The sequence below is a fragment of the Mus caroli genome, unplaced genomic scaffold (assembly GCF_978045245.1).
Source record: "Mus caroli unplaced genomic scaffold, Mus_caroli_1 scaffold_3, whole genome shotgun sequence".
NCBI classification, from domain to species: Eukaryota; Metazoa; Chordata; class Mammalia; order Rodentia; family Muridae; genus Mus; species Mus caroli.
Genome location: NW_028227258.1, coordinates 128,305,560 through 128,449,738, shown reverse-complemented (window position 1 = coordinate 128,449,738; position 144,179 = coordinate 128,305,560). Strand labels below are relative to the sequence as shown.

General features: G+C 40.3%; 2 protein-coding genes and 1 pseudogene across 6 annotated transcripts; 1 reads left to right on the top strand and 2 right to left on the bottom strand.

Moving 5' to 3' along the window:
* Positions 1-51,991: 51,991 nt before the first annotated feature.
* On the bottom strand, positions 51,992-53,319 carry LOC110291539 (14-3-3 protein theta pseudogene; annotated as a pseudogene).
* A 17,510-nt stretch (positions 53,320-70,829) lies between these two features.
* Positions 70,830-90,477, top strand: Ttc14 (tetratricopeptide repeat domain 14). 5 transcript variants are annotated; one of them, XM_085835962.1, is made up of 13 exons: positions 70,830-71,092; positions 71,225-71,317; positions 71,558-71,682; positions 71,793-71,992; positions 73,418-73,502; positions 73,634-73,763; positions 74,007-74,162; positions 74,557-74,628; positions 74,984-75,103; positions 75,203-75,325; positions 77,369-77,486; positions 78,391-78,500; positions 79,233-83,135. In XM_085835962.1, the coding sequence occupies exons 1-13, from the start codon at positions 70,935-70,937 to the stop codon at positions 80,137-80,139; spliced, it is 2,397 nt and encodes a 798-aa protein (XP_085692088.1). In that variant the 5' UTR covers positions 70,830-70,934; the 3' UTR covers positions 80,140-83,135. The 5 variants fall into 5 exon arrangements, 4 of the variants coding, with proteins under 4 accessions (XP_085692088.1, XP_021013150.1, XP_029330956.1 ...); XR_015046783.1 differs by lacking the exon at positions 71,225-71,317 and adding an exon at positions 87,968-90,477 and having other exon boundaries at positions 78,391-79,348; XM_021157491.3 differs by lacking the exon at positions 71,225-71,317.
* On the bottom strand, positions 83,398-121,742 carry Ccdc39 (coiled-coil domain 39 molecular ruler complex subunit). The gene is made up of 20 exons (XM_021157490.3): positions 121,534-121,742; positions 118,449-118,568; positions 116,812-116,958; positions 115,513-115,671; positions 114,778-114,870; positions 114,554-114,682; positions 111,102-111,293; positions 106,994-107,097; positions 106,402-106,534; positions 103,012-103,206; positions 95,826-95,990; positions 92,259-92,396; positions 90,477-90,685; positions 87,482-87,605; positions 86,575-86,734; positions 86,088-86,194; positions 85,301-85,441; positions 85,008-85,184; positions 84,845-84,921; positions 83,398-83,854 (listed from the first exon to the last, which is right to left on the bottom strand). Exons 1-20 carry the CDS (start codon positions 121,621-121,623, stop codon positions 83,701-83,703), a joined length of 2,814 nt encoding a protein of 937 aa, XP_021013149.1. The 5' UTR covers positions 121,624-121,742; the 3' UTR covers positions 83,398-83,700.
* Positions 121,743-144,179: the final 22,437 nt, after the last annotated feature.

The following is a 144,179-nucleotide window of genomic DNA, read 5'->3' as shown; positions in this document are numbered from 1 at the left end:
CTAGGAAAGAAATCTGGAACCATAGATACGAGCATCAGCAACAGAATACAAGAGATGGAAGAGAGAATCTCAGGTGCAGAAGACTCCATAGAGAATATCAGCATGACAATCAAAGAAAATACAAAATCCAAAAAGATCCTAACGCAAAATATCCAGGAAATCCAGGACAAAATGAGAAGACCAAACCTACGGATAATAGGAGTAGATGAGAATGAAGATTTTCAACTCAAAGGACCAGCAAATACCTTCAACAAAATTATAGAAGAAAACTTCCCAAACCTAAAGAAAGAGATGCCCATGAACATACAAGAAGCTTACAGAACTCCAAATAGACTGGACCAGAAAAGAAATTCCTTCCGACACATAATAATCAGAACAACAAATGCACTAAATAAAGATAGAATACTAAAAGCAGTAAGGGAAAAAGGTCAAGTAACATATAAAGGCAAGCCTATCAGAATTACACTGGATTTTTCACCAGAGACTATGAAAGCCAGAGGGCCTGGACAGATGTTATACAGAAACTAAGAGAACACAATTTCCAGCCCAGGCTACGATACCCAGCCAAACTCTCAATTACCATAGATGGAGAAACCGAAGTATTCCACGATAAAACCAAATTCACACATTATCTTTCCACGAATCCAGCACTTCAAAGGATAATAACAGAAAAAACCAATACAAGGACAGAAACCACATCATAGAAAAAGCAAGAAGGTAATCCCTCAACAAACCTAAAAGAAGACAGCCACAAAAACAGAACACCAACTCTAACAACAAAAATAAAAGGAAGCAACAATTACTTCTCCCTAATATCTCTTAATATCAATGGACTCAACTCCCCAATAAAAAGACATAGACTAACAGGCTGGCTACAGAAACAGGACCCAACATTTTGCTGCTTACAGGAAACTCATCTCAGAGAAAAAGATAGACACTACCTCAGAATGAAAGGCTGGAAAACAATTTTCCTAGCAAATGGTAGGAAGAAACAAGCTGGAGTAGCCATTATAATATCTGATAAGATTGACTTCCAACGTAAAGTCATCAAAAAAGACAAGGAAGGGCACTTCATTCTCATCAAAGGTAAAATCCTCCAAGAGGAACTATCAATTCTGAATATCTATGTGCCAAATACAAGGGCAGCCACATTCATTAAAAATACTTTAGTAAAGCTCAAAGCACACATTGCACCTCACACAATAATAGTGGGAGACTTCAACACACCACTTTCACCAATAACAAAATAAATAATAGAAAGCCTACACACACGTGGAAACTAAACAACACTCTTCTCAATGATACCTTGGTCAAGGAAGGAATAAAGAAAGAAATTAAGGACTTTCTGGAGGTTAATGAAAATGAAGCCACAACATACCCAAACTTATGGGACACACTGAAAGCATTTCTAAGAGGAAAACTCATAGCTCTGAGTGCCTCCAAAAAGAAACTAGAGAGAGCACACATTAGCAGCTTGACAACACACCTAAAAGCTCTAGAACAAAAGGAAGCAAATTCACCCAAGAGGAGTAGACGGCAAGAAATAATCAAACTCAGGGGTGAAATCAACCAAGTGGAAACAAGAAGAACAATTCAAAGAATCAACCAATCGAGGAGCTGGTTCTTTGAGAAAATCAACAAGATAGATAAACCCTTAGCCAGACTCACTAGAGGGCATAAGGAAAGTACTCTAATTAACAAAATCAGAAATGAAAAAGGAGACATAACAACAGATCCTGAAGAAATCCAAAACACCATGAGATCATTCTACAAAAGGCTATACTCAACAAAACTGAAGAACCTGGATGAAATGGACAAGTTTCTAGACAGATACCAGGTACCAAAGTTAAATCAAGATCAGGTTAATGATCTAAACAGTCCCATATCCCCTAAAGAAATAGAAGCAGTCATTAATAGTCTCCCAACCAAGAAAAGCCCAGGACCAGATGGGTTTAGTGCAGAGTTCTATCAAACCTTCAAAGAAGAACTAATGCCAGTTCTTCACAAACTATTCCACAAAATAGAATCAGAAGGTACTCTACCCAACTCATTCTATGAAGCCACAATTACTCTGATACCTAAACCACATAAAGACCCAACAAAAATAGAGAACTTCAGACCAATTTCCCTTATGAATATTGATGCAAAAATCCTCAATAAAGTTCTAGCTAACCGAATTCAAGAACACATCAAAACAATCATCCATCCTGACCAAGTAGGATTCATCCCAGGGATGCAAGGATGGTTCAATATACGAAAATCCATCAATGTAATCCATTATATAAACAAACTCAAAGACAAAAACCACATGATCATCTCGTTAGATGCTGAAAAAGCATTAGACAAAATCCAACACCCATTCATGATAAAAGTCTTGGAAAGATCAGGAATTCAAGGCCCATACTTAACCATGATAAAAGCAATATACAGCAAACCAGTAGCCAACATCAAAGTAAATGGTGAGAAGCTGGAAGCAACCCCACTAAAATCAGGGACTAGACAGGGCTGCCCACTCTCTCCCTACCTATTCAACATTGTACTTGAAGTCCTAGCCAGAGCAATTAGACAACAAAAGGAGATCAAGGGGATACAAATCGGAAAAGAAGAAGTCAAAATATCGCTTTTTGCAGATGATATGATAGTATATATAAGTGACCCTAAAAATTCCACCAGAGAACTCCTAAGCCTGATAAATAGCTTCGGTGAAGTAGCTGGATATAAAATTAACTCAAGCAAGTCAATGGCCTTTCTGTACACAAAGGATAAACAAGCAGAGAAGGAAATTAGGGAAACAACACCCTTCTCAATAGTCACAAACAATATAAAATACCTTGGCGTGACTCTAACTAAGGAAGTGAAAGATCTGTATGACAAGAACTTCAAGTCCCTGAAGAAAGAAATTAAAGAAGATCTCAGAAGATGGAAAAACCTCCCATGCTCATGGATTGGCAGGATCAACATTGTAAAAATGGCTATCTTGCCAAAAGCAATCTACAGATTCAATGCAATCCCCATCAAAATTCCAACTCAATTCTTCAACGAATTGTAAAGGGCAATCTGCAAATTCATCAGGAACAACAAAAAACCTAGGATAGCAAAAACTCTTCTCAAGGATAAAAGAACCTCTGGAGGAATCACCATGCCTGACCTAAAGGTGTACTACAGAGCAATTGTGATAAAAACTGCATGGTACTGGTATAACGACAGACAAGTAGACCAATGGAACAGAATTGAAGACCCTGAGATCAACCCACATACCTATGGTCACTTGATCTTTGACAAGGGAGCAAAAACCATCCATTGGAAAAAAGACAGCATTTTCAACAAATGGTGCTGGCACAACTGGCGGTTATCATGTAGAAGTATGCGAATTGATCCATTCCTATCTCCTTGTACCAAGGTCAAATCTAAGTGGATTAAGGAACTCCACATAAAATCAGAGACACTGAAACTTATAGAGGAGAAAGTAGGGAAAAGCCTCGAAGATATGGGTACAGGGGAAAAATTCCTGAATAGAACAGCAAAGGCTTGCGCTGTAAGATCGAGAATTGATAAATGGGACCTCATAAAGTTGCAAAGCTTCTGCAAGGCAAAAGACACCGTCAATAAGACAAAAAGACCACCAACAGATTGGGAAAGGATCTTTACCTATCCTAAATCAGATAGGGGACTAATATCCAATATATATAAAGAACTCAAGAAGGTGGACTCCAGAAAATCAAATAACCCCGTTAAAAAATGGGGCTCAGAACTGAACAAAGAATTCTCACCTGAGGAATACCGAATGGTAGAGAAGCACCTGAAAAAATGTTCAACATCCTTAATCATCAGGGAAATGCAAATCAAAACAACCCTGAGATTCCACCTCACACCAGTCAGAATGGCTAAGATCAAAAATTCAGGTGACAGCAGATGCTGGCGAGGATGTGGAGAAAGAGGAACACTCCTTCATTGTTGGTGGGATTGCAAGTTGGTACAACCCCTCTGGAAATCAGTTTGGCGGTTCCTCAGAAAATTGGACATAATACTACCAGAGGATACAGCAATACCTCTCCTGGGCATATATCCAGAAGATGTTCCAACCGGTAAGAAGGACACATGCTCCACTATGTTCATAGCAGGCTTATTTATAATAGCCAGAAGCTGGAAAGAACCCAGATGCCCCTCAACAGAGGAATGGATACAGAAAATGTGGTACATTTACACGATGGAGTACTACTCAGCTATTAAAAGGAATGAATTTATGAAATTCCTAGGCAAATGGATGGATCTGGAGGGCATCATTCTGAGTGAGGTAACATATTCACAAAGGAACTCACACAATATGTACTCACTGATAAGTGGATATTAGCCCAAAAGCTTAGGATACCCAAGATATAAGATACAATTTGTTAAACGCATAAAACTCAAGAAGAAGGAAGACCAAAGTGTGGACACTGTGCCCCTTCTTGGAATTGGGAACAAAACACCCATGGAAAGAGTTACAGAGATAAAGTTTGGAGCTGTGAAGAAAGGATGGACCATCTAAAGACTGCTATATCCAGGGATCCATCCCAAAATCAGCTTCCAAATGCTGACACCATTGCATACACTAGCAAGATCTTGATGAAAGGACCCAGATATAGCTGTCTCTTGTGAGACAATGCCGGGGCCTAGCAAACACAGAAGTGGATGCTCACAGTCAGCTATTGGATGGATCACAGGGCCCCCAATGGAGGAGCTAGAGAAAGTACCCAAGGAGCTAAAGGAAACTGCAACCCCATAGGTGGATCATTATTATGAACTAACCAGTACCCCAGAGCTCTTGTCTATAGCTGCATTTGTATCAAAAGATGGCCTAGTAGGCCATCACTGGAAAGAGAGGCCCTTTGGACTTGCCAACTTTATATGCCCCAGTACAGGGGAATGCCAGGGCCAAGGGGTGGGGGTGGGGGACTGGGGGGGGGAGTGTATTGGGGACTTTTTGGATAGCATTGGAAATGTAATTGAGGAAATTACCTAATTAAAAAAAATAAATGTAAATGAAATAAATACCTAATTTAAATATATATATATATACATATTTGTTTGTTTGCTTTTTGTTTTTCAAGACAGGGCTTCTCTGTGTAGCCCTGGCTGTCCTGGGACTCAGTCTGTAGACCAGGCTGGCCACGAACTCAGAAATCCACCTGCCTCTGCCTCCCAAGTGCTGGGATTAAAGGCCTGTGCCACCACGCCTGGCAAAATTATATATTTCTTGCATTCAAATTGCAATTGTATTTGAAATGATAAGTGTAAGGTATGGGTAGACGTGGCAAGATGGTTTAATTTATTACTTATGGAACATATATTTCAGAAAACAATTTGGTCTCCACAGTATTTATTTTACATAATAATACTAGTTCTATAGTTATAAAACTATACATAATGCACAAATATGCACAAGAATCTTAGCATTATTTATAATACTAAGAAACTTGAAATACACTACTACAACTAATTTCATATCAGTTCTTTTTTACTCTCAAAATATAATATTGACTAAACCAATTAAGATACATACAGATTATGTTATCTATAACAAACTGTGTTTGGATCTTATTCAGTTGTGTGGATAAGTGCTACTCACATAATGCTTAACCTAGAGAGGAAGAGAAAATTACAATTTTCCAAAGGACAAGTGTACATTAAAAATAAAGAAGGCAGCTTCTCTAATGATGGCTGTCTTACTTAGAGTGAATATTGCTGTGATGAAACACCATGACCAGGAACAATTTAGGAAGTAAAGGTTTAGTTTGCTTACAGTGCCACATCACAGTCCTTCACTGAAAGAAGTTAAGGCAGGAACTCAAGCAGAAACCTGGGGACAGGAGCTTGTGCACAGGCCATAGAGAATTGCTGTTCACTAGATTGCTATATATGTCTTACTCAGCCTGCTTTTGGGACTACCAGCTCAGGAATGGGACAGCCTACAGTGGGTTAGACCTTACCCCATCAATCACTAATTTAAAAATAAAATGCCTATAGGTCTTCCTACATCTGGCTCTTACAAAGATATTTTCTCAATTGAGGTTCCCTCCCTTGAAATGACTCTAGCTTGTGTCAAGTTGACATAAAAGTTGCCAGCACAATGGCTATGCAAGACACTGATCTGTGGGTATAGTGGAATATCATTAGTATTCATTATATTGCTGTATTTCATTAGCCGAACCATAGTATTCGGTTTTCCCCTCCGTCAACCTATCTAGTCCTAGGTTCTTAGCCACCTAAGCAGGATCAAATATGGCTTCCATCTCATGAAATGAGCCTTAACTCCAAGCAGATAGTAACTGGTTATTCCCACAACTTTGGACCACTACTGCATGATTAAATCATGTAGCTTTGCAACTGCTTGACCATTGTGGCCAGAAGGATTTAGAGATGGCTTGATGTTTACCTTTCTCTTCTGATAGCATGCAGAGTACCTTCCAATACAATGAACACTAACTAGCCAATAGACTAGTTAGGCTTCGCTGTGTTCAATGAGATTTGTAGGTAATATAGGTAACAAGGTGTTACCATCAGTTTGTAAAGAGCAACCAATAGTCTTGTCAGTGGCCTGAGTGGTTTGAGTTTCCATGGTGGCCAACAACTCATTTGGCATCTTGCTTAGTCATCATCAGAGAAGGTTCTATCTGCAATCAATGGTAACAATTACAGAGACCCACAACAACCTGAAAAGACCAAGAAACCTTGGAACACCCAGTCCTAAAAGGGACATCTCCATCAAGACTCAGAGAACTTTGCAGAAGAGAAGACAGAAAGATACTGAGAGTAAGCAGGAATGGCAAACACCAAGGAAAGGTCTTCCAGATACAACAGGATTAGTACACATATGAACTCACAGAGACTGTGCAAACATTCACAGACCCTGCACAGATCCAAACCAGACAGAGGGATCCCAGCACTGTGAGGAAGAAGCAGACATGAGCTCCCACCCCTACCTAGCAGTGACCTCCAATTGACAACCACTTGCTAAGGAAAAATTAGCTTTACTTCCAATGAAGTCCCACTAGGTATAAAAATCCTCACTTAAGGGCAGGCCCCATATCTAGCAGTTGATCCCAACTCAAAACAAACTCTATGGTATTTTTGAGATTTTTTTTTTTGTCTCATAATGCTCTGTCTGGGCCTTTTCTACCTTAGTGATCATATGCTTACATATTATTGTTTCAGATTTTGTGTTTTTATGGGTTTTCTGTGTGTCTCTACATGTATATGTGTTTCTCCTGATTTTGCTTTGGATTTTGTTTTGATTCTTTCTGTTTTGTTTTGTTTTCTCATTGTTGTTGCTCTATTCTGGTCTGTTTGGTTGTGGTTTGGTTTGGTTTGGTTTGGTTTGGTTTGGTTTGGTTTGGTTTGGTTTGGTTTGGTTTGGTTTGGTTTGATGTTTGACTTTTCATGACAGTTTTTCTCTGTGTAGCCTTGGCTGTCCTGGAACTCACAGAAATCTACTTGCTTCGGCCTCCCAAGTTCTGGGATTAAAGGCATGCACCTGGCTTTGTTTGGTTTTTATTTGCCTGTTTTCTAAAGGAAGGAAGGAAGGCATAGAGTTAGGAGGTTGGGGAGGCAGGGAGGATTTCAAAAGAGATGAGAGAGGAGAAACTGTGATCAGAATATATTGTATAAAAACTATTTTCTATTAAAAACATAAAAGATAATAAAAGTTAAGTCTTTCTGTGAAGATTTGTAATCAGTCGACACCTTTGAGTATTTGAGTAGTTACGGTTGTCTAATAATACACACAAGGAAAAATACAAAGTACAGATGCTTCACCAACTAGCTATCTCTGTAGAGGAAATATCCTTTGAGTAGAACTTAGCAGGATTAACATTTTTCTAGATAGTAACTCATAGAAATATGTTTTAGAGCAGTGGTTCTCAACATTCCTAATACTGTGACTCTTTAGTGTAGTTCCTCATGCACTGATGACTCCAACCATAAAATTATTTTCATTGCTATTTCATGACTGTAATTTTGCTACTATCATTGATTATCTGTGTTTTCTGATGGACTTAGGTGACCACTGTTAAAGGGTCAACCAACAAAGGGGTTGTGACCTACAGGTTGAGGAAAAAAAAATAATACATATATCTCCAGTATCTAGCAGGAGGTTCAAAAATTCAAGTAGTGTTTGTGGAATACACTAATGAAGAACTATGCTTTCTATATCCATTGCTAAAGGCCAACTGCTGTAAAACAATGATGGATATCTGCCTTTTTAAAGCTGTGCTAATAAAATGCCTTGTGATTTATAAATAATAGACCTTTATTCCTCACAGCTCTAGAGGGTGAAAGTCTGATTCATTAGCAGAGTCAGCATGTTTTGGAAATATTCTTTTTGCTACATGCTCATCCCTTCTTGATGCCTGTTCATGTGCAGAAGATGGTACCACCCTTTAACTTTATATCCTCCTTATAAATCACTTATAAACAAGAATATCACTCCCATTTGCCAAGGTGAAGTTCTTGCACATGAAGCCTCAACCTTTATTCCTTTTTCTTTTTACAATCTACAATATATTTGATCACAATCTTTCCTCTCCCCAGCTCTTCCAAGATTCTCCCTACCTCCATACCCACCCAACATATCTATCTATCTATCTATCTATCTATCTATCTATCTATCTATCTCAAAAAAACTACCAAAAGCAAAACAAACTAGAAATAAGAAAATAAATAAGACAAATAATACCAAAACAAAAGACACATCAAAAATAAAAATCATGGAATCTCTTTTGTGTTGGCCAACTACTCTTGGACATGGAGACATCCTTGGAATGTGGTTTATATATGCTCTGTGATCCTCCATTGGATAAAATTGAAATTTCCCTTCCCCAACAGGCATCAATTGCAAATAGCTTCTTAGTTAGAAGTGGGACTTTATTTCCACTTCCCGCTCAGTGCGAGGATTTTATCTGGTTTGAATCTCTGCAGGTCTTGTTGCATAGGCATAGGCATGTTGACACAATCTTTGAGAGTTAGTATGTGTATCAGTCCTGTTGTATCTAGAAGATGATATTTCCTTGGAGTCATCGAACCCCTGTGGCTCTTGTAATCTTTCAACCTCCTTTCCTGCACAGATCCTTGAGTCTTAGGGAGGGACGTTGATAAAGACATCCCATTTAGGGCTGAGTGCTACAAACTCTCACACTTTATGCACATTGTCCAGTGGTGGATCTCTTTCTTTTTACCATCTACTACAAGAAGCTTCTCTGATGTGGCTTGAGTGATGATCTAGATCCAAACCTAGTGTGGCAGCAGTGGGTCCTGGTCGAGAGAGAGGTTCTGTGAGTTGGTTGATTCACAAAGAACTGGGACAGGGATAGAGAAAAAGTCTAAAAGGGGGTCACCAGGAAGAACCACAGGGATCCTGGGTCTGCACCAAGAGGCTGAGTCCCTAGGAGATATGAGGGACTCCAGGCCACACTTTGTAAGACTATCATACTGGGTATGGCTAAGGGTGTCAACATTTGAATTGAAAGGATTCTAGAATTCAAAGTGCAACCGTTAACATTTCCAGTACCAGTTATATTTTAAGATTTTACTTCTTTTTATCATCTTGGAATTTTTTAGTCTAAATAGTTATTGATTTTCAAATGATTAACAGAGGAGTTAATCCTGTAAGATGTTAGTTGCTACCCTTTAAGATTATAACTCTCACTTCTTTCCTTATATTTGGGAGAAGAAGGGACATTCAAACCAAAAGTACTTTGCCAATTCCCAGCTGTTAGTCAAAACAATAACTGTAATTATTTGGGATACATTTTTGAGAAAGATGGTGAGAGTGAGAAGGAAGAGGAGTGGGAGGGCAGAGACTACCATGGAAGGTCTTGATGCAATTTAGGCAAAAATCTAAAAGAGATGTGTCTGCTGGTACTTCCTCTTCGAATAATAATTGATGTGTTGGCAGTGTCAGTGGAAAATGATATTAAAAACCGCACCATCACTTAATTCTTGAGTCATTTCTTAATTTTTAACATCCATAAAGATATAAGTCTGACACCCTTCTTTTTTTTTTTTTTTTTTTTTTAGCAATCAGGATATGGAAGGTTTGGATGAAAGTTTGACAATGTCCTAATCTAATGAAATTTAACAAGAAAAAGTATCTATTGAAAAAAGGAGGCATAATGACTAACATGAACCCCAGCAAAATGTGGATGATAGGATGAAACTTCAGTTCAAATATTTATGAATAAATTAGTAGTAATGGTAAACTTCCTTTCCCTCTTTTACCTGCTAGAAACTACAGCCCATCCTTCATATAGAAAGAAGAAACCTATGTTAGATAAGATGTAGGCCCCCATGAGTGGGGAATCTGCCAGAAGAGTCTCACATACAGGTGGCTCTCCAAATACATATACTCCAAATCCATGTAAAGATGTATTGGAGTTTGGGGCAATTCTGCCTCCAGAAAGAACCCTTTAATTGTAAATGAGATTCTACACTGAAACCAAACCTCTATTTGGGATGGTCCTAATGCTACAAAATCACATTCTTGCTGTGCAAAATCCAAGGGGTTTTAGTCCATATTTGTTGGAGATTGGTTCTAATGCTTTGTCTTAATTCAGCTCCCAGAACCACACAGGAATCTATGAGTTCAGATGCTAAAGGAAGCCTGCCCCCATTTGGCTTTGATTGGGAAATAAAGTTGCCAACAGCCAGTGGCTGAGCAGGGTGAAAGAGGCAGGACTTTTAGACTGTGAGGGCAAGGAACCCAGGATGGAGAGGAAGAGAATCACCAGGATCAGGAACCAGAGAGATTAGACAAACAAGCTGCAGGAAAGAAAACAACCAGCCATGTAAGAATTCAGGAAAGTAACCCCAGGGGCCACTCCCCCAATTGGGTCTGGGGTGACAGAGATGAAACATTGATTTAGCAAGTTGACTCAGAAAAGTTGGAGGGAAGAATGTATGCTAGCCACAGGGAGGATTAGAAGTGCCCAACCACTGAGCTAGTCAAGGCATATTAAAATTAGCTTGTGTGTGTGTGTGTGTGTGTGTGTGTGTGTGTGTGTGTGTGTGTGTGTGATTTGAGAATCCAGAGAGCTCTTAAATGGGTGCAGTGAGTGCATGACCCGCCGGGAGCCAAAGCTGTTTAACAAAGCCACTGCTTCACATACTTAGGAACAAAGCTTTCTCTCTAGAAAGAATATAGAGCGATGTGGGAGAATCACATGTAAATGGGCAATTACTCACATAAACCTAGAACATTCTTCACAACTGAAATTAGCACCAAATAGTCAGCCTATAAGTTAATGAGTCCCAAACCAAGCAAAGCTAAAAACTCATCATATTCCATCAGTGCTGCTAATTTACATTTCATAAGCTTCATACTTTTGTTCAGATTTTATATACAGTTAAGTTCCTATTTTCTGTTAGATGGCCATGGCTTGTGACTACTTTTGGAAAAGTAGTCAAAATCAAAATGGAGTTGCTATGGTTAAATCTGGCTGGACAGTGTCAGGCCATGGAAGGAAGGTCCTCACTCAGAGCCTGTAACAGAAATTTGGGCAAAAGAGTTCAACAAACCTCAGGTTACCCATGGTCATAGGGGCAGCAGACTATATAGACATTTATAGGCATTTATATCACACAGTCTCCACTAATGAACTGGCATCACCTCCAACACATTCTGTAAACAGAGCTTACTTTGTCTCACAGCAGCTTATATAACCCTCCTAATTTTGCTTCTAGAAATCCAACTTCCTTCTGTAAGTCTGCAGGCTTGCTGCAGCATAGACTCCCATGTTCTGCCTTTCTCAAATCAAACCTTGCCTTTGCAAAGCCTGATTCTCTGGGTTTCATTTAAAGTTGGCTCATATACATTTTAATAGTGTTTTAAGGAAAAAAAAACCCTCTCTGTGTTTCTAAAGAAATGTACAGAAGGAGTAGGAAGCCCTGTAACACCAAGGCTGCTTCATAAAGTCTCAAAATATATTATTTTTCATGTACCTAAAGTTATTCACAATATGCATTGATGTATGCGTAGACACACACATATGTGTGTGCATACATATGTACATACATACACACTCATATGTGTATATATATGTATATATATATATATACACATATATATATACAGCTTAAATGAATTTAAGCCACTCAGGCCAACAATGCTCCCCACAAAACCCATAAATTAGCATAAACCCTAGTTATTCCAGACATAACAAACATTTCAAAGTGTTGGTCAAAGTAGTTCAATTAACTCCCAACACAACATTGATTAATGATGTATACCTTGGTTGCTGCTCAGAGCTTGAAGGTGGGTTCCTATTGTTGAACAAATCACACACTTAGATACACAACTTAGATAACTCGAGTTGGATCTGCTCTAAAAGCCTCATTCCTGTGGTCTAGCTTCCTTAGTGCCAGAAATTACTATGCACATGCCTGAGGGAGGGAAGTAATTAAAGTCCTACACAGCTGCAGCACCTACAGTTACAAGCATGATATCTGTAAAGGGGCCAGATGTGGCATTATATGATGGTGACAGCCAACAACTGTCTAATTGGACTTAAGGCCCATTCAACAGAAGGAAAAGCATGCCTCATACCAGAAACCTAACCAACTTCCTAAACTCATGGGGCCATGGACCTTAGAAAAGAATCTACTACTGTCAATTTTTTAGACCAGCATAATTCCTCACTACATTCTAAATCTTACCCTTATTCCAACAGACAAGTTTAGCTACCACATCCCATTAATGAAGTGTCTCTTTAGAGTAAATGGAGACCGAGACACATAAAACCATAACTGGATACAATTAGAGGGAGATCAATTGTCCATGGGAGCCCCAACACATACATCTACATTACAGTTCCTATATCTAAATCTCAGGGAATAGCATGAAAGAAATGGGGGAGATTATAAGACCTAAAATACCAGGACATCTGCTGTGAAAGTCTCTCCTAGAAATGGCTGCATAAACAATACCAGAACCATGGTAACATCAGTGAACATGTCAACATGGATGGGGACAATTTCCCAGGGTACCACATCTAAATAAAAAACTATAGTTTTGAAACCAAAACTAGTTTGGTTTCACTTGCAGTGATAGAACACCATGACCAAAAACAACATGGGAAGGAAGGTGTTATTTGGCTTAGAGTTCATCATGTAGGGAAGTTGGGGCAGAAATTCTAGCAGAGCAAAAACCTGGAGGCAGGAACTAAAGCAGAGAAATAAAAGAACACTGCTTATTCTCCATGCTAGCTCAGTCTGATTTCTTATGTCAAGCAAGAATCCCTGTACAGGGGTGGCACTTCTCCCAATGGTCTAGGCCCTCCCATATCCACCAGTAATCAAGGAAATACTCCCATATGACTTGTATATGGGCAATCTAATGAAGTTTTTCTCAATTGAAGTTCCCTCTTCCCAAATAACCTTACCTTGTGTTGTTGAAAAAGAAATAAAACAAAACAACAACAACAACCTAACCAGCATACCATGCCACTTTATACAAGCTCCAAACTACAGTATAGGCTGACAAGCTTCTATGAATGCATCTAAATCAAGAGCTCTGCAAAGTCAATCAAACTTCCCTGATGCCACCCCAAGCAGCCAAGGCCATTCAGCCAAATTAGAATTAAAGATAAAGGCTTCTTCCCACACTCACTGCAATAGTCTGACTCGATTCATGAGCTCCTACAGGTTCCCTGCAGAAATGGTTCAACCACTCATAGTCCTCCTCCAGATAAAACCATTGTCTGGAGCTTATGCCAAAGATATAAACTGTGGTGCAGATGCCTGAGCATTATTGCTCAAGGTGCAGACCTTTTAGCCAAAACTGCAACAGTTACAATGGGGCCAGAGGAAGAATGACGACAATATACAGAGCTGAACAAATCCCCCAGCAAGAAAGTATGGTGTGATCTTTGCAAAGTCAATTGATTTAAAAGATGAAAGTAAAACTATTAGAGCTAACTGGTCAACCCATTGCCAATAAAACAAATGAAGAGGCTGGGGATAGCACTACCACTGCTACTGTTCTGACATGCTGTAAATGCAAGTGGGGCTGTGAGAGGATCAGCAAAGATGCTAATACACTGGAAACCAGGTGAGGTATAATGTTGCTGTTAGTGCTGTAATTGCTGAACTGAAAAATCAGTCAAAACCTGTGACAACCCTTGAAGAAATTGCTCAGATTGCTAAAGTTTCTACACATGAAGACAAAAACAAAATATGGAAATACTATTTCTGGTGCAGTAGGAAGGGTTGGAAGAAACAATGTCAAAGTGAAATGTGGAAAAACACTTACTGGTGAATTAGAAATCATTAAAGGCAGGAAGTTTGATCAAGGATCAATGCATTGAAAGGTCAAATGTGAATGGCAAGAAGCCTAGTGTCAATTAAGTACAGAGAACATTTATAGTATCTTGTCAATTGTATCTCCAAGAAACTGCCAGTGCTCGTTGGATGCTCTTGGACAACCTAGATTTCCCTCAACTGAAGAATGGACAAAGAAAATGTGTTTCATTTACACAGTGGAGTACTATTCAGCTACTGAAAACAAGGACATCATGAATTTTGCAGGCAAGTGGATGGAACTAGAAAATAACATCTTGAGTGAGGTAACCTAGACCCAGGCCCATATCGGGCATGCATCATCATATGTACTCACTGATAAATGGACATTAGCTATAAAGTACAGTATAACCATGCCACAACCCACAAATACAAAGAAACCAAAGAACACGGAAGGCCCAAGGGAAGATGCTTGAATCTTTCTCAGAAGGGGAAATAAAATAGATATCAGTGATGGATGGAGGGAACTGGGTGGGAGAGGAAATGGGAGGGGATGGGGCAAGTGGAGGGGGGCAGAATCAGGTGCAAAGAGAGCAGGGAAGTGTTGCAGTAAATCTCCAACAGAAAGAGGCCAGGCAATGAAAATACAGCTAAATCAATATGAATACATGCTGTGCGCCTAAATTGGGCAGATCTACCACTACACTGCCATCTTCTCCATATAAGAGACCCCTTTTATCTTGCAGTTTCTCCAAGCCAGGTGCTTCTGCTCCTCTTTCCTTCTTCTTCCTCCTCCATTGTCCTCTCTCTCTTTCTTTCCCAAAACCTTTAGCTCCACCTTCCCCTCTTTCTCTGCCCAACCACAGGATCTAGCCTTTATTTATAAATTAAGGTGAGAAGCAGGTTTACAGGAAATTACCTGAGTGTTGACTCATTCTTTGTTCCTAACCCCTTACAGGAGAATAGAATTAACATCAAATACAATTAGCCCCAGGGCTATCTGCAACAGGGAAGAGAGATAGGAAATTGGAAGGGGATATCTCTAGGATGTGCCAAAGACCTGGGACAGAGGGAAGGCCCCAGGTAGTCTATGGGAGTGGCTCTACCTAAGACTCCTAACAGAGGGAGATATGGAGCCCAAAGAGGCTACCTCCTGTAGGCAGGCAGGAGGAATAAGGACAGCAACCTACCCACAAAGCCTTCAACCCAAATTGTGTCTTGCTTACAAGATATACAGGAACAAAGATGAGTAGAGAAGGAAGAAATGGCCAACCAATGCCTGGCCCAAATCAAGACCCATCCCATTGACAAGAATCAATCTCTGGTATTATTAATTAGACTCTGTTACACTTGCAGACTGGATCCTGGCATAACTGTCCTTTGAGAGACTCAACTAGCAGCCAACTGAAACAGATGCAGAGACCCAGAGACAAACATTAATTGGAATTTGTTAAGTTTGGGGGAAGGACTGAGGAACCCAAAGAAGATAGAGATTCCACAGAAAATTCAACATCATCAACTAACCTGGACCTTTAGGGGCTCCCAGAGAGTGAACCACCAACAAAACACTGAGCATGGACTGAACCTAGGCCCCCACACACATATGCATCAGATGTGCAAGTTGGTCTTCATGTGTGTCCCCCAACAACTGGAGTGGGGACTTACCCTGACTCTGTTGCCTGCTTGTGGATCCTGTTCCCCTAACTGGGTCACCTTGTCTGGCCTCAGTGGGAGAGGATGTGCCTAGTCCTGCAGAAACTTGGCATGCCAGGGTGGGGTGATACCAAGGGAAGGCCCTCCTCCTTCCCAGAGGTGAAGGGGAGAGGATAATGAGGGGAAGATCTGTGGGAGATCAGAACTGGAGGAGGGGGCAGGTATGGGGGTGTAAAGTGAATAAATAAATAAATTGATGGGGGAAAGGGTGCTAGTGGAGAAGCTCTACATATTCTGGTTTTAAATAGGCTAAAATTTGGCTTTCTGGGAGGGTTCTCTGGTCAGTTTTGGTGCAGCCCATCCTTGGATTCATTAAAGACTGTTAATCAGATCAGAAATTTGAAACTTTTTAAAATGTTTGAAAATTATTCAAAGAGCACTCAAATCCCTGCAATGACTAAGACTAGGTGTTGAAGGATCTTGATAGCTGAGAAAATTCTACAAAGTTCCTATTAAGATGATTATGATGTTATGGTGATTTTGTGAGCATGGAGGAAAGGGAAATCTTTATCTAACAAAAGCTGTAAAACATGCTTAACTAGATGCTACTGGGTTTACTAGATTCACTATAATAGAAATTATAACCATAGGACTTCCAAAAGAAGAATCGGAACGAAGAATGGGCTCAATGGGAGTCACCAATAACTTGAGAAAAGTCAGTTGAAGAAACTGGCTGAAGAAAAGGCTGGCAGGTCTCTATAACTATCAGTTATCAGTTCTAGTGGACAATATATAACTGTCAGTCCACACCTACTTTGTCTTTTTGAATAAGGACATTTGTACATTCCTGATACTGGGTGGTAGAGGCATGGACCAGTGTCCTACTTTCTGCTTACATCACAGAGGCATCTTTACTACTATTTACTCTGTTGCAGTCAGGATTTTGGTGCCTGTGATCACCAGGTGAGTTCAGAAGTAGTTTTTTTATGGGGGAGTAAGAGTAACTGTGCACAGAGAAGTATGCAATTATGTGGCAATCTTTGTGTAATAAATTTTTGTTTAAAGTTAAAATCATAAAGATTCCTAAGAAACTTTTTAATGATGATAAAAGCAATATATTAGTCCCACACAAATAAATAAACCTAGCAGAATGTGCATTTATAATAAAAGTGAGACAATGTCTTGGGGAACTAGTTAGCCACTGCTCAGGGGTAGGTTAGAAGTTAATTAATTCCTTTTTATAAGGCTATACAAAAAAATACTCAGACTTCCCCAGAACAGACACCACTCAAAGCAGCTTTCCAGTAAAGCCCTATTTCCTGTTTGTTTTCTATTTAGATCATATTACAGATTAATAACATATTACCCAAATTGTGTGGCCAGCCCTTTTTAATGATAGTCTTGTTTTTATTGCTTTAAAAGGGACTGTTCAGATAGCTCAGAGGATAAGGAAGCTTGCTGAAAAGCCTGGTGACTTCTGTCCTAGATAGGGTTTCTATGGTTGTGATAAAATGCCATGACCAAAGCAACTTGGGGAGGGAAGGGTGTATTTCAGCTTATACTTTCAGGTACTAATCCACCACCAAGGGAGTCAGGGCAGACACAAAAACAGGCTAGGAGGCAGGAGCTAATTCAGAGGTCATGGAGGGCTGCTGCTTACTGACTTGCTCATCATGGCTCACTAAGCCTGCTTTCTTTTAGAACCCAAGACCACCAGCCCAGGGATGGCACCACCCACAATGGGCTGGCCCTGCCCCATTAGACACTAATTAAGAAAGTGCTTTACAGGCCTGTCACCACTCAAATAACTTCAGCTGTGTCAAGTTGTTTGAGTTTCCATGGAGAACCTTTGGCCAACACAATTGGTGTCTTGCTTAGCCTTCATTGAATTGACATAAAACTCTACAGTACAGGTTTGATTAGGTGCTATTAGTATCTTCACTTTAGAGGAGAAAAGAAGCTAAAATAGGTGGATATTTTTCTCAAGTTCCTAAATGGCAATGCTGAGGTCTGAACTCATATAGAAGGAGCCTATCTTGTTTACTTTACTCCACAAAGACCAGTTAAAATGTTTGAAGGCTGGGGAGATGGGAATATTTTGAGTGCCTAAGAGTCATAAGTCAATATTCTGTTAAAGCAAATATTAACCATATTTAAGTTGGTCACCTAAACTTTATTTATTGTCAAAAGCATAAATATTAAAGATACTTTTTTCTGTTGACGGCATCTCTTCCCAATCTTACCTGGAGCTCTTGCTAACAGCCAGCATCTTGGTTCATTTTACACTAGGAACAGAAAAGCCATTACTGCTTTGGTAAGTGTGAAGTTCTCTAGCTAGCTCCTCGGACTTGAGCACGGGACTTACCCCCTCAAGTCTGAGCCACCTAGAGTCTGTGGGACTCTTTCCTGCCTGTTGGTCCAACAACAGAAGGGAGTTGCAGTCCCTCAGTTCTAGTTGGGCCCAGGTGGTTATAGACTTAGCCAGGACCACTTTATCATCATTGTTTTGCTTTGCTTGCATAAGTAAATTCATATTGTATGGATATCACTGTAATCTGCATGGCAGGGAAATTTTTTCTTTTCTTTCAAAATAGTCTCATATATCCAAAGAAACATAACTAGTCATCTATTGCATGTCAACCACTCTAGCGTCTCAAAACCCTGACACTCATTTTGCAAATGTTCTGTATGAAAGACATCCAAAGAAAATCTGGAAGTGTTTCCAAGTCCTATAGAACTTGGAGCTGATCACAGGAACCGATAACAGCCACAAGGAACACATCCTATTTTAACCTCATCCCAAATGTCTGTCTGCAACATAGTTTATAAGTAATAAGTTCATCAGCACTCAAAGAAGAGAAAAATCATGCCTAGTACTGGAAACCTAGCTAGTTACCCAGAGCTAGTGAAGTAAGTCATGAGTCAGAGAAGAACCTACAACAGCCACTGCACTCAACCAGCACAATCTCTGGCTATACTCTACATATTTGTCCTTCTACTCCAGAAAAGTATAGTGTTCACCCCTCATCAAGGAAACTCTTCTTTGCAACAGATGGAAACCTCTACAGAAAACCAGATCCAATCACAATGTAGAGCTGTAGAGCCCAGTCCTAAATGATACATCTACCAAGACAAGTTCTACACCTCAGGCTTACTCTTATCTGGGAATTGTGCAGAAAGTGAAAGACTTTGGGCCCTGCCCCGGGTGGAGACAGAAATTTCAGCTGGAAGGACTACATTCATGGAAGGATAGGACCTTCCTTTGGGCAGCTTGGAAAGCAAGCTGACTTTTATCAGGAGGAGGAGAAGGAGAAGACAAAGGAAGAAGAAGGACAAGAAAGAAGGAGGAGAAAGAAGAAGAAGAGGAGAAAGAGGGGGAGAAAAAGAGGAGGAAAAGAAGAATGAGAAGAGGAGGAGGAGGAGGAAGAAGAAAAGGAAGGAAGAGGAAGAATAGGAGGAAGAGGAGGAGGAGGAGGAGGAGGATAGTTGTAGTATAGCCACAATGCACCTAGGACAGGAGAGACGCAAACAGAGGCTTCAGGAAGAAAGCAATGAGGTCCTTCTTCATGAACAAGGCTTATTCTGAGGAGTCTGAGAGCTTGTGTACCACAGACTGGATTGGAAAGGAATGCCAGACTTCACAGTCAGTGACTACAAATAGCACAGAAGGTCAGGAAAGGACACCAAAAGACAGCAAGGTTAGACTAATGTTGAGTCTGGCAGTAAGAAAATTTCTCAGAAGAGCTCTCTTAAAATCACCTCCCTGCTCACCAGTCCTCAGATTCTGTGAAACTAATGAATGCATTTTGCTCAGAGAAAAATCCATTTATATTATTCTATTTTTAATTCTTTCCATCAATTTCTAGGCTGTCTATGGTCAGTACCTTTCAAATGGTTCTACAGGTGACTGCTTTGGGTCAGACACAGAGACCATGATTAAAATGAATAGGAAGCAGAAGTTGTTAAACTTCTGTTAGGGATTCTCTGAAACACAGATTCCAAGATCATCTGGCCCTCCACATTTCACATGTGAAGCACTAAGGTACAAAGAAGTTGCAGGACCTCTTTCAAAGAACACAACTAGCTAGAACAGGGCCCTCTGTTGTGAATGCAATTTTCCTGCATGGTTTAGGTTCTACTGTAATAGGTATACATTATTTAATTATGGCTTCCTGTACAGTTCAAGACTTCATGAGCTAGTATTGTCAGCTTGTTTACTAAACTTCTCTTACATGTTAGACTTCTGAATGTTTTAATGTATATCTATGAAGTCATACGGCTCAAAAGTTGTTACACATGTTTGATTATATATGATAATCACTGCTAATGACTAGTGACAACATTATAGAAATATTGACAAGCCAGGCGTGGTGGCGCATGCCTTTAATCCCAGCACTCAGGAGGCAGAGGCAGGTGGATTTCTTAGTTCGAGGCCAGCCTGGTCTACAAAGTGAGTTCCAGGACAGCCAGGGCTATACAGAGAAACCCTGTCTTGAAAAACCAAAAAAAAGAAAGAAAGAAAGAAAGAAAGAAAGAAAGAAAGAAAGAAAGAAAGAAAGAAAGAAAGAAGAGAGAGGGAGGGAGGGAGGGAGGGAGGGAGGGAGGGAGGGAGGGAGGGAGGGAGGGAGGAAGGAAGGAAGGAAGGAAGGAAGGAAGGAAGGAAGGAAGGAAGGAAGGAAGGAAGGAAGGAAGGAAGAAAGAGAAAGAAAGAAAGAAAGAAAGAAAGAAAGAAAGAAAGAAAGAAAGAAAGAAAGAAAGAAAGAAAGAAAGAAAGAAAGAAAGAAAGAGAAAGTAACTGGCCACCAAATCTGAGGACCTACATGATGGAAAGAGAGAAACGATTGATACAAATTGAACTCTGACCTTTATATTCTCATTAATACACACATGCAAATAAAGAAAATAAATTTACAACAAAATTCTTACAAATCTTTTAAAAGTACCCTATTGATAGGGATATAAAATTTGTTACCATGCAGAATACTTGAGAAGTTCACATTAAAATATCATTGGGATATAAAAATGAACAAAGTTGGCAAAAGTAGGCATCCCAGCTCAGCTGCTAATTAATGCTGGAACTTCAGTCAGCTTGCTTAACCTTCTTGTGACCTAGATTCTACATCCATTTTTCTAAAAAACATTAAAAGGAATTTGAAACTGCTGAAATTAAATAATGTAACTGATCCCTATACATAAAAGAAAGCTCTCAAGCTCTACACAGACTACTCCGATTGTTGATAATAATAGTCTAGAGCATAAGAACGGCTTGTGGGCAGAAAACTGTGTGATAACAGCAACAATAACCTTATAAAATGTCTTCCCAAGAACCACACATGAACTTGTGGAGAATTTAACACTGAGGCTACATGGAGTAAGCGATGTCTAACCCTCATTTTCCTGATGAAGAAACTGAGGTACATAGAGCTGTATAAATTTACAAATGTAGGGCCTATAACACCACTCACTGGTTAAGAGCATTGGCTGCTCTTGCAGAAAGCCAGAGTTCTGCTCCCAGGACCTATGTGACAGTTCACAAACACCCATAACTCCAGATGCAGGGGACCTGGGGCTCTCTTCTGGCCTTCAAAGGCACTATATGCATGTGGTACACATAAAGACAACTAGGTACACATACACATAACTAAAGATAAATAGATGTTTAAACTTATCAATGTCACACATACAATGAGTGGCAAACCCAATGTTTTAATTCAGACTGGCTCCAGATAACAGACTGAAAATACCAAGTGTCTACTGGACCCTTGGTGACAAACTCCCAGCAGGGTGACTTAGTAATGATGATCAGATGATGTCTTTAGATAACGTAGAAAATTGTGTCTAACAATAGCATTCAATCTGGACCAATTTCTTAGACTATCTTTGATTGTGGACCAATAATTCTCTAGTGTTCTTTTCCCCATTCTTAGACCATCTTGCCCAGGATGTCTGTGCTCACCTACCTCAGATCTTCTTCCTTGCCTGGAATTCTCCTCCCAAAGGCATTTCTATAGTTGACATATTCATATCAGTCATGTTTCAGTAAATATCTCTTCCACAAAAAGCAATTTTGACTACCTTCCCTAAAATAATTCAACCTTTCGTTCATGTGCCCAAGCTCTCTAACTCTTTTTTTCTTCTTAGCACTTGCTATTATCCAAAATCATATTAATAATTCATTTGATAATAACCTTAAGGTCAGAGATTATGGTGCTTCCTTAACTACTTTATCTTCAGTGCCTGGGCATGCCAGCTATAATGGAAAATGCTCAATAAATATTAAGCAAATGAATTAATTCCTCTGTGCCCCATCACTTTCTGATGTTATGATACTCAAAGGGTCAGTGGAGGAGATTTACATGCTGACCCTGTCAGATTCTGAATGGACTTATAACCCACCTCTCATTTATTTTCAGGCAACCTGCCCGTAATAGCACCTTGCTTTCTAACTAGAGGCAGAACTCAACTCTTACTCCTTCCTTCCAATGATGGTCTGAGATATTTTCACTGATTTCCTTTCCTATCAAGATTCCACATGTTTCTTCATGTCTCATTACCTGCTTTTCTTCCATAGGGATATATTTAGCATTTCTGAGTAGAACTTCCTGGGATCTTTGAACTTCTATTCTGTATGTTTGTTGCCAAAATATAGCTTGTAAGTATTTGCTGGCTAAGAGTTAATTCATTAGCATTAAACACTGTGCTAATGACTGCATTAAAATCCCACATCATGTGGAGAAGATGAATGAAAGCCGCCCCCTGCTTCTCTTGATCATAACAATTTGGAAGCATTCTAGAATTCTTTTCTTTTTGAATGACAAAAGCGGCCTGTACATCAGTCTTTTGTCCTCCAGGTACTGTCTAGTCATCATTACAATGATAAATTGCTAGCTACAACTGAAGTTTGTTAGCCCAGATAGAAACTTTGGAATAATTATTGACAATGCATATTTTTAAAACCTGCAGTAATTAGATGATATGCATACATTATGTATGAAAAGGAAAGACTGCTGCTTCCAGAAACTCAGCTTCTTAATAGTGGAAAACCAAATAGATGCTGACCTAACATACAGAAGCTGAAAAGCAAGCACATATTCCTTGCAGTAGTTTGGGAAAGATGCTACAGGCCCTATCCTCATTTTCTACAGGCATCAATTCCTCATTGAACAGTGGTGGAAATAATAGCTATCCAGTGAATGGCTATGAAGGCAATATAGTAGGTACAATCCTTTCTTCTCATTAAATAGTTCATTGTGATATTTATGACTTATCATCCATATGTACAAACAAACTAAAACTTAAAGTTTTTAAGTTATCTTCTTTGTAAGTTCAACCATAAGAGTTAGCTAGCAATTTTGAAAACAGTATTAAGAGCAACGATTATTTGTATTTGTTAACCAAGATCAGGTATTTAATTCTCTGCAAAAGATTTAAAGTTGGCCTCTCTGCTAGCCTTCTATGAAAATTATATCATATATATATTATATATATAATATATATATATTACATATATATATATATATATTACTTCATATTTGTTTTCTATATAAAGTAGAAACTGTTACCACACAGTGTAAAAAATGTTTCAGTACTTTTAACATCTCTAGAACCATGCTATGCATGCATGTTGCATATTATCCCTGGCACTGTCATGAACTTAGAGCAAAGGAAGGAGAAAGAATGAGACAGGCGCAATGAACATACCTCCTCTAGAACATTTCACCCTTCTGCTTCTCTTCCAAGTGTCGCTTACAGGAACAAATGACTCACGCCCAACATGAACCTCATCCCCGTTTTCATCCATTCCATCATGAAAACTAAATGTATCTACGTGGAAATTGGTTCAGCCTGTATCTTAAAGGAGACTATGGCCTTGAGCACAGCACTTGTACAAGTATTTAACTCATGTTAACTGTACATATTAATGAGGTTCAGTGTGCATTTCGATACATACATATAATATGTACACATCTAGTCAACTGTCCCTTTTTGCTCTACGTGCATATACCATTCCCAATCTCTTCTATTCAATAGTCTACTTCTAATTCAGTTTTTCTAGCTCCTGTATAAAAGAACACATAGTGACCATCTTTTGGCACCTGACCAGAAGCTCCTGACTTCTCTGTCCTTTCCTCATATTTAAACTAGTTAGCATACCTCTCCTTCCTTTGCAGGGATGAGGTGGTAGGGATTTTGTATTCTGGTTCAAAAGCTGATTACATATGCATAAGAACAAAGATAATTCATTACAAGAGATAAGAAAAACTACCAGATATTTTCTGGTTGTCTATTCTAAGAACAGATGGTGTGCTTCTGAGAAATATCAAGATATATGAAAGAAAACATTTAGGCAACTGATGTTCACGTGGGTGCTGATTTCTGGCTACAGAACATGCCTGTTGCTTCCTGACATCTGCGATATTCTTCTCTAAGTACCAGGGGGTGGAGGGGATAAAAAAATACAAATGACAAAGTTACAAGGATTGCGGGTTTGTGCATTAGTGAGTTATTCTAACTGACCTTATAAGGTATAAACTAACCAGGAACTCAAAGGGATGACTTCAGACACTGTTGCATAATAGACATAATTGAAACCGCATTGACTGCAATCTAGCAGACCTGAGTTCAGTATTTTGGCCCTGTTCCTTACAGGCTGGGTGGGGGTTTTAATGTTATTTATTTGGTTGCTTTATTTTTGTTCTACCACAATCAGCAAGTGAAGCATTTCTATATTATTTTACTGACAAAGAAACTTTAAGCTTCTGTGATGCTTAGGTAATTGTTAGCTTGACAGAATCCAGAGTTATGTGAAAGACAAGGCTTCATGCAGACCCATGAGAGACTGTTTAACTTCTGGCCGTGCCTGTAAGGGATGATAGTGATTAGGTTAGGCTGAGGTGGGAAGACCCCCACTTAGAAACAGTTTTGGGCTGAGGCCCTAGATCTTACACAAAGGAGAAAGCAGGCTGAGTATCCGTATTTGTTGCTCTCTGCTCTTGACTAAACAATCACAGGCACTTTAACTAGTGATTAGCTAAGTTTTTGAAATATAATCAAAGCTCAGCATTGTCTGATAAAACAGAGCAAGATGAGTCTGAAAGTTAGATATTTAAAGGGGAAGAAATGGGCCTATTCAAAAGCAAGTTTCCAATGGAAAGAGCTGAAAATTTTGGCATAGATTCTTAGGCTTAGTTTCATTAGCATAATAGCAATCTCAGTTTAGAACAATCACAATCGGAAAAGGGTTCCTCAAAGGACAGAATGAGAAGCACACTTGCTGAGACACTAAACAGGAAAATCCAGTAACTGTCTTTCTTCTGTGGTCTAGAAGGCTTTAAATCTCAATTTCACATTTCAATTGAAGCTCAGAGCAGAAACTGATGCAGCAAGTCAGAGGCACTACGAGGAAAGCCAATGAGGGAGAAAGACAGGCCTTTCTAGTCAGAAAAGACTAGAGACCCCTTCAGACATCAACTTTCAGAGAAAGTACAGGACCTCAAAAATTCCCAATATTCACCCACTATTTAGCCTGTTATCAGAGTACTAGAATAAATAATACAGCAGGTTACCAGTGCACTGGAAGCATAGTGTGAAGGCAATAGGACTCCAATCTGCCAGAACAATTGAGTCTAAGATTAGGCCTCCTAAGTTTTATGTCTGTCTTCATCTTGCCTCTTCGTTGAGAGGTAGGACACTGAGGAAATTCAGATAACTGAGATAAGGCCTTGGTATAAACCTTATCTCGATTTGGAATTGCCTTTATTTTGCCCTAGAAGCATCCCAAGGATTCCCCTGCCCTACCCAGAGCTGCAAAGGCCTGGTTCAAAATCATGAGTCCCTTATTTGGTTGTTAAGAATTGAGTTTATAACCTAAGATACTATATACTCATTCTTGAATGCCTGTGAGCTGCTTACTGGTGAGCTACCAGATAATTTACTAAGTATTACTTAAATCTGGTACTATAATTTGTATCAATCTCTGAGCTCCTCAGCTTTTTATTATATAGATAGGTAGATAGATAGATAGATAGATAGATAGATAGATAGATAGATAGATAGATAGATGTTTGTATCCCTTAAATTATTCATAGACTTGTTACATTCTTCATAATTGTAAGACTGTAATTTTATACTATATTACTTTTTATGGGGACGAGCTAATAAAAAAGACAGGGTATAACAACAGATCAAAGAAATGGGATTAGCTTAGTGAACCAATTGTTTAAGGTTACTTACAAGAGCATGGCTAACTGAAAGGCAGCTGGGGTCTCTCGCACAGCTTGCAGGCAGTGCCACCGAAGAGTCTTCTTCACCCTAGTGATTGCTAATTCATTATGAAACCTCGTGAAAGACAGCTGGTGAATCTTATAACTTTCTTGAGGATTTTGTGAACTTTCTAGTTTTAGAAAATTCTTCTGGCTCTAAGCCCCAGTATAGGAGAATGCCAGGACCAGGAATGGGAGTGGGTAGGTTGGGGAGCAGGGAGAGAGGGGAGGGGATAGGAGATTTTTGGAGGTAAAACTAGGAAAGGGGATAACATTTGAAATGTAAATAAAGAAAATATCCAATAAAAAAAGGAAAAAAAAAAAGAAAATTTCTTCCGTACCCCAGGAGGAATTATTCCTGTATTAGTTACCTTTCTAATGGTATGAACAAATACAAAAGAAATGCAGCTTTAAGACACAGGATTTATTTTAGGTCCTGAAGTAAGAGCAGCAGGAGTGTGAGGCCACTGGCACACTGTCCCTACTCAAGAGGCAAAAGGGATGAGCACTGGTGCTCACCTGCCTGTCGTCTCCTTCCCTGTTTATTCAGCGCTGCGCCCCCGTAGATGATGTCACTTACATTTAGGATGGGTCATTTCTTTTCAGTTGAACCTCTCTTAAAACATCCTCACAAACACAGAGAATTTTGTCTCCTAGATGATGCTAAGCCCATTCAAGTAAACAAAGACAACTAACAATGACCAATTCAATGCAGAGGGGGAAAACTACACAAGGTTTCACCCATTCTTTAGTCTCTTTCATTTTTTGATCCTGTTTTAAGATGTTCTCTGAGCCTTGGAGGAGGTGAGAAATGTATTTAATTATTTTCTTCCATTTATAACTGAGCATTGGACCACCATTCCACAGCAACAATCACTTATTTTGACTGGTTATGAATCCTCCATGGTAACTGCTGCTCAATGCAAAAAATGAGTTTCCCTGCCCAGAACTGACAGAAGCAATAACCTGACATATGAGTGTGAAGCACTATCTTTGGAAGGAGATTTAATACCATATGACATCATTTAATCAAATAATATCGGCAGTCATTCTTCTGGGCTTTATTAAGTCCTGGATCACAAGCTTTCCCTAGTTCATGGTATCAAACATGGGTTCTATTTTATGAAGCAGGCTTTTAGCCCAGTTTTTTAAAAATGGTTTCATGAATACCAATCACACTATCATTGTACCAAAATGCATATTTTGCCTTGCAGGTTGACATATGCAGAGTCAATAGTGCAAAGAACCATTGACAAACGTTCTCCCCTTAGCAATTGACATAATACTTTTAGGCATTATGAAAGCAGACAAAGGAGAGAGTACTTCCAGAAGTATTCAAGCTTAGTTTTTCCATGCCTGACAACCAGAGTATGCTCTGACTTCAGTAGTAGGTCTATCAAATTCAACCAACATCAGTGGCAATAGCCCCTGACCAGCATAACCTTTAGATGTAGCCTCTTTGGGGCTGAGATTTTTCATCCAATAAACACTTGGCTTCTGGGAGTATCTTTTCCATATCACTCAAGCATTCTTTGTATAAGAAACCTTTTTATAGGGTTGATCAGGGTCTTTGAAGGTCCATGGCCATCCATACAAAGCAAGTGACAATTGGTCTTGAATGACTACGAAAAAACTTAAAAGGAAGTATGAATAAAGACGAGTGCCGCATGAAAAGGTTCTATTACTTGTATCAAATGAACTATGTTGGTTCCAGTGGTGTGGATGGATTTTCATACTTGAAACACTGCTGTAGAGCCACTTCACATCTCAACCTAGCCAGCTTTTACTCATCAGCTTAGCCCAAGTCCAAAGGGGAGCAAAGCCCTGTGCTCTCATACATTCTAGCATCAGCTATACCTGGCTGCTGAAGAAGTCCTGGGCTGGACAAGAAGTCTCAAACCCCAGAAAGTAATGTATTCAGAATACTCTGGGGGAATAATTGCCCAAATTTGAGAGAAGTTTAATCTTTCTCATCTCCCTATTATCTATTCTTTCTGCCCTACTAATGAATTAGTTCTCTGGCTTTGAAATTTTCCAGAGGCTTAAAGACACTGAATTTGTCTTGCTGTCAATTTTTCCTAGGAAATTCAGCCCCACTAAAATCTTGCCACATTTGCTACTTAGTGACCTAAATCTGCCCCATAATCTGCTTTGCCTTTTTTTCCATCCCCTCCTGAATGCTTTATTACATTATATTTTTTACTTACATTGTAACTGAAATCAATTAGATCACCCAGAGCCCCTATCTACCCTTCAAGGACTATGTCCAACCATGAAGCCCAGTAAAACCACCAAATTCTATCCCAATCCCAATAACCCCTGTGGGAAAATCCTCTTCCTTAACTCTCTGAAGGATAAATTCCAACTGGATAGGTAAATCAAATACTGTTTCCTTAATTTCCAGTTCTCTCAATAATGTTCATCCTTCCTCATCCTCCAATCCCTGATATTCATAAGGAACTCAGTTAGTGATAGCCTGTTGCGGCCTTCCCGCAGTCCACAACACGAACGGGTCAACTGAGAATGGCAGTTCGAGCTGAAAAGAGAGGAATCTAGACGGGGAGGAAGAAAGAATGGAGCTAAGACAACATTCTGATCAAAGCTCAATTTTACTATTTCCAGACACTCAGTTATAAAGGAAGGGGGAGGGAACCCAATATCCCGCCAAGTAACTCAGGGTCCAGTAGCAGGACGAACACGTGTGTGCCTCCAGGCAGCAAAGGCAGGGTCCAGCAGTAGGCGTGGCAGAACAAATGAGCAGGTAGCTCCACCCTTGAGCAAGCAGGTTCCAGGCTGGGGGAAGGGAGGCCACAATAGCCAATCAACCATAATGGCCCATATGAGCCAGTCCAATGGGAACTTTCCTGATAATGACTGGTTATGAAACCTTTATGTCAAGGAAGGATAAGTAGTTAATGTGACTCAGTCTGCTTCCATGGCACTTTGGCTGATCCGTCTGCTCCCATGCCCCATAGCCTTATAAGACAGGCTACGAGAGACTCCCTCATTTATTGTTTAAAAGTCTCCCCAGTTTGCGAAATGTAGGGGCAGAATATTCCCAATTACTATATTTTACTTTACTGGGCCATTATTAAGGCCCCCATGTTCACGCTAAGTCAGACTCTTTTTTTCTGCTCTGCATTTGAGGTCAGACTTAAAGTGTGTCTTCTTTTGCTTTGCTCTCTCCCTCTCCTCTCTTCAGTGCATCCTCATTGTTCTAAGTCTTTGGAGGCCAAGAGTGGCTCTCAGCACAGGTCTAACACATTCATTTTTCCTTGAGCCCTTCCAAGCTTTGAGAAATGTCAAACCAACACCTTCATCTCACTCTTCCTTTTTCCTATTTTTCCTGAAAAATTCGAGGTAATAACGAGCATAGCATTAGCATGCAGTTTTTCCATTGCAAGTCCTCATCTATGTGCTAAGTTCCTTCCAGGCAAATAGCTGAGCCTAAGTTGCATATCTTATTGCCTACAACAAATATCACGCATCTCTAGCCATATCCTACTTCTGATTCTATTACATGTGCTACTGTCAGAGACTAAAGTATATGTCCCAGTAAATCAGCCATTTGCAATGACATCCTCACAACTTAGGTGATAAGTTTCATTCATCAAAGAGACATAGTACATTCCTGTCAAGCTACATCTACCACCCTTACATGGATCAGCCTCAGTTGTATGCATTTTTACCCACAGCAGGAAGTTACACACCTACCATTGCAGCAAGGGTCACAACCATGCCATACCACATGGGATAAGGTAGCCACATCAGGATTGCCCTCATGGACACTGTGATGGCTATTTCTGGATGTCAACTTGACTACATCTATAATGCACTACAATCCAGAAATGCCTCCACACCTGTGATCCAGATCTTGAGGCTGGAAGACATGGGCTTCTGACCCAAATCTTGGCATGAAGATCTTGAGGCATAGTGGCTGTGAAAACTTAGGTCCAAGCAAGGTATAGTACACACCTTTAATTCTAGGAGACAGAGGCAAGTTCAAGGCCAGCCTGGAACAAAGCAAGTTCCAGATCCAGGTACGGTGGTATACACTTTTAATCTGTGCCACACCTTCTACTGGATGCCTACATAGGGACAATGGAAGAAAGAAAACTCACTCCTTTGCCTGCTTGCACTTACTTATCAGCACATCTGCTAGAACCTACTTCTTCAGAATTCTAGCTTTAACAGAAGATCAGGTAAAACAGCTAGCCTAGTGGGGCTGAGCAACTACTAGACTTCTGGACTTCTCATCCACAGCTGCCCACTGTTGGGTTAGTTGGACTACAGACTGTAAATCATTACAATAAATTCCCTTAATACATAGACACATTCCATAAGTTCTGTGACTCTAGAGAACACTGACTAATACACTCTATCCTCAATTTCAGCTCCAGTTTCAAACCCTCAGCTTCAGTTATTGTCATCTACTTCAGTAGCCATTCAACTGTTCTTAGCCCAACGGGTACCATGTGCTGTGTGATTTATTCTGCAGAGGTATGAATAATAAATAGATATTCATAGGTCAATGAAAACAGACTGAAGAAACTATACACCCCGGTCTACTTTCAGGCTGTGTATCACCCAAAAGTCCTCCCAGGAATGAGCATTCTCATGAAAGATACATCACTGGAGTTCTCTAAAAAACCTTTAGGCATTTCACTGAAGTGTCTCTTCTGCCCAGTTGCTTATCAGTTATGTAACCTCCAGGAATGATATTGTGCATCTGGAATTTTTTGCAAGTTCCTGTAACTTTCTTGTGAGTTTTGTGAGTTTCCTGAGACTAATGAACCTCTCTCCTCCCAGCAAGAAGAAATAACTATGAGGAAATATCTACTAGTATAGTTACTTTCCTAAGGCTTATGTTTCCAGACTGTCTGCTTTTTCATTTCTATGAGCCCAACTCATAGGATATCTTACACATAGTTGGTGATAGTATAGAAGTTCCTGAACTTCAGAATGAATGGCTTCTCTAGTTAACGGCTCCAATCTTGGTTCTTAGTTACATAGAAGGTGCAAATAAGCTGGGCGTGGTGGCACACACCTTTAATCCCAGCACTTGGGAGGCAGAGGCAGGTAGATTTCTGAGTTTGAGGCCAGCCTGGTCTACAGAGTGAGTTCCAGGACAACCAGGGCTACACAAAGAAACCCTGTCTTGAAACACCCCCCCACCCCTCCCAAGAAAAAAGTAAGAAAAAGAAGGTTCATATAAGTTCAACATTACCGGTCTATTTTGTTGATAGGTTTGTGTTGTTGTTATTGTTGTTGTTGTTGTTACCATGTTATGTGTAATGATGAATGTTTGTTCCAGCAGTTTGGAGTATATAATTCTGATCAGGTCTTTACAGAAAAACAAGAAATATGATTCTAACACAGAACTGTTTTTTAACACAGAATGTTTTTTGGAGGGTTTTGGTTTTTGTTTTGTTGTTTAAACAGCAACATAAAATCTCTACTAGGTTGTGGGGCAGGAATGGGAAGCAGGTAGTATGGCTACTTCACAATTACGTTTGAGTTCCTAAGACACTGGGACACCATTCAAAGATCTGCAAGCCACTGTGTTTCAAAGACCTATCCTTCCTGTTGCTGATGTTATTTCTCAGTACTGGTGTTAAACACGGGGTCTTGTGCATGCTATCTCGTGCTCAACCACAGTGCTGCATCCTCAGCCATTGTATTGGTTTTATTGTTGTTTGTTTTAATACTAAGTTACCCAGGCTAGAGAGAAACTTAGAATCCTTCTGCCAGCCTCCCGAGTGGCTAGGAGCACTGGCCTGCATCACCAGCCTGACTGAGTTATGCTCTTTGTAGGAGACAGGAGCACATCTCACTTAGCTGACATCTTTGGGCACAAGGTTCTGGATGTTCCATTTTTTAGATAGTTGTGTATCCTCTTTTGGGACATGTCTGCTAAGCCTTATCTTACCAACTTGAAGTGGTACAACTGTACTCCCTCTCTGGGAAAGATTCTTCCCAGCACAAGGTAAGGCTTCCTGGGAAACTTAAGGACAACTGGTCTGTACTCAAAACCTTTAGATGCCTCACTGTTCCAATTAACCTCAGGATTTCTAGTACTTCATCAAGAGAGATCTCTCTGATTTCTGAAACTCTTATTTTAAACTGTTTCACTAAGAGCAGCATTAAGGTAATTTAGGTAAAAAGCAGAATTTAAACAAGGAAAGGGACTCTTAATTACCTCAGGGAAATGTGTGGACTCGTCTCCATGCTTAGTGGCTGTGTGTGCAAACTGCTCCTTGGAGAATAACTCCTTGCACATTATGCAAGCTGCTCTTTGGGGCTGCTGGTTCAGAGAAAGGAGAAAAGCTGCAAAACCACAACAAGTTCATCAAGTGAAGAGAATCCAGGAAGTCTTCACCTTCTCAGACCCTTCAGCAACCTTTGAGGGAAGTTATCAGTAAATGTAATGGCCTGGTTCTCTAAAACCCCAGCCCACCAAGATACTATGTGCTCAAAACATAGAACCTATTGCTATTCCCTTGGTTGCCCCACTGCTCTCCCCCTGCTCTACCCCCACAGAGGCAGAAGATACATCCCATTTGCTGAAGACACCATGTATTTCTGAAACAAGGCCCAGAGACGCCTGAAGTAGAACTAACCTAGATGCATCCTCCCTGAAGACTAGCTTTCATGGTACTGGAAAGTGTCATGCAAGCTTCTGAAGGAAGCAGCCAAAATTCTGACTCAGCTGTGGCTGTGACGCCTATAAACCACTTAAATGACCAGAAGGACGTGATAACCTTAATAGTGCAATATGGTACTAGCATCTTGTCAGCAACCAACAAGTCTCTAATTGGATTTAAGATGTATTCAACAAGAGGAAATATGTCTGGTACTAGAAACCTAGCTAACTACCCAGGGTAGTGATGTCAAGGTGACTGGAGGAGAATCTACAACTACCACTTTACTAAAACAGCATAATCCTTAACAACAACCTCGACATTTGTCCTTGGACAGATGGATAAGTGAAGTCTTCACCCCCCATAAAGGAAACGTCTCTTTGCAATAGACGGGGACCACTATAGAAACGTAACCTATGAAAATGCAGAATTGTGCAATCCAATTCCAGTGGATACATCTACAGAACATTCTTGTACCTAAGACTCATGGAACCTTGGAGAAGAGGGGGAAAAACATTGTTTAAGAGGCAAAAGATCAGGAAGTTTGCTGTGAGATTGTGTCTCCTAGTAATGTCAAAAGTTGCTCTCACTAACAAGACAATGACTGCCCAAAGAGTGAACAAAGAGGACAACAATAGGCATGGAAGGGGAAGGGGAAGGGGATGGGGAAAGCCCAGGGGTCCTCATCCCTACACAAAGAACTACACTGAGAGCAGGAGAAATAGACTTCCCCAGGAAAGAGCACACCAATTACCCAATACCAAATGATTATCACTGAAAACAGACATACAAGTAACCTTATACAGACTGAGGAATATTTATATATGTTTATGGATGCAATAACAATGACAAAAGAGGCTAGGAATGGAAAGGATGCAAGAGAGGTATATGAGAGGAGAGGGAAGAGAGCAATGTAATTATATTATAATCTCAAAAATAAAAGAGTAAAAGGATTAATGTAGCCCACAAGTCTTCTACATTTGACCCAGTATACAAAGTTGAAGCAGGTGACTAAATTTTTCCTAGTACTGCTAACAAGTTTTTAAAAAGAGATAGGAGTGTCAAGACGATGCCTGGTTTTCAGAGGCAGAAAAAAACTTAGAGAAGATTTGTGTTTTTTTTAAGTGTGAGTGTACTTGTAAAGATAACTGGGATTAAATTTCTGGGAGGGTGTCCTTTTTTCTTTTCTTGCGGTGGTTGGTTGGTTGGTTGGTTTTTAGTTTGGGGGTTTTTTGTGGAATAAGCATTTTATTTTTGCGCGCGCGCGCGCACACACACACACACACACTGTCAGCTTCTGCCTGTGGCCTAACTTCTGCAAGTTAATGTCTTTTGAAGAGACTCTCTTCCTCTCAGTCTTCCTAGACCTGACCTGTTCTTCTCCTAGCTAATAAGTAGGCCAGGCATCCATGGGTGGGCCTCTGCGTTATCACACCTTCACAGTTTCTTTTCTCTCGTTTTCAGCCACAGCTTCTTGGTGTAAGCTGAGCATGCCCCCAACTTTTGTCCATCTCTTTAATCTTGAACATGGGTGTTCCAAGGCTTTGAGCTAAGCACACCCAAAAGTGTATCCACTACCTTCTCTTTTTAAATTATAACCTTAGCCTGTGAATGAGCAGCAGTGTATTCAATTGAATATGATCAGGAATGGATCCATGCCTACATGAATAGATAGAGGCCACCCAGATAAAGTTCCTATGCTCCCTCAGTTGCCTTAGAAACAGCCCTTTGCTCTCTGGCTACACAGGAAGTAAGTCTATTCTGTCTTGGCAGTGCTTATTTTGCACCTCCAAAGTGCAGCCCATTTCTGTTGGTTACACTTCAGGCCCCAGACTTGCCTTCTGTAACTTCTCCAATGTGGACTTCTATATCAGTTCCTTTTTCTCTAAAGCAGTATTATGCCAGCCTCTCGTTTCATCCTTCCTTTCTTAGTTGTTTGCTTTCATTAAACTCACATACATCTCTGAAATCAAAGTGCAGACTTCAGGAGGACTAGGAGATGATTTCCGTTCCTTTTAGACCTGGCCAGAGATGTCTACAGGAGATGGCAGCAGGATGCAATGCATGCACTAATACAGGCTCTGAGAGGTAGAAAACCATTCCAGAAGAGATGCTTGAAGTGACATTGTCTCACATGTACCTAGGTCTCTGCTGAGCACACTGATCCAGAGCAGGCTCTGGCTTTCCCAGCCTACACTTCTCTGCCTTTTTGAAAACACATCTACCTGACACATAATCCTTTAAGTTATGAAAAATTGATTCAAAAAAGAAACCCTTTACTTTCTTCCAAGGGCAGAAAGAACTGGGCCAGAAAAAGTCTGTTACAGGCATAATAGGGTTTCTGATGTAATTTTATTTTCTTCTACCTCTGTATTATGTCTGTGGTGTTGCTGAATATGAATTGGTTCCAGGTCAGTGGCTGGCAAACATGTACTCCAACTCTGGAATAGTATTTCACTTGCAGACTGCACTGTCTGCTGAGCAACTGCATTATTTGTGTCAGAACAGATGAATAAATAATGCAGCAGGCCTAGCATCAGGGAGTTGGTGTTCCTCAAGCAAGTAAGAGCATTACACTCGCTGTATGAGTAGTGTCTGTGGATAGGAAATTCCATGTATCTAAAAAGCACAAAAATAAACCACTGGTGGGGTTTTTTTTTTTCTAAATTAAAAAGGGTTTTTTTCCCCTTAAACTGGTAACTGTACACCCATGTTCATGGTACCATAATTGCACAGGCATCCACAGATAGATACAACCTATATCCCTTAATTATGAATATATAAACAAAATACAGTTTATATGGTCACAATGGAATATTATTCAGGAAGGGAATGTTGACACACACTATATCCCAGATGGACCTTAAAGACATTTTACCAAGTAAAACAAGCCAATCACAAAAGGATAAATATCATATAATTTCAGTTATGTATAGCAATCAAATTCAGAGAAACAAAATTAGAAAGGGATGGGGAGTTAGTTTTGAATGGGTCCGGAGTTTCCACTGAAAATGAAGAAGCAGCATTAAAGGAGATGATGATGGCCGCACAATGGGCTGCATTTAGTGGTATAGAGTACTGCATGCTTAAAATGGGAAATGGCTTTATGTTATTCACGTTTTACTGCAATTAAAGGTATATGAGGGTGCTGATCAATCACAACAACATTTCCTTCCTCCTCAAAAGATACTAAAAGATGATGACATGAAAATTGGATCCTAACCAGTTCTTTCCTTGGCTAAGTCTAGCCTAGATGTTAGCTGTCTGCAGGTATTAATTAGGCAGACCACTGGTCTCAGAGTAAAGAATTTTCTTTCTTAGAAAGGCAGAAGCCACATGTCTCAGCCATTAAGAGCACATACCAGTCTTACAGATGACTTAAATTTAGTTTGCAGCACTTAGGTGACTGCCGATAACTTCAGTTTTAGGTGATCTGGCTACCTCTTCTGGACTCCATGGACACTGTGCTCAGGTGCACAAACCTAAACACAGACACATATATGCATAATTAAAATAAATAATTTTAAGTATTCTTTAAAAAGAAAAGCAATAAAATAGGCTGATGAGATGCCTCAGCAAGTAAAGGTGTCTGCTACGAAGCCTCACTAGCTGAGTTCAATCCCCCTGACCCGCACACTGGAAAGAGAGAGCTGACTCATGAGAGCTGTTCTCTGACTTCCACCACATTCACCATGTCACACACACACAAACACACACACACAAAGAAATAAGTAAATAAATAAATAAACAAACAAATATCCATAATTTTTGAAGTTTTAAACCAGATAAAGATGGAAAAACCTTGAGCATAATGGGGGTCTGAGTGAGGAGAAGGAACCCAAGACTGGATGTGGCAAAATCTCAACTGAAAAGTGACTTTGCTTAACCTCCTTCTGTCCTCATACCTTTCATCAGGAAAAGAGAGCATCCAAATGATTGGATGTTGGCTTTGTTTGTTTATTTGTTGGTTGTGGCATTAGAAATTGAGCCTAGGTCTTCATGAAAGCTATCCATTTTCCCCTAGTATGCTCCCAACTGTAGACCTGACTAAAGTAAACTACATTGAAGCAAAAACTTTTCATCTGAGATACATTAAAGGGAGCCATCTGTGGGAAGTGATCCAGAGAATTCGGTGTGTCCTGTGTTCATGGTAAGAGCAGACTGCCCACAGTTTATTGTAACCTTCATGTCTGACCTATCTGTCCAACTTCATATGTGACTTTTTATTGTATAGTAATTTTTTGACTATCAAAGAAACTTCTACACACACACACACACACAAAATTATACTTGTCTTCTTTGCAGTTTTCTCTCTAATAGATTTGAAATGTGGAAAATCTTCTTGTGGCTAAAAAGTCAAAACAATCATAATAATGCACACAGGTTGTTTTCCCTTCAGGAACCTGGGAAAGAAGAAGGAAAGGGAGGGGTTTCATATCCATAACTAATAACTTACTAGTTAAATACAGTGCCACTTACCCCCAAAGCTCTAGTTTCACACAATCTTTTCACTGTCCTGATATTTACCTTACAAAAAGGACTGTGGAATATACCATTGAACACTACAAATATTCAATGTTGTATGAGAGAGAAGTCTCATTTCCATTCACAGTTTTTCAAACTGTGCCTTCCTTCTGTTTTTACCACCTATATCCACATCTATATGGTTAACCCCAACAAAAGTGGCATCTATAATGTGTGCTGTGTAAGAACAGTGCCTTAACCCTAGCTTCATTCATGAGATAAGCTGATGTCTGCTGGCCATAAAAAGAAAATAACATGAATAGATAACTTTGGAAAACCATCAAAGACACTTCAAAACCTACCCTAATTCCATGCCCATGTCATGCTAAAGGTACTTTGAGGTCAGAAAACAGCAACTCGTGGTGTACTATTTAAAACCATCATCTGCAAGGCCAGAGGAAGTAAAGGCATATACAAAGCATTAGGAAAGAAGAGCCTTTAGGCTTCATAACTGGATAGAAGAAAGTGGTTGGAGAGAGATGGAAAACTTCAATTCAGAGCAGAGACTTTACCATAATTGAAAAAGGAAATCCTCACATCATCAGTAGGTACAGAAAGGAGAACTAATTGTAAGGGCAAAATGAATTTGATCATAAGATATACAAATAGAAGCATCTGGCAGCTAAGCACAGATGCAGCACTGCAGTAAAAGAAAAGGGTGAGTACCAGACATGCTGATCTGATGAGTCTCACATATAGGAAAGACCCCATTCACAATAGCACCCGAAAACAATACCCAGAAATGTACCTTACCAAGAAGGCCAAGGACATCCACAATAAAAACCTTTAAATACTGAAGAAGAAAATGTTTTTTAAAATTTACTGGAAAATAAAAAGATTCCCATAGTCATGCATTAGCAGAATTAATGTTCTAAAAATGACTAAATTATCTAAACCAGCCTATAGATTCAGTCCCCACCAAAATTCCAAAGTCATTCTTCACAAAGGGGAAACACTAATGTCCATATGAATGCTAAACAGACCCCAAAACTGAAGCAATTCTGAGCAGAAAGAGCAATGCTGGAGGATTTGCAATATCTGAATTCAGATTATAGACAACAGAGCAATGGTAATATAAAGAGTATGGGTTTGACACAAAAGTAGACACAAACAGGAACAGAGTGCAATAGAAAGCCCAGAAACTTGAACTCAGGAGTAGACTCTCTAGTTGGACAGAAAATCACTCTGGCCACCACAAGAGCCCAGTAGGCTGCATGCCACAGACCACTCCATTCTCTTAGTGCCCTCCATTGTATCCCCAATTTGCTCCTCCTCATCACTGGGTACCAGTCCCCAACCTGGTCAGAAACCCCCTGCCTGACAAGAGGCCAAGCCAGCAACCTGAAGTCCAGATAGGTCACACACCTTCACAACTATACCACTCCCTTGGTGTCCCCCGACCCTATCCCTAATAGCCCCATCTTTCCTCTTCACTGTCCCAGTCCCCAACTCATGCAGAGACACCCTGCTCAACCAGAGGCCACACTAGCTGCCAGAAATCCAGTCCTCAGCTCAGGTGGAAATCCCATGTTCAACCATAGGCTATGCTACTCAGAAGACCAGAGAGAAACAAGGAAAAAACAGAAACCAAGGAACAAAACACCCATCCATTAAAGACAAACCCAGAAATCAGCACTGAGACCTATAAGCAACCCAAACCCAGATGCCTAGATGCCAGCCTATGAACACAATCAACAATAGTAAAGACAATATGTCACCTCCAGAGCCCAGCATCAAGCTTCCACATCAAGCCCATAATGTTCCAACACACCAGGAGCAAAAGAAAAAGACCTTAAAATCAGCTTAAAATGATAGCGGTCCTTAAAGAAGAATGAATAAATCCCCTAAAGAAATCAAGAAAGACAAATAAAAAAATTAGAAGAAAAAAAGAAGTCCCTTTAAGATAACCAAGGACACCAAGAAAAAAATAAACCAAGTTGAAGGAAACAAATAAAACTGTTCCAGATCTGAAAATGGAAACGAAAGCAATAAAGAAAACACAACCTGATAGAATTCTAGGAATGAAAAACATGGGGCTGGAGAGGTGGCTCGGCGGTTAAGAGCACCGACTGCTCTTCCAGAGGTCCTGAGTTCAATTCCCAGCAACCACATGGTGACTCACAACCATCTGGGGTCTGGTGCCCTCTTCTGGTGTGCCTGATGACAGCTACAGTGTATTCATATACATAAAATAAATAAATCTTTTAAAAAAGAAAAAAGAAAAACATGAAACAACAGTGGCAAAGTTCACCTATAGAATATAAGAATCTCAGCTGTTAAAGATACAGTAGAAGAAATAAATACATTTCTCAAAGAAAATATTAAATCCAAAAACTTCCTGACATGGAACATCCAGGAAATCTGGGACACTATGAAAAGACCAACCCTAAGAAAGAGAAAAGAAAGGAATCTCAAAACAAAATTTTCCTAACCTAAAGAATGAGATGCCTGTAAAGCCATACAGAACATCAAATAGCTTATACAAGGGAAGAAATTCACATTCCCACATAATAATCAAAACACTAAACATACAGAGCAATATTATATTATATTAAGAGCAATAACATATTATATTAAGAATATTAGTAGCTGCAAGAGGAAAAGTAACATATAAAGGCACACCTAGTAGAATAACACTTGACTTCTCAATGGATACTCTAAAAGCCAAAAAAGCCTGAAAGAGCTACGAACTCTAACATCACAGATGGCAGTCCAAATTACTATACTCAGCAAAATTTTCAGTCTTCATGGAGGAAGAAAATAAAATATACCATGATAAGCTCAAATTTAGACAATATTTACAAATCTAGCCCTACAGAAGGTGCTAGACAGAAATTCCAATGTAAGGATGTTAACTACACACATGAAAACACAGGAAATAAATAATCTCACACAGGCAAAACAAAAAGCAGAGAAATATACATATTATTGTCATGACCACCATCACCACCAACAACAAAAAATTAACAGGAAACGATTGTCATTGGTCATTGATCCTTCTCAACATCAATGGTCTCAATTCCCCCCAAAAAAGGCAAATACTAAAAGAATGAATGCAAAACCAGGATCTATCCTTGTGCTGCACATAAAAAACATATCTCAACAGCAAAGATAGACATTATCTCAAAGTAAAGGGTTAGAAGAAGAAATTTGAAGCAAATGGACCTAGGAAACAAGCTGGTGTAGCCAAAAGAAATGGAGAAACTTCATACTCATCAAAGAAAAAAATCCACCAAAATGATCTTTCAATTCTTAATATGAAGGCTCCAAATGCAAGAGCACCCACATTTGTGAAAGAAACGTTGCTGAAGTTTAAATCACTCTCACATATCGATAGTGGAATACTTCAATATCCCACTATTACAAATAATAATAGTGACAAAAAGTATATATTTGTTCATTCAAACCAAAAACAGGCAGAGAAATACTAAAGCTAACAGATATTATAAACCAAATGAATATCTAACAGATATTTAGACTACATTTTACCTAAACACAAAAGAGTATACTTTCTTCTCTGCACCTCATGGAACTTTCTCCAAACTTGACAACATTCTCAGTCACAAGTCTCAACAGATACAACAAAATTGAACTAATCCCCTGCACTCTATCAGACATTACATGTTAGAGCTGGATTTCAACTACAAAAGAAAGCTTACAAACTCATGGAAACTGAACAAGTCAAGACAGACAGACAGAAGGGAAGGAGGAAGGGAAGGAAGGAAGGGAAGGAAGGAAGAAAGGAAAGAAGGAAGGAAGCAAGGAAGGAAGGAAGGAAGGAAGGGAAGGAAGAAATTAAAGACTTTCTAGAATTCAATGAAAATAAATAAACAACATACCCAAACGTATAGGACACAATGGAAGTGGTGCTAAGAAGAAGTTCATAGCACTAAGTGCCTACATAAAAGATTGGAGAGACCTCATGCTAGCAACTTAACAGTGAAAGACTCACAACGTGAGGACTCCCCCACTTTCTGACTCAGGAGAGGCAACACCCAAATCACTCAAGAGAAATGGTCTTGATGCAAACTGCAAGAGGTTTATTTGGGAAGACAGTGCACTCGGGATGACTCGTATCTCACACAGGGGTAAAGGGTTTATAAAGACACAAGAACCACAAACACCTGGCATTGGGCTATAGAAAGGCAAAAACCGCAAACACCTGGCATCCTGAAACAATGGGGCTATTTTGGACACAGGTCTAGGGGCTTAAATAATTTTGTACTTTCTGTCAGGATCTTTTAACAGCACACCTGAAAGCTCTAGAGCAAAATAAAGAAATCACCTGCAGGAGTAATAAACAGCAAGAAATAATCAAAGCAAATGCTAAAATCAATAAAATAGAAACAAAGAGAACAATACAAAGAATCAATAAAACAGAGTTGGTTCATTGAGAAAATCAACAAAATAGACCTTATCCAAACTAACTAAAAGGCAGGGAGAAAATACACAAATGTATACCATAATGATGCCATAATGATAATGACTAAACCTCTGACCTGTAAGCCAGTCCCAAGTAAATGCTTTCCTTTGAGATTGCCATGGTCATGGTAGAGTATTGCAGTGATAGGCTAGTCCAGGTTTTTGTTTTGAAGAATGTGGATTTAGGGACTTTGGGTTAGGAAAGCAGTGTAATGCTTTAAGCACAGCTTTATGGCCAAACTAATAAGAACATGGAAGAAAATGGTGCTGAGGGTGATTTGAACTAAGGGAGCCTGTGTCAAGAGTTTTCAGAGGAGAAGGATATTAATATGTGTCCTAGAGATCATTCATGTTATATTTTGGTAAAGAATGTGGTTGTTTCCAGCCACTGTCCGAAAAATTTGTCTGAGGCTAAATTAAAGAACTATGGATTAACAGCCTTATCAGATGACATTTCCAATCAACCTAGTATTGACTGTGTTACATAGATGTTAGTGACCAGTCTTATGCAGATCTGTAATGGAAAGAAGTAAGCTAAGCAAGGAAAAATACGAAATAAACAGTTAGAGGAGAAAGGAGCACCAGGGAGTGTAAACAGATTAAAGTAAAAACTGATGTCAAGTGGAATACAGTGAGTGGTGACCTCAGAGCAAGACCCAATCCAGCTAAGCTTCCAACTTGTGGGAAGGAATTAGATAAAATTGAAAAGGGATTAAAGAAAAGCTTCAAGCCAGGTGTGGTGGTGCAAAACTTTAATCCTAGAACTCTGAAGGCAGAGACTAGGGAATCTCTGAGTTCAAGGCCAGCCTGGTCTACACAGCAATTTCCAGGACAGCCAAGCTTGGGCAGTGTAGGGAAAATCAAAAACAGAAAGCTTGTGAAAATATAATTGAACTCTGGAATCATGTTCCAGCCCCAGCAAGCTGCAGAACTTAGCAGCTTCAGCCAAGGTGTTCTGGCTTTAGAGTCAAGAATACAAGAAAATAATTATAGAATCTCCCTCCATGACTAAGGAAAGACATTGAGACCAGGAGTGTGTTAGGGGTGTCCCTGCATGGAGTCAAGGCCATTATATGAAGCTGTGGCAGTGACGCCTGGATTGTCTTAGAGACCCCAAGATATTGGAGATATCAGAGCTGTGGGATACCTGCCAAGGAAAGCTGCTAGCAGGGAGTGGAAACAGCCAAGAGAGAGAAATGTGTAGTAGTCAACAATGCTGAAAGAAGTTGTAGATCTGAAGAGTGCATTGACATCAGACATGAAGGTGCAGTATGGAATTTGCCCAGCTGATTTTCAGTCTTGTTTTGGTACAGTATTTCCTCACTATGCTACCTTTCTTCCATTTTGGAATGGTAATAAATATCCACTGTCCCATTTTTTTTGTTGGATGTATGTGATTGCTTTTTTATTTTTATTTTATAGGGGATTACAGTTAAGAGATTGCCTTGAATCTCAGAAAAGACTTTGAACTTTGGAGTTTTAAACAGTTAAGATTATGATAGACTACAGATGGTGAGTTTTGAAGTTAGACTGAATGCATTTCTACATTATGATGTGACCACAAGCCTATGGGGGCCAGGGAATGGAATGTGGTGCTTTGAATGAAAATGGTCCACATGGACTCATAAGGAGTGGTGCTATTAGGAGGTGTGGACTTGTTGGAGGAACTGTGTCACTGGGGATGCACTTTGAGTTTTCAGATGCTCAAGCCAAGCCCAGTGTCACATTCTCTCCTTCTGCCTGACAATCCAGATATAGAACTCTCAGGTACCTTTCCAGGACCATGTCTGCCTACATGCCACCATGCTTCCCAAAATGACAATAATTGACTAAACCTATGAACTAAAAGCTAGGCTCAATTAAATTGGTTCCTTTAAAAGAGTTGTCATTGTTATTATGTTACTTCATATCAATAGAAATTCTAAGCCAGTGACCAAATAGGCTTCATCCCAGAGATCCAGTGATAGTTCAACATTTAAAAAACAAACCAATGTAACCTACTATATAAACAAACTGAAAGAATAAAACTACATGCTCATCTCATTAGATGCCAAAAATGTCTTTGACAAAATCCAACACCTTTCATGATAAGACTTGAAGAGATTGGGGATACAAGGAACATACAAAAACATACCTAGAGGCAATTTACACCAAACCTATAGCCAACATCAAATTAAATGGAGAGAAACTTAAATCAATTCCCCTAAAATCAGGAACAAGGCAAGGCTGATCACTCTTTCCATATCTACTCAATATAGTACTCGAAGTTCTAGTTAGGGCAATAAGACAACTAAAGGAGATCAAGGGGATACAAATTAGAAAGGAAGAAAAGTATTATTTACAGATGATATGACAGTATGCATAAACAACCCCCAAAATTCTACCAGGGAACTACTACAGCTGATAAACACTTTCAGCGAAGTGGCTGAATACAAGATTAACTAAAAAAATAAGATAAAATAAAAAAGCAGTAGGTCTTCTACCTTCTATATATAAATATGTAGAAGTTAGGACTGGTTTGTCCACCCATGCCCCTGAAAACACTCAGACTCAAAATATATGTACAAAATCTTGGCCATATTAACTAGGCTCTTTTTTTACTAGATTATAACTTAAAATAACCTACTTATTCTAATCTACATTCTGCCATGTAGATGATTACCTGTGCTCGGGTAGCATGCATCCATCTTGCTACATCTTCCCAGACAAATCTCCCATGCTTGGTACTATCCCATGCTGCCCACCACCACAGCTCCATTGTCCTGTCACCATTTCATCAGTCTTCATGCCCTAAACACCCTAAACACCCTGACCACTGTGTCCCCAGGAGTACAGTCAGCTGATGGGAGACTTGCATTTCCTCTGAGTTCCTTTGTCCATCCCAAGGCTACCCACCAGAGGGCTGCTGCACCAGAAACATTGAAGTTAAGTTCCCCTCCCAATACCTAATATAACAGCAACATCCAAGGAAAACCAGATGACTAAAGGCCAGCATGGGAACACAATCAACAAAAGCCAGGGCAATATGACACCTTCAGAGCACAGCTATCCCACTACAGCAAGCCCTGGATATCCTAACACAACCAAAGCTACAAAAAACAAAAGACAACAACAGCAGCAAAAACTTAAATCCAAGCTTATAAGAAGAAAATTAAAGAAATACAGAAAAATACAATCAAACATGTAGAGGTCTCACCTTTAAAGAAAAATACAGATAAATCCCTTAAATAAACACAGGAAAATACAATTAAGCAGGTGAAGGAAATAAATAAAACTTTCCAAGACCTGAAAATGGAAATCGAAGCAATAAAGAAAACACAAACTGAGGAATCCAGGAGATGGAAAACCTAGGGAAAAAAACAAGAACAAAAGATGTTAGCTTGGCGTTTTTGTGGGACTCCTAACAGTGGAAATGAGGGTGACTTTTGTCTGCTCTTGGGACACTTTTCCTCCCTTGGGACCCTTTGCTTTGTCCAGCCTTGGTTTATATCTTGGTTTCCATGATAAACTGATATTCCTGAAAGGTCTGCTGTTTTTCTGAAAGGAAATGGAGGAGGAGTGGATCTGGGGGAGAGGCGAAGTGGATGGTAAACTTAGGAAGAGTGAAGGGAGGGGAAACAATGGACAGAATGTATGAGAAAAAAATAAACAAACAAGCAAACAAAAACACATGAAACCTGATTTTGGACAGAAGTGCCAAAAATGCAATTACGTAAAGGATAGCCTCTTTGACAACAGATTCTAGGAAAATTGTATATCCACATGCAGAAGAGGGAATCTATACTACTCTTTTACTCTGCACAAAGACAAGTTCATAACAAAATTTGCAGTACTATATATAAGTTCCTTTCTGTGGATTGAGCCTCAAATCCAGTCATAGAATGGCTACCCCCATAATAGCTTTGCCACTACCTTAATACCTAGCTACATCAATAGCCATCCCTAGCCATGAATGTCATTGCTATAGTTTGTGAGCCCCCACCCCCAATCCATGCAGCCTGCATAGCACTTCACAATGCAATGAAAGTGGGTTAACAAGTACAAATGCTTTCAGCTCAGATCCAGCATGATTTCTCAATGTCCTGTTTACCACAGGGATACCAGCATGTCCACATTTATTGCTAATCTATTCACGATAGCAAAAATTTGAAACCAGCCTAGATTTTTTTTCCTTTCTGCCTAGATGTTTATCAGAAGATAAATGGATAAAGAAAATGCAACACATATATACATATATGTATATGGAGTTCTATACCAAAAGAGGAATAAAATTATGTCATTTCCAGAAACATGAAGAGAATTGAAAATCATCAGATTAAGCAAAATATGCCAGACTTGTAAAGGCAAACATGGTATTATTTTATCCTCAAATGAAAATTGTATTTTTTAGTGTTAAGTGTGTGGTGCAAGCTTGTAATTCATAGACACAGGGGGGGGGCAGGGCCTATGACATGAAACCATAGGTATGACTATAATTAGGAGGAAGAAAAGAAGTGTCCAAAAGGAGAGGTAATGGAGTGGAATCTTAGTTGCATTGCTACTGTTGTTGTAAAACACCATAACCAAGGCATTTAATTTGTAGTTTTCTGTTTCAGATAGTTAGAATTGATGACCATTTTATAGAGAGAAGCATAGCAGCAGACAAGTAGGCAGCCATGGTATTGGAACTATAGCTGAAAGCTCTCATCTTGATTTACCAATTAGGAGGAAAATAGAGAATGTCAAGGGATTTTGAAATCACAAAGCCCACCCTGGGTAACACACCTCTCCCAACAAGGCCACACCTTCTAATTCTTCTCAAATAGTTCCACCATCTAGGGACCAGGTATTGAAACATATCAGCCTATGAAATGGGCATTCTCATTCACACCTCTACAAGGGAAAATAAGAAAGGAAAAATCATCTCAGGAATACAAACAAATACTGCACTTTTTCTTTATATGCTAAATCTATATAGATGAGAGATAGAGAGAAGGCAATAGAGGAAAGGACAGAAGTTTGTAGGGACACAAAATAAATAGTATGTATTATGAAGACATAATTAAACACATTATTTTGTTTGCTACCTAAAAATTACATAAGTAAAATAAACAAATTTTAAAATTGAAAGGGCCCAGGTTATATTACTATCTATGAGCTAACAAAGTTCACATGACCAGAAACTAAATAGCATTTCAAGTCAAATCTTGAAGAAATGATAGTCTACCTCCGGGGTTCACTGTTAGCTGCTGTGATGAGGTGACAAAAACATACTTCTCTTCATTTTAACCAAAGGCAAGACATAGATGTTCAATCCTTGCATAGGAACTGAGTAACAAAACACAGTCAGGGTCCTGCCTGACAATGTACTTTCCTTTAGTCACCTGATATTTAGACTGGGGAAGCTTTAACCAGTTAGGTTTTCTGATTACATTGACAGGAAGAATGGGGATGTTTTACTGCAGCTGTGTATTTGCTGATAGTACAAAGTGCGGTATACAAATATATACTTCATCATCATATCTCCTCTACAATTATAGAGACCACTTATTTTTATATCTCTACTGCACTTCTTTTTTATCACCATTACTCTCAATAATGTACCTACATATTAGGTTTCAAAAAGCTCAGCCACACCAAGTTCATTAGCTTTGCATAGGTTTGCAGGCTGTTTCATGCATTTCTCTGAAATTATCCAGTAATGAATGTGAAGTTCTATGCTTAGAAAAGTGACTGGGGAGGAAGAGATCAACTTTTGTTCTTAACTAGTTTCTTCCTTTGAAACTGGTCTCCTAAGATATATATTTCCATACTGTGTTAGCAATCTGAGGTGTGGCAGCATTTACTTCTGATCATCTGCCATCTTCCTTAGGGTCTTCTCATTCTTGCTAAGACTCTGGTGAACTTCCTACCTGTTGATGTCTCATTGATCTATTGCATGCTTTTTCTTGCAGAAATTAATGCTTCTTATATAACTCCTATACCAAAAAATTCCTAGAGTTGACATCAGACTCATAGGTGTTAAACTACATATCCAGCATTCTCTGGTTTTCAAATTACTACAATATAGTGAACCTCAGCCCAGGTTATCAGAATTCCATAGAGAAATGGTGTCTTAGTCAGGGTTTTGGTTCCTGCACAAACTTCATGACCAAGAAGCAAGTTGAGGAGGAAGGAGTTTATTCAGCTTCCTTTTCCACATTGCTGCTCATCACCAAAGGAAGTCAGGACTGGAACTCAAACAGGTCAGGAAGCAGGAGCTGATGCAGAAGCCATGGAAGGATGTTCCTTACTGTCTTGCTTGAAACCTTTGCATTACTGGGACTATTGATGCTGGTTAGCTGGAGCTAAGAAATTAGCAGTGATTAAGGACAGACCAGCATCATTAAGGTAACATCTTCTGGGAAGTGTTTTCTGAGAGCACAAAGAGACTGTGTTACAGAGATAGCCAAGGTTGTACCTCGTGCTGCAGCAGGACTTGGTAATGTGTACAAGTCACCCAGGTGGTACTGATTTGAAGGCATGGAGTGGTCATGAAGAGCACCTGAGGTTCGGCATTGTGAGAGGCCACAGAAAGCTATTGGTGAAGGTGCAGCCTCAGTTGCAATTGATGGTCCAGGACTGAAGGGGTCATGCAAAGGAGTTGAGGCTTGGCACCATGAAGCTCTCTTGAGAGGCTATTGGTGAAGCCTAGTTACAGTGGTGGAAGACAGCAGTGTTTTGCAGATGCCAGTACCATGAGATGACCGCCAAGAACAGCAGCATCAGTGGAATACAAGCAGCTGGAGCCTAGAAGACAAGGTGTGTGCTACAACGGGCAGGGCTGGAGAAGTAATCCAAGCCCTCAGAGGAGCCCAGAAGATCGTGAGTGTATACCAGACATTGGACAGCTGGAGTTTGATTTTGCTTTTGATTATGACTGTGCCTGATATTTTTTCCCTCTTGAAGTAAGAAAGTATTTTAGTGGAGCCCACAGTTAAGAGACTTTTAACTGTAAAAACACTTTGAATTTTAAAAGAGATTGGACATTTTAAAGGGATTGAAATTTCAATAAGTAAGAATTTGCAAAGACTGTAGGACTTTTCAAGTTATTTAGATCTTGGGAATGAATAAAAAAGGAAGAGTTGAGGCTTAATAGTGATGTGTTTGTGTGTCAAGTTAGCAAGGGGTCAATTATACTGGCTGGTTTGTGTGTCAACTTGACACAGGCTAGAGTTATCACAGAGAAAGGAACTTCAGTTGGGAAATGCCTCCAATAAATCCAGGTGTGGGGCATTTTCTCAATTACTGATCAAGAGGGAGGGCCCCTTGTGGGTGGGACCATCTCTGGGCTGGTAGTCTTCGGTTCTGTAAGAAAACAAGCTGAGCAAGCCAGGGGAAGCAAGCCAGTAAGTAACATCCCTCTATGGCCTTTGCATCAGCTCCTGCTTCCTAACCTGCTTGAGTTCCAGTTCTGACTTCCTTTGGTGATGAACAGCAATGTGGACTTATACGCTGAATAAACCCCTTCCTCCCCAACTTGCTTCTTGGTCATGATGTTTGTGCAGGAATAGAAACCCTGACTAAGGGGGCTGGAGAGATGGCTTGGCGGTTAAGAGCACTGACTGCTCGTTCAAAGGTCCCGAGTTCAAACCCCAGCAACCACATAGTGGCTCATAACCATCTGTAATGAGATCTGACGCCCTCTTCTGGTGTGTTTGAAGACAGCTACAATGTACTTACATATACTAATAAATAAATCTTTTAAAATAAAATAAAATGAAATGGAAAAAAAAAAGAAACCCTGACTAAGACAAAGGATAAGACAAAGAATGAACCCACTAGTAGACTAGGAGGAGATGAAATTAAATTGCACCCACTTCCTGTTCTTTTACTAAGATTCACCCCAAGCAAGAAACAAATATAACAAAATGCCAAAGTTCTCTTTCTTTGTCCCTACTTTCATTTGAACTAGTTACGTTTTGTCACTGTGGTAAAACTATTTAGAAGGAAAGATTTATTCTGCCTTGGTTTCAGGCCGTTTAGTATGGAGCCTTCTGGCTTCATTATTTTGGATCTAAGATGAGCAAAACATCAAGTCAGTAGGACAATATCAAAGAGGCTGCTACTAACAAGGTGGCCAGTGGAAAATGGGTTAGATACTTTATTTCCATACTCTGTTAACAATCTGAGATGAGCAGCATTTTCTTCTGATCATCTGCCATCTTTCTTAGGGTCTTCTCATCCTGGCTGGGACTAACAGAATTAAATATATATGTTTCAAGATATGCTCATGAATTAACCTTTGATGAAGCTAGTTGCCTCTGGTTCAATCACCTCTTATTAGTGCTACCATTTGGGGACCAAGTTTTCAAAACATGAACCTTTGGGGGACACTTCAATTCCAAACAATAGCATTCTGCCCTAAATCCTTATATGTCATTTGTAATGCCTGCTATAGAAGTCATTCTCTGTTAAGTCTACGATATCATCTACTGTTTCAAAGATAGGCTCTGTTAATGGGGTTTTCACCTGCTATAGGTCATACTTTATGCTTCATTTTCTTTTATAGATGTTGGACATAGCAAATTATACGGCAGAGTGGCTTTTATATGATCCCTTAAAAAGAATTGAGTTTTGTTCTGGCAGGAAATTTATTTACCTGAATATTAACTAGATCAATCTGAAACATTTTTTGCAGCTTTGTTAACAGTATGTAGGATACTACAGTGTTAAACTTTTCCTTCTACTTAGAACTAAAACTAAAGGTATAGAGTTTTGAAGTCCTGGAACCAATTGCCTGCATATGCAGTGAGAACTTACCTTTCAATATTATGCAGACAGGACTCAAATCCTATGAAACTTTGATAGTCAACTTACAACTTCCCTGTAGTTGTTCTTTCCCTGGTCATCTTTTTTTCTGGGCTTTTCATAGATAGATTCTATATAAGCAGAAGTTAACACCAAGTCAAATACTCAAAAGGATACCTGTGCAAATTTCTGGAGTCACCTGCTTGACTCTCTTCTTTTCTGTCTTCTGTCCCATAAATTCTAGTTGGTGAAATCTCTCAGTCTTAGCAAAGTGCCATGCTAAGATGGCTATGCTTGGTGTTAACTTGACTACATCTAGAATTAACTCAAATTCAAGTGGCTGGGTATACTGTGGGGCACTTTCCTTAATTAAATCATTTGAAGTAGGAAAAACCATCTTTAATCTGGACATTTCTGAAGTAGGAAGATCCACCTTCATGCTGGGCTATACCTTCTGCGACAGCCAGTATAAGGAACATGGAAGATGACGGCTGTTTGCTCTGCCCTAATTGCCTTCACTCTGAGTGTCAAATCCATTCCTTCATTGGCATCAGAACCTACTTCTTCAGGATTCTGGCCCATACTAAAGACCAGTTGAGACGTCCAGTCTCGTGAACTGAACTGTATTCTTGAACCTTCTGTTGGTAGATGGTCCTTGTCAGACTGAAAGGCTCACAGTCTGTAAGCCACTCTAATAAATCCTAGATAGATAGATAGATAGATAGATAGATAGATAGATAGATAGATAGATGAATGGATAGATAGATACATAGATAGATAGTTATGTAGGGATATATAAATATATTCATTCTCAGTTCTGTCCTCTAATTTTACGCTGTCATTGTTACACCTCTCTGGACAATGGCCTAAGTGTCTCTAGAGTGACATAGCATTTGCCTAGCATGAGTGGCCAGGGCTTGTTTTGTTCTATTCTTTTTTGTAATTGTTTTGTATGTAAATTGTCATTTTTTATGGTTTTATAAAATGTAGTTTTATTTTTATGTTACTCTGCTGTTACATAGGGCATAACATTTCCACGAGGCTTTTTTTTTGGGGGGGGGGGGACTACAGTCAATGATTAGCAAACACACAATATAGTGGTCCAACTCTCTAAAGAACAATCACTGGACAAACCGGATACCCTCTCCCATGTGCACAAATCTGCATGAAAAGTACTGAAGTGTAGACGTGGACTTGTAGTGTATTAAGAAAGGACATGCATTTTAATTTGCCCAAAGCAATGCTTGTATTCTGACAGCAACATGCTACTTCTATCACAAGGTAAAGTGAATACCAGAGCTACGAAGGCAGGAGGTGTAAGTGAATTTTTATTGGGAAGGAAGTTGTCAACTTAAACAGCAGCAAATGAAGAATGCATAAGGAAACTCCCTGTTGTCACAGACAGATGTAACCTCCAGAATATGTGACACGGGAGACATTTTGATCTGTGACCCCAAGCCCGGATGCATTAAGCACTTTCCCATTCAATCTAACACTTCTGGATTCCTACTAAAAAGGAATTTGTAATAAGAGCATGGAAAAGTTGCTTCTGAAAGGAAACCCCCAAGAAGGTTCAGAAAAGGAATGTAGAAATCAAGACGTTATTATTACAATTACTTTAAATTGTAACACACTACATTTTCCATATCTTCGCAGTAATACAAAACACAGTCACTTGAAGGACTGGTTCAGATTACTGAAATACCAATTGTGCTGTCAGTCCTCTACACAAGTGTCTGGAAGTTACTCGTGTTTATATGAAATGAAGCTATTGATACTTTTCTACAGCAGTAACTGCACACCAGGAAGGCGGAGATAACACAAACCAAGGGATGAGTTTTCCCAAAGCTGCAGTGTGAAAAGACTATAAACAGTTGATCCCATACACATGAATGGGCTTCCTTGCTAGAGGAGATCCAAGTGGAATAAGGAATGGAGATGTAAAAAGGTTTTCTTGAGGGGAAGGAGGTTGGTGCCCTGGATGCCTTTAGTTCTCAGCCCCCTCTGCTGCATCACATTCTTCTCCTGCACTGTCTGATGTCCATAATGTTAAGTTGTCTCTAAGCAACTGCATGAAGAGGGTGCTGTCTTTGCAGGAGTCTTCGTTCAGTGTATCAAGCTCTGCGATGGCCTCATCAAAAGCCATTTTAGCCAGTGTGCAGGCAAGCTCTGGATTATTAAGGATCTCATAGTAAAATACAGAAAAGTTAAGAGTCAGCCCCAGGCGGGTTGGATGTGTAGGCTGCATCTCTTTCTTGCTTATATCAAATGCCTCTTGGTAGGCTCCTTGGGAATTTTCTATAGTTTGTTTTCGATCATCGCCACAAGCTACTTCAGCGAGATACCTGAAATAATCTCCCTTCATTTTCAGATAGAAGACCTTACTCTCTGGATTAGTTGCATTGGCTATTAAATACTTATCCAACAATTCCAGGACCGTGGTGCAGATGGACCTCAGCTCCGACTACACTTTCTCCCGATAGCCCTTAATCAGCTGCAACTTCTTGTCAGAGCTGTCGGTCTTCTGCTCAATGCTCGAGATGACCCTCCAGGCAGACCTGCGGTCCCCTACCACGTTTTTGTAGGCCACCGACAGCAGGTTGTGCTCCTCGTTGGACAGCTCGGCGCCCTGCTCCAACACGGCTTTCATGCAGGTGGCCATGTCGTTGTAGCGCTCGGCCTGCTTGGCCAGCTTGGCCTTCTGGGTCAGCTCGGTCTTCTCCATGGTGAGCGAGGGCAAGCGCCGAGCCGGATCCGGAGTCCTCCTTCTAGTCTCCGCGGCCGCGACGCAAGTCGTAAATTGTCATTTATTGTTTGATTTGCTTTCAGGCAAATGATGTATTTGAGTGGGAGAGCAGGTATGGACTGTGTCTCCATTACTTTTCTATTGCTGTGAAAAATATCATGACCAAGCCAACTTTTTTTTTAAAAGCATTTAACTTGAGACTCATAGTTCCAAAGGATTAGAGTCCATGATCATTATGGCAGGGAGCATGGCAGCATGTAGGTAGGAGTGGCATTGGAGAAGTAGCTGAGAGTTTGCATCTGATCCACAAGTATGAGGCAGAAAAAGAGTTAACTGGGATTGGTATTGACATTTGAAACCTCCAAGTCACTCCCAGTTACACACTTCCTCCAAGGAGGCAACACCTCCTAATCTTTACCAAATAGTTTCACCAACTGTACACTAAACATTTAAAAGTACAAGCACATGGAGACCTTTCTCACTCAAACTACTAAAAGATCCTGACAGAATATAAAAGGTCACAGAAGCCCTGAAATTGGCAAAATAGATTTCATTGTTAGCAGAACTAGCTTCACTGATTTAGAAAAATAGAGGTGCACAATGCTCTGGCCACCCCTTGAACCCATGTGTCTGCCAATGTTTTGACCGTTCCTTGAACCCATGTGTGTGCCCACTGATGAAGCCCATTGCCAGGTGTTTGTGATACTGGTTGCTGGGGAAGAGTCGGAAAATCTCCTCAGCAACCACAGACGGGCCAATCCGGAGTTGCTACACCTGCACCAGACTCTTTCCTTGTACCCCTCCCATACCCATTTCTTGAGAATAGACATTGTTTAGATCTGGAAATCCCCTACTCCCCTCTTCTCCTTCCCCCCCCCGAGGGCCTATAAAAACTGGGACCCCCTTTCCCCTCGAGGGCAAATCCTCTATCCCTGTGGGGGATATGAGTTGTCCCCACAGCTCTGGCTCCCCCCCCCAATAAAGTCTCATGTAATTTGCATCAAGCTTAGTCTCTCGTGAGTTCTTGGGGGTCCGCTATTGTCCCGAGGCTTGAGCAAGGGGCTCCTCTCGGGGTCTTTCGTTACCACATTCCATTCCCTACCCCCCATATGTTTATGGCTATATCATAATGCAAAATGTGCTTTGTCCAACTTGAAAAGTCCCCATAGTATTTCAGAATCAAGACTGTTTAAAAGTACAATACAAAGTCTCTTATGAAACTTAAAGTAATCTTATAACTGTAAACCCCTATAAAACCAAAAAGAGCAAACTACATACTTCCAACATACAATAGCACAGACTATATGTTACAATCCCAAAAAGGAGGAATCAGGGCATAGTGAGGAAATACTGGGCCAAATCAAGACGGAAACCCTGCAGGGCAAAGTCCTGTAGTTCAGTGTCTGCTGTGGAAGTACTTAGATGGCTCTGCCCTTCCAGCTTTGCTAACCAGAACACACTGTTCTCTCTTAGGTTGGTTCATCTCCCTGTCTGCAGCTCTCCTTAGTGGATATCCCACAGCTCTGGCATTTCCAGCACTGTGGGGACTCCAACACAACCCAGGCTCCTGTTTACAACTTGGTGAAATGACCTCTTCAGGTCTCCATGCAGGCACTCCCCTGGCCTCAGTGACTCTCCTTAACCTCAGAGGAATATTCCACAACCCCTCTATTCCTATATCCCTCACGACTATAAAGCCAGAATTGTGTGATTCATGCTACCAAATTTATCTGCTTGCTTAGGAATAGAACCTGAAGCCCACCTGTTTTTCTTTTAATTTAATTTTATTTTTAATTTATTTTTTACACTCCATATCCCATTCCCTGCCCACCCATCCACTCTCAGTCTGCTCCACATCCCACACCTCTTCCCCACCCCACCCCTGACTCCTCGTGGATGCCCCACCTGACCTCTAAACTCTCTGGGGTCTCCAGTCTCTTGAGGGTTAGGTGCATCATCTCTGAATGAACACAGACCCAGAAGTCCTCTACTGTATGTGTGTTGGGGGCCTCATATCAGTTTGTGTATGCTGTCTGTTTGGTGGTCCAGTGTTGAGAGATCTCCTGGGTCCAGATTAATTGAGACTATTGGTCCTAGCCCTTCTCCTCAGCTTCTTTCAGCCTTCTCTAATTCAACAACAGGAGTCAGCTGCTTCTGTCCATTGGTTGGGTGCAAATATCTGCATCTGACTCAGCTGCCTGTTGGGTCTTTCAGAGGACAGTCATGATATATCCCTTTTTGTGAGTGCTCCATAGCCTCAGTAATAGTGTCAGGCCTTAGTAATAGTGTCAGGCCCTGAGGGCCAGCAGAAAGAATGTAAACAGGCAACCTCAGGAAATAGGAGGTTTAGGGGACCCCCAGAATGCACCAGAGACCTGGGAGGTGAGAGACTCCCAGGACTCAAAGGGAGGGAGGGACCTTAGATGAAACAGTAGGGAGAGGGAACTTACAGAGCCTACCTCCAGCAGGAAGACAGGGCATCAAGTCAGGAATGGGGTTGCCATCCCACAGTCACATCTCTGACCCATAATTGTTCCTGTCTGAAAGAATTACAGGGATGGAAATGGAGAGGAGCCTGGGGAAAAGAAAGTCCAGTGACAGGGCCAAAGTGGGATCCGGCTCAAGGGGAGGCCTCCTTAAATTACATTTTCATAAGATTTGATTTGTTGCATTCCTTTGTTTTATAAACTTTCCTTTAATTCCTTAGGTATTTTCTTTATACAAGTTGGAGGCTTAGCAGGGTGGGTCTTTCCCTGATGGCACCACTCTCTTTATCCCATTCTGAATCAAGCCTCTCCTGATTGTTCTCAGCACAAGCTTTGACTCCAACACTAATTTCCTGGTGCTCCTCCTTAAACTGTACATTTTGTAATTCTTTTGCCCAGCTTTCTCCTTTTCACTGTAGAACTGCATGAAAGTGATTACTAAAATCCAAGTGACAGTCAATATTAGGCTCTTGAAATCTCCTCTGCCAAGGAAATTCAAAACTTTTCAATTTATCTTCAGGCAGAATCTTAAGACAAAGGCATAAAGCAGCCACATTCTTTACCAAAATATCAAAAGAATTGTATCTAGTTCAGTTGCTAATGCTGTTTCCATTTGAATCCTTTTGATTTGGGCCTCTACAGTCCTCATACATTTCAGAAATACGGTTCTCTATGCTTCTACTAAAATTGTTATGCCCAGATTGCTAGATCCCCCACCCCTAAGAGACCACCATGATCTGGCCAAATCACAAGGAGGGACTACACATCTAAAAGGAGAATCTTGACCTGGGAACAATACATGTTTTCTTAGCCCACCCTGTTATTATTGACTGGCCACAGCTGTTATTTCTATTTTGCAACTGCCAAGAATATCTCATGGTTTTTCTCAGAACTCAAGGGCCAAATCACTCTGAGGACAAGGTAATTCAAAATGGAGTCTGACAAAACAAAATGGAGTTTGTTCTGCTATTCTAATCTCTTCAGAATGGCCCATTAAGCCCTACTTGAAGTATTCAACTGCTTTCCTCTCAAAGTCCCAAAGTCCCGAAGTTTTTCACATTCCTCCCCAAAACAGGGTGGTCAGGCCTGTTCCAGCTGCAGCCCCAACTTCTATCCTTGCTCCTTTTCTATGTCTGTGAAAAAACAGCATGACTAAGTCAACTTATAAAAGAATGCATTTGATTTGGGGCTCATAGACCCAGAGAGTTAGAGTCCATGACTATCGTGGCAAGAAGCATAGCAGCAGGCATGGTGCTGGTGTAGTAACTGAGAGTCTACATCTGATACACAGGAATGAATGGGGAGAGATGGAAATGGAGAGAGACTTGGTGAGAGGGAGGGGGTAAGAGAGATGGGGAGAGAGTGCTAACTGGAAATGGCTTGAGTCTTTGAAGCCTCCAGGGCTATTCCTAGTGACACACTTCCTCCAACAAGGCCACACCTCCTAATCCTCTCCAAACAGTTCCACTAACTGGGGAACAAATACTCAAATGCATGAGACTATGAGGGCCACTCTCATTCAAACCACCACAGTCAATTACCAGATACTCAGTTCAACTGAAAGTGGAAGTCACAGCTTTTAATTTTTTCTATTTACAGTATTTCTGGCAATATATAAAATAATGGTTATGCTTCCATGTTAACTGTCTAATTTAGGAAAGATTACCACTGAATCATTTGCACAGGAAAAAAATATTAATAATTCATAAGTCATATGGCCATGCCTTAGGCTACATTTTCATGGTTATATAAGTTAGGCTATATGGTCAAATGGGATGAGTACAATGCAGATATGTGTTAAGGGAGGACAAGGCCAGAAGGCTACTTTAAGAAGACAGGAGCAAATGAAAACTTACTATAAGAGAGTTACTTTTCCCTTGCTGTGGTAGAATATTATTATCAAATACAACTTAGAGAGGGGGAAAAAGAGTTTACCTTGGCTTATGGTTCTAGAGGGATAGCATGTACCCTGACAGGGAAGGTGTGGTAGCAGACAGGGAAAGGGCAACAGGAGGAGTAGGGGACCCAAATGTTCAATCACATCTTCATCCACACACAGGGATCAGAGAAAGATAACAGAAAATAGGGTAAATCCTCAAAGCTCTTACCCACAGTGACATTTTTTTCCAGTAAGTTCTATATCTTTTTTTCTGTGAAATAATTTTTTAAAATCTATTGACTTAAATATACATATTTATAAGAAAATTCTTCAGGATGACATAAAAACATTAGGAATGACCAATTACACTGTGCTTTTCCAACAGGAATCTTTCTATCATTTCTTCACCATTGAATTCTGAGTCCAAAGGTATCTGGAATAAGTTGACGTGTAATAAGTATTAGAATGAATTACTTACAATTCTTATATTAATGAGAGTTACCATACTAGTACTGAAACTGAATAAAGTATCGATCATCTAGTAATAAAAACTACAGAAATTACAACAGGAGAGCATAACCAAAAAGCTTTCCTTGCATGACAGATTTTTATTTTATTATTGTTTGAGAAAGGAGTTAAAATGTGGTCACAGATGGGAATGAAATAGTTAACATCAAAACTGTAGGCTAACCCAAACAGGAGTGACGGTAGTGTTGCTGGCAAGTTCACCAAACCAAGTTTGGAGTCAATATATACATAATGGGGATTATTCAACATGGGATAGCTTTTCAGAAAATATCATGAAAAATAAGAAATGTTCTTTAATTCCAGATCTTGCAAGAAGCAATATAAAAGCATTAAAAACTTAGATATTTTGTTGATATGATTTTCAAATATGCTTAATGCAATTTTAGAACAAAAGTCTAAAACCTATACAATATTGCAATTCTGTTATAAGTAAGAAGTGTGTGTGATTCTACACATGATATTGAGTATGGACAAGGGTGGCCCCCAGTAGACTGAATACAGCAGAAGTTCTAGCCAATTCCTGTTTCCTCAGACATTCCTCATACAGCATAGTCTCCGGGCATTTTAGCAGCATGAGGCACCCAGCTTTGAACAAACTGAACTAGAACACACATGGCACAGCTACCACAGGGTCCACACAGGTGATCAGCTACTCTGGACACTTCTGTGAGGATGTTTTCAGACAAGATTAACATTCAACAGTGGGTTTCAAGGAAAGCGGATTTCCTTCCACAGAGTGTGTTGGCCTCGTCCAGTCAGTTGAAGGCCAGAACATAATACAAAACCAACTTTCTAAACAGGAGGGAAACTCTTCCAGCAGACTCTAGAGTACAGCATACGTCTTCATTGGTCTAGCCTGCCACCCACCTTAACTGTTTTGCTTTGAAGTCTTTATACTCACAGTAGCAAATTCCTTCAGATAACCTTGTAACTGTGTGTGTATACATTCTCCTGGTTCTGTTCCTCTGATGGACCTCAACACAGCAAATATGCAGCTATCTGTCCTATCAGCTTAAAGTAACTGCGTAGACTCACATATACAATGACCTCAAAAATTCTTAAAACAAGATACAAGTACAGAAACCAAATATTAAATCAGAAATAGGATATCTTATATCCTAAGTAGGATATAAGAGTAAAAGGCAAATGTTGCAGATGCTTTTGTATTGTTCAAAATAACTGAGCTTAGTTGAACAAAATAAAATTCTTTAAAAATAAGTTTAAAAAACAAATCAAACTGCATGGCTCTGGAACTCCCAGTCACCACACTCCCTATGCCTACTTAAAAAGCACTTTTAATCCACCTATAATATAGACCACTTCCACAGAATAATGCCTTTCTGTTTATTAATTTCCAATTGGGACCCTTTGCTTGCCAAACTTCTTTTCAAACAAAGTGATGATGCTACTGCCCAGAATAGTTTATTTTTAGGTCTCTGTCATTGAACCTGTTAACTGGACCTTGCTCAGTCATATTAAGAACAACAAATCTCCCTTTACTCTAAATATAAAATATACATGTGAATATTACACATAGTCCTCTATTCATTCAAGCATTTATTTCACACGTGATATGTACCAGATAATGCACTAAGCTAATTATTGAGTACAAAATCATGAACAGGACACAGGGAATTGCCGTTTTAGTAGGGAGAACAGATAATCAAGGAAAATAATTCACATGGGTATTATGATGAAAATAAATGGAGTGTTAAGAAAAAAGGAGTATTTTTTATGCTCAGGTGCAGAGACAAAAGAAAATACAGTTAAATAGAGGAAGAGCATTTTGGAAAATGTACCAACAATAGCTATGCAATACAAAAAACACAGAGCATTTAAAGTTGATAGAAAACCCATGTGACTGCATCTGGATAGTGAGTGAGAGCACCAAGAGTTAAGACAGACAGGCAGACAGACAGACTATAAGGGGCTTCATGATTGAACTTGGAAATGATATTGCCTTCTAAGGAAGTGAGGCTAGGCAAGATCAAAGCGTAATGAACAAGAATTCCAATTTATGAGGGCGAATGAACACAGAACAGCATTTTCTGTGTAGCTAGTGTGTTCCTGTAATGTATAATTCCAGCATGACTGAAGGGCAGACAGAGAATTGTCAGCATATGATTGTAACTTACACTGAGACATAATCAATAACACAGAAGCCAGCCTGAAGAAATCATCTGTTAACAAGACAAAGGAGTTCCCTAAAGCTCATAAACCTCTCCAGCTACCACTCGAAGTACAGAAGGCCAGGGAAGGAAAAAAAATAAAGAAAGGGGCATTACTGAGTTGAACTCTCAATTTTCTTCCCATCAGTGTGATTCAGCTAGGGCAGATATGTTTACATCTGTTTTGTATTCTGGGCCTCCATTCTCGAGAAATTCTAAAATACTAAAAACTACCTTGGAAAGAAGTTTTTAAATATGCACATCACCAGTTATATACATATGCTATATAAAGAGAGTGTGTGTGTGTGTGTGTGTGTGTGTGTGTGCGTGTTCTATATACATGGAGACAGAGTAAGCAGAGCATCTGATCACCTTAGCAGGAATACTCACATAGAGGAAATGGATACATATATAACATTGAACTGGTGCAGTTTTTCATTATCATACCATGACAGATAGCATTTGCTTTTGCTTTTCTTTTTCCATTTGCATTCATTCCTTTGTTTTTGCAGCAAACTTCTAAGGTTGTCTTTCCATGAGAGAATATATTGGAATTAAAAATTGTTTTTTGACAGTAATCATATGAATACATTAGTGTGTGCTATCTAGACTGGTGATCAGTCAGTTTGGTTAGTCTGTATCAAGTATGTATAAACTATTGGCCAAAACTTACTTCAATTTTATGCTGAGGATGTATAAAATTACGTGAACTTAAAACTAAGGATCTGTGCCCAGAATGTGCATTATAGAACTGCCACATTAAGACTTCCTTACAGTAACTAACCAATCTCTCCCTGTAATTTCTGAGGCTTGTGTAATTTCTGAAACTACACCTAAAGAAACCAGAAAATCTCACGCACTTGAAACCAGCCACAGTGGGAACCCACTTGCTAGCACTATAATATAGCAGAAAAATAGTTTTATAGGATTTCATAGAAAAAAAGTACAGCACCTTAAAGAGAGAAGTGAGATATTATATAAAAGTTGCAAGGTCCATTTCTTAATAGAGTACAGAATTTTAGGTTTAGACATCAACGTTCATCATATACAGCACTGTCTTAGTCAGGGTTTCTATTCCTGCACAAACATCATGACCAAGAAGCAGTTGGGGAGGAAAGGGTTTATTCAGCTTTGCTGTTCATCACCAAGGAAGTCAGGTCTGGAACTCAAGCAGGTCAGGAAACAGGAGCTGATGCAGAGGCCATGGAGGGATGTTCTTTACTGGCTTGCCTCCCCTGGCTTGCTCAGCCTGCTCTCTTATAGAACCAAGACTACCAGCCCAGAGATGGTCCCACCCACAAGGGGCCTTTCCCCCTTGATCACTAATTGAGAAAATGCCTTACAGCTGGATCTTGTGGAGGCATCTCCCCAACTGAAGCTCCTTTCTCTGTGATAACTCCAGCTGTGTCAAGTTGACACACAAGTAGGCAGTACAAGCACCTTGGAGTTTGAGTGACAAGAGAGGCATGCATAACTGTGATTTGCTCAAAACATAGCTAGGACTCCTAGGCTAAAGTTATTCCCATTGTGATAAGTATCTAGTTCATCGTAATAATCTTTCAAACTCTTAAATTTTTTGGAAACACTTAAACACCATATTCTCATTTTTTATAATAGCATAAACTTTAAAGTTTTATTTCTTAATAAATAAGATATATTTACCCTCCTATAGAATTTTTTCCAGCTCTTACGAACAAGTAGGCAATTCCAGCCCAAATCTTTTTATAACAAAAGTCATTATGACTATCTGCTTAATACCTTAAGGTTACTCCAACCACTAACAGTAATAGCCACATTTGCATAGTGACCTACAAAACTCTACACCCAGATGGTCCTACTGTTCCTACCACACCTTATCCCTCCATTCCTCATGTGTATCAAATGCTTCTTCTTCTTCTAGTTCCTCTGTCCTGGTTTTTCTTCTGCATTTTCCCTTAGGTAAAATGGATGACTAATGCCTCATCTCCTGTATGGCCTTGACTTGAATATCATCTCAATGAGACCTTCTATAATTCTTCTATTGCGATGACTACACCAGTCCTTCTGCACTTTCAACACTTTTGCCCTTGATTTAGTTAATTTGCTATAGGATGTATCACCAATATACTACATAATTTGCTTATATTTATTGCTTACCATGTCTCCCTCAAGAATATAAGCTGCATGAAGACAGGAATATTGATGAGTCTTTTTCATTATTATGTCATTAACATTTCAAATAGTACCTAATGCCAAACAAATATTTGCTGAATGAATAGACTGATGCAGTTCACAGTTTGAAACTGTGTCTACAGACAATCAAAGGTCATATCTAAAGGAGTGTTAATCCTCTCCCTGTTTTCCTGGCTCTTCCAGTGGGTTCCATTGAAAATAGCAACATATAAAACAACTAATGTATTTTTAATTCCTGACATTTTCTTTTGGTGCTTCCACCAATAAAATTCAAAAATTACCATTTGGTAACTAAAAGATGATCAATTATTCTGATTCTAGGGACATGTATAATTTGAATTTAAAATGCTCACCAAAGCAATCTAGAATGTCCTGACAATGAACTCTATTTATCATCTTACTATTCATGTCTTTTGTTAAAAGCATCGCATGTTCCTTGTTATAGTATTCTAAAACACTGTCACAAAATATAAACATGAGTCTACTATGTGGGAATTTATATGTGTGTATATGTTTATGAACAATCACACTCAAGTTTATTTTAAAAAGTACACTAACACAACCTAATTCATATCAATAGTGAACATATCTTTCAACTTCTCTCAACAATTATGGTAATTTTGAGGTACTTTCATTTTTTTTCTAATCCTTTGTATAAACAAATAAAAACATGGAAGAGATACTGGCTGAGACTGAAACTTTAGGTGGTCACTCCATACAGTCAAGTACTGTACATTTCCAAGAGTACCATATATATCATACAAGGATTATGTTGTAAAAGGCTACAGAGAGTCACTTCATATGGCCAAGCACTGTACATCTCCAGAAATGCTGTACACTGTGCCTCTCCATGAGTGTTACGTATATTATCTATAAGTCATGATATAAATATTCCAATGTAATGACCCCTTGCCTTGAAGCTATGCATATTCTGGATCTGTTCAGAGTTATTTAGCCTAGATTAAAACAAAATTCAGTGAATATTACTATAGGGAAAAACAAAAAAGAAAAAATTTCCCTAAAATTTCAAAAATCCTAAGGTAACCAATGATTGACAAAAGATCAATAGATTATGAACTTATTTTCATGAAAATAATATCTTCAAAATGTTTGCCACTCACTAAAAGATAGAGACAATGTTACAGACAGTTGTCTTGAAATAAGTCATAGATCCCTACCCCTGAATATAGCCTTTGTTGCTGTGTGGGGTGATTTTGGACATGAACACAGTTTGATACTATAGTGATCTTATAGCACCCTCAAGTGGATTAAACTGACAAAATTTCCTTTCCTGAAACTGTTAGAATCCATTCAAACAAGGACTGTTGGGATGAAGCTGTGTCAACCTTTTCTCATGGCTTATAGTTGGAGGTACTCTGCTAATAGTGGCAATAAGTGTTTGAGGCTGATAATGAACAAAGTGACTAAATAATTATTTTTTTCCTTAGTATTCCTCACTCTTCCTTGAGTCACTCCAGGGTAGCTTTGAATTGAGTGTCAAATACTACACAACAACCTATATGGCAGCACAACAAAACTCTCAACCCTTGTACCCTATTCTTGACAATGAAGTCAAATGACCCACTATTGGGAGAAAGATTTAGACATATCTTTGAACCTTTACATATAATGAAACAGGGAAACAGAATAAGATACACACATATATTCATATACACTATATAAAATGAAGAACTGCCTCACATGATAAACAACTATGACAGGTTAAAGGGATTGAACAACCTATAATGTGAAATCTACAAGCTCTAGACCCAGGAAAGCTAGTTGGAGTCCACAGGCTAGAGAATATGCAGTCATTGATTTAAATTCTACTCTGAGGGGAGAAGAAGATAAAATTAGATGTCCCAGTTCAAGCATTGAAGCAAGGAAAAACACAAATTCCTTTCTTCTCTGCCTTGTTTCCAGCTCTCAAAAGATTGGATGACACCATCATAGTATCCTACAGGACAATTTCATTGCCCTTAAAAATATATATATTCTGTAGTTTGTCTATTATTCCTTCCACAGAAGGCGTAGGATAACCAAAGAACTTTACTGTCTCTGTAGTTTTTCTTTTTTGAGATTATCATCAGTTGGGATAATTCAGTATGTAGCCTTTTCAAATTTGCTTCTTTCACTCCTTCATACGTATTTAAGTTTCCTCAGGCTGTTTTTATCATTTGGATATTAATTTCTCCTTAATGCCTGTGGAACAGTAATAGCCCAGGGTTACAAAGGAAAGGCCAAGTAAGCTTCAAAGGACAGCAGGATTTGGCTACCTCACCCTCCCAACCTGGCACCAGAAAGCCAGCTCCCCCAGTATCAACCCTAGTAAGAATTTATTACCCTGACAGTTATCAGGCCTCATCCCTTGTTTGACCTGGTGCATGGGCGCCCAAGCACACACACACACACCCTACAGTCCCTCAGTATGTAGATGAAGCATCTTCCAACAGCCCTGCCATGGCCAATGATACACAGTTCACACAAATCTTACCCCAAAGAACCTGGTCACCCGGAAGCATAAATACCCTACCCATAATAAACCCAACTCAGGGTCATTGCCAACACACTCATAGCCTGCCAAGATCCTGTGTTGCATTTACAAATACCCAGCTAAGCTTCCCTCCCTCCAGTCCAGCTTAGTGAACAACAGGCCTGGCTACCAAGAGTGAGAAGCAGACACAAGGCAGCAAATTCTGAATAATAAATATCCTATTGTCTGATGATACCATAGTTTATCCATCTACCCATGGAAAGACATCTTAGTTTCTAATTTTTGACAAGTATGATTAAAACTTGTATATATCCATGTATAAGGTTTTGTGTGTGTGTAGATTTTCAGCAACCAAGGTAAGCTGAATGTAGTCACTGGGTTTTATGATGATAATGTTTTGGGATTTGTGAAAGCATTACAACTTTCCTCAAGTGGCTGCACCATTTAGCATTCAAACCAACACGGGAAGAATTCTGTTGCTTTATATTATCACCTTTGGTATTACCAGTGTTCTGGAGTATGGTCTTGTAAGCTTCAGTGGTGTCTCATTGTAGTTGTAATTTGAATTTCCCTGATGCAATATGATGTAGCATAGGTTTTCATATGTGTATTTTTCTATAGAATACTGCCTTGATTATTATATTTTTATAGTAAATCTGAAGTTCTCAGGTTATCCTTTTCATTTTTTTTCTAAAAAAAAAAAAAAAACTTATTGTTGTTTTCTCCAACATAAATAAGTTGATGGTTTGGAACTGAAGAATCCTTTTTCTTTTGTTTTATTTGAGATATGTCTTTCTGTGTAGTCCAAGCTAGTCTTGAGCCAGCATTCCTGTTGCCTTGGCTTCAAGTTCTGGGATTTTAGGTGTGAACCAACCACCACCATGCCTGGCTTGAAACTAAGGGTTGATTAATACCATTTAGTAGTCTCTGTCTTTTCTTCTGCCATTTGAAAAATGAAGAGGTATGAAAGGGTTAATAAATCTTTGAGTCAAAATACTAACTTTAGAATTTGCATTGTATGTGTGTGTGTGTGTGTGTGTGTGTGTGTGTGTGTGTGTGTGGTTGTCAGCATTTTACCATTCTGTGCAATTCAGAGGGTTAGCTGAAACCACGTTCTTTCCAGATTACTTTAAAAACATGAATGTAGGCATAATGTTTTTGTGCACTGTGTAAAGGTTATCTTTGTGTTATTCAAATGCTGATTCTCTGCCCTCATAGCAGACATGGCATTCAGTCCAGACATGCCATTGTAATGCTTAGGTCAAGAATCTCCTGTTCCAAGTTTATGTAAACAATTCTCACCATTTATTCTCTGCCTTGTTAATAAATTTGGATCACCTAGTGGCTGGGCAGAAGAGAGAATAGGGTGGAGCATCTACCAACCAGGGTTAGGTATGGAGGGTTAGGAGGAGCAGTTTCAGATTGCTACAAGGTGGAGAGGGTCCAGGGAAGACACCATGAAAAAAATCTAAAGCCCAAAGAGCCAGATCAATAATAATAAGCAAGTATCATGGGATGGGATGGGAGGTAGCCAGATTCGAATAGGTGTTACTATAAATCATTTAACTGCCCAGTATAGAGGCACAGCTTGAAATAATTCATGGTTTCTGTGTGGTTATCAGGGACTAGCAAAGGTAAAGGAACACAGCTACTAGGAGAATTCACTGTTTACATTTACATTAAAATAATTCATTTTACATGTGAATAAACATGTTATTATCAGTTTGACTACATTAATGAATATCCAAATCGATGACTAAATATTTCTCTGTGTGTCTATGAGAATATTTTCGGATGAAAGTGCTAATTTAAATGGACTTAAATTAGTAAAGGAGACTAGCTTCCCTAATGTAGAGAAACCCTGTCTCAGAAAAAAATAATAATAAAAAGGAATATGTATTGTTCAGCATTAAGAAAGTATTTACCAAGCCGGGCAGTGATGGCATACTCCTTTAATCACAACACTTGGGAGGCAGAGGCAGGCATATTTCTGAGTTCAAGGCCAGCCTGGTCTACAAAGTGAGTTCCAGGACAGCCAGGGCTACACAGAGAAGCCCTATCTCAAAAAAAAAAAAAAAATCTAAGAAATTATTTACCAACTCACAAAAAGAAACTAAGGATACGTGTGTGTGTGTGTGTGTGTGTGTGTGTGTGTGTGTGTGTGTGTGTATGTGTGTGTGTGTGTGTGTAAAAGAACCAACTTTGAAAAGGCTACATATAGAAGTATTCTAACTAATGATAATCTTGAAAAGGAAAATTTTTAAAAACAGTAAAGAGTTGTTTGTTGGGGTAGAGGGATGGCTCAGTGGTTAAGAGCATTGACTGCTCTTCCAAAGGTCCTGAGTTCAATTCCCAGCAACCACATGGTTGCTCACAACCATCTGTAATGTGATCTGATGCCCTCTTCTGGTGTGCCTGAAGACAGCTACAGTGTACTCATATCAATAAAATAAATAAATCTTTTTAAAAAAAGACTTTTTTTTAAGAAAAAAAAAGTTTTGTTTATCAGGACTTCTGGGAAGGGAAGAATACAAACTCCATAAAATATTTTTTTTTCTTTTTAAGGGAGTGAAACTGCTCTGTAGGCTATTATGATGTAGAACATATATATTTGTCTATATCACGACATATGATTTCTTTGGTAAACCATGGAGTATGTGTGATGTTACATGTCATTGTAGTTCATTGTTGGGTTCAATAGCTGCAACCATGTCCTATTCTGGTGGAGATTTTGATGAGGAAGGCTATGCATATGTACTACTAGGGAAATGTCTATTTCCTCTACTCACATTTGCTGTGAGCCTAAAATTACTTTAAAACAAATGTCTTTTTTATTTGAAATTGTTTTCTCTAATGCAAAACATTTTGTAAACTATGTTGGTAGGTATTTCTATGCAGTCAAATGCTGATTTCTTCCTCTTTGGCTTCAGTGTGTTTTTGATATTCCTGTATCTTTCTTTGTGTGGGATCTGACAGCATTGGCCATCCACTGCCTTGGCTGCCAGGGCTGTAGGTTGTTTCTCATTTCCCACAGCTAGTGCCCACTCTCTGCTATGGGCTTCACCTCCCAGATCCTGTCTTCTTTGTTTTCTCTTCTCACTATCTAGAGTATTTCCTACTATGTAAGTGGACTGCATGGAGGTGCTGTTAGTAAATGTGTAACCAGTGCTAATGAATGTCACTGGCTTCCTAAGTGGTGTCCTGTGGCCTTACATCTCTGAAAGCTTCTCCTCTGGCTGATCTTCCCACATCTCAAACTCATCACCTCTGTGTTCAGAATACAACTGATCACAGAGTTCCTATTAGTAAGGTCGTCATCACAGACTAACAGTTTTGCTATAAACAGAAATACTAAAAACATACACAGAAAAAAAAAGAATGGTAACACACATGTAAGCGTGTCTGGTGTACTAAAGCACTAAGCGTTTTTCTACTGATTCAGTATCAATTCTCTGAGTGTGAGAGTGCAACTTGGCTGTCAGAGCACTTGCTAGCATGCACAACGCCGTAATGTTCATACCCAGCACTGCATAAACTGTGCATGGTGGTTCACACCTCTAATCCCACTCAGGAGGTGCAAGCAGGAGGATCTAAGGTCAGAAAGTCACACCCAACATAATTCAGGGCTAGCCTGAACTACTTGAGACTCGGGCTCAGAGAACCAAAACAAATATATAACCGAGTAATGTCTACTTTTGGAGGGGATCAATCATAAAAAAGAAGTGAAAAATGAAAACAGAAAGTATTCTTTGGTCCCTCCCTTCCCAAATGCATACCTTCCTCACATGGGAATGAGGCCTGCTGACAGTTTACAGTAGGATCATGAACCAGAACCTGTCTACATACATGTGTCTCATGAAGTAAAAACTTACTTGTGCATCCTTCGGAAATGGTAACACAGAAACTGTACACGTTATTTTGGGAAATCCAAAAAAAAAAAAAAACTATATTAAGATACACTTCTGTTACTGCTCATTGTGGCTGCCTTATTTCAACTACATTTGTGATATTGCTAAATAAATCATGAAGTTAATCTGTTTCTCTTTTCCCATCCTTCCTTCCTTCCTGCCTTCCTTCCCTTTCTTTCTCTGCAGCCCTCTGAAACAGTGTGTTTATATAATGAGAATATCTGTTAGTGGAAATAGCCCTACCTTTTTAATTTCACAATGTGGTCTCCAGAACACATCTGACTTTTCACATTTTCCTGCCCCATGTGTAGAGCGCACTTACCTAACTGCTCATTTCCTAACTCCCCCAGCGACTCTACTACCCTCTGCCTAAAGATCTGAGGCCACACCTTAGGTAGCCACATTAACGTACTGTGTTATAGCTTTATGTCTTTATTCTTATCTGTCTTCTACAAATAAACAGAGTCACACGGAGCCAGGCGTATTTTCACCTTTAGAGTCTAGTGTTTGTTACAGGATATACATATGTGTTTACTATTTTTTGTTTTTTGGTTTTTTTTGTTTGGTTTTTCGAGACAGGGTTTCTCTGTGTAGCCGTGGCTGGCCTCGAACTCAGAAATCCGCCTGCCTCTGCCTCCTGAGTGCTGGGATTAAAGGTGTGCGCCACCACGCTTATGTGTTTACTTTTTTTTTTTCTTCAAGATAGGGTTTCTCTGGGTAGCTCTGGCTGTCCTGGAACTCACTTTGTAGACCAGGCTGGCCTTGAACTCAGAAATCCACCTGCCTCTGCCTCCCAAGTGCTGGGATTAAAGGCGTGCGCCACCACTGCCCGGCTATGTGTTTACTTTTAAGATGAAATTTGAAATCACAGTAAAAGTAGAGTTAGAAACCAAGCAGTGAAAATCTGTTTGGAATATTCTGCTTTCTTCATTTCTTTCACCACTTTCGTACCCTGTACCACCCCCTCCCAACAGTTCATTAAATTATTCATATTTCTTTAAAGTTTCTTGGAGAGTTTTTAAGTTAAAAAAAAAAATGTAGGCGGGGTTGTTAGCTCAGTGGTAGAGAGAATCCTTGGCTAGCATGCTGAAAACCCAAGCACTAACCAACCCCCTCACTTCCCATTGTACCCCCTCTGGTCTGGTCAACTATCCAGTGTTCTGTCCCTTTCAAAAAATCACGTATTTGTCACAGAAGAAAATGAATTCGAAACGCCTGTAACTGTAACAAAAAAAAAAAAAAACCAAAGCTCTGGAGGCGTGGGTGTGATGCCCAGGTGTAGAACAAAGTTGTGTGGGGTTACACTCGGTGTAGAGCACTGAAGTGTAGCCAGCAAACGCTGGCCAGAGTTTTAAGCAAGCCACCTAAAGCACTCGGTGCCAGTGTGTACCAGGCAGCCCACAGACATCACCCTAGAAGCAGGCAGCTTATCCTAAAACTCCTACAAAGCCACGACAGAACAGAGCATGCGCGCTGCGCTTTAAAGCTCTCCGGGCTGGTGACAGCCACGTCCCTCTAAAAGGCAGCGAGAAACACAGTGGACACGCCTCCGGCCTCCAAGTCAACTGTAGGTCCTTGTCTGTCTGCCCCACGTCGGTCTACCAGGCAGCTTTCCTGGGACCGCCACCATGAGGCCATACTGAGGGGACGCGGGCGCCGCCCCGGGCAGACAGGACTGAGGAAACTTCCTCCGCGGCCGCCCAGCCACCCTTGCACCGCTGAACTCCGCAGCACCGGGTGAAAAAGAGACCGGAGCTCTGGCCGTTCCGACCTAGGAACCACACAGCCCGACGTACGTGCTAAGCGCAGGCGTCCCCACACGTCACACCTCCAGCCTTACTCCGCCCTCGACGCCAGACCGGCTTCGCGCTTCCTGCGGGTTCCCGTAGTCCCGCCAGGTCTCGCGAGACTGAGGCAGCTCGCCGCCGAGAGCGCTTCCGGGAGGTTAGCGCATCGGGGCAGCTTCTCTCGGCTCGGAGCGCGGGCTCGGACGCCGGAGCCTGGCGGGCTCGCCATGGACCGCGACTTGCTGCGGCAGTCGCTGGGCTGCCACGGCCCGGCCCTGCTGTCGCTGCTGCGGAGTGAACAGCAGGACAACCCGCACTTCCGGAGCTTGCTGGGCACGGCGGCCGAGCCAGCCCGCGGCGCGGCGCCTCCTCCGGGAGCCGGCAGGTATAGGGGCCGTGACCCGGGCCAGGGCGCGGGGCGGACAGGAGGGACCGAGCCCCGGGGTGTGTGACCAGGCACTGGCTCCGGGGTGAATGGCAGGAGCCGCCGCCAAAGCTTCCCTGCTCCCGTTTCCAGAGAGAACGGGCTTAAAACTTCTTCCGGAACTCAGTGGGTAAAGTCACTTGCCATCGAGCGGCCTGACCTGACCGATTCCCAGGCTTCGCAAGGGTAGGCGAGAACCAATCCCAGCGTTGTCCTATGATCCCCCAGTTGCACACGGTGGCACATGGACGCCACATAACAGCACTGAATAAATACATATTGAAAAGCTAAAATAAATAAAACTTCCCCTGGAGACACTAAGCAGGGTTGGGTGATGAAAACTGCCGTACACGAGTTTGGATGTATGAGAGTTTGGATCAGTGAAAAAATATATATGTACATGTATATAATCACCTTTCTTTTAAGGAAAGAGAAGAGAGTTGACAACATTGAAATACAAAAATTCATCTCTAAAAAAGCGGATCTGCTTTTTGCTCTGTCTTGGAAATCAGATGCATCTACACCCTCTGAAGTGCATGACGACAATGACAGTAAGTTTAATCTGGAAAGCTTTTCAAGATTTTTTGGTTAGTTTAAAGCATTATATCAAAGGAGAAGGAAGTCAGAATGATCGTGGTGATTTGGTTTTATTTTATTCCAGATCTTTATGCGGTCATGCCACCCTTAGAGCAGTTCATGGAGATGCCAAGCATGGACCGGAGAGAGCTCTTCTTCCGAGATATTGAACGTGGTGATATAGTGATTGGAAGAATTAGCTCTATTCGGGAGTTTGGTTTTTTCATGGTGTTGATCTGTTTAGGAAGTGGCATCGTGAGAGATATATCTCACTTAGAAATCACAGTAAGTCACTCTACACTCATCCCATGCAAAAATTATGTGCTTATCCAAGTCTGTTTACATTTACCTGGTAGGATACTGGGGGGGGGGGGGTTTAAAGATAAGCTGGAAAAAAAAAGAACAGTAGTTGTTCTTACTAAAAGCCTTAGAGAGCTGGACATTAACAGTGCATGCCTTTAACCCTAGTTCTCAGGAGGCGGAGGTGGACTGAACTTTTAGTTCAAGGCCTGCCTGATCTCTATAGTGAAACCCTATCTAAAAAACAGGTACTAGAGTGTTATGTTTCCTCCATTTTGGGTGTTTCAAGGTTTGGAGAACTCTGGTTGCAGGTCAGTCTCCTTTTTTACATCATAGTCATCCTTTTTTACAGAATCCATTGGTATTCTGAACAGATATCTTGTGGTTAAACATATGCTTAATAATTGCTCATTAGATGCTCATAAATAAGTAATTTAGCAAGTCCTTCCTATCATATTAAACATACAACATTCTCTCACTGTAATAAGGTGCTTGCCTCACACTAACACTGTTGATGTCGGCTCTCTGTCTCACCATGTGAAGAGAAGACATAGACAACAGGAGGGTGCACACCTCATTTAAAGTGCTAATAGCTTTTGTGTCTTGGTTTTGGGGGGGAGGGTTGTTTGGTTTGGGTTTTTTGGGTTTTTTTTTTTTTGTTTTTTTTTTTTTTGGTTTTTTGAGACAGGGTTTCTCTGTGTAGCCCTGGCTGTCCTGGAACTCACTCTGTAGACCAGGCTGTCCTGGAACTCAGAAATCCGCCTGCCTCTGCCTCCCGACTGCTGGGATCAAAGGTGTGCACCACCACTGTATCTTGGTTCTTAAAACTAGAAAACAAGTTTTATTGTGGTTGAACATAAATTATATCAAAAAAAAATCTTAAATTTAAGTCACTGACATGTCTGTTAACAGTTGTTTGAAGCCATCAAAAAGAATGAAAGTATGCTGGATGACCTGAAAGACAAACATCACACGTTCACATTGTGTATAGTGAAAAAGACAGTAGACTAGTGTGGCCAGAGTCAGAAAAGGGGGAGAGGACTGAAGGAAGGTAGATAACTGCCCTCACAGACAGCTGGATTACAATGAGGTGTTCTGGAGCACAGGAGGGTGGCTGGACTATGACCGGAAAAGAATCTGAAGACTAAACCCAAAGAAATGCTATCTGTCTATTACTAATTATACCAATAGGATAATTGTATATGTGTATTGATTTGCTACCCGGTAAGCACTATATAATTGTACCCTGTAAATATGTATAATTATGGATTCTTAAAAAGGAAATCGTGTTAGACTTAGATTTGTCAATGTTAATGTGCAGTATTACCATTCATAATGAATAACTAAGATACGAGATACTGTTCTTGCCAGAGTCAAATGTGTGGTGTTTTCAAATACTTCTCCTTGCAGGCTCTTTGTCCCTTAAGAGATGTGCCTTCTCACAGTAACCATGGAGATCCTTTATCATATTACCAAACTGGTGACATAATTCGAGGTGATCAGCTTCAACATACTAATTAAAATTTTCAAATTAATGTTGAAAATGTAGTTTAATAGACGTAGGGTTTGAAAAGTTTATTTTTGTTTTCACTTTTTTATTGTTTGTTCCTTTTTTCTTCTTCAAAGCTGGAATCAAGGATATTGACAGATATCATGAAAAGCTTGCAGTATCTCTGTATAGCTCATCTCTTCCTCCACACATGGCTGGCATTAAACTAGGTGTGATCACTTCTGAAGAGCTTCCTTTGTACTACAGGTATTTATCCTTTATCTATTTCTAACAAATTAGAACTATAATTGCATTTTATAACCTGTAAATTGCTTTAGGCTTGGTAGACGGAGTTATAGCATAATAGTGCCTGGCTTTTGTGTACAAAAGTGGCATTAGTGTTTAACCCTCCTAGAGTCACATTTCTAGTAAAGTCAGGTGTGCTCCTTACTGTTTGTGTTTCTCATTTTTTTTCTTTTTTTTCTTTTTTTTTTTTTTTTTTTTACAAAGGAGGAGTGTTGAACTAAATAGTAATTCTTTGGAGTCCTATGAAAATATCATGCAGAGTTCTCTGGGATTTGTTAATCCAGGAGTAGTTGAATTCCTTCTAGAGAAACTAGGAATAGATGAATCTCATCCACCGTCTTTAATGAGAGGCCTACAAAGGTAAAAATAGATCTGCATTCTCTTAGCTGATAAAGGTGGTGAGGGGTGTGGATTAGCTCAGAAGCTATATATCTGAAGGACATGTTGACCATAGCAATAGGAATATACTGAAGGTTGAGTGAAGTGAACCTATCTCCTCCTGGTCTGGATGCTAAGCAATGATAGGAATATGCCATTTGACCCAAGTAGAGAAGGAAACAGAAAACTTCATGTATATGCTTAAAAATACTATTTAACAGTAATATTCACATTTGACAATTTAAAAGGACTTGGCTGTATAGATGTAATATGAATTTCCTGCTTGAAATTCACCATTTCACTGTTGTATCTACCAGAGACAGAATGAAGTGTACTTCTAAAGTATTTACATTTTTGACTCTCATTTTCTTTATAGCAAAAATTTCTCTGAAGATGATTTTGCTTCAGCATTAAGAAAGAAGCAGTCAGCATCTTGGGCTTTAAAATGGTATGGAGATTGTTCTGTTTAACAATGGCAGTTATCTAGTATGTAACTTAGACACGAATTCTCTCAACATCATTAAGACTAGAATGTGTTTACAAGTGAATGAACATTTTTGACATTCATAAAGGTCTTACATTAGAATCTTAGTAGACAAATTTTGTTCAGAATTGTTTTCCAGAAAGAACTAGTGTCTTAATGTTTGAATATCTGTAAAAGCAGAGGTGCTTTTTAAACATTGAGAGTAATTTAAAAACTAAATATTTGTCCAATTTAAATGCTTCTTAATTTAGTAATGATTTATACTAACATTTTATTTAGATAGTAAAATATTTGTGATGTTTCACAAATGTGTTTTCAGTGTGAAGATTGGAGTCGATTATTTTAAGGTGGGGCGACATGTGGATGCTATGAACGAATACAATAAAGCTCTGGAAATAGACAAACAGAATGTGGAGGCTCTGGTAGCTCGAGGAGCATTGTAAGTGAATTGTGAACTTTAAGGAGATGTTTTGAAGAATGAAAAACGTGTAAATGAGTCACAAGATTAAATTTTCCTACTTTTGTTTAATATCTCTAGATATGCAACAAAAGGAAGTCTAAACAAAGCAATAGAAGATTTTGAGCTTGCATTAGAAAACTGCCCAACTCATAGAAATGCAAGGAAATATCTCTGCCAGACACTTGTAGGAAGGGGAGGGCAGTAAGTATGGGCTTTCATTCATAGTAAACGTCTGATATGCAGCTAGTTCTGTGATACCCTGAGGCCTTGGTACAAAAGTAGCTTCTTTCCGTATGCAATTTCAGAGCACTCTTTCAGTTTTGGGTGGCAGGGTTTTGTCCCTTATTTTGGCTTATTACTGAACTCGCACACATGTGTGCACATGTATGTCTGTGTCTTTGTGACTGGAGATGCTTTAGTGTCTCAGGATTAATTGCTCAGGATGTATATTTTTGTTATATAGAAATTAGATAAAGTGCAGTAGAATAAGTTACATGTTCTGTTTCAGAGTATATATCAGAAGGTTTTACTCTAGTAAAGCATTTAATTTTTAAATCATTTTACTGTAATGTATATAATCTAAATATGAATTGAGTGATTTCTAGTAAATTATGATTTAAGATTCTGCTGGTATATTCAGTTTATAGCTCTATTCTGTCTGGTAAATCCCACAAATTCAGATTAAATGTTGGAGTTAAACATATTTACAGTGTTGTTGCTCTAGTTGGCAGCATGAAAGTGGGAGAGTGGAGCCTAAAAAAGAGGTGGGCTAAAGTCTCGTACAGTAGCCAACTTTATTCAGAGCATCGGACTGTTCCGAGGCTATCCTGAGAGGGTCATATGAGTTCAGGCCATATACAATCACAAGGGCAGCCTGAGCTTGGTGACATTTTTGAACAAGCACTGTGTAAGCACAGTGTGTGATGTGAAGCAAACCCACTCCTGGGGAGGGGCATGAAAGCCATGTTAGGTAGAAACAGAGGCTACAAAACTCTTTATTTACTTGCAGTTTTTTACAAGCTCTCAGCAATCTCACGAGTTGTCATTCATGGACCATGTTCTGACATGCAGGAATCTGTTTTAATAACTAAAAGCCACTTGTGACAGTAACATCATTATGCTGTTTCTCTTTCCTTTTTGCAATACTGGGAATGGAACCCAGATTCCAACCCAATTGCTATCTCAAACATGCCAGGCAAATGCTCTACAAATGAGCTACATCCCTAGTCCTCGCTCTACTATTATTGAAGAAAGATTGATCTCTTCTGTGTTGTAGATCTTCCTGGCCATTCTTGCTTGGATGAGCATTATACCTAAGCATTTGTGGGATGAAAATGCCCACAAATTACTAATTAATGAAATTTTAATTAGTGACTGGAGCAGCTTTTTGATTGTTAGCAAGTAAATAACTAGTACCACTGACTGAAATGAGGTCGTCTTATTGCTGGTGTATTGGTATCTTTGAGAGATACCAATAAGAGAATGCTACATTAACCAGTTATCTAACCACAAGTATTGGTAATGAATTTATTTGTCCCTTGGCTCCCTACATCCAGTCTACGAACACAAAAGTAATCCCATTTGTTTTGCAGTAGTAATTTTTTCCTTCTGTTAACTAGAAGTACTTGGTAAAGTCCTTTGATTGCCCTACACCCAAACTTCCTTTCTCTTCGTAGCCCTGGCTTGCCTGGAACTTATTATTTAGACCACATTACCTAAAATCATAGTAACTTTCTCTTCCTTTGCCTCCCAAGTGCTGGGATAGTAGATGTATGCCACCACACCCACCCAAACATTGTAATTTTGATTTTTCAGAGGTTAGACTTATAGATTGTATGATAAGAGTGATTGTAAGTTATAACACAACTATGTGTATATGTGTTTTAATATTTCCAAAGAATTTTAATAGATTTACAGTGGAAATTTTTCCATAGAAAACTTAACAAGCTACCTTTAAAGAGCAACTTTATGTAATTCTTATAATGACAAATATCATACTAAATTTTCAGACAGCAGATTATATGTATTTTCCTTTATTTCCTAGGAAGAATACCAGTACTATTTAGGTACTAGTAATGGATTTTCATTTAAGTGGGCTTTTTACTAAGTAAATGTGAATAGGTAACTAGAAAATAATTTGCTAAGCATTACTTGCCTCTAATAAGTTCTGTCAAACGTCTGATGATTTCTCTTATGTGTTTGGTTATATTTGTTTTTACAAAATGCTTAATCTTCCTAACTAAGGTTAGAAGAAGAAGAAAAGTTTTTAAATGCTGAAAGTTACTATAAGAAAGCTCTGACTTTGGATGAGACTTTTAAAGATGCAGAGGATGCTTTGCAGAAACTTCATAAATATATGCAGGTGATTCTTTATTTCCTCTTTGAAATTTGGTGGTATTTAAAATTAAATATCATTTTCTTTTAGGGAAAAACTAGGAAACCTAGGTGAAGTATTATGAAAATGAATAGCTTGTCCTAATTAGGTTTGCATAGCATTATAGTACCACTGCTTTTTTATTTATTCAGAAGTAAAAAAATAGCCACGTAAGAAAATGCCTATGCCTAAAGTCAGTATGCGATGTTGATTGTTCTCCTTTGTGGAGAGCTTACCTGATGGTTATAAGATTGAGACTTGCTGGTGTAATTGAGCTAGTTATGCAGACCTTTGTAGACGTTGTTTCCTTGTCCTTTCCTGTAATACTGATGATGATGTTTTCTCGTGCATTTTCTTCTGAATTGGACCATTGCTGCTGTGTCTGTGACATCTGGTGCTGCTCATCCCCATCCACAAACTGGAAAATGATTTCTTATGTAATCATGCATCCAACTGGGCTGTGCTATTTTTAAAATGGTTTGTATTTGAACATGGTGATTTTCCCCTCAATTAACCTCTGTGGAATGTCCTTACTTAAATTTTATTTGTAAAAATTGTGTCCTGTTTACATTTTACAATTTTTAAAAAATAATTTTCATCTTTTTTGAAATCTTACTTGCATTCTGGGTCACTGGTACTACTGCAATGGCTTCCCTGTTTTTCTTGGGATACCAACTGCAATATGGTCCTCAATATTGTTCTGGTCATTCAAATGATTCATGCCAATTTTTTAATTTGGAAAAATATAACTTGTTTAATTCTGGCTATCTGGTGATTCGGTTATCCTAAACTGGGTTTCTGGTTGGGGGGTGGTTTTTAAATACTGGTTTTTGCATATTCTGCTATTTTTATTTTTAACGTGTGGTTTTTTCCGATATCTGGGTTCTAAAAGAAATCTTTGGAATTAAGAGAAAAACAAGCTGAAAAGGAAGAAAAGCAGAAAACAAAGAAAATAGAAACAAGTGCAGAAAAGTTGCGTAAGCTCTTAAAAGAGGAGAAAAGGTAAACTATAATATTCACTATTTTTTTTAAAACTTAAAAGCAACAGAGTTGAACCCAAAGTGCCATATGGAGGTAAAGTAAGTAAAAAAAAAAGTATCCCAAGTGATAATTCTTAGCAAGTATAGTTCCACATGTTAGGAAATAAGCAAAGTAAAATCTAAGGCTACAATTCTTTTTTAAAATTATATTAAAGTACAGAATAAGTTATTTTTACTTTCTGGAAGATGGGCGTTTAGAAGAGGACCTATGGTTCTTAGATACTGGTGGCTTTGCTCTATGCTTAGTGTTAGCTGTGGAATGTGTAGAGGGCATAGGATCCTTTGTGTCAACATCCTACAGTGCACAAGACAGTCTACTCTTAACTTCACTAAAGAACTGTTTGGCCCCAAAATGTTCATAATGCTGAAGGGGAACATGAAGAATCTAGGGATGGGTAGTTAGAAAACTCAGGCTGCTGCTTAACATGTTCAGGTAGGCATAAACAATGCCAGAAAGGCTACTGCATCTTTCACAAGTACTGCATCTGCTTATAATGACACCTTTCTTCATAGGTGTTCTCAAAAACCATGCTTCATAGTAAAACTTGATGAAGTAATTGAGACTGTTATTATGTCTGAATGATAGCTTATTTACAAAATCTTCAAGTGATACAAAGTAGGGTAAAAACTTGAGGAATACTTGACTAGTGTTTTTATACTTCACATGTCTGATGAGCCAACTAATTTTTTTAAGGCTAAAGAAGAAAAGAAGAAAATCATCATCTTCCTCTTCAAGTGTTTCTTCTGCTGATGAAGCCGTTTCTTCCTCCTCATCTTCTTCCTCTTCTAGCCATAAACGGCATAAGAAAAGTAAGAGGAACCGTTCAGAGTCTTCTCGCAGTTCAAAGAGGCACTGGTCTAGGACATCTTCAGGCCACACAGATCAAAGTAGGAAAGATGATTGCTACCCAGTTCCAACTAATACCTCAGCATCTTTCCTTAATCAAAAGCAAGAAGTGGAGAAACTGCTGGAAAAGCAGGATAGGTTACAGTGTCCAAATGCACAGGTAAAAGAGAAAGAGAGGGGCCTTCTCACATCTTCAGGTGAAGTACCAGATGATTTGGGAGGTAGGTCAGATTTTTACAATAGCTATAAAACCCAGGCAGGTAGTAGCAAAACCGAAAAGCCATATAAATCAGAAAGACATTTCTCCAGGAGAAATTCCTCAGATTCCTTCTCTAGAAATTCAGAGGACAAGATGAAAGCATCTAGTTACCGAAGATTTGAAAAGGACACAGAGGGAAGAAAAGATCACTCTAGGAGGTGGGAGCCAAGTTCTGTGAAGTACTCTACTTCACCAGCAAGTTCAGACTACTCTTGGAAATCACTTGAAAAACAAAAAAAATATACATACTCTGGATCTCGGGATGTCAGTAAACATGAGCAAAGATACCAGTTAAATACAAACCAGGGAGAGCGTGCGTATGAAAAGGAGGACAGTTGTGGGGAGGGTAATAGAACCGAGGCTCCAGAAGAGATGCTGAATAGCAAAGAGCAGCCAGACAGCAGAGTTAAGAAAAATTTACCTCAAAATTTACTCAATATATTTAATCAGATAGCTGAATTTGAGAAAGAAAAAGGGAATAAGCCAAAAAAATGATCTGCTGAGGAAATTTTAATTTCCAGAAGTTTGAGGGTTCTTTAGCCCTAACAAATAGTTCTAAGTCTAAACTTATTTGTAACAGATGACAAAAGGCTGTTTTGTTTTTATTATCAACTTTGTCAGTGTTGTGGGTATATGTGGATACAACTTTTAACTAACAGTTCAGATTTTTTCACCTAAAGATATTTTCTGAGTACTTTGTTTCTTCACTATAATGTGGTTTGTGAGACTCCTTCCTTGGGTCCATCTTATTTCACTGTTAGAGAAAAATATGTTTGCATTGAACAGTTGAATTGTTTTATCAAAAGAAACTTTATTCTGTTTTTTGTTATAAGCCCTTAGCCTTTGGGGGTGGGTTAGAATATATGGTTGAATATTTCTTTGATATTATTTTCAATCATTTGTTTTCAGTATTAAAGTTTTTGCACCATTTCATTTTTAAGTGATAAATTATGACTTCGTGTCTAAGGCTTGATGCAGAGGGTTTATGAGCGCTTGTTTTCTTCCCGGCTTAACAAAATACCTTAAGATAAGACTCTGAAAGTTGCTTAATCAGAGCCTGTTTTAGTTCTCCAATATTATTCTTATTTAATGGTTGTCGTCATAAAATCCTTAATTTTAAACATTGACCTAACCCTTTGAGAATTTTGTATCAAACTAGATGAGAATAGAAAATAACTATTAGGAAAAAATAGCAGCAGAGAATCACCCTATAAATCTGGTTTCTGACTACTGTCTCAGTGCAAATGCTTGGAAAGTCAGTAGACATGTTTCTGAGTAGCAGAGGGGGATTTGCAGCTTTAGATTTCTTATCTGTCACTTTCCTCTATTGATGCCCCTCACTGAATGCTAGTGGATAACCAACCCAGAGTAAATCCCAGGCCTCGGAGGGGGCTCAGTAGGTAAAAGTACCAGCCATGCCTGAGAACCTGACTTCAATCCCAAGAGCCCATGGTGTAGGGAGAGAACCAGCTCCCAAAGCTTGTCTTCCAACAGACACACACACAGTACCATGTGTGGACAGCTAAGGAAGAAATTATATTCAACTTTCAAAGAACCTCTCTGAATTACTAGAAATTGAATAGTAGACTCTTGGCAGTATTAGTAAGTATCATAGCTATTACATTTCTGATGCTCTTAAATTAGGATTCTAGCAATAAGCTTTTAATCTCTTACTGGTCATTGGATGGGATCCACCCTCAAACATGCATGAGGGAATGGCAGAAATAAAAGAGACTCGTTGCATGTATGTTTCTACCAGTAAAATACTAAAGCTTTAATACTGATAACATAGTATTTGTACCTAATTACAGTGATGGAAAACTACTGTAAAATATGTTATTTTACAGTACAATACAGAAAAGAAACCTTGATTAAGAACAATAAATAATGGCAGCAGAAATTTCATAATTACTTCAACATTAGTTTTTTACACCAAGGAAATCATCATTACGATGATAATGATGATGATGTGGGCTGGGGCAAGGATGATGAGCATATGTGCCACATATGTGCTTTGGGGGACAACTTGAAGGAATTTTCCCACCTTACGGGTCCCAGGAATGAATCTTCGCTCATTTGCTTGACAGCAAGTACCTCTCTCCACTGTGCCATTTTGCTAGCCCAGCACCACGGAACTCTTAAGAGTACTCTATGTTTCACTAGTTCCAGACTTACTCCTACATAGCTAGGGTGTGCTGTTGTCAAAGGGTGAAAATCACCTCTCTGCACACCCCTTGATCTTTGAGAGTCCCTACTACACCTTATAATCTTACACATACCATGTTACTTAACCCTTAGGATAGTGCCTTGTAGGGTAGGCTATCAGACTTTGAAGATTACATCTTTCCTAGTAGGACATTCGAAGTTAAGCAGACTACACTAAGCATCCAGTTCCATGGAATATTTGAGGAGTCGTCACAGAAAAAATTATTGAGAATTTAAATTGATTCTCAGTTCTGTCTTCATTAGTTTCTTTACATTAATATGTCCATAGTTTGCATGTTCCCTGGACAGCTTTGTCTTAATTTCCATGAGTAGAACTGTGACTTCTGGATGTTAAGGTACTCCAGATCTGAAAACAGAGGGTTCATCCTTTGTCCTCCCATTTAACATTATTATATGCAGTTAGTATAGTGGTTAGATGTAAACTTGGATGCTGGCCATTCCAGAGTAGGATCTAGTAGTGATTCCACAGGGAGAAGGTAACTACTTACTATGCAGTTAACCCTGTTTTAGTGCCACTGTATTTTGCTTATGTGTTACTTTAATAAACCTGTGATAGTTAATTATCTCTAGATTATGAAAAGAAAAGGCTTAGAAAAGTAATCTACCTAGGAACAAAACCTCTGCCTTTGTAGAACACAAAGTTTAATGTTTTAAGTTCTAAGTAACTTACAAACTAAAACATAACTGAGAATCACAACATTGATAAACAAAATGATGATTAATCAGTTTTAGATCTTAAACATGTTGTGCATTTAATTTACGCAGTGTTTGAACCAAAAAGTGCCCAGAGTTTTCTTAGCCTTTTTACTTATTAGACTTAACTGTATTTCTAAATTTAAAATGATCATTAGTAGAAACAGATTTCCTACCACTGCTGCTTTTCCAGAAGTAACTGAGTAGTGGTTCTAAGACAATCACTGCTGTAATGACGATTTTCCCAAAGGTTTAAAGGAGATGCTGATTTATATACCTGAATGGTAATGTATTTGAAATCTAGCTTAATAGTATTATTTCATACGCTAGACCAAAAAGTTCAAAGTGCTGGAAATAAAGTATTAGCTGGAATAAACAATTTTAAATACACTATGCAATATCTACCTCCAGTGTAAATTTAATATGTTCAGTTCTTTCATGGTCAGAGAAGAAACATTCTTAACAGCATAAGTTTCACTTTATTTGTGCACATATAGAGACAAATGTATATGTACATATACATAAACAGTGTCTTTCTTACTAAACTTTTTCTTGAGGGAGTGGGGATGATGCTGTCTTTTGGTTACAGATTATAACCAGTACAAACAAACAAAAAATGGCCTTTCCCAAGTTCCTGCCTCATGCTAACCCCCTTAAAAAAAAATCTGAATACAGTTGTTCGCTTTTTTTTATTTTAAAAGGTAATTTTGTGATCTAGAGTAAATGAAAACTTCCTTATTGAGAGATAGAATAAATCTTTAGAAGTGTATTAGTGAAAGAATCTTATAAATGTGTTACTTCATAAAACATCTAACACTGTAGACATGTTCTAGTAAAAAAAAAAAAAACTGCTTATTTCCCTCTGCTTTGTCACATGTGGCTTGGCTAAGGTTCTGCAGTTTTCCTTCTCTATAAATAAAACAGTAGGAAAAAAACAAACACTAAACTCCCTTTGTTCTTTTCTCAGACGGCTCTTATAGCAACTGTGCAGAACTTTTGTCTGCTCTGTACTTCTGGTACTATTTTAGTAAGCCTGCATCATTAATAAATGAAACCCCAGAAAAAGAGAGACTTAACTATTAATAAGATTTTCATTTGTGTTCTAAATGTATAAAAAGATTTTTTTTAAAAGCATGTTTACTTGCTGAGCTTTTTTTCTTTAGGAATGTTGGAATTACTGCCACTACTAGCTGACCTAGAACTGTCACTTGTTGCTGGAGAAGGCTCTGGAAATCTGAGCTGTATCACTTTAGCTGTGGGGGGAGACTGGGGAGTTACATCCTCGAGCGACCTGGAACAAGAAAGGATTTTCTGTAAACCCAATGCGAAATATACTTCAAAAAGACCTTTCTATTGGCAAAAAGAATTATTTTTTTTAATTCCATAAGTAACTAGGAAAGCTACTAGCGTTAATAAAATTTAAAAATATGACCAATTCTTTCAAAAACAGAAGTGTGCATAGTTGTTAATTGTTTCTGTGAGAAAAATATATTTTCAAGTGTAATCAGTTTCATATAATTGGAAGCAATAGTTTGTAAGGTAGAAACAAAAGAATGAGTGGGTGCTTGATAGAGTGATCAAAATGATAGTTTAAAGACATGCTGAAAAGGAGAGGGGTTGGCAGGAAAGATGGTGAGATTGTTTGGAAAATAGCCATTTGCTTCTGAAATGATAAGTTTTATTAAAAATACAGAAAATTTTAACATATAATAAACATTGAGTAGTTTGATATATTTATGTAGAAAAGAGGATTTTAGTTTTTAAGCTTAAAACGCTGTCTTTGGGCATCTCTTTTTTTTTTTTTTTAACTGTGAAACAGTTACACAGACTAATAAAAACTAGTACATAACTCTAAACTGTAGAAGATTAGAAGTCTAAAAATCGGGTTTATTAATAATAAACCTGTCAACAAAGACATAATGTCCATGACTTAGTCCTCCTCCTGGTACATTTTGGTTTGCATTAAGCTAAGTAAGATACGGTAAATAAACATCTATAATTAGAAAATTCATTGTCTGTGCATCTCACTTACTCTTTACAGTTTAAAAAGATTTAAATTTTTCCAGTTAAGAGTTCACCCAAAGTGTTTGTTCTGTCACCCCAATTCTCACCCAACCTTGTTCCCTAAAATAACTTGCTAGTTACAGTAAATGTGTCATAATAGAAATATTGGCAGCTGCAGGCGGCTTGCTATAGTGTGTGTCCGTGTAGTGAGGTTGCTAAAGGTGAGTGTCGTGGGTGGCAGCAGCATCTGTGAAGGTAAGGACCCGCTTCCCCTTACCTGATTGATGAAAGTGAAGAAGACTGGGAAGAAGATCTTGAGCTCGGGCCTTTTGCTGTAGGTAGTTCTAACCCATTCTGAAAGAATATTTCAGTCATTAGTCCTACACAGTTTAGAAGAAAGTTAATTAGATACACAGACTTACTATATTATACTCTGTTACCTGCTCAAAATATGTTTTAAAGATGGCATGAATTTCTGCATTTTCCATGGCGTTAACTAACATTTGGTCAATGTCCTTGTGAAACTGTATGAGCTCACGAAGCTGAATGTCCTGTTCTTCTAGAGTTTCATTATCTGTTTGTTTCAAAATACGGATTTCTCTTCTGAGTCTTCCACACTGTTAATAAATAAGTGAGGTATTACATAAACCTACTTTGCATGAGGTAAGGAAAGCGGGGTCTGAGTCCGTTTGGACTGTGAGGATTGGGGTCAGCTTTGAGAGCTTGCCAGCACCTGCTTAGTTATTCGCTGTAATTTCGGCTTCTGCTCCTCAGTCTCCTTACGAAGTTGAAATGCCAGTGTTTGTTTCTCTGTTAATTTCTCTTTGGCATTGTTTGCTAAGTGTCCTATAACTTCAAAAGTATTTTCCATGCTCTGTAGAAAATAAAGTGTCAACATACTCATGGTCAGAATTAAAAGAAAAAGAAGACTTATTGCTTGCCATTTGCCAGCTGTTCCCTCAATTTGAATTTTTTGTCTTCTTATTTATGTGCTCTATTTACTGTATTAGTGGATAAGGAATACAGTGGTCCTGTGAATTAGTTTTGAATATCACTCTCCTGGGAACTTTACAAACAGTACTTGATATTATCCATTTTTCAAAGACTAATAGTTTGTGTTGAGTTGGTTCACTTAGCTAGGCCCTACGTACCAAAGCACATCCCTCTGCCTTTCACTGGTTTGCTTTAGTGGCTACTTTCACTAGATTCTTTGTTTTAAACTTTGTGTTTAAAAATTGAATGTGCTCTTTGAGGAGTTCCGTGAGGTCGCTAAGTGATGGTGAGTGGAGGAGTCGTGATTGCCTGGCTGTGGCTGATAACTAATCCAGTTGTTGCCTCGCAGCCATGGAATTGTAACTGATTGATTGACTTGATAGTTTTCCTTGCTTGTTTTTCTTCTTTAACTGAGGTTTGTGTTTCTCACAGCCTTCTCTAAAGATGCTTTTTGTACAAGATTAAGTAGTGATAGTGGTGGTTGACCTTTATTTAGGGCTTATTACTAAAAAGTCTGTAGAAGCCACCTGGATATCTTCTTGAAGTTCTCTGATCTGCCTCTGCTTGCATCTGTATCTCTCATCTGCAACTCTTTTTTGTTCTTCTAGTTGAATTTTTAATGCATACTCCTCACCTACAAAAGAATTTTAATTTCCAATATAATACATGCAAAGCTTCCTTAAAGTAATAACAAGTAAACCTCTGACTTTCTAAATGAAAGGTTACATATCTTAGATCCCCATGAAAAACACAGTATAGACATGTAGTAGCCATTTCTTAGTATATAGCACCAGTATATTTTCCAGATTCAAAATGAAATCCCTAAAGAGATATACCATAATCAAAATAATGTAAATAACACTTCATACTTATTAAAACAAAGAGGGAGGAACATAATATGATTTCTTTTTTTAGGCTCAATCATAGCACACTTTTATTCTCCAAGAATCATAATGTTCCTCCTCTACATTTATTTAACTAGTCATCATATTTGTTGTAATGGCTGCTACATACTTGACGGAGTCACTTTTTTGAAAGATTGCTTATAATTGCTGTTGCAGCTGTTCAGTACTTGCAAGGTGTTTTGCAAAGCATAGATTTCCTTTTCAGCTTTGTTGATCTTAGCATCCAAGCTATCACCTTCCCTTTGAAGTTCTTCTTTCTCTTGAGCAGCCTATAAGATACAGAATAGCTAAAGTAATTTATCATAAGGGATATTGCCTAAAACAGCATAAGTGATTCACAGCAATCCCTGCTTACCTTAGGGCCTTCACAGACTTGCCAGACAGTTACTTCCCACATGACCAAACAAATTCTTAGGCTTTAAAATACAGCATGTATATAGAATATAAAACCATGGTGGAAGTGTAGCCAACATAAAACACCAGGAGGAAAGGGCGGGTTATACTTTTATTGGACAGTATCACTCAAATTTGGTCAGAACAAGGCTGTTGGCTTATAAAGACTTAGTTTCTTGGAAATGAAATATGAAGAATGCTAGCTAGTTCTTTGGTATGTTATTCCAGTTTTGCTTTTAAGCAGAATCAGACACTAAAGGTGAAACATGGCAAACATGTTCAACATGTAGGCCAAAGGCTATTGCAGGACCAACACCAGGAGCTACTGTGGCCATTAAAGAGATGTGCTGAGGTCCTAACATCTAGGAATGTGACCACATTCAGAAGTTAGGCCTTTGCAGATGTCAAGATGTGGCCCTCAGTGCATCTTTATTAAAAAAAAAAAAGACAATACTGTTTTCCACTTCTAGCAATGGATAATTTCTGTTAAAAGCTAGACTTAGTTACAGAGAAATAACTTGGTTTGCATATTTGAGATGTGAAGTGTGAATAAATATTTTAATATATATTGAATGAATAAATATATATCATACAATCATAGATTTATAGCAGGTAGATGTTACCTTTATTACATAATAGGACTGTGTTTTCTCCTCTTCTCCTTCAGGAGGCAGCATGACAACAGTAAGAATTTCATATCTATTCTTAAGCTTATCAATTTTACTTAGCCGCTCATGAAATTCAGAACTAATATAAGAAGAAATTAAAAATTAGTATTGTTCATTGGGAGGAGAGGCCCTTGGTCTTGCTAAGATCATAATGCCCCAGTACAGGGGAATGCCAGAACCAGGAAGCAAGAATGGGTGGGTTGGGGAGCAGGGCGCAGGGGGATGGGGGGGGGGGGTATAAGGGAGTTTCGGGATAGCATTTGAATTGTAAATGAAGAGAATATCTAATAAAAAAATTGTTTAAAAAATTAGTATTGTTTTTATTGAAGACCTTTGGACTCTTATTACTGTACTCAAGCAGGTTAAAGTGCTCTCCTGTTTTAATGATCCTGTGTATAGATCTCAGAGTTTACCCTGCTTAAACAAGCTAACTTGTCATAGTTCACAGATTCTAACAGAAGACATGAGAGGCTGTTATAACAGAGATGAAGGATGTTTCCATTTGTGACACAGAAGAAGATACAAGCTTCCTGTCTGCATGGCTTGCTCCACATCGCACGAGAGCAGCAAGGGGCTCAGGTAGATAATTCACCAACAGTAGATTTATGTTACAATAAACTCTATAAATATTTTCAAGTGGGAAATAAGCAGACACACCTAACTTTCACTCTAGAGGGAACTATGACCTCTGCCTTGCTATTGAAAGAGTACAGTGGGAGTTAGAACATCTCTTTACAAGGCATTAAACAAATTCATGGAGGATTTACAAGCATTTGGTGTCAGAGTCTTAAATGTTACTTTCTCCTTTTGTTTCAGTAAACTTTCATGAGCTATTTTCAGGAGTTACAATATAGTGATGGTAACATCTGCATGCCAGAACAGAAATGGACTCACTTCTTGCTAAAACCTTATGAAAGTAAACCACTTGATCATTTCAAAAAGAAGTCTTCAACCTATTGTCTGTCTTCTAGAAAACTCTGGTAGTAAAAGACATTTAGAACTGGAAGTTGGCGTTTTAGAATTTTTTTACTGTATTTGATCAGAATGTATTCAGTCTTAAGTGATCATAACTTACACGTTCAGCAGCTAAAGGTGGAAGACTAAGCAGAAGAAATTCATCTTTTCACCTTTCTAAACGAGAAGCCAGGTATGGTGGCAGACACCTTTAATCCTGTTTCTTGGGAAGCTGATGGAGGACTTTTGAGGCCAAGGACAGTCTGAGCTACATATCAATACCCAGTCTCAAAAACAAATAATAAAATACAATTTTTAAAAGGAAGAAGTGGGAAAGACAGGAAATACGCTTTGGGAACAAGAAAAAAAGCTTTTCATGAGTTCATGAAAAAGTGGAAGGCAGGGTTCAACAACAAAAATAGATGTACTCGTGGAACATTACTGCAGCACCAAATGCTGCTTTCTGCTAAGAAGATAGACATTTTTAAAACAAGTCAATTGAACATTCCCTATCAAAAAAATAATCCCCCAGTGGTTTCATTAATGAGGTTTTTGAAAATTATAAAGAAAAAATTAATCTTTTGCAAACTTAATTAGAATAGAGAAAGCTAAGAAATACAGATCATTTTATGAGGACATACACAATGAAAACCTGGTGATGGGAGCAAGGGGAACCAAGAATCATTTGCATACAGGTTAAAAGATGTAAGATACTATCAAAATCAAAAATAACTCTAAAAATATAAGGTTGGCTTAAGTTTGATAAACTGGTCAATGTAATTACAATAACAGCATTGAAAATACATGATGTCAATAAATGCAGAAAAAAATATATAAAAAGTTTCCAGTTTTAAAAAATTGAAGCAAATTTTCAGCAAAACAAAAACAGGTGTGCCTTTTCTTTTAATATGGTGAAGGGTACCTCAGAACAAGGCTGAGGCATGTAGTTCATCTTGTCCAGCGTACATGAAGCCCTTGTTTTAATCCGCAGCACCACAAAAGGTAAACAGTTAATAAGGCTGCAAAAATCCCTTGTAGTTAATTTAAAAAAAAAAAAAAAACAAGGAAACCCCCCCTTTGAGATCAGGCAAGAGACAAAGGTATCTGTAATTCCTGTTAATATTGAACTAGAGAGTCAGTATAATGTAAATACAGCCAAGAAAAAAACTTACAGGGTGGAGAGAAGCAAAACGTATTCAAAAATTATACAAGTGGAGTGCCAGAAAAATTAAAGTCTACATGCATATATGTTAAAACTACAACTCCAATGAGAATGTGCGGTACTTAGAAATTAACTATGATATTCCTATATGCCAATGACCAATCAAAAATTACATCCTTTAAAAGGAATTAACATTAACCAAAGAACGTGGCTTGGATAATCTCATAAGTGATACTAAAACATTCTGCAAGCAAGTTGCTTCAGTAAGCTTAACTATTAGAGCTAGATAAGGGAACACCTTACTGGACCTTTTTTTGTCTTTATTTAAGATCACAAAATATCAATTTCAAGGACCAGGATTTGGCGAAGTGCTTGTCTTCCAAGCATAAGGACCCAAGTTTGACCCCAGAGTCCATATAAAAACACCAGGTACAGTAGCTGGAACCTATAATCCCAGCAATGTAGATGTATCCCTGGGACTCTGGCCAGCCAGCTCAGCCTCAGCTCTCAGCTATGAAAGACCCTGTTTCATGGGATAACATTCCTGATAATGACACCTAAGAGTGTCCTGTGGCATACACATGCACCTCATATACATACACATGAATACACATGGACTAAAAAAGTGAAGTAGATTACAATCTTGTATAGGGATATGTCTCATGGATACAGGATTAGCCAAACAGAAGCAACTAGACTTCTCTAACCTCTCTCTTATTCTAATGAGTCAGAGAAAGATGAGCATGAGGGTGGTGTCAGGAAACAGGGAGCTCTCCTCACACCACCCCAACACTTTTGCAAAGTGATTTAGCAGAGGAAACAAAAGATAATTACCTCATAGTTTGTCGCTGCTGTTCAACACATCTGATCTGTGAGGTAAGCATGGCTTTGTGCACCTTAATTTCTTCAGCTCTTTCTTCCATGTCTTTGCCCAGCTGCTGTTTCCTTTTCTCTAGAGAAAGGACTTCCTCTGCCTTGCTGTAAAGCAATTCTCGAGCACGTTTAACTTGAAGCTTTAAAAGATTGTCCTCAATCATCATATCCTACCAACATAATAAAATTTTCATGTATTGAGATAATTATTTCTATACAACAATCCTAGTATTTTTCTATTGCAACAAAAGTCAAACATGAAAACACATTTTTTCAGTTAGACCACTATGTGACATCTGCTAGGATAAAAGTTAAGAGTGGGGAGCTACGGCTGATCCAAATCATCTTTAATAATTCAAATTAAGTTCAAGCTTTACTAGTATGTACAATTACCCAGACAAAATAGCTGTCACAAAGTACCGTAGACATACATCTCTAGTATAAAACCATCTTGTCATGTGTAGAGTATTGCATGGAAATCATTAATCAGTTGACTTTGAAAGGAAACAACATAGAAGAAACAGCCTGGAGTATAAAGTTAGCCGCTTCCCAAGCACAGCTTTTGGGTAGCAAGAGATGAGATCCCTACATCTTACATCACAGAAAGGTACCTAATGCAACAGACAAAATCAGTACAACCAACAGAAAGAGCAATTACCCCTTGTCTGATTTTAGCACAAGTTTATAAACATAAACAGTATAGAGTAAATGCCTTTTTTTTTTTTTTTTTTTTTTTTTTTTTTTTTTTTTTTTTTTTTGGTTTTTTGAGACAGGGTTTCTCTGTGTAGCCTTGGCTGTCCTGGAACTCACTCTGTAGACCAGGCTGGCCTCGAACTCAGAAATCCGCCTGCCTCTGCCTCCCGAGTGCTGGGATTAAAGGCGTGCGCCACCACGCCCGGCTCTTTCATTCTTAATGTTAAGTTTTATGTAAAAAAAAAAAAAAAATGAAATTTTAAAGTCAAATTGAGGAAATATTGACAATATTTAAAAATGATATAACATTTTTTAAACAATTAAAAATATAAACCCCTTAATGGGAAAAAAAGCAAACCAAGGATATATAAACTGGATAGTCAAAAGAAAATAATGGAACATAATGTAATGTTTTAGATATAAATTTAGTTTTGAACTTTAAAGAAGTTTTCCAAGTAAAAAGTACAAACTGAAACAATGAGATTTCCATATTTTTCCATCAAGATGGAAACACAATCTAGCCCCACTGATGGTAAACTAAGTATTGTTATACTGGCTGGTAGAAAAGTAGTAATGGAGCCATCTAGAGAAAAATTTGGCCTAAAAATAGTTTCAAGTCCCTAAAATACTCATGTTTAGCTTAATTACACAGATAGGAATTATTCCAAACACCTGAGCAACTGTACAATACACTGTGGACCACAGCACTTGCATATGGTATCAAAACATCAGAAATAACAGTGCCAGACCAAAAGATACTTAAGTAGATTATGCTAAACTCATAACTGCCCCTGTAGGAAATGCTGGAGAATTAATTTTAAAGAAGAATTTATGATGTAGGAAATGTATGATAAACATTTGAAAATACAAGATAGAGTAATTTTCTTTTTTATAACTAAGAAATAATATGCCTATTAGCACTTAATCTTGAATACAGTGGTTATTACAGGTGATTTCCTCCTTAATTGCTTCCTTGTTTTCTATTTTCCTGTGGTTCCCATTCCTGTGGAAGCATGGGGCTTACTAACTATGTATCCAGATTCATCACACCTCTTTCACAGCTTTGGCTTTGCTCAGTTCCTTCTCAGATCTGTCAATGAAAAGGTTCAGTTCACTTATTTTATTCATGAGAGACTCTTTCTCATCATTGTTTTTACCATTTGACTTCTTAATGAAGTAGAGGTCATTCTGTAAAAAGAAGGGATGGTACGTATGCTTTAAACAATGAAATGAAAAGCAGACAGCAATATCTATGTCATGCATTAGGAGTTCCAACCTCTCACATCACTTCAAATTATTCAAAATTTCACATAAATTCAAAAGTATTAACACAGAAACGTTGTAATTTCTACCATTGATGTTTTGGGGTTATCCTGAGAGCAACAATTCTAAGAAGTGTTATGTATGGTTCCAATTCAGTCTGCTGTTGAAGGTGCTCACCACTCAGGAGGGGAAAGTGCTATATCTTCTCCAGTAGTGACTTGCTTGACAGGTTTAGAAACCTGGAAGCAGTCCTGAGGCGAAAAGTTTCACGAAAACTTAGTCTCCTGGTACTGTGGCATCCCATAGCACTCATGCTCCAATTTTGTCCTTGTGAATGGATCTGTGTGTTTCCTTTCAGTATTGTTTTGTTATAGGTGCCTCCAAGCAATGACTTGCCAAATACCTAAGCAAAATCGAACTTTGCTTCCTGGCCTTCACTAATGCCCTAGGTAGTCCTTGAGCCGACCCTGGGCTTTGAATTCAGTAAGAATGTTATCTATTCAGTGACTTTCAGAATTGCCTCTAGTATTGTAAGAGAGATAGTGAAAGAAATCAGGCATTACTATCTACTACATAGAGTTAGGTCAAGCTTAGCAAAGTAAGTCTAGCATTCTTATAGTTATATATGGCAGACTACATTACTTATAGTAGAAAGTCCCCCCACACTATCACTTAGAATAAGAGGCAGGTTGCTCCCATATACAGGAATTTACAATGGTTTAGGAAGTAGATCAGGCTGTGGTTTTAGAGTATTGCATTATTCATGAGAAGGTTAACTAGAGTGGAACTCCCTAATTAGAACCACGACTTGAGCATGAAAGCCCTTGCCCCCGGGAGTGTAAAGACCTCAAACCTGGCTTCTAAGAATATAACTGACCTTAGATAGAGCTGACTTTGTCTCAGTTGTTTTATTGCCCAGTTCCTTGCCCAGTTCCTGCCAGTCTTTGTGTTTGCATTCCTCTGTTTTGTGTAAGAGTCATTAAACATCCCGTAACCTCATTGTACCTTGCCAATGTGTCACCTAACTTCCCTATTTTCTTCTGTATAAAAAGTTTGACGCTCAATTTGCCATTACATTCAGATTCAGCACACTCCCTTGTGTCCTGTCTGTCACCCCATTCTCACCGACTCTATGCCCATCTGTCCGAGACTCTGATTCCCATGGATTGAGGGGGGCCGATTGAGCCCGGTCCATGGCAGGAAAGGATCCTTTTGCTAGCTCATTACAGGGCACAGAGTGCTGGGTGATAAAAACACTGCCGGTCTCCAGAGCACTGATCCCTCGCCTAACAGTATGGCTCTGGGCTCAGGTGGCCTTAATTGCACATCTGTTTCCTCATCTCTGAAATAGAAATGGGAGCAACTCTTGGTCCAGGATTATTGTGAAATTAGGGATGTTACTGGGACAGGGCTCACAGGCAGTGTACTAAACACAGAGGTGCATGTGATCACATCTGCCTGCCAGGAAAAAAAAAATGTTTAATAAGGTTAATCCTCACCAGACACATACAGGTCTTACATGCCAGGTACCACCTTTTTAGTTTTAAGAACTGACATTCCCCTTCCCACTCAGGATCCACCTTTGTTTTGTTAGTCTCCACTTGGTTCCTGAGTCAAAATTTCTAGTTATTATTCTAAGATTTAAAATTCTAAGATATCCATATTCTTCACACACACCCATGCTCTCGATTCTTCTCTGCTTTTCTTATTGTTTATATTTCTCTCAAGTATCAAGACTTAAGAGTTCAGCCAAATCATAAATGGAGGGAAAGTTTTGGCATAAATGGTGATTTCATAAAATTATATTTAGGACAAAATAATTAACTTAATGTTATTCGTGGGGCATTTAGATGACTCAAAGGGGAAAGGTGCTTGCTATCTAAAGATGCAAGCCAAGAAGTTGGATTCCCAGACCCTACATAAAAGTGGACAGAGAGAAATGACTCTGCAAGACTGTCCTCTGACCTCCACAAATGCACAGTGGCACACATGCCCACACATACACATCATAAATAAAATAACAAAATAAAGTAAACAGAAGTGTTAACATCATTTCAGCCTGAGGTTGGTTTCCTTTCTGGATAGTTCTGGAAGAGAGTGAGGCCTCACTCACTCAAAGAAGCCCTCAGCCTTGACCACTGCTGAGAACACATGTCCATGGTTTATCCAGCTTCAACTTGGAATCCACTTGCATTTCTGTGAGTCTGTGTGTGAAACAATAGGCATAGGCATGCTGGGGTGGTCAGGAACCCAAGGACACTGGGGCTCCCCACACAGTGCAACTCAAAAGCCCAGTCCTCATGATTTTTACAGTCGGGTTCTACTCTAAATTGTCAACCAGGACCATGTTTGGAGAGTACCTAGCATGCATTGTTTCAGCTTCCCGCCCCTCCCCCGCCCCTCCCCCCACCCCCGCCGCCCACCCTTTCTTGTTAGTTAATGAGAAAACACTTGGGAACATTAAAATAGCAGTACCCATGTAACCTTGACATTCAAATGTGTGCCTGATCCCAAAGCCTGTGCTATTTTCAAAAAACAAAGGTACCACTTGAAAGCTGTCATCAAAACCTATGTCATAAAGCTACAAAGACTATGTCATCAAGCTACAAACCATGAACTTAAAAGCTGTCATGTTAAAATTAAATGTCTTGCTCTTAAGTAAATCAAGACAATTCTACTTGTGACCACTAGAGGCCACTCATCACCAGCCTTTCCAACAGTGCTGAGGGGCTGAGCTTTCATCCCTGTACCTAAACCCCAAGCTCCAGCTCCAACCTGTCCTTGCCTTCGCCCTTTCTCACAATTTAAACTTTAACGGATGTTTATCTTACAACAAACATAATCAAACACCTAAAAATGAAGACATTTCCCTTCTAACTGTAGTTGTTTCAAACATAACTGTGAGGTTAAATGGGAACAAGGTCATTTAAAAAAAAAAAAAGCTTCTTGATAGCATTTCAATTTCAAAAATAAGAACTAATTCAGTTACTGTGGCAGAAATCAGACTTTCCCAACATTCTAAACAATATGCTGTGTAAGAATTCTTTGAAGTAAAATGGAGTTTGAACCCTACCTCTCTGAACTCACTGTACACCCCTGAACAAGTGTCTTAGCCTGTAATAAGTATAATCATCTTCTTTACAAGGCATTTATAACAGTTAAGCGAAACAGCATGGCAGAGACATGTGATACAACAGTTATACAAGTTAAATGCTCAAGTGAAGAGCATGGCATAGAAAGTATAGAAAGGCAAGCATTCATTGTGTGTGCGGGTAGCTGGGACTCACTCTGACCACAAAGGGAACGTGTGGAACCCTCATCAGGAGATGGGAACAGCACAAAAAAGGGAATTACATGGAGCTTCTTGATCTGGGCTTCCAAAAGGGAAAGTGTGGATTTTTTCTCATCCATTGTCTTCTTAAGTTCAAGGATTTTTGCTTCAAGGGCTTGCTTTTCCTCTGAATTAATTTCTCCTTTTAATCGTGACATTCTGCGTTCTACTTGCTGAATGTAAAAGTCCTGTTAATAGTTTTAAAAGAGAAGTTAGTGAGTGTATACAAACACCAAGAGCCTCTCAGTTTAAATGTTGATGCAGCACCTGACGTGTGCTCTTAACTTTGGTCTGGCATTATTAATTATTAAAGTAAAGTTGGTCCTCCATCAAGTCAGGATAAAATTCTTCCTAGCCTAAGGGGAGCAACAACACTGCTCAACAGTCAGCATGCAGGACAGCAACACAAACTTCATCAGAGAACAATTGCAGTGCCATCAGGGACCTTAGGAGATCATAAGATCTGAATAAATGAGGATTCCTAGTGGACATTTTTCAAAGGATAAAAAAATAAGATAAAAAGAATAAAAAATTGTAAAACTTTAAAAAAAAACCTGTCATGATAACCATGGAAACTCAACATATAATGAGTTGTTTTTTTCACTATATTTTAACATCTTTGATATTGTGTTGTGAAACTAATATTTTTTTCAGATTAAGAAATTAAGATGTGCCGGTCCGACCAGCACCAGGATAGCTAGGGCTCAGAGTCGGCTGACACCCGCCAGCTACCCAGGACACCCGCCACGGGATCTTAAGACTTCTGGTGAGTGGAACACAGTGTCTGCTCCAATCCAATCGCGCGGGACCTGAAACTGCATTAGTTAGGGAAGCAGAAAACCGGCCTGAGTGAGGGCACAAGCCCCTTCTGGTCCGACCAGCACCAGGATAGCTAGGGCTCAGAGTCGGCTGACACCCGCCAGCTACCCAGGACACCCGCCACGGGATCTTAAGACTTCTGGTGAGTGGAAAACAGCGTCTGCTCCAATCTCTTAACAGAGACAACTATAACAACTTACTCCAGAGATTACCAGATGGTGAAAGGTAAACATAATAATCTTACTAACAGAAACCAAGACCACTCACCATCATCAAAACCCAGCACTCCCACTTCGCCCAGTCCAGGGCACCCCAACACACCGGAAAAGCTAGACCCGGATCTAAAAGCATATCTCATGATGATGGTAGAGGGCATCAAGAAGGACTTTAATAACACACTTAAGGAAATACAGGAGAACACAGCTAAACAGGTAGAAGACATTAAAGAGGAAGCACAAAAATCCCTTAAAGAATTGCAGGAGAACACTGCTAAACAGGTAGAAGACATTAAAGAGGAAGCACAAAAATCCCTTAAAGAATTGCAGGAAAACCAGACCAAACAGGTGATGGAATTGAATAAAACCATCCAAGACCTAAAAAGGGAAGTAGACACAATAAAGAAAACCCAAATTGAGGCAACACTTGAGATAGAAACCCTAGGAAAGAAATCTGGAACCATAGATGCGATCATCAGCAACAGAATACAACAGATGGAAGAGAGAATCTCAAGTGCAGAAGACTCCATAGAGAACATCGGCACAACAATCAAAGAAAATACAAAAATGCAAAAAGATCCTAACTCAAAAATCGAGGAAATCCAGGACACAATGAGAAGACCAAACCTACGGATAATAGGAGTAGATGAGAATGAAGATTTCCAACTCAAAGGACCGGCAAAATATCTTCAACAAAATTATAGAAGAAAACTTTCCCAACCTAAAGAAAGAGATGCCCATGAACATACAAGAAGCCTACAGAACTCCAAATAGACTGGACCAGAAAAGAAATTCCTTCCGATACATAATAATCAGAACAACAAATGCACTAAATAAAGATAGAATACTAAAAGCAGTAAGGAAAAAAGGTCAAGTAACATATAAAGGCAAGGCTATCAGAATTACACCAGATTTTTCACCAGAGACTATGAAAGCCAGAAAGGCCTGGACAGATGTTACACAGAAACTAAAAGAACACAAATTCCAGCCCAGGCTACTATACCCAGCCAAACTCTCAATTACCATAGATGGAGAAACCAAAGTATTCCATGACAAAACCAAATTCACATATTATCTTTCCACGATTCCAGCCCTTCAAAGGATAATAACAAAAAAAAACCAATACAAGGACGGAAACCATGTCCTAGAAAAAGCAAGAAGGTAATCCCTCAACAAACCTAAAAGAAGACTGCCACAAGAACAGAATGCCAACTCTAACAACAAAAATAAAAGGAAGCAACAATTACTTCTCCCTAATATCTCTTAATATCAATGGACTCAACTCCCCAATAAAAAGACATAGACTAACAACAGGCTACACAAACAGGACCCAACATTTTGCTGCTTACAGGAAACTCATCTCAGAGAAAAAGATAGACACTAACTCAGAATGAAAGGCTGGAAAACAATTTTTCCAAGCAAATGGTAGGAAGAAACAAGCTGGAGTAGCCATCCTAATATCTAATAAAATCGACTTCCAACGTAAAGTCATCAAAAAAGACAAGGAAGGGCACTTCATACTCATCAAAGGTAAAATCCTCCAAGAGGAGCTATCAATTCTGAATATCTATGCTCCAAATACAAGGGCAGCCACATTCATTAAAGATACTTTAGTAAAGCTAAAAGCACACATTGCACCTCACACAATAATAGTGGGAGACTTCAACACACCACTTTCACCAATGGACAGATCATGGAAGCAGAAACTAAAGAGAGACACAGTGAAACTAACAGAGGTTATGAAACAAATGGATCTGACAGATATCTACAGAACATTTTATCCTAAAACAAAAGGATATACCTTCTTCTCAGCACCTCACGGTACCTTCTACAAAACTGACCACATAATTGGTCACAAAACAAGCCTCAACATATACAAAAATATCGAAATTATCCCATGCATCCTATCAGATCACCATGGACTAAGGCTGATCTTCAATAACAAAATAAATAATAGAAAGCCAACACACACGTGGAAACTAGACAACACTCTTCTCAATGATACCTTGGTCAAGGAAGGAATAAAGAAAGAAATTAAGGACTTTTGGAGTTTAATGAAAATGAAGCCACAACATACCCAAACTTATGGGACACAATGAAAGCATTTCTAAGAGGAAAACTCATAGCTCTGAGTGCCTCCAAAAAGAAACTAGAGAGAGCACACATTAGCAGCTTGACAACACACCTAAAAGCTCTAGAAAAAAAGGAAGCAAATTCACCCAAGAGGAGTAGACAGCAGGAAATAATCAAACTCAGGGGTGAAATCAACCAAGTGGAAACAAGAAGAACTATTCAAAGAGTCAACCAATCGAGGAGCTGGTTCTTTGAGAAAATCAACAAGATAGATAAACCCTTAGCCAGACTCACTAGAGGGCACAGGGAAAGCATTCTAATTAACAAAATCGGAAATGAAAAGGGAGACAAATATAACAACAGATCCTGAAGAAATCCAAAACACCATCAGATCATTCTACAAAAGGCTATACTCAACAAAACTGGAGAACCTGGATGAAATGGACAAATTTCTAGACAGATACCAGGTACCAAAGTTAAATCAAGATCAGGTTAATGATCTAAACAGTCCTATATCCCCTAAAGAAATAGAAACAGTCATTAATAGTCTCCCAACCAAAAAGAGCCCAGGACCAGATGGTTTTAGTGCAGAGTTCTATAAGACCTTCAAAGAAGATCTAAACCCAGTTCTTCACAAACTATTCCACAAAATAGAAACAGAAGGTACTGTACCCAACTCATTCTATGAAGCCACAATTACTCTGATACCTAAACCACAAAAAGACCCAACAAAGATAGAGAACTTCAGACCAATTTCCCTTATGAATATCGATGCAAAAATCCTCAATAAAGTTCTCGCTAACCGAATCCAAGAACACATCAAAACAATCATCCATCCTGACCAAGTAGGTTTCATCCCAGGGATGCAAGGATTGTTCAATATACAGAAATCCATCAATGTAATCCAGTATATAAACAAACTCAAAGACAAAAACCACATGATCATCTCGTTAGATGCTTAGAAAGCCTTTGACAAAATCCAACACCCCTTCATGATAAAAGTCTTGGAAAGATCAGGAATTCAAGGCCCATACCTAAACATGATAAAAGCAATCTACAGCAAACCAGTAGCCAACATCAAAGTAAATGGTGAGAAGCTGGAAGCAATCCCACTAAAATCAGGGACTAGACAAGGCTGTCCACTCTCTCCCTACCTATTCAACATTGTACTTGAAGTCCTAGCCAGAGCAATTAGACAACAAAAGGAGATCAAGGGGATACAAATTGGAAAAGAAGAAGTCAAAATATCACTCTTTGCAGATGATATGATAGTATACATAAGTGTTCCTAAAAATTTTCACCAGAGAACACCTAAGCCTGATAAACAGCTTCAATGAAGTAGCTGGATATAAAATTAACTCAAGCAAGTCAATGGCCTTTCTGTACACAAAGGATAAACAGGCTGAGAAGGAAATTAGGGAAACAACACCCTTCTCAATAGTCACAAACAATATAAAATACCTTGGCATGACTCTAACTAAGGAAGTGAAAGATCTGTATGACAAGAACTTCAAGCCTCTGAAGAAAGAAATTAAAGAAGATCTCAGAAGATGGAAAGACCTCCCATGCTCATGGATTGGCAGGATCAACATTGTAAAAATGGCTATCTTACCAAAAGCAATCTACAGATTCAATGCAATCCCCATCAAAATTCCAACTCAATTCTTCAAGGAATTAGAAAGGGCAATCTGCAAATTCATCTGGAACAACAAAAAAACCTAGGATATCAAAAACTCTTCTCAAGGATAAAAGATCCTCTGGTGGAATCACCATGCCTGACTTAAAGCTGTACTACAGAGCAATTGTGATAAAAACTGCATGGTACTGGTATAACGACAGACAAGTAAACCAATGGAACAGAATTGAAGACCCTGAGATGAACCCACACACCTATGGTCACTTGATCTTCGACAAGGGAGCTAAAACCATCCAGGGGAAAAAAGGACAGCATTTTCAACAAATGGTGCTGGCACGACTGGCGGTTATCATGTAGAAGAATGCGAATTGATCCATTCCTATCTCCTTGTACTAAGGTCAAATCTAAGTGGATTAAGGAACTCCACATAAAGCCAGAGACACTGAAACTTATAGAGGATAAAGTAGGGAAAAGCCTCAAAGATATGGGTACAGGGGAAAAATTCCTGAATAGAACAGCAAAGGCTTGTGCTGTAAGATCGAGAATCAATAAATGGGACCTCATAAAGTTGCAAAGCTTCTGCAAGGCAAAAGACACCATCAATAAGACAAAAAGACCACCAACAGATTGGGAAAGGATCTTCACCTATCCTAAATCAGATAGGGGACTAATATACAATATATATAAAGAACTCAAGAAGGTGGACTACAGAAAATCAAATAACCCAATTAAAAAATGGGGCTCAGAACTGAACAAAGAATTCTCACCTGAGGAATACCAAATGGCAGAGAAGCACCTGAAAAAATGTTCAACATCCTTAATCATCAGGGAAATGCAAATCAAAACAACCCTGAGATTCCACCTCACACCAGTCAGAATGGCTAAGATCAAAAATTCAGGTGACAGCAGATGCTGGCGAGGATGTGGAGAAAGAGGAACACTCCTTCATTGTTGGTGGGATTGCAAGCTTGTACAACCACTCTGGAAATCAGTTTGGCGGTTCCTCAGAAAATTGGACATAATACTACCAGAAGGATCCTGCAATACCTCTCATGGGCATATATCCAGAAGATGTCCCAACCGGTAAGAAGGACATATGCTCCACTATGTTCATAGCAGCCTTATTTATAATAACCAGTAGCTGGAAAGAACCCAGATGCCCCTCGACAGAGGAATGGATACAGAAAATGTGGTACATTTGCACAATGGAGTACTACTCAGCTATTAAAAGGAATGAATTTACGAAATTCCTAGGCAAATGGATGTACCTGGAGGGCATCATCCTGAGTGAGGTAACACAATCACAAAGGAACTCACACAATATGTACTCACTGATAAGTGGATATTAGCCCAAAAACTTAGGATACCCAAGATATAAGATACAATTTGTTAAACACATGAAACTCAAGAAGAATGAAGACCAAAGTGTGGACACTGTGCCCCTTCTTAGAATTGGGAACAAAACACCCATGGAAAGAGTTACAGAGATAAAGTTTGGAGCTGTGACGAAAGGATGGACCATCTAAAGACTGCCATATCCAGGGATCCATCCCATAATCAGCTTCTAAACACTGACACCATTGAATACACTAGCAAGATTTTGCTGAAAGGACCCAGATATAGCTGTCTCTTGTGAGACAATGCCGGGGCCTAGCAAACACAGAAGTGGATGCTCACAGTCAGCTATTGGATGGATCACAGGGCCCCCAATGGAGGAGCTAGAGAAAGTACCCAAGGAGCTAAAGGGAACTGCAACCCTATAGGTGGAACAACATTATGAACTAACCAGTACCCCAGAGCTCTTGACTCTAGCTGCATATGTATCAAAAGATGGCCTAGTAGGTCATCACTGGAAAGAGAGGCCCATAGGACTTGCAAACTTTATATGCCCCAATACAGGGGAATGCCAGTGCCAAAATGTGGGAGTGGGTGGGTAGGGGATGGGGGGGGGGTGTTGGGGACTTTTTGGATAGCATTGGAAATGTAAATGAGGAAAATACCTAATAAAAAATTAATTCAAAAACAACAACAACAACAACATAAAAGAAATTAAGATGTATGGGGAGGTGTTAGAAAATAAACATGAACATGAAGTAGGTATGTAGGCAAAACTAAGGGGCAAGCATTCCACTGTATTGTGCAGATAAAGTGGGTGGAAGACGCTCATGTTTGCAGACTTTAGTTTACTAAGGGACCCACTGCTCCAGGTCCTTTAACACACAGTCCTTTCTCCCTCCCCAGAGTGTTGGTCCCCTTGCCTGTTTTTCTTTTTAGATTAAAATTTAAAGTAGTAGCTTTTAAGACCCTCTCAAGCCTCTATTATCCTAACATGGGAGCCAGCTGCCACCAGTTGCGTGTTTATCTAGGCTATCTTAGAACTCTTCATTCTCATGGGGCACTAGGATAATTCAACTACCAGAGGCACTAAAGTCCTTACAGGAGATACTCACAGAGAGGAGCACCTACCTGACTGTACATAATTTCCTGCTGCTTCAGGGTTTCAAAATCCAGTTTGTGTAACTGTTTGTTAAGATGTTTCAGGGAGGAACGGGTTCCTTCAATTTCTGATACCAGGGCTTTCTCTTTCGCTATCTCGTTCTGTAACTCTTGGACTTTCTTAAATAACACGTCTTTTACTATGCCCAATTGAACCTCCACTTCCTGAAAAGAAATTGTAGGAGTTACAACAGTTAGTTAAATTATAATAGTTTAAAATCTGTATTTACATGAGCATTCAAATTTAGGAGCTCAAAAGTTCCCGTCAACATTTAGCCCTTGAAAATACAAGGTCTTCCCAAAGCTTGGCCACTCCCCCCACTCTCTTATCTCCAGTGCTGGTAGACAAGGTTGGCAGTTTTCTATCCTTGTGTCATTTGACCTACCATCCTAACTCCATCCAATATTGCCCTGGCCTGAGAACTAGACACCCTGTGAGTTCAGAGTTCACTGAACAGTCTTGAGGATATAAAAACGGAAAAGAAATCATACTGTTCAATTTGAAGCTTTTTAGGGCCACATTTAGCCATCAGCTCTCCAGTGGATGGGGACTAAGGATGACTACTCCTTCTATGGTGTAAGAACATCCACAGTGGGAAATTTCAAACTACTGGTATAGTTGCACCACTACAGAGATGACATACAGAAGCAACGTATAGATGGCAAGTGTAAGGGATGTCATTTTAACCTCAAGTCCACAGCTAATCACAGAGTATAATTTATAAATGATGAATGCTATCTGTTACTTCTGACTTGAATATAATGTGTTTATGCGTTTACATAAAATTTAGGTTTTAATAGTTGCTAGTTTTAGTAATGAACTTAACAAAAAAATGCTGAAAATTTTACTATTGGCTCTTGAGAATGTGTAGAAGTCAGTGCCAGGCAAACCCTGGTCCAGCCCTTCACTAAGCCTTTGCATTGCTTGATTTTTCTTCTGTGCTGGCCTCAAAGACAGAAGTTTCTGGTCCTGACACTCCTCAAGAACCTACCTTGACCTGAAAGCTTCATGACCAACACATTCTGAGTTTCCCTGTGACCTGCCAACCACCAGGCCAACTACAAGTTAACACTTTTAAATACTGAAACAGTTCTCCCTCATAACCACATTCCCACTCCGTAGCCAATGAACCTTGATGTGAAACAAAACAAGCCCATGACTAATGTGTGCAAATTTTCACAAATCAAAAGATAACCAATAACTGATAATGGTATTTCTCATCTAATTGTCACTTCTCGCTGAACTCAGGACCTTCTCAAAGACTGCTCAGTAGAATTTGAAAGCCTGGTGACTAAGTCCATTGAGCTTTTCCTGAAACAAACAAACAGCGAGGCAAGCACAATAGAAGTGGGGGTTTTCCTCCCATCCCCAAGCTCCTGGAATAACAACTCTGAGACTCATATTTACAAATTCCTTGGCCATAAGTTTTGGTTATTCCCCAATTAGACCATAACTTACTATCCCTTTTATTCTAAGTTCTGCCGAGTGGCTGGTTACTGCTGCTCAGTGCCCATGCTTCGGACTTCCTCCATGTTCCTGGGTGGAAACCTCCACACCTTGTTCTGTCCCAGAATCCTTGCTTTCTCTTGGAACGCCCCCCTTCTGTTTCCTGCCTCAGTTACAGTTAGAGCAGCTTGATTTGACAGATGGAATTTCCAAACAGACATAGGAGATCCCTTCTACAGAGCACAGCCCTCTCACAAAGCATTGGTACATCTGCATCAATGTTCATATTTTCAAGTTCATCTATCTTCCTTTGTTAAATGTGAGGAGTTTTTAATGTATTTTTTGTAATGCAATTTCCAATCCTCTTTCTGCCTTTATGGAGGCCTGGGCCATCTACCTACTATCATTTCCTTCTATTAAGAACTTCACTTAGCATTGCTCTGCTAGCAATATATTCTAATCCCTACCATGTGTCTTCAAATGGTTTTATTTCTATTTTCATTGCCAGTTTCATACATTTGTGTACTGAACTGTAGTCGTTTCACCTTGATTTCGCATCCTGTAGTCCCCTCCCTCCATCACCAGTACCTTTCTTCTTGAAGAGTCTACCTCCTTCTTTCATGGCTTCTTGTTTGCTTGCTTGCTAGTTTGCTTGTTTTGAGACAGGGTCTTATTATCTAACTTTGGCAGTCCTGTAACTTTGTAGACCAGGCTGGTCTCAAATTCACAGAGATCCACCTGCCTCTGCCTCTTGAGTGCTGGGATTAAAAGTGTGTGCCACTATACCTGGCCTCCTATGACTTTTTTGGGTGTGAGGTCCACACTCTAAAGAGTTACTTGCCTGAGCATGGGTGGGAAGTTACCCACTGAGCATGGGTGGATCATGGGCAACTTCTGTGTGGCTATACCACCAGAGAGAGTGACAGCCCCAGCAACAAGCATTAACTGCTAGTCATCTTTCTGGGAGAAGTGGGCCTCGTGCTCTCTCTCTCCATTCATGATGAAATGTTGATGGGCCTAATTTGTGTTAAGTCTTGTACAGATAACATCTATAGTGAGCTCAATTCACCTGATTTGTTTTTAAATGTCATAACTTTTACTATCCTCTGTGACTTACCTAGTTCATATACTCAGCCTTTCAAGGATATTTTTCAGCTCTTATAACTATGTTTGTACCATAGGAAAACATGTTCTTAAGGCCAGGTGAAACAAAAGGGCATGATTTGGACTTAACTACCACTCGGGTCAACGGGCATTGTTACTTGGGAATTCAGAGCACACTGAGGAACCAGGCATCTTCAGGTGCAAGCAGAGTCATATTTTGTACGATCTAGTCAAGTGCTCAGAGATGACTCCATCTTCATTATCCCTTCGCCTCCTTCATCAACAAAAGACAGGAAAATCAGGAGGCAGGGGTGCCCTGCCACAAACCTAGTGCCCTTTCCAAAATTCCAAAGAGAAGATGGCAAAGAAACCTCCTCTGGTTTCTTAAAAGTTGGATTTACTATCACTAGCACACTCTAGACTGGTGGAAGAAGAGGCCCACCTAATTAGTGAAATGGTGCATTTCACAGGCCTCTTGCCAAAAATGACCCCAGGCTGTAAGAGGTTAAAATGCTGATGGAATACCCACAATGGGCCAGAGTATGAGAAGGTTTGATCATGAATACACACAACAGAATGAGGAGGAGGCAGAATGCTATCAAACAAGGACACTTGCCACACACTGACCAGATGGGCAGGGGAAACATGGAAGAATAGGCAACAGAAGGGAATGGGCTACAGGGCACAGTGTGGGGCTACCTTTAGAACCAGGGCCCTTTGAGGCTTCACAGTGCTCTAATTCCTAGCACGAAGTACTTCATTCTTTGGAAAATTGCTGTGCTTCTGTAAAAATCCAAAAGAAGGTTTACCTTCAAGCCTTTCTCCTCCTCCTTCAGCATGTCTTCCATGTTGGTAGCTTTCTCTTCAATAGATAGGGTCTTCTCAGTTATCATCTTTAATTTATGTTTTACAACCTCATTGTGATGTTTAAGTTTTTGTAATCTAAATAATGTTTGTAAGGAAATTTAGAAAACAAGCTTAAAAGAGTCCTTGACACATATACACAAGAATAGTTGCTTCTGCTGCAAACATTGTCATTACCATCATGTATCTGGTAGGCTATAAAACTATTTCTCTGAGCCTCTCTGATGAAAAACAAAATAAAACGAGAAGATCTGGAGCTTGATAATGGAGCAAATAAGTTGAGTGGAGCTCAGTGGGCAGGGGTGGGGTTCAGTGAGCTAAGGCGGAGCTCAGTGAGCTGGGGTACCACTGGGTGGTAAATGTTTACCTACCACATTTAAGACCCTAGGTTTCATACCTAGCACCAGCAAAAAAAGGAACGTTAACAGTTATAATCTTGCATATATTTACAAAAATAATTTTAAGCACTAATACATTTCTAAATATAGACCAGAAATATATTTACTATTTACATATCTTTATATGGGTTTTTCTTACCTTAATGTTTCGTCAAAGATGTCCTTCTTTACTTTGGAAATATTTTTCCTCAGAGCTTGTAAGTCACTGGATGTTCTATTGAGAGTGGTTTTTAAAGTATCCAGCTAGTTATCATTAGACAGAAAAAAGTTACATGTTCACATTCAATAAGGTTTTTTTTCTGAGAAATGCTATTGTTCCTACTTTAAGTTCTAACCTTAAAATAACACCTATATAAATAGCAACTTTGTGTAATTAATGCCTATCTGTAGCTCTCCTTGATCCCCACATCAAAGTTTAGATGAATTTTTGTTTCATAACATGAAAAACATGATAACTATCACCATATATAAAGCTGAAAGTGCATGTAAAAAAGTGTAGCCACTATTCCTGCTCAGGGGTAATATGACTTTGGATCAGTGACTCTCAACCTTTCTAATGCTGTGACCCTTTAATACAGTTCTTCATGTTGTAGTGACCAACAATGATTTCCAGTGCTACTTCAGAGCTGTAATTTAGCTACTCTTATGAATCATAATGTAAATATCTGGTATACAGGATATCTGATGTGTGACCCCTTTGAAAGGGTCATTCGGTGCTTCCAAGGGGATCGCACCCCACAGGTTGAGAACCACTGCTGTAGATACCCTGATGTGAATAGATAACCTGTCAGGATAGCCTGACAAATGCAGCTGGATATGGAAAACCTCAAAATTCAACCCAGCCACCTCCCTGCATCCATCCTCCATGACATACACCTCACACCCATCCTCCATGACGCACACCTCACACACATCCTACAGTGACACACACCTCATACACAGCCTACAGTGACACACACCTCATACACAGCCTACAGTGACACACACCTCATACACAGCCTACAGTGACACACACCTCACACACAGCCTACAGTGGCACACACCTCACACCCATCCTCCATGACGCACACCTCATACACATCCTACAGTGGCACACACCTCATACAGAGCCTACAGTGACACACACCTCATACAGAGCCTACAGTGACACACACCTCATACAGAGCCTACAGTGACACACACCTCATACAGAGCCTACAGTGACACACACCTCATACAGAGCCTACAGTGACACACACCTCATACATAGCCTACAGTGACACACACCTCATACATAGCCTACAGTGACACACACCTCATACATAGCCTACAGTGACACACACCTCATACATAGCCTACAGTGACACACACCTCATACATAGCCTACAGTGACACACACCTCATACATAGCCTACAGTGACACACACCTCATACATAGCCTACAGTGACACACACCTCATACAGAGCCTACAGTGACACACACCTCACACACATCCTACAGTGGCACACACCTCATACAGAGCCTACAGTGACACACACCTCATACACATCCTACAGTGACACACACCTCATACACAGCCTACAGTGACACACACCTCATACAGAGCCTACAGTGACACACACCTCATACAGAGCCTACAGTGACACACACCTCATACACAGCCTACAGTGACACACACCTCATACACAGCCTACAGTGACACACACCTCATACACATCCTACAGTGACACACACCTCATACACAGCCTACAGTGACACACACCTCACACACATCCTACAGTGGCACACACCTCATACACAGCCTACAGTGACACACACCTCACACACAGCCTACAGTGGCACACACCTCATACACAGCCTACAGTGACACACACCTCATACACAGCCTACAGTGACACACACCTCATACACAGCCTACAGTGACACACACCTCATACAGAGCCTACAGTGACACACACCTCATACATAGCCTACAGTGACACACACCTCATACACAGCCTACAGTGACACACACCTCACACACATCCTCCATGACGCACACCTCATACACAGCCTACAGTGACACACACCTCATACATAGCCTACAGTGACACACACCTCATACAGAGCCTACAGTGACACACACCTCACACACATCCTACAGTGACACACACCTCATACACAGCCTACAGTGACACACACCTCACACACATCCTACAGTGACACACACCTCATACAGAGCCTACAGTGACACACACCTCACACACATCCTACAGTGACACACACCTCACACACATCCTACAGTGACACACACCTCACACACATCCTACAGTGACACACACCTCATACACAGCCTACAGTGACACACACCTCATACAGAGCCTACAGTGACACACACCTCACACACATCCTACAGTGACACACACCTCATACAGAGCCTACAGTGACACACACCTCATACACAGCCTACAGTGACACACACCTCATACACAGCCTACAGTGACACACACCTCATACACATCCTACAGTGACACACACCTCACACACAGCCTACAGTGACACACACCTCATACACAGCCTACAGTGGCACACACCTCATACACAGCCTACAGTGACACACACCTCACACACATCCTACAGTGACACACACCTCATACAGAGCCTACAGTGGCACACACCTCATACACAGCCTACAGTGGCACACACCTCATACACAGCCTACAGTGACACACACCTCATACACAGCCTACAGTGACACACACCTCACACACATCCTACAGTGACACACACCTCACACACAGCCTACAGTGACACACACCTCATACACAGCCTACAGTGACACACACCTCATACAGAGCCTACAGTGACACACACCTCATACACAGCCTACAGTGACACACACCTCATACACAGCCTACAGTGACACACACCTCATACACAGCCTACAGTGACACACACCTCATACACAGCCTACAGTGACACACACCTCATACACAGCCTACAGTGACACACACCTCATACACAGCCTACAGTGACACACACCTCATACATAGCCTACAGTGACACACACCTCACACACATCCTACAGTGACACACACCTCATACACAGCCTACAGTGACACACACCTCATACACAGCCTACAGTGACACACACCTCATACAGAGCCTACAGTGACACACACCTCACACACATCCTACAGTGACATTTCACACCTCACACACATCCTACAGTGACATTTCACACCTCACACACATCCTACAGTGACATTTCACACCTCACACACATCCTACAGTGACATTTCACACCTTCCTCCACACATTTGACTGTTAATCTAAATCTAAGATATACCCAGGAGAGCCACTACTACCCCATATGTAACAGTAGTTCAATAACTAGTTTTCTAAGGAACTCCGTGTTGACTTCCATTGTGATAATATAAGTAAATGTGATAAAATAAGTAAATATAAGAAAAATGAAGCTTGGGTAATTATACTTCCTACTTTCCAGCCACAGCAATCAGAGCAGTATGGTACCAGTCCCCAGACAGACACCTGGACCAACGGGACAGAACAGAAGGCAGGATCAAATCCATGTGCTTGTATACATCAGCAGACTCCCTAGAAACCCCCAACAGTGAAAGACAGCGCCTTCCAGAAATGGCTCTGGGAAAACCAGAGACCCACAGTGCGAGGTAATAACATGTATTACTTAATATAAATAATAAATATCAATAATAACATGTTATTTCTCCTGTACTGTATATGGAATCAACTCAGCATGGAATAAAACCTCGAGGTGAGATCTACTACTTTATAACTGTTCAAAAAAGGACAAAAGTGCAGGCCATGCAAGCAAAACAAGGAAGCAGGGCTTGCTCTCCTCTGCACAGTTTAGGACACCAACATACTGCATAAGGCCACCTGCAGAACACTTCCAAACCACAAATCTGATAAAGTGTTCACATCCAAAACACACAAGCAATGCATGCTGCCCACTGCTAGTAAAAACATAACGACCGTAAATGAGCAAAGGTTCAGGAACTGGCATTTTTCTGAAGAGAGCATCAATAGGTAACAGTCAGCAGCACTGAGTCTCAGGAAACACTACCCAGTGTCACCATATCAAGTCAGAGCTGATGCTGTGAGCTGCATTTGCCACACAAAGGCAGTGTCAGTCAACACACACACACACACACACACACTCAAAGATTTCAGGGAAAGAGCCAGCAGGCCTCTCCAGTCCCACTGAGCTTCTGTGTGACCGCAGGCCAGTGCTCAGGTGACACACCTCATCCTTCAGCTGACTTCTGTTGCCTTCATGACGCTGGTAGTCCATCCTGCACTTGGACACTTTCCGCTCAGCAACAGAAATTCTTCTCTCATATTCTATGTTGTTCTCAACCTCATTTTCCAGAAACTTGATCTTCTCTTTCACCACGCCTTCTTTTTCTCTTGCTTCCTGCTTTATTCGTGATAATGCCTAAAGATAGAGACAAATGTATACGCTCAAGTATTTCCTAAGTTCCAACTAAAACAAAAGGGAGTTAAGTTTTTATTTTTTAATATTCAACACTTACTTTTTATTTCAAAAAGTCCTTAAAAATATGTTTGCTGTTGTGGGGAGTGTGTTGTTGCTGTTGTTTGGAGACAGGGTCTCACTGAGGTCCTGGGTAGCCTGGAAGTCTCTGTGAAGGCCAGGCTCATCTTAACCACACAAAGATTTGCCTGGGGTTAAAGTGTATGCCATCACCCCTAGCTAAATAGGATGTGGTTGTCAATATGCTGTGCTTGAATATCTATGAATTCACATCATTAAATGTTATTATATTTTCTGCATCTATCTGGAAGAGCTGACAAGCAAGGAAATGGATAGGCCTTTACACAGAAAGGGAAAGTTCTCCCAAAAGAAACAAAACCAGAAATAGTACTGAATAGTTTGCAAAGAGAATCTTAGGCCTCAGTGAAATTTTCTAAATACTGTCAAGACCCCCAATTTTTCATCTTTTAGAAGTAACATTTTGCCAGATATGGTACACATGGCTCGCAGGAGGCTGAGAGGAGTAGTTCAGGTTTGAAACAGCCTTGAGTTCATGGTTCGAGGCCAGCCTAGACTATACAAAGAGACCCTGTAGCAACAAAACAAGACAAAACAAAAATACATCACTTGTTATTGGCTTCAATGAAAATGTCCTCACTTAGGCTGTTTGGCGGTCTTGAAATTACAATAATAAGAATAACCCTCAGAGTTCTGTATCTTATGTAAAAGGAGGAAAAGAAGATGATAACCCCTCTCCGTCCGGCAGGAGGCACCGACGACATCATCAACAGGCAGTGCTGCCTCCACCCTGAGAGCTAGCTTTCATGGTACTAAGAGGTGCCATGCAAGCTTCCAAAGGAAGGAGTCAACCACCGGTCATCCACTTAGGAGGCGAAGAAGCACGGCAACGAGCAGCATGGCACAACAGCCTAAGGGTGCAGTGGTGGCACTCAGACCTTGGAAGTAACCAGCAACTCTCTGATTGGATATAGGGCCAATTTACGTGGAAAAGCATTCCTGATACTAGAAACGTAGCCAACTATCCAGGGTTAGTGAAGTCATGGATCTTGGAGGAGAACCTACACTTTATTAAACCAGCCTAATCTCTAACTACATTCCAAGTATTTGTCCTTAAATCCATAGACAAGTGTAGACTTCATCCTTCATTAAAGAAACTTCTTTGTGATAGTTGAGACCATTACCAAGAACCATAGCCGGTCAAAATGCACATTGTGGAGCCCAGTCCACTCCCACACCTAAGGCTAAGGGAGCACTGAGAAGGAGAGAGTGGAAAATTATACAAGCCAGAGTCTGGGCGTTTACTGTGAGATTATGTCTCCTAGTAACATCGAAAACTACAGGGGGAAAGTCTCACCAACGTGATTACCTAAACCTGAGCTAAACAAGGATAGTAACAATAGACATGGTAAAGTGAATAGGGAAAAGATGAGGATGATGAGGAGGAGGCCTCAGCCTTATAGAAAGAACTATAGGCAACTAAGGAATGCTGAGAGTGAGAGGCGTGGTCTTCCCCAGGGAATTGCAAACATACTGGCTGTCTGATACCAAATGGTCAGCCCTGAAAACATGCATACAAGTATCATCATACAGCTTGAGCAGGCTACCATTATATACATGTATATGCATATAATATAAACATATATTCAATATATTTATAGTATATAGTCAATATTGTGTGGGGGGGTGCGCGAGTGTGTGTTTGTGTAACAACAATTAATGAAAAAAGAGGCCATGAGTTTGAAAGAAAGCAAAGAGGGGTATACATCAGAGTTTGGAAATAGGAAAGGGAAAGAATTAATACTGTAATTATATCATAATCTCAAAAATAAAGGAAATAATTAAAAACAAATATGGATGGAGATTTTAAGCGTTTATTATGGTTGAAACATAAAGTGGGAAGGGTGGTATGGGAAGCGGTCATAACAAAATGGTTGAAATGTGACCCAAAAGAAAAGGCAGAAAAAAATAGGCTAGCAAAGTAGGGCTTCTAGGGTCAGATGGAGAAGAAAAGCAAATGCCAAGTTGAAAAGGGCCAGCTCTTAGTGCAACAGGAAGGCTTGCAGAGCCGGGAAGCAGAGCAATGGGGCTCTTACCAGTTACTCGGGACAGCAGAACCAATGAATTAAAAGGAAAACTTGTCTTAAAGTATATTTAAGTTTCAACAAAGGTGATTCTATCAAATAACTAATTTTAAGGTAGTGTTCTTACATGTCCTCCTTATCAATTGACATTCTTAATGTAGTGTTCTATATCACGATTGTGCTGGGACAGCCAGAGGACTGTCAGACTCTTCTAAGCTTACACGTTTCAAATGCTCACTTGAAGGCCGTCATCACATTAGCTTTTCTGCCACTTAATTCTAACAGCAGCAGTCAAGTTTCTTTACAGTGCTGCTGGTGACTAAGTCGTTCCCTGGATGTGACACAAATGTGGCTTGGTAGCAAGACACAAGCTGGAGAAAGGGAGAAGAATCGGAAGAAACACCTAACTGAAGAGTCATGGGCTATGTGCAAACCGCTGCCTGGAAACCTGTGATCCTGGGCCTGCTGGAGGCACATTACGGAACAGGGCTTGGGGTTTGAAAGTAACAGGATGTCCAGAAGTAGACACCGATGTCAGCCTCAAGAGTTAAGAATGAACATGGTGTGGTATTTAACTGCAGCCATTCCTACATACCTAGAACTTGGGGCCAAAGAGCAACCTGTGAAACCCAAGTTACAACAGATAACCATGGGCTGGAATGCTGGGAGGAAATCTCAGTTCTCAAGGATAATAATACTATTAAATAAATAAATAATGTCCATAGAGGCCCATTGCTAAATGCTTGACTTGGCTTGGAAAAACATTTGCCGGGACCATTCAATCTGGCTGAAACGTGACTTTCAAACAGCAGCATGCTATTTTGTTATGGTGGTGGTTAGTTGGTTGTGTTTGGTTTGGTTTGGTTTGGTTTGGTTTGGTTTGGTTTGGTTTGGTTTGGTTTGATTTAGTTTAGTTTGGTATGTAGCCCTGGCTATCCTGGAACTAAATAGACCAGGCTGGCCTCAAACACAGAGACCTGCCAGCCTTTGTGTTGAGATTAAAAGTATGCACCACCACCCCAGGCTATGATGTATATTTTAAATTGATGCGGTAAGCGGGAGACAGTAGCACTCGGCATCGCAGGGTTGCAGCTAGCTCACCAGGGCACAGTTGTCTATCTCCTGATCCCGCCTCTGCATCTGCTCAATGGTGTTCTCCCACTGCTGAATGAGCTCTTGTCGTTCTAAGTGAATCTTCCGGAAATCTTGTGCAGCTTTATCTAATTCTAACTGCAGAACAAACAGAAGATGACACTTCCATTAATCTAAATGCTTTTGCAAATATTGCCTTGGAAGTTAAGAAGTAAATATCTCCGTAGACCAACCTGCGCACTTAGCGTCTCTGTTAGTTCACTGTCTAGAAGCTTCCTCTTCTCATTACACTCCATGGTCAGCTTTTCTAACTGCAGAGTCAGGGCCTATAAAATAATATATATTTTTCTTATGGTCTAGCTCCCAAAGCATTAATGTACTGTTTGCTTATATCCCCATGGAAATGTACCTGTTTCTAAGATGGCTTGTAACACAAATTAGGAGAAAAATACAAACATAACCTGCCATTTAAAAATATTTAAAATAGCACATTTGGTATTTAGCCTGCTAGAGAATGGACTTGTATGACAGTAGCTTCACTATCACAGTAGATGAGACACTGAGTGGATTTCACACAGAGTAAATGTACAAGAAATAACTTATCAACTGCAATATTATCTCAAATGGGTAGAACTTACATGGAATATTCAAATCAAATGTCAAAGTATCCAAAATTAATTAATAGTTTTAGGATGACTAAAACTTTCTCTCCTGAAATGCTTTGAAATGTCCTTTGAAGTCATAACTCAGGTTCCCAGTGGGTCATATGGCTTCAGAGGCAGCAACATGCTAGAGGATTTGACTGCACTCATTCTTCTTGAGAAATGACACTTCATCCTAAAAGGGTCTCAGAGGAGAGCCTGGCCCCAAACCTTCAAGGACAGTTGCCTCCAAAATCAGTGACTATGACTTCATGTTTTAAAGGTGGACTTAGATAAAAGCAGTTTAAGCAATGCCTAACGTCTCACCCTGATTTTGTTATCGTCTTGCTGAGAGTACTTCTGCAGGGTCAGAGAGTCACTGTCTTTGTGAGCCGATTCTTCCAGCCAGGCCTCCAAGGCTTGCTGGTCCCAGTTCATCTGACATTTCAAGCCATCCAGCTTTTGAGTAGCTTTAAATATATTGTTCTACTTTCCAAGGAACAGGAGAGAACAGGCAATAACAAAACATTATTTATTATGCAAACATCAGAACACATACTTTATACTACCAACCAAACAAATGGAGAAAGCCAGGCTCTGCCTTCCACATGTTTGTGGCATAGAATGTTCAATTCTGTTACTACCATGCTTGTATTTTAATTCTTCAGTTACAAAACAGAGGTAATCAGACAAGATCAAAAACAGTTGGTGAAGTCAAGGTTCTTGTGAAAAAGCTTTAGGGCAGTTCTCTCATAGAGAACCCATTAGATCCCAAACCAAAGCCACCCCAAATATGTGAGTGTGTGGGTCAGTTAAAATAGCTTGCTTGACGTGCTTGCTTAAACAGATGAAAGTCAGCCCATTTCCAGTCACGTCTGCTACTCTAACAAGGTCTCTTACAGAAAGATTTGGAAGCAGTTCCAATTGAAGTAAATACAATACAGGGTATAAATTATTTCTGTAAATGTTGTCACTTAATGAATCTATAACCAGAAAAGAAAACGTACATTAAATCAGTAAACGTTATTTATATTGGCTCTATAAACATTACTTTACATAATTAAAATATGCATGTGAATGAATATTCATTTCATCCACTAGTTACTGGTACAGAAGGGGCCAGCACACCTTAAGTTGTGTTCCTGGGAGATATAAGGAAAGTAGCTGATGTGAGTCTGCAAGGAAGCCAGCACAGAGCACTCCTCCATGGCTCCTGCCTCTGCTCTTGCTCGGGTTCCTGCCCTGACTTCTCTTAATGATCAAGAGAGCTCGGTACATCTAAATCAAACAAGCCCTCTTCCCAAGCTGCTTGTGGTCAGTGTTTTCTCACAGCAGCAGAGAAGCTAACCAAGATAGGTCCCCACGTTGACAGAAGAGTATAAAAGGTAAAACTTTGAGGTGAAATTTAAAACTGAAACTTATCTGTCTGCTAACAGTGTGGCCTGCGCCTGTAAGTAAGTCTTATTAATAGCCGAAATGCAATGGTTGATCATTTCTTTCAAACCACAACGCTGTCTTTTCATGGGGGGAGGGAGGGAGGAACCATGTAAATAAATCTCAGAGAAAAGGTAGGTTCTCCCTAGAGAGAGCTGGTTCAGAAGCAGGACCGCAGCAAGCCACACCCACTTCCATTTGGCTCTTGCGCTCCCGGATGATCGCCATCTCCTTCTCCAGCTGTTGGGTCTCATTGTTGACTCGGCCCAGCTCTCTTTCAGCAATGGCCTTAAAATGTTCTTCGCTCTCGATTTCACTCTCCCTTGCTTTGTAAAGAGACTGAAAAATAATTACACAACATAGAAGCACTTCGATATATGTTTCTATAGTATAAAATATATCACTGCACGACGCAGCCCCAGCCCAAGTGCTCAGATTGAACACAGTTAACTCCACCAGGGTGGGATCTGACCCACTGCAGCATGTGGCTCCTCTGCGGCTCTCTCAGCGCTGAGCAGTGAGGAGCTTAGCCACAGACTTCCCAGAGAACTACTGTCGTGAGGAGCTTAGCCACAGACTTCCCAGAGAACTACTGTCAGGAGTTCAGGAGTTATATGGAAGAAACTAAAGAAAAGAAACTGGGAAGGTGAGAACTAGAAGCTATAATTCATCCTTACCAAAAAGGGAGAAATATTGGTTATAAATAATTGAGAAAATAGGGTTTATATTGAATTAATCACCTAATTGTTCTACTTAACAGAGACGAGTCTGAGATAACTATTTACATGCGGAGGAGTAAACATCTCTTAGAATGTATTAGTACATATAACTATTTCTCAAAAGGATATACTTAATTTTTTGAGGTGAGGTGGAAATTGTAATGTTCCCAATGCTGATGTGTGCTCCTGATGTCTGGGTTCCTTGTAGTGATTACATAGTCACCCCATTTTAACTGAAGTAGATTTGTACTAATATTGCTTTTTATGATTTATTTTTGTATTTTATTTATGTGATATTATGTATTTTATTTATTATTCACATGGCACATGGCTCATGGAGGCCTGAAGAACTGTCGTTACAAGTGGTTGTAAACCTTTCAACATGGTGCTGGGAACTGAACTCAGATCCTCCGGGAGCTCAGCAAAGATTCTTAACAGCCGAGCCAAACCCTCTTAGCCCTAGTGTTAGAATGTCTAAAATGAATTTTGCCTGCCCCTGTTATCTGAAAAGTCTTCTAAAACATAAAAACATCACTATTAGTGTTAAGATTTCAATTCCTAGAACCAGGTGTGATGGCACACATTTGTAATCCCAGCACCTGGGAATCTAATGTACAAAGATCATATGTTTGAGACCAGCTCTATAGCAAGATGGTGCCATTTAAAAAAAAAATAAAATTCTAATCTTGACCTATACTAAAATACCATGACACTGCAGAGATTTCAGGAGGGTGAAGACAGACCTGTACCCAAAGTGAGCCCAGAGGTCCATGCTGGACAACTAAACTGGAGGCCGAAGCTCTGTCAGCCAACACAGCCAGCTTTGTCTACCTTCGGTCACTCTGCACTGCCCCACGGCCCCCTCCTTGTGCTGGACTGCCAGTTAACACTCTGTGAGAGCTTGATAGTGATTTCTTCTTCAAGGAGTCTGCTGACAACTGAGAACAGTACTTGAGTTTCTCAAAACATTCTTTCTGTCTCCTTCAGGTTCAAAACTATGTTCATAAACATGTGATTAGGATGAGGTTTCCTGACATAGCTCTAACGTAAAATCATCAGCACAAACGTGGCATGTAATACCCAATGACAACACACAACACATTCCTGTACCTGTGTAAATAAAAATTCCTGATTCACATTTTTAAGGTGAGAAGTCATAGAATTAATTCGTTCTTCATAGTCATGAAGCTGATCTTGCAAGTTTGATTTTTCCTCGCGGAGCTTTAACAACTGTTAAGTAACAAATGCCATGATTAAAAAGCAAACCAAATCTTCATTTACTTTGTATTATAGTCAGTTTGACATGCTATAACAAAAATATCAGAGACTTGATGCCTTAAACAACAGAAATATATCTGTCACAATTGCACAGGCTAAGAATTGCAAGATTCTTAGTGAGCCCTTTCTTCTTACTTTGCAAACAAATGTCTTCTTTCTGTATCTAAATGTGACAGAAATTATCTCTCTCTTTCCTCTTTTTATACGGGCACTGACTCATTTATGAGAGCGCCACCTTTGGGGTAATTTGAATGAGAATGGCCCCATGGACTCATGTTTGAATGCTTGGTCCCTGGTTAGTAGAACTGTTTGGGAAGGATTAGGAGGTGTGTCACTGTGGGTGGGCTTGAGGTTTTAAAAACTCATACCATTTCTAGTATGCTCTCTGCCTCCTGCTTACATTTTGAGATTGAGATTTCAGCTACTCCTACAGTCATTGACTGTGACCCTTACAAAACTACTAACCCTCAAAGCCCAATTAAATGCCTTGATTCATAAGTTTCCTTGATCATGGAGTTTTATTACAGCAACAGAAAAGTATAGTATAACAGCTCTAACATTACGTTATAACAGCTAGTATAAACATCCCTCCAGAGATCCTATCTCCCAAACACCATCACACTGAAAATTTGAGTTTTGGAAGGACACAGATATCTAGTCCATGCCATCTTTAATTTTTAAATTTCCACAGGAACCTCTTAAAATTCTACCAACCTTTTAAATGTAAATAATGTTGCCATCTAGAGACGATTTTGGGAGATTAATACTATAGTTCATGTAGCATGTACTTCTCATACAGCAGGGTTACCTCCCTGGAGGGCAAAAGGGAAATCCTATTCCATCTCTAACTTGTGGACTGTCTTATGATCTTAGGTTTCTATCTCTATGACAAACACCATGACCAAAAGTAACAGTTTATGTCATCTTACATTCCAGACAACCGTGCACCACTGAGGAAACTGGAACAGAAACTCGAGCAGGGAAAGTAACTTGGAAGTAGGAACCGAAGCACAGGCCATGGAGGAATGCTATTTACTGACTTGCTCTTCATAGGTTGCTTAGCCTGCTTTCTTAGACAACCTAGGACCATGGCTGATGCTACCTACGGCAGGTGTGGCCCTCCTGAATGAACCATTAGTCAAAAAAAGCCCCACAGGCTTGACTGACTACAGACCAAGTTTATGGAGATATTTTCTCAGTTGAAGTTCCCTCCTCTCAAATGATTCCAGCTTGTGTTGACAAAAAGGAGGGAGGAGGAAGAGAAAGGGAGGAAGAGAGGAGGAAAGAGGGGGAGGGCAGGAGGGGGGGGAGGGAAGGAGGGAGGGAAGGAACTACATTTCTCTGCAAACATACACGGAAAAAGCCAGCCATGTGACATGTTCTTGTAACGCCAGCATAAAGGAAACAGAGATGCGAGGACTTCACTAGTCTGCCATCTTAGCCTAATCTGGTAGCTCCAGGTCCCAGTAAGAGACCCTGCCTCAAAAAGTAAGGTAGAAGTAGAGCCTGGGGGATGACACTTAGGCTTGATCTCTGGCCTCTGCACGCATGCGCACACATGTACATCCACCACCATACATCACCAACACATACCCCGAAAAGAAAGAAGGGTAATGTAATGAAAGGGGGAGCATAAAAACTACAGGACAAGAACCTTAAGTTCAAATGCTAACTGTAGAGCCAGCAGGATCGCTCTCCTAAATACCTCTTATACAATGTAATAATATATTACTTATATAATGTCTCCTGCCCATCTCATCTCTTGTTCAACAAGACACCCATCAGGTTGGTGGGCTGGCTCCAAATCTTCAACTAGCAGCTATGACTCAGGCACCAGCAGTGATTTTTTATCTGTCCTAATATTGATGGTCCTTAAAGTGAAATGCCCAATCCTAACCAGAGGGCAGGGCAGGGCAGAGCAGAGCAGAGCAGAGCAGAGCAGAGCAGAGCAGAGCAGAGCAGAGCAGAGCAGAGCAGAGCAGAGGAGCAGAGCATTCCAAACGTTCCAGTCTTCTCAGCAGATTTACCCAAAAGTCTTTTATGCTCACTATTCAGAGGGCAGAAAATATTCTCTTCTACCTTGTCAATTTGCACAAATCTTCAATTCTTGGTTCCCTCTTCCCCACACCCTAATACCGATCCGTGGGACTTTGCGCTGACTGCTAAAGATGCATTAACTTTGTGGAGCCGGTTGCAATTAAAAAAAAAACAAAAAACAAACAAAAAGAACCGAGACTTAAACTGTATGTATTTTAGTTGGTGCAGGTTTGTCCTAACAATGTGAAATATTTCACCATCTTGTGACGCCATGATTCCCACTCTGAAACTCTATATTGCATACTTCACTAAAATGTTTTCCTTGAAAGCAACTCAAGCGATTTTAAACATCACAGAAACACAAATGCTGGCAAGAATGTGTCTTGTGTGTGCACATGAATAAATGGTGGTTACTAGGCAAACACCAACAATGCATTTGTGATCCTTAATTGGATGGGAGAGGCCTGCTAGCTGGCACCTGAAACAGCTGGAAGAGTGAGACTCGGGTTTTATGGCCCTGAATAGAAATTGTTGCTTCGATAAAACTTTCAAATGTGTAGTAACTGATAGGAGCAGGAGAAAAAGTGGGGAGGACGGGGTATCAGATCTAAGTGATGAAGTCAGGCCACAAGAGGCGCAAATGAGCAGCGCGGCACCTGTACGTGGGACTTGGTCTTCTCTGGCCCTCCCCTGATTCCCACTGGATACCCACCTGGCCCAGCATCCTCTATTCACACTCCTTACCTAGTCTTTACCTGGTCATCCATCCTCCCACCGGTCCTCATTGGCAGTCCTGGCGGCGTTCAACCAGCCCTTTTACCACTCCTCAGCTGTTCCCCTCTGGTCGACTCTCCCCTAAATCCCACCCGGTCCTCCTCACCTGATCCTCCAGGATCTTGTTCTCCTGATTGGCCACGGGGATGGCGAACCCATCTTCCCAGGGCAGCTCTGACAGGAACTCACTGCACATGGCGTACGGGGCTCGAAGGGAGCACAGACAAGCCACCCAAAACCGTTCCCTGGAGCTCGCGGCCGGTGTCTGCCGAGCCTAACTGTCTGTACCGCGGCCCTAGCAACAGCCAGGCGCCCTTAGTTACCAAACAGGAAGCACTCATGCTGGAAGGCGGAACTTCCTTTGAGAATTCCCTTGTCCTTTTTGCAGCGGGTAGAATTTGCTTGCCTGTGTCTGTGAGGCACAGCTCTCTTTGCACGGATAGATACACTCCCAGGACTTCCAATACGTGGAAATCTGGAAGCTCGGGTGCTCCAGAGGATCACAAAGTTCGGGGGATGGAAGGCATAGGGTTCCTGGGGTACCAGGATGGTGGACTACAGGATAGCAGGATGGACGACCACCAGATTGCGGGATAGTATTATACCCAAAAGTAACTTCGAATTTATTCTTAAGTCATATATAAGGGACCATGATCTGGGAACACAGATCCAGGCTGCCCCAAATAGCATGTTCTCGCCTGGAAACTTGTTTCGCTACATTTTTGTAAATGCAGAAGAAAAGGAAGCCATAAATCAAGGCATTTTCCCAATGCATTGATGAAAACATCACCAAAGACTGTATAGTATTGGGTTTGAGATGGAAGCCGAGAAAACTCACTTTAGAGATGGAAATTTAAAAATTAAGGCTTTATTTTCTTTTTTTTTTTTTTTTTTTTTTTTTTGGTTTTTCAAGACAGGGTTTCTCTGTATAGCTCTGGCTGTCCTGGAACTCACTTTGTAGACCAGGCTGGCCTCGAACTCAGAAATCCGCCTGCCTCTGCCTCCCGAGTGCTGGGATTAAAGGCGTGCGCCACCACGCCCGGCTAAGGCTTTATTTTCTGAGTGCTCAGGGAGGCAGCCAGTTTGGGATCTGAACCAGGTACGGTAGTGTAGGAGATTATACAACATTGTTATAGGATGGTAACACAATTCAGAGTGGGGAGCTGGTGGGAACTGCAGCGTTATTCAATTGTATTTTGACATTGTGTGTTAAAAAAAGGGAGTACCTGTTGGAGACTGAGCCTGCACAGGCTTCAAGGTCCTTAATTCATTCTCCAAGACATTAGGTCTAAGAGTGATAAGGGGACAAAGACGCTGGCAGGAGCATATGAACTTGTTTAACCCTGCCAGGCAAGACAGAGAAGTTGTGCCTGAGATGTCTAGACTCAACCGTTTACAACAGAAGATGTTCAGCTATAGGGAAGCCCCTGGCTTCCCTAGGATCTGGGACCTTGAATTTACTTTATCCCTATGGTTAAATGGAGTCTGAAAACTAAATGGTACTGCCTGGAGTAAGTTTCCTTTGCTTCTTCCCAACAACAGCATAGTTGGGAAGTCAGTGCTATCAATAGGTTTCAAGTACTATCTGGTGACATTCTTAGCTTTGGGGTTGGTGAAAGCTAGTGGTTTGCTAAGTTAATACAGCCCAGCATTACCTGGTCAAATGGGCAATGAACGGCTGGCTACTAAGGAGACTAAAGATAGCTCAAGATAATTTGGCTCTGGGTTTCCAACTCTACACCATCGAAGTTCTGATCAAGTCTGTCAGCTTTAACTTAAGAGCAGAACGGCATCCACAGCAAGATGCTCACAGCACAACACTCCTACCTATGGCCCATCCAAAAGGCGAGCTGACAAACATAATACCCCAACTGCCTTCCCAGTGCCAGTTGCTGAGTTGTGTGTGTTCCACACACTAAGCCAGGGAGAACAGTATGCACTGGTATTTGAAAAGTTAATTCACTTCTTAAATTCTTTCTGATTGCTATGAATCTTTGCCAGTTTCAACCCAAGCCCAATTGTGGCAGGCCAGGCACCCAACCAGCACAGCAGTACAGCTCCAACAGTGGGCTCTTGCCATTGCCCTATGGCCTCTCTAGATGCACCCCCTACAGGACTTCTGGTGGCAAGGACTAAAGGCAGTAATTGTAGCATCTCAATTATCTACAGCAAGAGTCAGGGACAAGAAGGAGATGATGCAGGGTATCAGTGGGTAGCTCTGTGGGCCAACTATTATAATGTGTACCCTGTTCCCCCCAAAGGAAGCAAGCTAAAGGCAGCCCTAGGACACCTCACACGATTAACCCTACAACCTTCTAGTTCTGCAGAGGTGGCAGCTTAAAGACCAGTATCCAAAGCTAGTATAGAGAAAATATATACCAGAAATTCTCCAACTTCCTCGCTCCTCCTCACAATATCTCCTAACACAGATTGGGACACAATAAACAACATGTATGCAGGTTGTGTGCAGGACACAATAAACAACCTGTGAAGTTTGTAAGGTCTTTAGCTGAGATAAAGAGCACAGAATGGTTTGTTCCTGGTGATTATCATGACCTAACAGGACTGAGCTGTGTTAGGCAGTGCTCCACTGCTGGACCTCCTTTGCTACCCCCTGGGATGGGAGCCTTCAGACAGGTACCTCCTCCTGGCTCTGCACACCCACAGAGCGGTCACTGCAGGGACTTGTTCCTGGGGCACTTGTCGACCACTGTCTCTTTGGTCTTATTAACTGAATTTTCTTTTCTCCTGTCACAAGTGAAGACATATCTCAGGGGTTTTCTCTTTTAGATTCTTGAAGAGTCGGGTTTCACAGCATACCAGAGCTGAAAGAGGCCTTCAAATACAACCCAGCCAAGTACTTTATATTTCTGCAATGCTGGAAGGTCATTTGGTTCTTTTCTTCTTTAGAAAGAACAGTTGAGTTCTTTCTCTCTTTTTTTTTTATCTATAGTAAACTCTACATGTGTCTATTTGGATAGGTGGTATATATGCAGATATTTGTTATATTTAGACTAGCGACAATTATCAGTAACAGACCGTGTGGCCCAGCGATGTAACAGCTGACTGACTGTGCAGTTCTTTTCTCCGTTGAACTCTTGCAGGGCCTGTAAGTATTTCTATGAGTCGTTGGTGCGATGGGAGCCCAGTGTCAAAGCCTGGCCCACTCCAGTCTTTACTGTACAGTCTTGACCATGTGCTGCTGTTCTGGTCCTCAGCAACTTCCTGCCAGTCCCATGTTGGGAATCTGTAGACAAAAGCTAACACACTGCTTTGTTCAGTTTACCAGCTTTACAAAGGAAAGGCCAGAAAATCAGACAACAATAACTGACCAGACATTAAACTATTTATACATAGTTAGTATTGAGTTTTATTTATATCCATGTTTAAATTGTGAATGTCTGTACCTGCACACATGCTTTCCACAGATAAATGGTATAGGGAAAAGAACACTGGCTTTTGAAAAGGTTTCAGAGCAGGGGACATACCCAAGGCTTCTCACAGGTTAGATAATCCTCTACTACCATGTACGTACCCACCAGAATGTTGCTTTTGATGATAGACAAAACCACAGTGAATTCTAACTTAGCTAATCCTACTGTTACCTTGCCGAATTTAGTTTTATAGTTTCTTCCTTATATTAATTTTTTAGAATCCCATACAATATATTTTGTTCCTATTCATCCACAATGCTATTTCTTCTTATTGTTATTTAAGATGGAAGCTCACTATGGCGTGAACTCACAGTGATCCTGTCTCAGCCTCCAAGAGATGGAATTACAGGTGTGCACTACTCTGCCTGGCCAGTGCTATGACTTTAATCTTTAATTAATTTAAATGAACTGCACTTATTTCTTCTGGATAATGTGTTTGCTGTGTTAGTGAACATGATTAAGGAGACCGTACTCAGGAAACCTCCAGAGTTGACCTCATAGCTACCTGGGAGGCCCGTTTCCCAGGCGTCATGTCTTCAAGTGCTTCTTCATTCACCTCGTTAAGTCTGTACTTTTTTTTTTTTTTTAACTAGAGCATCATAGGTTTCATGGTTGAACAAGCGTTGAACATGCTGATGTTCACGCTCAACAAGCTTGATGCACATCTTTTTTTTTTTTTAAAGATTTATTTATTTATTATATGTAAGTACACTGTAGCTGTTTTCAGACAGTCCAGAAGAGGGAGTCAGATCTCTTTACGGATGGTTGTGAGCCACCATGTGGTTGCTGGGATTTGAACTCCGGACCTTCGGAAGAGCAGTCGGGTGCTCTTACCCACTGTGCCATCTCACCAGCCCAAGATTTATTTATTTATTATATGTAAGTACACTGTAGCTGTCTTCAGACACACCAGAAGAGGGCGTCAGATCTCATCACGGATGGTTGTGAGCCACCATGTGGTTGCTGGGATTTGAACTCTGGACCTTCAGAAGAGCAGTCGGGTGCTCTTACCCACTGTGCCATCTCACCAGCGTCTGTACTTTTTTGAGATGGACTTCTTTGAGATGTGGCAGCCAGGGATTTGAGTACAGTGCAGGGTGTCAGCTCCATCTTCTTTATTTTGCATCTTGGTAAAGGTGGACATGGTAACCTAGCCAACATGAATCCTGATTATGCCCAGGCTTCATAAAAAACACCCTGCACATGTCTAGACTCCATACTGGGGACAGCATACTATCAGAATCATGACCATCCCTTGGAAATCTCTAAGATCCCTAAGGGCAGCTCATGAAGAAAGAGGTCCTGTGCACCACCAAGGTTGCTGCTGCTGCTGCCTGCAGCCACAGTACACCAGGCCTCAGGGAGAAGGAGCTCGGTTACAAGGCCTGGCAAATGGAGGCACCTGCTTAATTGGCTGTAGGTTGAATGAGTAAGCTCATTTATGAGTGAGGCTCATTACCTTAAAATACAATATTTTTTCACACAGATTAAACCTACTACTAAGTTTGCCAACTTTATCTTCAAAATACATCCATCACATTTGATCAGCCGCTGCTGTTCTAGAATCAGAAAGTGCTTTGCATCACCATTCACTTATTTAAAGTCTCTCCCTTTATGTAAGCACCATGTTGACCTTGGTCAAAGTTATTCAGTTTTCAATAACAGTAACAAAGTACCTGAGATAATCAACTTAAGGAGAGGGAAGGGTTATTTTGGGGTAATAGTAAGAAATTCCACCCCACATTAGATTAGTCCTGTAACTTTGGGGCCTGTGGAAGGCAGTGCCCCACTGGGATTGCCTGTGGAAGCAGCTGTTCCCTTCATTACATCAAGGAAGTACAAGAAAGAGAGCTAAGAGTGGACAGGACCCAGTGAGTAAGGCAAGCGTAGGGAGTAGCTTAGCAACCCTACTCCATTTGACTTAGACACTGTGCATCTTGTCAGTGTTCTGACAAGGCACTGGGGAACCCAGGACTCTCGTTTGTATGTGCTATGTTCACACGCTCTTTCCTGAACAATGCACATAGCCACCTGTTAGAACCCAGGATGTTCATCTGCATTGAGGTGTGTACACACTCTTGTCTAAGAATAAGTTCTATCCGTAATAGCCATCAAACTTAGATGGTTTCCATTCTGACAGATTTCTAATGCATATGAGAATAGGAGGGCTGGCTTGGCATAAACTGGTTTGGAGTGCATGTACAGTAGGGCAAACTGTGTCCTCGAGGTGAGATTTTTTTAGGGAGAATCTCTGGTCTACTGTCTATGGCTATGCATAACTGGTCATAGGAAGGAGCGTGAACACTGAGCAAGGGCTTCCATCATCCAAGGCAAACACCCCAACTATGCCCGTAGACACTGACCTTCTCTTGAACCCCAAAATAGCCAAAAGCAATAATCAGGCCCTGAGTACCCCCATCTATGTAGCCCAATGTCAGTCTTGACAGTGCATCTAAACTAAACTGTCACCTTGCTTTGAAGTCACCTGGCTAAAACTCTGTGCATTGATATCAATCCTTTGAATAAGAGACCAAAAACCTGGACACAGCTGGCCCAGGCCTGTCGATTGGCAACATGTTTGGGAAGCCAACCAGGAGGGGAGGAAACACACTCCTTCCTGTCTTATTGACCATTTCTCACTGCATTTTTTTTTTTTTCATTTTGATGTCTGTGGTGACATTTGGCCTAACTAGCCAGCTTTGTCAGAGAGCTGTCAGTCCACTTAGGTGTGCCATATCAGTTCATGGGCATTGTGTTATCTTTATGTGTTGTTTTGTGCCCTGGGAAGAAACTTTGTGACAAAATCTGTGGCCCTTCCATTAATGTCCTCAGAATAAATTACATGCTATTCTTTTTTTTTTTTCTTTTTCTTTTTCTTTTTTTTTTTTTTTTTTTGGTTTTTTTGAGACAGGGTTTCTCTGTATAGCCCTGGCTGTCCTGGAACTCACTTTGTAGACCAGGATGGCCTCGAACTCAGAAATCCACCTGCCTCTGCCTCCCAAGTGCTGAGATTAAAGGCGTGCGCCACCACCACCCGGCTTACGTGCTATTCTTGACATATGTAATTGTAAGCTGCATGTATGTGTGTAATGTGTGCGTAGCTAACTGCACATAGGGTGGGGCATGCGTGTGGAGGGCGGAGAACAACTCTCAGGATGCAGGTCTCCCTTTTCACTGTGGGATCTAGGGAGCACCCTCACGTTGTCTAGTTTGCACACCAAGTACTCTTACTCGCTGTGCTGACTTGCCAGTGCGGAAATTATTTTAAAAAACAAAGCAAAATGTTTGTTTGATTGTTTGTTGAGCCAAGGTCTCTCTATTATGACCTTCAGCTGTTCTGGGACTTGTTGTGTAGACTAGACTGGTCTCCAGCTCACAGGAGACCTGCCTCTGCTGGGATTAAAGGTGTTCACCCCCACACCCCTGCGTGTATGCGTGTGTGTATGTTTGCATGTCACTGACAGAGGTCAAAGACAACTTGGAGAAGTTGGTTCTCTCCTCCCACAGGGTGGGTCCTAGGGATGGACCTCAGGTCATCAGGCTTAGCAGCTGTCTTCCTAAAACACTGGGATATCTTGGCCAGGACCCCGCTCATCTGTGATGATTTGAATAAGGACAGCCTCCCTAGGCTCAAGCTCAGATATTTGAATGCTTAGTCAAGAGGAAGTGGAACTCTTTGATAAGATTAGGGGACCAGGTGTGGCCTTCTGGAGGAAATGTGTCATTGGGAGTTTTAAAAAGCTTTGAAAAAAAACTTTTTCAAAAACTTTGAAGTTTTCAAAAGCCCACACCCAGCCCAGAGTTTTCCTCTTCCTCCCTCTCAGCCTGTGGTCAAGATGTAGCTCTCAGCTGCTGCTCTAGTAGCATGTGTGCCACCATGCTCCCGCCATGGAGATAAGGGATCAGGCCCCTGAAACGGTGAGCCAGCTCCCAATTAAACGAGTTCTTTTATAGAGTTTCCTTGGTCGTGGTGTCTCTTCACAGCAATAGAACACTGACTGAGACATTGTCATTCAATGGGGCTGCCCCAAGGACTGTCACTGAAATTATGTTGGATGTGGAGGAGAATTTAAGAGCTTATTAAGTTGTCTCACCACACAGAAATGTACATATCTCCATTTATTGAGATCTTCTTTTATATAGTTCTTCATATAGTTGTACCTGAGTAAACTGAGAATCTATCTACAGCACAATTAGAAAAACACTCTAAGATTGTCTGAGTGCAAGGTGTGTACAGAATTACACATTAGCTGGTGTGTGAGGCCGTGCAGCCTGTCACAGGGTGGAAGATGAAGTACATGCCCGTAGGAGACTGTCATAAAGCCAATGACTGCTGTGTTGCATGTGTTTGGTGGCTCTTGTCCAGTGACTAGCACTCTGTGAAATATGTCCTTCACACAAGCTATATCCATGTTTTTTCTGGGCGCATTAGTGTGGGTTCCAAGCTCTTATCACAGAGCATTAACCTCAATGTAGAGAAGCTGCAGGATCTCCGATGGCATTGAAATTGTTCCAGTGTTCCAGTCATTGTTTCCGGTTCCTGTTAGCATCTTAATCATTGCTGAGCTAGTGAACGGGGTGACCTAAATATATTCTTTTCTCATAAAAATTGGCTATAGTTCTATTTAAAGAAAACATTTTTTTTTGATGAAGAAAAACAATAAAAAGACTTCTCTAATGACTGATTTTTTTTCCAGGACAGAGGACCAAACCCAGGGCACTGCACATGGAGGATATATGCTCTGTCAACCTAGCTCCATCCAGGCTCTAATCACATACTTCCTGATATCTTCTCTGAACTCCATAGTCACAGTGCCAGCCACTGCTCTGCAGAAGTACTAAGTACCTGAGTGCAGTCCGTGTATGTTTATGTTCAATGATGAAATTAAGCCACAGTGAGCTGTGTGTGTATCAGTGTTGTGTGTACATGTGAATGTAGGTATGTAGGTATGCATGAATGTGTGTGCATTGGGTATGTGTGTATGTACACACATACCTCGGCTTGGAAAGGAGTTCTGAGAGAAAGGGTGTCTGGGAGTGTTGAAAACAAACAACTTAAAGTCAAATCGTGGGTCCAAGCTGAAGGCATATGTCCCCCTCAAGACAGCTTGCTGGATTTGCCCTCTCTATGTTCTGCTTTCTCTGGAGATCTCCAGACAGCTCTCTGTTTAAGACAGCTTTTCAGACTGCTTTCTGTATTCTTTTCTACTCTAGGCAGCTTTTTTTTTTTTTTTCTGTTCTAAAACTTCTCTGGATAGCTCATCTCTTTCACATCAAAAGCCCAGTTATTGATTTAGATATCAATTCAGTCTTTACCCCAGTTCCCTTTTGATTATCCCATGAGTCAGCATCCCATCACCACAGCCCTTGATTCTTAGAAGACAGCAAGCACTTTTAAAAAAAATTGCAAAAGAATTCAGAGATCTGCCTACCTCTACTAACCACAGACAATAAGCTAGCTGGGTAGGACTCTGCCCTAAAATTTCTACAATGCCTGGGCCTAACCTTGCTCTGTGCCAGGCTAACCCTGAACTCAGAAATCTTCTTGCTCTTGTAAGCATAAACAAAAACCTTTACTGGGTGGGATCTCCTTCAATCACCACTCCCTAAATCTCTCCACCTCCTTCCTTAGCATCTTTCTGAGAGGTTGGCGCACAGCACCGCTGCTTTTGTTCCTTTAGATTTGTGAAGTCCCTCATATAATTCACATTGCATCATTCTTTTTGCATAGTTGAAAAATTATATATTTTTGGACTCAAGTTTTTTGAGCTCTTTTCCACAGCCTTAAGGGCTGTCCTGAAGGTCCCAGTGTTTACCATTTTGCTGGGAAATTAGTCACACCTTACCTTCCAGATTCATACTGTCTGATTATCATGGAGTCATTAATATTAACAGGGAGGGCATTCCCTGAAGGAGAGATGTGGAAATCTGTACATTATTATTCAAACAAACCATATTCCCACAGCAGCCATTGACACTCCTGAAAGGCCATGCCTGCTGGCACAGAACCCAAGGACAGAAACTATGTCATTCCACCTTTACCAAGGTCATGCCCAACTCAGCATACAGATATGTATGTGTGTGTACATGTGTGTCTGTCAGTATGTGTGTATATAAACTTCTGTGCATATTTGTGTATGTGCATGAATCTGTGTATATACAAATGTGTATGTGTGTATGAGTGTATATGTGATTATATGTGTGCATGTGTGTCTATATGTATGTACATGTGTGCATGTGTGTATACCTATATCTATGCATGTATATATGTGTGTGCATGTATGTATGTATGTATATGTTTGCATGTGTATCTATGTATATGTGTGTGTTTGTATAGTCAGCTATGTAGATGTGTGACTATAAACAATATCTAACAATGTCCTCTGACTTTTTCCTAAAACCAGGGACAGAAGAGTTGTTTATATTAAAGTCTTCCCAACATTCATAGACTAGAGTCTGAGGCGTGAGTAAGCCAGTCCTCTGTGAGTCTGGGCTACTCAGCAGTTCACTGCTGGTGGAAATGTGTATTCTGCTGGTCTCACTTTGCTGGAATCCAGCAGATGGTGCTACATATCTGTATATGTAAGGCACCACAGATGCCTTTTCCCCTTTTATCTTTTTCTTGGTGTTTTCCGCTCCAAAGTTTCATGGAAGTCTGCTAGTACAATGAAGACCATTAGTCCCAACATCTGGGCCAACACATCTGGATGCAACATTGGAGGTGAACTTGAAAAGTCCCTCCCCCAAATAACTGTGGACCAAATAGTAACCCAGCAACCTGCTACCATCTTCTCTTCGACTCCACATTACAAATGCCTGAGTGCAGGAAGCATAGTCCAATCCCTCTTACTTTTCCAAATGTCACAGCTGACATTGCCATAAAGCAACCACAGTCAAGGTAATAATTATAAACAAAATGTAAGCTTAATAACACAACATGTAAATCAACTTATAAATCAATCTTCTACAGAGATTACATATATTTCAACTTTGCAACCATATAAAATTTTGTAACACAAACCAGTGATTAAACTAACCACATCTAAAAATGTTCATTATGAATTCTCAAAGAGCAAATGCTTTAGAGAAGTAATGGCAGTGTGCAGAAGTAGACATCACAGATAACTCTTATCACCTAGGAATCCATAATTAATTAATTGATGTTACTTACTGACTCTAAACAGGACTAGGAAATGAAGCATATAATTTGAACCAGAAGTTATCCATGTTGCCTTCTGTTATCTGGAGGGTTTGTAGCATGCAATTAGTCAACACTGTCAAGAGGTTGTGAGAATATCATCCTATTGTAAATCAAGAATAAGGTGGCGTCAACTGACTATTACCCTACTGCATTAGACTACTGTGTACTATTTTGATTTGCTTCTCTGTGATATGACTTCATAAAGTGAGCTCTTTGAAAACTCTTCCACTCTTTTTCAGTGAATCAAAAGAGAAAGCAAGCAGTAGCTAGTATGAGTGCCAGTCACGAGGCAGGTATTCAGTCTGCTCACCAGAGGCTTAATGAAATGAGTTCACTCAGTAGACTAGACTCCTTTATGGATTCTGTTTTTATACAGACACAGTGACTTGGGAGCAACAATTCCTGTGACCACATGTCTTCCGTGTTGCTCTTTACCCATCTCTTCATTTAAGTTTTTGTGGGGTTTTTTTGTTTTGTTTTGTTTACCAGCTAGTGAACAAGCTCAGACAGGCTTGCACAGGTGAGGAGTTGGGTGATGCAGGAGACAGACAGACAGATACAGAGAGAATATTACCTGACTTGTGTTAGAATCAGCCTTTCTTATCCCCACCCCCCCCACACACACACACTCTCTGTCTCTCTGACTCTGTTTCTCTGTCTCTCTGTCTCTCTCTCCCTATCTCTGTCTCTGTCTCTTTGACTCAGAGGCAGCATTCCACTATGTAGCTCTGGCCTGGAACTTGCTGCCTAAGGATAAAAGGCATGAACCCAGACCTAGCTATCCTCACTTTTTGAGGTTCTTCAACATTAACACAATCTTCCTTCTTGTCTTAACTGGGTTTCTACTGCTTTGATGAAACATCATGACCATCAAAGCAACTTGAGAAGGAAAGGGTTGACTTGGCTTATACTTGCTTATCACTGTTCAACAAAGGAAGTCAGGACAGGAACTCAAGCAGGGCAGGCACCTGGAAGCAGGAGCTGTTGCAGAGGCCATGGAGGCATGCTGCTTACTGGCTTGCTCCCCATGGCTTCCTTAGCCTGCTTTAACACAGAACCACCTGCCAGAAATGGCCCCACCTACAATGGTCTGGGTCCTTCCACATCAGTCACTAGATAAGAACATAACCTACTGGCTTTGCCTACAGCCTGATCTTATTGAGATATTTTCTCAATTGAGGCTCCCTCTTCCCCAGTGACTCTAGCTTATGTCGAGTTGACATAAAGTAGCCAGCACACTGCTCCAAGGCCATCAACTAGAGAACTGACCATAGGAGTGGCCCCTGGCCAGTCTCAAACCTTCCATAGAAGACCTCTGATGCCATCTTCATATCTCAGCCATGATGGGTTTCTTTAATCCTCACACCTCATGCCACCTGCTCCCCAGGGCTTCTAAGCTTGGTTTGACCCTTATGGACTGGGTCCTACCTGATCCCAGCTTTGCCTTTCATTCTCTCCAGCTCTTTCTTTGTAGCCCATATCAGTTTGTTTGTTTTTTTCTGTTCAAGCTCTCCTTCACATTAGCCTTGGTACATGTGTTCAGCCAGCTCAGCTCCTACCAGGCTGCTCTGTCCTGAGTTTGCTTCACCGGCATCAGTGTACTTATTAAACTCCTATTCTCAGGGTCCTCTGCTCCATGGCTAAGAGTTCAGATCAGGGAGGACTAGCTTATCTAGGTGTGACTTCTCAGCACTGTAGTCATTCATTCATTCCTTGTGATGAAGATCACTGATCACCAACAATATGTCAGGTACATTGTCTGTTGTCAGTGACACACATCTGTGAGCAAAATAGAGTAGAAGCTGCCTCCACAACCCAGGAACATTTTCACCCAGGCACTAGAGCTGTGTAAGGAGAGCCTGACTGTACCAAACCTTGTAACTGTAAGCAGCCTCCACAACCCACCCCAGCTACAGTGGCAGACTTTCTCAGAACTGTTCCCACAAACAAGGCAGCATTTTCAATACGAGCCTATGAAATGCTGCTGACCCTCCGGCCTCACCTGAGTCTTCCCGAGACGCTTTGCAGACAGCCAGGATCTAGGATCCTGTGTTTTGATCCATTCCTCGATGTGCTAGTGACACACCTGGCCCAACCCAGATCACTGTGCTAGAGGAATTGAGAAGACCTGAGTTCCCCTGAGCCAGTGGGAAACAAGTTACTGTTGCTGCAGAGGTGGATTTGAACTGCTTCCAGAACCTTTGTTAAGCACTCACAGAGTGCTCACCAAGCAGGGTGGGGCTTTGTCTTGATGGGGGAAGGAATGAGGGCCAAGGAGCAACCTAGGAAGAAAGGCTCTTGCCCAAAACCTGGGTTTATAGTAAAAGTCTCTGCAGTGGAAAGGGGAACGAGAGGGGTTACAAAATACTCCAATCCTGCTAGGCACAGGGAGGCATTTGCACCAGAGAGGATCATGATAAGACAGGAAAGGTTGAAAGGTACCAGATCACACCTTTTCCCCCTTACAAACAGGAAAATTGAGTAGTTTTAAATTGGGGGAAAACGGGAAAGAAGTCACATGATAATGATTTAAGCTCAGAGAAGGAAAAGGGGAAGAGGTCCTATTCTGTGGATGTTAGAAACTAAGACAAAGCAAGATAATGATCTTCCAGCCCTATGGAAAGTCTCCAGCTTCCAGTCCAAAATCTTCCAGCCAAATGCATGATGAATAGCACGGTGCTTACAACCTCCCAAGGATTACTTTGCAAGAGTGTTTTTGCCTCATGTTTTAGATGCTCATGTGTCTTCTGGTCATCAGAATTATGTTACCACCAACAGGCACCCGGAAGTATTCATGTACATCGTCAGTGGTACCTCCAGGCTTCAGCATGGAGACAGAAGGACCAGGGATAGGAAGTGATAGTGTGTGTTGTCCTGTGGTGTCCAGCATTTAGGACAAAGAACACTGGCAGAGGGTGTTTTGCTCTCATCAGTTCCCTTCAGTCTAATACAATCTTTTTCTTGGGAGAATTACACAGGAAGGAAGCTGCTACTTCTCCTGGTCCGGTCTGTGCCTCTTGGAATCTTTATTCTGTTGGCTGTGCCCTGCCACAAGCCAAACAACTTATGCAGTTCATTTTCTTCTCCAAGACGGACTTTGATTTCCTCTTATGCTTATAGCATTGTCTCATTCCCAACTCCTCTGTAAATGAGTTTCTCCAGTATCAGTGAAAATTCTAAAGATATCAACCAGTTTATCCTTTCAGTGAAGTTCACTGTAGCGTGACTAGGAACACTAGAAGAAAGGGAGAGGGAGGGAGGGATGAACAGAGTGAGAGAAGAAGAGAGAAAGAGAGAGAATGAGATTAGCCAACAGTTCTCTTTTATGAACAAGAAAATTGGCTATTTTCCTATTAGCATATGAGGAGCCTAGGACTGTCCCTTGTTGTCAAGGCAACAGCTATTCCTTGGGTAGCTGCAATAGAAAAGAAGCCAAAGTGATCTTTGTAAGATCAATTTTTTTAAAAAAAAATCATCAAATCATAGAAAGAACAGAACACTGAGAGTTGCCTAGTGTATTCCTGTCTCTAGTGAAGACCCACTAGGATAATTTGATACCCTCCACCCCAAAAGTCCTCTCTCAAACACCTGGGAAGGACTTGAGTGAGTTTCTTTGTAATCATCCGTGATGTCTTACAATGCATGCTACAAATAATGTTTTTCATAAAAATTTCCAGTGTTTCACACAGCAGCTGGGAGCTCTCTTCCCACCATTCCATTCTCGGTAAATAAATAAATAAATAGTAACTATACTCTTTGCTCTGCCTTAAGTTTCTCAAGATGACTAAAGCCAGGCCTAAAGACACACTCTCACGTCCGTGTCTTTCAGTCACTGGCACTGACCCATGGAAAGTTCTATCCAACTTAAGACCATTGCTGAGGAGGGACTCAGGCCTGAAGTCCTCAGAGAAGGCAGGCTTTGCTTCCTTCCACACCCCGCTCAACTACTTAAGCATCTTGAGGAAGTTCTCCCGGAACCATGTTCCTGGTCAGGGTCATTTGTTCTTTGGGTCTTCACAAGATGAAAACACATCTTGTTGCTTGACTTGAGCATCCATCTCTTTTGCACTCGGCACCAAGCAACGGTCCTGCACATGGTGCTTTTCCTTTGGGTATCCACTGCTTCGTTTTTCCCTTGTATTATGTTGTGTTCTCCCCTTCTCTCTTTCAAAACATAGTCCTTCCCTCCCCCTGCGATCTTGAGGACAATTTTCACGAGCACTCTTGGTCCCAATGTGCACGTCACTGTTAACACTTGCTGGATATGTCTTCCTAAAATGTCTGTTCTGATTGACCAGCCCTAACAAATGAATAACTTAGAACCAGGTACTTCTTTTTGCCCACTGGGTGTCCCATGTCATTTGATCTTGGTGCTTCAAGGATGCAGGCCTTGCCCTCTGAGTGTCCTTTTCTTTCAAGTAAAAGGACTCAGAACAAAGACCAGCAACCTGGTTTGATCTCTCTCTCTCTCTAAAAGCCATGTGACCCCCTCTGTCTGTGCCATCTCATCTCAGCCTCTCGACTTTTCTACCGGGTAGATATTTACCATCACCTCATTTTACACAAAACAGAGCAGAAGTTTAACATATTTAAATTATGTCACCAAGTATTTTATTTACTTTCCTATCAGCGTGATAAAACATCATGACCAAGGCAGCTTACAGAAATATGGAAGGGCTTTTTTTTTTTTGGAATTATGGTTCAGAGGGATAATAATCTATCATCATCATCATGGGAAAGTGTGGCGGCAGCTGAAAGCTCACTTCTCCAACCACAGACAGGAAATGGAGATACCTGAGACTATGGTACACATCTTATTAAAACCAGCACACCAAGAAAACATAAAACACAGCCAGGTTTAGGGAGGGCGATGACTGGCCTTTCATACTCTCTAATCATAACTCTAACGCTGTCACTTAGGGAAGGACATGGGTATTGGGATATTTAAATGTGACTGTTAGGGCTGGCAAGATGACTCAGAGGATAAGAACATTGACCCTACTTCCAAAGGACTTGAGTTTGAGTTTTAGCACCATTTTTAACATCAGTTCCAAAGGATCTTTTGCCTTTGTCTGGCCATGTCAGGCACCACACACATGTGGTACATAGAAAAACATGGAGGAAAAGCACTCACGCACAAAAAATTAAATAAATCTAAAGTAAAAAAAATTAAAGGTAACTATCTTTGCCTCAAGACTTACTTTTTCACTTACGAACACCAACATCATATTTTCTGTGTTCTAACCTCCTCTGAGATATTTAAAAACAAAGGCTGTGGCACAACCCTGAGGTCGGTACTAACACCTCTATTTCACAGAAAGGGGAGCCCACTAGCTCCCACATCTCACAGTGTTATAAAATGAAGCTCAACTGTAATTGCAAACTCTAGTCCTTGTTGCTAGACTCTCCAGTAGTCTGCATTTTAGGAATGAATTCTTGGGAAAGTGAATGGACATATAGAAGACATTCCTATCTCTGTTTATAGAGTCAAAATTGTGGAAAACGTTCCCAGTGGATGGCAGGCTGGGAAATCTCCAGGGTTCTCTATAAATGAGCAATACTGCCTATGTGGAGGAGTTATCAAGATCATTTTAGGCTATATTGATACCATATATTCATATTCTGGTAATAAAAGATAGTAAATTTAAATGCATAGCATATTCACTTTTAAAATATTTATATATGAGCATATAAATAAACTAGAAGACTCTAGGAACAAAAAGTAAGCGTTGCTCTCTGGGGGAGGAGCTGCGGATCCTTTTAAGTATATTTGTAGTTTCCTTTTTAATTTTTTAGATTCTTTTAAAATGTTTTATTTGTATGAATGTTTGCCTATATGACATGACAGTGCACAACCTGCATGCCTGGTGCCCACAGAGGTCCAAAGAGGGTGTCAGATCCCCCTGCTAGAGTTATGGATTGTGAGCCGTGTGAGTGCTGAGAACTACCCCAGGTCCTCCGCAGGGCTCCATCCTCGGCACTATAGAAAGCTTGACATGAGTGCCAGCATGTGTCTGGATCTGTGTTCTTTCTAACACATGACTCTCACATGACACACAGAGTGTATCGTGGGCCACCTGATTTGCTTCAACAGAGATGACGTGTGTAGGCTTCATTCCTTGGGACTCTACTGCTGTCTCTAAAAGCTACTCCATCAAATCTGTGCACGATAATGTACAATTATTGCACAGTCACATATCTGCACATACCTCTTTTTAATAAGTGATGTTAAGAGAATGGTATACACCTCCTTCAAATCCTATTCCTTTGAGCTCCAGAGAATACCCTTCTTAGGAAATTATTGCTGTCTCTTGTCAATAAAGTTGTTATGCCCCAATCTGAACTGGATTTTTACCATGCTCTGCTGACATGAGGTGAAAAGAGCTGGCTTGTACAGGCCTCCAGGATCCTCTCCCCCACACTCCCCACTCCCCTTCACTGGAATCCTCACACAGCCGTGCTTCATGTTGCTTCAGCCTCAGTGTTCCAACAAGTAAAGTACTTCTCACGCAATGGGAGGGTTCGTTGTTGGGAGCGTTCAGGGAGCATCAGACAACAGTGAGAACAGTTCTAAAGTCCTGCCTTCCTTCTAGGGGCACATCGGGAACTGCCCAAGTGAGACCCACCAGCATTATCCCATCTTGTCTGGTATTGAATGGGATGCAACCTCCTTCATGGTAAGGGTCTTGGTTTATTGCCAGAGGACTCCTCTTTGGTGGGCTCACATACTGACTGAGTGCTGTCTCTTTGCCTCTGTTAACTGCTTTTAGCTCCAATTTGCTCCAGATAATAAACACTGTGCCCCATGAATTTTATGTAGCCAGTTATATGATTATATAATAATCAATTCTGAAGCCAGTTTTGAAACCTAAGTATCAAAGAGTTCCCCACATGTACAGGATGGGGTTTTGTCTTCACTTAGGGACATCTGTAAATCTTGGTCATCTCATATCCCAGCAGGAAGGATGTAACCACACAGAGGCTCCATGGAATCAACCTAAAGCCAGATTTTATCAATAAGCATTCCCCGGTGACTCTGATGCCTAGACTTATTTCAGATGAGCATTCCTGGGGTTCCATCAAGGGACAAACTCAAGGGACAGATATGTCAGCTTATGAGTTACTCTGAAAAAGTGAGACACACCCTAAAATCTAAAGTCCTCTCTGACAGTTGACAATAAGTGAAAACAGTCAAAATCCAGGGCTCTCGGGAGAGTTGGCCTAGCCTCACCGGGAGCCCAAGTCCTAGTGATGAAAACAGGTGCATGGCTCCTGAGGCACTGTAGCTTCTGCAATGACACAGACACACACCTGAACAAGCATGCATCTACACATATTAGCATGTGTGCGCGCACACGCACACTAAATAAATAAATAAATAAATAAATAAATAAATAAATAAATAAAATAAATAAATAAAAGGCGAATGAAGAGCTTAGCCCAGTGGCTAGCTCAAGTCTACTTCCTTCCCTTCCTATCTCAATGCCTTCTTTGCAGACAAGGTGACTTCACACATCACTGCAGCAGAAGCTGCACAGCAGACAGCAATCACTACAGTAAGAGTGATTTTTTTGTTGTTGTTTAAAGATTTATTTATTATATGTAAGTACACTGTAGCTGACTTCAGAAACACCAGAAGAGGGCATCCAATCTCATTACAGATGGTTGTGAGCCACTATGTGGTTGCTGGGATTTGAACTCAGGACCTCCAGAAGAGCAGTTAATGCTCTTACCCACTGAGCCACCTCTCCAGCCCCCAGTAAGAATGATTCATAGAGACATTGTCCATTCACTGCTTGGCCCATAATGCTGAAATCCTCCCTCTATTTAAGAGCATTAATGAACACCACCTGAGAGTTTTAGATGTGTATATTTCACTGATATTAAAGAATTAAAATGGTTTCATCTTCCTTTTAAACACACTTGAATTTTTGAGTTTGTGTGCTTCCAGGAAAAAAAAAATATATATATATATCCATACATACCAACAACAACTACCCTAGGACCAGGATGTAATTAAGACCCATGATTTCTAATTCCCAGGCTTTGACTCCAACCCCTGAAAATACTTCAATTCAATGGCACTTTGGTCTCTGGAATTAGATCCTGTTATCAATGACTTCCACATGGAAAGATCATTCCAAAATGTGTAATTAACCAAGAAAATGCAAATAAACCAATTTGTACCTGCTATTTAGAGGTAAGATAGACATGGCTTGGGTTCATTATTTTAAAATGTGAGCTTTTCCACTTCAAATACAGCTCATGTTCTCCATGGCTTTTTTCCCCCCCAGAAATAATGTTTTCTTTCAGTTAAGTATTTTAGATCATTTATGAATCAATTATTAGTGCAGGATGGAGAAAGAAATACAGGAATACAATGAGGAGAAAAACATCTTCTCTTAGTGACCTTTGGCAACTCAATTCAATAAACATTTTTCAAAACTCTTACATTTACAAGGCCCCATGCGAAGAGGAGCGGGAGTCAAGTTCCACATCCAGCACAGCTAGACGTGGGGTCACACTTGGCTGGTGTTGCTGAATCAAAGATGCTCGAGAACGGGTAAACACTTGTGTATGCCTTCTGTGCATAATCTGAGGTCTATACAGACATAGTACAGAAAGGCCTCTTACAGGAAAAAATATTTAAGCTGGACCTGGACTTCGCTTTGAAGTGACAGGCACAATTCTAAGTAATTGGATGGATGCAAAACAAGTTCAGAGTGTCTGCTTTATTGTTAGAACAAGGTCTGGGATGCCCAGGCCCTCTAGTGCTCTGTCTCATCTTCTCCCAGTGCTCTGATTCTCTCTGCATGTAGCCTTACATATGTGCAATTCCCATGTATGTTGGAGAACATAGCCATGAATAGCTTTCAGCTTCCGATTTAATCACACAAAAGGAAAGAGCCTCTTGTCTCCCTTCCAACAAGGAGGGGCTCCAGTTAGCTCATGTTCATCTTAGTGGCCATAAAGTGCATAAAGGCATGCCAGGCTTCGGTCATGTGGCTAGAGTTGGGGCGATACTGTGCTCAGCAATAGGTTTCAATATCCCCCAAGGGAATAAGGGCTCTAGGCAGAAGAAACATAACTTCCATCATGCCTGTGAAGATGAGACAGCCACCTCCACAGTGACATGGTGAAGACGGATGTTTCAAGAAAGAGAAAGAATTCTAGCTGTTCTGGTTTGTATATGCTCGGCCCAGGGAGTGGCACTATTAGGTGTGGCCTTGTTGAAGTAGGTGTGTCCCTGTTGGAGCAGGTGTGTCCCTGTGGGTGTGGGCTTTAGGACCCTTATCCTAGCTGCCTGGAAGTGAGTATTCTGCTAGCAGCCTTCAGAAGAAGATGTAGAACTCTCAGCTCTGCCTGCACCATGCCTGCCTAGACACTGCCAGTTTCCCACCTTGATGATAATGGACTGAACCTCTGAACCTGTAAGCCAGCCCCAATTAAATGTTGTCCTTGTAAGAGTTGCCTTGGTTGTGGTGTCTCTTCACAGCAGTGAAACCCTAACTAAGATACTAGCAAAATCAAAAAGAGGTGGGGGTGGGGTACATATACACACACAGTTTAACTGAATTTATACCATTTGGGGTTACAGTGTTCTCTCAGACTGTATATTATCTAATAAAACCTCATATGCCAGGATTGGGAAACCTCTGTTTGAGTCAGGGGAAATGAAGAAATCCCCAAAACAACATAAGTTATTGCTGTTTCCTTTGGTGCCTTTCAGAAAAGAAGGCTAGACCCTATTACTGAAGACAGCACTCACTTCAGACAACAGGACTTGGAAGAATCAGGCTGAATCTGACCTGGAGCCAGATTAGCAGTGACAGCACCAGCAGGCCCTATGCAAGCTGCCAAGCGAGGAAAGCAAGTAATAGCATGCTCCCCCCAGCTCTAATGCCTGCAAACTGCAATGGCTGCCACAAAAAGATATTCAGAATGATAAACTAGTGGCACTTATAACCTGAAGGTAATCAACAGCCACCTAATTGGGCTTAATAAGGTCCAACACTAGGAGGGAATCCATGCACTTTAAAATTCGCCAACTGCCAGTAGTTGGTGAGACCTCAGAACCAAGGGAAACCTACTACTGCCACTTTCCCAAGCCAGTACAGTTCCTAACTGCATCCTAAGCACTCAGGGAAGTGCTGCTGTCACCTCTCAACAAAGATGTTTTCTTTTTGCAGCAGACAGAAAGCTACACTGATCAAATGCAGAGATCAACTGATCATCTCAGAAGATGCAGAAAGATTATAAGAGCCAGAGGACCAAGGAATTAATTTGCAAGAAAGACTCTTCAAAAGGAAGGAAGGAAGGAAGGAAGGAAGGAAGGAAGGAAGGAAGGAAGGAAGGAAGGAAGGAAGGAAGGAAGGAAGACAAAGAAAGAAGAGAGCGAAAAGAGAAAGAGGGAGTGGAAGGGAAGGGAAGGGAAGGGGAAGGGAGGGGAGGGGAGGCAGAATGGGAGAGGGAGGGGGAAGGAAGGAGAGGGAAGGGCCAGGAGGGAGGGAGCGAGGGAGGGAGGGAGGGAGGGAGGGAAGGAAGGAAGGAAGGAAGGAAGGAAGGAAGGAAGGAAGGAAGGAAGGAAGGAAGGAAGGAAGGAAGGAAAAGAGTATTAAAGAAAGAATAAGAAGGGGTGGGTGGGGCTGGGAGGAGTTGTAGGGAGTAGAGAGGAGTAGCCATGATCAAGAAACAATATATTCCTCTTATAACTAATAAAAGTGTCATATTGTTTAGAAGGAAGGCATTTTGTATTAGTGAAAGGAAAGGCATTTGTGAGAGGGCGGAGAGCTGATGGGGCCTGTCTCTTGTACATGTTTTAGCTCTGTAAGGAAGTCCTAACTTCCGCATCTGTATTGGTCAGGATCTGGCAGAGCCTCTCAGAGACAGCTGTATCACAGCCAAACATTGGGCTGAGCATGGGGACCCCAGTGGGGAAGTTAGGGCAAGGACTGTAGGAGCTGAAGGGGTTTGCAACCCCATAGGAAGAACAACAATATCAACCAACCAGACCCCCCAAAGCTCCCAGGGACTAAACCACCAACCAAAGAGTACACAGGGTGTACTCACAGCTCTAGCTGGGTATGTAGCAGGATGGACTTTTCTGGCATCACTGGGAGGGGAGCACCTTGGTCCAGTGGAGTCTTGATTATCCAGGAGAGGGGAATGCTAGGCTGCTGAGGCAGGAGTGGGTGGACAGGTGGGGGAGTAGCACCCTCATAGAGTCAGGGGGAGGGAGGAGGGGATGGAGGCTTGTAGAAGGGAAACTGGGAAAGGGGATAGCATTTGAAATGTAAGTAAATAGTCCCAGCACAGGGGAAACACCAGGGCCAAGATGTGGGAGTGGGTGGGTAAGGGAGCAGGGAGGGTATAGAGGACTTTTGGGATAGCATTTGAAATGTAAATGAAGTAAATATCTAATAAAAAATTGGGAGAAAAAGAAATGTAAGTAAATAAAGTAACCAATAAAAAAAGAAAAGAAAAAGAACCTGATCTTAAATGCTCACTACTTTTTAAAAATGTTAATAATATGTATGTTTTATATATAAAATTTTGTTTCTATTCTTTTCTGCTTTTTTCTTATACTTTGTGAACCAGAATGCTTATTCTATGCAATGGAATGTCATGTTTCCTGATTCTAAAGTTAAAATAAAGATAATTAAGAGTCAAGAAGGAGGAGGAGAAGCAGAAGCAGCAGCAGCAGAAGAAGAAGAAGAAGAAGAAGAAGAAGAAGAAGAAGAAGAAGAAGAAGAAGAAGAAGAAGAAGAAGAAGAAGAAGAAGAAGAAGACCTGTTCTTTGTGTGAGGCACACATTTTCAAGGTTTTGGTAGTAGTGAAATATATTCCTGAGGTGTTTTGAATAAGAAATGTTCCCCGTGGGATCATGAATCTGAACATTTGGTCCCCAGCTGGTGGCACTGTTGTGGACGGAGAGGTGTAGAATCTTAGAGGCAAAGCCTTGAAAAAGGAAGTATGTCTTTGGTGGTGGGCTTTGGGTATTTATAGCCTCACACACACACCCTCTCCCCCTCTCCCTCCTTTCCTCCCTGTTTACTGTGTATAGATTGTGATCATCCAGTCTTTGCCCATGCCACCCCACCATGTCTTCCTCCCAGA

What these genes read in the sequence shown, in the direction of transcription:
- Ttc14 (XM_085835962.1), top strand. Translation starts at nt 70,935, where the DNA reads ATGGACCGCGACTTGCTGCGGCAGTCGCTGGGCTGCCACGGCCCGGCC. An exon ending in CCTCCTCCGGGAGCCGGCAG is followed by an intron (nt 71,093 to 71,224) that starts GTATAGGGGCCG and finishes TCCCGTTTCCAG; the next exon opens with AGAGAACGGGCTTAAAACTT. An exon ending in CTTGTAGGAAGGGGAGGGCA is followed by an intron (nt 75,326 to 77,368) that starts GTAAGTATGGGC and finishes TTCCTAACTAAG; the next exon opens with GTTAGAAGAAGAAGAAAAGT.
- Ccdc39 (XM_021157490.3), bottom strand. Translation starts at nt 121,623, where the DNA reads ATGTGCAGTGAGTTCCTGTCAGAGCTGCCCTGGGAAGATGGGTTCGCC. An exon ending in AGCGCAAGAGCCAAATGGAA is followed by an intron (nt 115,672 to 116,811) that starts GTGGGTGTGGCT and finishes CTTGGAAAGTAG; the next exon opens with AACAATATATTTAAAGCTAC. An exon ending in AGGAGGAGAAAGGCTTGAAG is followed by an intron (nt 103,207 to 106,401) that starts GTAAACCTTCTT and finishes ATTTCTTTTCAG; the next exon opens with GAAGTGGAGGTTCAATTGGG.